At 41.3% G+C, this 127,178-nt stretch overlaps 1 protein-coding gene, 1 long non-coding RNA gene and 1 pseudogene across 3 annotated transcripts; 2 read left to right on the top strand and 1 right to left on the bottom strand.

The window, feature by feature from the left end:
* Positions 1-2,424: 2,424 nt before the first annotated feature.
* On the top strand, positions 2,425-3,284 carry LOC105720258 (small ribosomal subunit protein eS4-like; annotated as a pseudogene).
* A 25,564-nt stretch (positions 3,285-28,848) lies between these two features.
* On the bottom strand, positions 28,849-34,103 carry ZBED5 (zinc finger BED-type containing 5). Of its 2 annotated transcripts, none has more exons than XM_012456664.2 (3): positions 33,892-34,103; positions 32,196-32,309; positions 28,849-31,170 (listed from the first exon to the last, which is right to left on the bottom strand). In XM_012456664.2, exon 3 carries the CDS (start codon positions 30,995-30,997, stop codon positions 28,916-28,918), a length of 2,082 nt encoding a protein of 693 aa, XP_012312087.1. In that variant the 5' UTR covers positions 30,998-31,170; positions 32,196-32,309; positions 33,892-34,103; the 3' UTR covers positions 28,849-28,915. The 2 variants fall into 2 exon arrangements, with proteins under 2 accessions (XP_012312087.1, XP_012312088.1); XM_012456665.2 differs by having other exon boundaries at positions 28,849-31,138.
* Positions 34,104-34,968: 865 nt separating this feature from the next.
* LOC135270109 (uncharacterized) lies at positions 34,969-92,019 on the top strand. Its single transcript, XR_010338353.1, has 3 exons — positions 34,969-36,470; positions 60,472-60,566; positions 91,230-92,019. It is a non-coding gene; the product is annotated as an uncharacterized LOC135270109 (long non-coding RNA).
* Positions 92,020-127,178: the final 35,159 nt, after the last annotated feature.

The following is a 127,178-nucleotide window of genomic DNA, read 5'->3' as shown; positions in this document are numbered from 1 at the left end:
TGCTGAGATTATAGACATGAGCCACCTCATCCAGCCTATAAATGATTATTAAAATAAACAGCTACTCCTTTGCCATCATTACTATCTATAAATCAAATGTTGTTCATTGAAGTCCGCATTAGTTTTTGGTTCATCTCTATGTTCTTCCCAGCATAGTGATATATTATGGTCATTCAATAAACATTTGTTAAATTATTAGGGTGGTCGAAGTGACAAGGGTATCTCTCCAACAAGGTAATGGGTGAACTCACAATCAATAAACACTTACTAAATGCTTACTGTCTTTTATACTTCTTTAAGTGTTTTACATGTGTACACCCACCACAGGAGATGGTTGATATTACTGTTCTCTCTTTATAGACAAGAAAGCCAAGGCACAGAGAAATGAGTACATGACAGAATTGGGATTTGAGACCAGGCAATATGGGTTAGAGGGCCTAAATGCTGTACCAGCACCCATACGATCTCAGGTCAATCAGAAAAGAGCCCCAGGATAACTCCACAATACATTAAACCACAGCTAGATACTTGCCTGACCCAAGAACCAAGAAGAGGAAGTGCCACACTAGGCTGGAGAGTCACTATACATGTATAAAGTGGGAGTTGGCTGACAGTAAGCCTAGGAATCAGGAAGGGCCTCTGCTAGCCTGTAGATTGGGGCAAACTCACTCACCAATACCCATAGCTTGTTTAGTGGATATGGTACAGTAGATTTCAGAAGATCTTAAACCCTTGCCTGGGTGCCTTTATGCTGTGCAGAAATTGCAGAGAGTGTAAGCAAGAGCAAGACCAAGAAAATGAGAAAGAGGAGGAAGAGAAAGATTAAAAGCCAGGGACAAAAACAGGCATGGGAGATGGGGGTGAGGAGCAGATGGATCCAGAAGGCCAAGTTCAGAAATTGATAAATCAATTGTGGGTATACCATGCTTCAATTGAGAGAGTTTTAAAACTTCACCCTAACTCGACCCATTAAATCCTGCTCCTAAAAAGCCTTGCTCCTTTTGATCAAAGGAATAATATAAATACTGACATTTAACAATCTACATGGCTTATTATTTTATTTTTCATTTATTATTAGTTTTTAGAGACAGCATCTTTCTCTGTTGAGCAGGTTGAAGTGCAATGGCATGTTTATAGCTCACTGTAGCTTCAAACTTTTGGGCTTAAGGGATCATCTTTCCTCAGCCTCCTGAGTAGCTAGGACCACAGGTACACACCACCACAAACAAATCCCTCTCTGTTATGGTCTGAAAGTTTGTGTCTCCCCTAAATTCATACATCAAAATTCTAACCCCCAAGGTGATCGTATTAAGAGATGGGGGCCCTTGGTGGGAGGTAATTAAATCCTGAGGACAGAACCTTCATCAATAGGATTAGTTGCCTTGTGAAAGAGGCCCAAGGCGCTTGTTTGCGCCTTCTACCATGTAAAGGTACATCAAGAAGGCAGAATTTATGTATTAGAACATGGGCCCTTATCAGACACTGAATCTGTCGTTTTTTTTTTTTTCTTTGAGACGAAGTCTCACTCTGTAGCCAAGGCTGGAGTGTAGTGGTATGATCTTGGCTCACTGCAACCTCTGCCTCCCAGGTTCAAGAAATTCTCCTGCCTCAGCCTTCTGAGCAGCTGGGATTGCAGGTGCCCACCACCATGCCCAGCTAATTTTTTTTTTTTCTATTTTTGGTAGAGATGGGTTTCACCATGTTGGCCAGGCTGGTCTCAACTCTTGACCTCAAGTGATCTGCCCACCTCGGCTTCCCAGGGTGCTGGGATTATAGGTGTGAGCTGCTGTACCTAGTCTGTGTTTTGTTGGATTTTCCAGTCTCAAAAACTGTCAAAAATAAATTACTGCAGTTTAAAATCTATCTGCTTTATGGTATTTTGTTATAGCAGCCTGCACAGACTAATGCACTTTCAAACCAATCCTTTATAACAGAGACTGGACTAGAAGGTGAGGTGATACAGTGATAAATGAAATTTAGCTTGACTTTAATTAAAAATTTTTAGTTTAATTTGGCATAATAATCTCTCCAAGGGAGATAATTAGGAAGAAATGGTACTAATTAGTCAAAGGTAATACACAATTCTTTCCTAATTGACTAAAGATGCTTGCCATTTCCATTGGTCCAACTACTACAGATAGATGCACAGAAAGATAAACTGCCAATAGGCACCAGGAGAAGAATAAGAGCAGCAGTTCATCAAAAAAAAAAAAAAGGCCTTTATCCCATTCATGTGCAGTTTCTCCCAGGACTTACATACCTGAGACCTCAGGGAAGAAAGGGGACAAAGGAAGAACACATTAGGTGGGTGGCATCATTGAGTAGGATGTGAAACAGGCATCATGAGCCTGGCTATTAATCAGTATGTGTCAGAACAGAAAGCTATTCTTAAAAAAATTTTATTAGCTCTTTCCTTGCCTAATGCAGCCATGGCTCATGGTCCCAAGAAGCATCTGAAGTGGGTGGCAGCTCCAAAGCATTGGATGCTGGATAAATTGACCGGTGTGTTTGCTCCTCGTCCATCCACTGGTCCTCACAAGTTGAGTGTCTCCCCCTCATCATTTTCCTAAGGAACAGACTTAAGTATGGCCTGATAGGAGATGAAGTAAAGAAGATTTGCATGCAGCGGTTCATTAAGATCGATGGCAAGGTCCGAACTGATATAACCTACCCTGCTGGTTTCATGGACGTCATCAGCATTGACAAGACGGGAGAGAATTTCCGTCTGATCTATGACACCAAGGGTTGCTTTGCTGTACATTGTATTACACCTAAGGAGGCCAAGTACAAATTGTGCAAAGTACAAAAAATCTTTGTGGGCACAAAAGGAATCCCTCATCTGGTGACTCATGATGCTCGCACCATCCGCTACCTTGATTCCCTCATCAAGGTGAATGATTCCATTCAGATTGATTTGGAGACTGGCAAGATTACTGATTTCATCAAGTTTGACACTGGTAACCTGTGTATGGTGACTGGGGGTGCTAACCTGGGAAGAATTGGTGTGATTACCAACAGAGAGAGGCACCCTGGATCTTTCAATGTGGTTCACGTGAAAGATGCCAATGGCAACAGCTTTGCCACTTGACTTTCCAATATTTTTGTTATTGGCAAGGGCAACAAACCATGGATTTCTCTTACCCGAGGAAAGGGTATCCGCCTCACCATTGCTGAAGAGAGAGACAAAAGACTGGCAGCCAAACAGAGCAGTGGGTGAAATGGTCCCTGGGTGATATGTTAGATCTTTATGCGTAATTAAAAATCATGTGGCATGATTAATTAAAAAAAAATTTTTATTAAAGATAAAAATTTATACTTTTGAAATCTTAATTTCCCTTTTTGTAGTTTGTTGAACTTCCTTTTGGAATCAATTACGTTTAAAACTCACTTTGAAAAAAATCTCAAATGCACTAACAAGGGAAATAAATTTTGTTAATTTACAAATATGGGGCAGAGAGAAATGTGAGAGTGTATAACTTGGGGCCAGGCACAGAGTTATTCATTTAATAAATATTTACTGAATGCATACTATGTGCCAGGCATCATGCTCAGATGCTGCGGTAATGAAGAAGGAAGAAATGGCCTCTACCTACATGTAACTAAAAGTCCTTGGGAGAAGAAAGATAGTGAAAAATAAATCCAAATGTGATGTGTTATGAAAGAGGAAGTACAAAGTGCCATGAGTATCAGCGGAAAGAGCAATTAAAGGTGAGCAGAGGAGCAGCTCTCAGTGGAAAGAAATCAAAAGCTAAGATAAAAAACAGGAATACTCAGAATGGGTGGGAATAGATGGAAATCCATAAAGCCAAAGAGATTTGATTTGCTTGACTTTAAATAGGTTGAATATTTCAGTTAAGTAAGGACTCTATTCTTTTTATTTCTGGGCCTTTGTCCAGAGAGTGGGAAAATTTTGGAAGATTTGGTCTGAATCCAGGTTTTAAAAATTATTTTTATGAGACCAGGCATGGTGGCTCATACCTGTAATCCCAACACTTTGGGAGGCAGTGGTGGGAGGATCACAAGGTCAAGAGTTCGAGACCAGCCTGACCATCCTGGTGAAACCCCGGCTCTATTAAAAATACAAAAAATTAGCTGGGTATGGTGGTGGGCACCTGTAATCTCAGCTACTCGGGAGGCTGAGGCAGACGTTGCAGTGAGTGGAAATCATGCTACTGCACTCCAGCCTAGGCGACAGTGTGAGACTCCATCTCAAAAAAAAAAGATTACTTTTATGGATTGATTAAATTGTTTCACACAACAGGACTACAGAATGTAGGAGATAAGGTAACTGTCCCCAGAGAGGTCATAGCCTTGTTGGAGAGACAACATATAAACATAGAAAAAATAAAGAGGTCTCTTAGGAGACTATAAATGAGTAAGTCTTAATGTAGGCAGAGGAAGAAGTTTCTATGCGCAGTAATAATAAGGAATGATGTCTTGGTAGCAATGTCCTATTTTAGAACTTATTGGTGAGTTATGACATTCTAAGACAGGCATTAGACACTGCCTCCCTGTTTGGCCTGGCTGATGGCAGAGGAAGGTTTGGCAATACAGGGGAGATTCAGTAGCCAAAGATAGGTTGATCTATAGCTATGGTAAGATAAATAATTGGCACCAAGATTATATATTCTGGTGTCTAGAAGGGGAGTCTTGGTGTACTCGTCCATTCTCATACTGCTATAAAGATGCTACCTGATACTACGTAATTTATAAAGAAAAGATTATAGGCACGATGGCTCACGCCTGTAATCCCAGCACTTTGGGAGGCCAAGGTGGGCAGATCACCTGAGGTCAGGAGTTCCAGACAAGCCTGGCCAACATGGTGAAACCTCATCTCTACTAAAAAATACAAAAATCAGCCAGTGTGGTGGCAAGTGAGTGTAATCCAAGCTACTAGGAAGGCTGAGGCAAAAGAATCGCTTGAACCTGGGAGGCGAAGGTTGCAGTGAGCCAAGATCGTGCCACTGCACTCCAGCCTGGGGGATGAGAGTGAGACTTGTCTCAAAAAGAAAAAAAATGAAAAAAGGTTAATTGACTCACAGTTCTACATGGCTGGGGAGACTTCAGGACACTTACAATCGTGGTGGAAGGTGAAGAAAAAGCAAGGACCTTCTTCACATGGCAGCAGGACAAAGAAGGGTGAGCAGGGGAAATGCCAGACATTTATAGAATCATCAGATCTTGTGAGAACTCACTCGCTATCACAAGAACAGCATGGGGCAGGGGGGAACCATCCCCATTCTCCAATCACCTTCCATCAGGTTCCTCCCTCTACCGTGGAGAATAAGGGGATTACAATTCAAGATGAGATCTGAGTGGGAATACAAAGCAGCCATATCATTTCACCCCTAGCCCCTCCCATCCCAACAGTTCCTCAAAGTGTTAATTCATTCCAGCATTAAACCAAAAGTCCAAGTTCAAAGTCCCATCTGAGACAAGGCATGCCATTTCTGCCTAGGAGCCTGTAAAATTAAAAGCAAGTTAATTACTTCCAAGATACAATGGGAGTACAGGCATTGGTTAAATGCTCCCATTCCAAATGGGAGAAATTGGCCCAAACAAAGGCGCTACAGGCCCTATGCAAGTCTGAAATCCAGCAGGGCAATCATTAAATCTTAAAGCTCCAAAAGAATCTCCTGTGACTCCATGTCTCACATCCAGGTCATGCTGATGAAAAAGGTGGGCTCCCATGGCTTTGGGCAGCCCCGCCTCTGTGGCTTTGCAGGATATAGCCCCCTGCCCTTGCTGCTTTCATGGCTGGTGTTGAGTGTCTCTGGCTTTTCCAGGCTCATGGTGCAACCTGTTTGGAGGATGGTGGCCCACTTCTCACAGCTCCATTAAGCAGTGCCCCAGTGGGGACTCTGCATGAAGGCTCCAACTTCACATTTCCCTCCCGCACTGCCCTAGCAGAGGTTCTCTGTGAGGGCTCTGCACCTGAAGTAGACTTCTCCCTGGACATTAGTGTGTTTCCATGCATCCTCTGAAATCTAGGTTCCCAAACCCCACTTCTTGTCTTCTGTGCACCTGCAGGCCCAACACTACATGGAAGCTGCCAAGACTTGGGGCTTGTACCCTCTGAAACCATGGCCCAGGCTGTATCTTGGCCTCTTTTAGCCACAGCTAGGATGCAGGGTACCAAGTCTCAAGGCTATATACACAGAGCAGCAGCGGGGCCTGGCCCACAAAACTGTATTTTCCTCCTAGGCCTCCAGGTCTGTGATGGGAGGGGCTGCTGTGAAGGTCTCTGATATGCCCTGTAGACATTGGTCCCATTGTCCTGGCTATTAACATTTGGCTTCTGGTTACTCATGGAAATTTCTGCAGCTGCCTTGAATTCCTCCCCATAAATGTTTTTTTCTTTTCTACTACATGGTCAGGCTGCAAATTTTCCACATTTTTACATTCTGTTTCCCTTTTTTTTTGAAATGGAGTCTCTGCCACCCAAGCTAGAATGCAGTGGTGAGATCTCTGCTCACTGCAACTTCCACCTTCCAGGTTCAAGTGATTCTTCAGCCTCAGCTTCCAGAGTAGTAGCTGGGATTATAGGCACCCACCACCATGCCTGGCTAATGTTTGTATTTTTAGTAGAGACAGGGTTTTACCATGTTGGCCAGGCTGGTCTTGAACCCCTGACCTCAAGTGATCTACCTACCTTGGCCTCCCAAAGTGCTGGAATTACGAGCATGAGCCACTATGCCTGACCCCCTTTTAAAAAAAAAGTTCCAATTTCAAACCATCTCTTTGTGAATGCATAAGACTGAACACTTTCAAAATCAACCTGGTCACCTCTTGAATGCTTTTGCTTAGAAATTTCTTCTGCCAGATACCCTAAATCATCTCTCTCAAGTTCAAAGTTTCACAGATCTCTAGGGCAGTGGCAAAATGCTGCCAGTCTCTTTGCTAAAAGTATAGCAAGTGACCTTTGCTCCAGTTCCCAAGAAGTTCCTCATCTCCATCTGAGACCACCTCAGCCTGGACTTCATTGTCCACATCGTTAGCAGCATTTTGGTCAAAACCATTCAACAAGTCTCTAGGAAGTTTCAAACTTTCCCACATCTTCCTGTCTTCTTCTGAGCCCTCCAGAACTATTCTAACATCTGCCTCTTACCCAGTCCCAAAGTCGCTTCCAGATTTTCAAGTATCTTTACAGCAGTGCCCCAAACTCTTGGTACCAATTTATTGTATTAGCCCATTCTCTCACACTGCTATAAAGAATATTACCCGAGACTGAGTAATTTATAAAGGAAAAAGGTTTATTTGACTCACAGTTCCACATGGCTGGGGAGGCCTCAGGACTTAGAATCATGGCTGAAGGTGAAGATAAAGCAAGGACCTTCTTCACATAGCAGCAGGAGAAAGAAGAGTGAGCAGGGGAAATGCCAGATGTTTATAAAACCATCAGATCTCATGAGAACTCCCTATCACAAGAACAGCATGGGGGAAATTGCCCCCATGATACAATCACCTCCTACTGGGTTTCTCCCTTGACATGTGGGGATTATGGTGATTACAATTCAAGATGAGATTTGGGTGGGAACACAAAGCCTAGCCATATCACTTGGATTCCAGAATGTTGGGATGAAAACTTCCCTTTCAGCAGGAGGCACATAGGAATGAGTTGACCTTGAGACAATGATCAAGACAAGAAAGCTATTCTGGGCCAGTGGAACAGGGAAGATACATATTTAGCCTCACTCAAAGGGAAGATTAAAAAATCTTCTCAAATAAGCTTCTATTAGGGATCTGAGGTGCAACTGTGTCAATATATAGGACATAGTGTATCAACATGTATCACGTATAGGAGATGAGCCAGATAAGCTGGAGCAGGTAGAAATGGGAGATATGAAGCTTCACCTCCTTCGGCTTTCAGCTTATTGGTATTACGGAGCTGGACTAGATAAACTCTTATGTTATTTCCAATTCCAAAATTATATTTATGAGGTGGCGGAAGACATTTTAATAATATTATAAAGTGTCTACCATGTGCCAGGTATTTTCTTTCTTTCTTTTTTTTTTTTGAGACAGAGTCTCGCTCTGTTGTCAGGCTGGAGTGCAGTGGCGCGATCTTGGCTCACTGCAACCTCTGCCTCCCGGGTTCAAGCAATTCTTCTGCCTCAGCCTCCTGAGTAGCTGGGACTACAGGCACACGCCACCATGCCCAGCTAATTTTTGTATTTTTTTTAGTAGAGACGGGGTTTCACCATGTTGGCCAGGATGGTCTCAATCTCTTGACCTCATAATCCGCCCGCCTCGGCCTCCCAAAGTGCTGGGATTACCGTGCCAGGTATTTTCATACACTATCTCACATTATCCTCACAACTTTGTGAGGTTAAGTATTACTATCCTAATAGCATAGCTTTAGAGGGATTCATAACTTACCCATGATTATATAGCTAGTAAATGAATAAGTCAAAATTCAAACACAAATCTCTCTGATACCCAAGTCCTTAATCTTTCCAATCACCATGCTGTCTTCTAAGATGTGATAAGAGAAAAATGATGGGGAGGAAATTTCAGTTTCAGCCAGGGGTTGAGTGAAGGCAAGAAGTAGCATCTGGCAGAAAGAGGGATCATTTAAGGATGAGTCTTTACTTACATACATAAAGGTTCTTAGTAAATATTAATACAAGTTTGTAAAAGAGTATTTTGTTTAATTGTGGGATTGTGTTTGAGGAAGGCAATGGTAAATACTGGGTATCCTAAATATGAATAAAATTTTATCTCTGTTTTAAAAGAACTCTCAATCTAACATAATTCTACTAACCAATTCTATAGTATAATAATATTTGATCTGAACAAAATGTTTTGAGAGCTATGGACTGATGCTCAATCCCTTTCTAATCTGCAGAAGCTAGAAAGCTAATAAGTGACATTTACCAGAATCCCTTTCATTTAGCATTTCAGCCATGATTTGGTTCAATACATCTTGTGAGAAATAAGTTCAGAACCAAGTCATGTCAGGAGAGAGGAAAGACACATGGACTCTAATTTGCCGTGTGGATTGGCAGAGGTGATTTGTATGATTCTTGATCAAGTAGTTTCCTATAATAGCAGTAGCAGAGGAGGTAATAAGTTGTGTGGTGAGCAAAAATGGCAGCAGATTCCTACAGCAATGCTAGCAGGAGCTATTCTTTTCTCTTTCTTTCTTTCTTTCTTTTTATTTCTCTCTCTCTCTCTCTCTCCTTCCTTCCTTCCTTCCTTCTTTCTTTCTTTCTTTCTTTCCTTTCTTTTTCTCTGTGGCTCAGGCTGGAGTGTAGTAGCACAATCACTGCACACTGTAACTTCAACCTCCCAGGCTCAAGTGGTCCTTATACCTCAGCCATTGGAGTAGCTGGGACTGCAGGTGTGCTTCAACACTTCCGGCTACTTTTATTTTTTGAGAAATGGAATCCCACTAAGTTGCCCAGGCTGGTCTCAAACTCCTTGGGTCAAGCGGTCCTCCTGTCTCAGCCTCCCAAAGTGTTGAGATTACAGGTGTAAGCCACTGTGTCAGTCCAGTGGGAGCCTTTCTAATCATGGTAGACAGAGTTGTGAGTGGTAGAAATTGCGAGTGGTTTTAAGTGGTGGAAGTTGTTCCAAGAAGTTGGACCTACAGCTTGCTCCTCTAATGCTTTCAGTAGTTTTATACACACTCAGTTCCTTGCTTTAAATCCCGTTATGGCTAAACTTGACCAGATTCTCTGTTATGCAACTGAACATGGATTGAAGCAGAAAGAAGAAAAGTTGTAGGCAATAAACTTTGCAAGAAATAGGAATGTGGGATGATCTGTCTGAACTAGTTGTATCTGAAGGCAGTGAGGATCTTGTTACTATTAGAGAAACCTTGGCCAGGTGTGGTGGCTCACACTTGTAATCCCAGTACTTTGGGAGGCCAAGGCAGGTGGATCATCTGAGGTGAGGAGTTCAAGACCAGCCTGGCCAACATGGTGAACACTGTCTTTACTAAAAATACAAAAATTATCCAGGTGAGGTGGCACATGCCTGTAATCCCAGCTACTTGGGCGGCTGGGCAGGAGAATTGCTTGAATCCAAGAGGCAGAGGTTGCAGTGAGCCGAGATCATGCCATTGTACCCCAGCCTGAATGACTAAGCAAGACTCCGTCTCAAAAAAAAAAAAAGAAGAAGAAAGCTTGTAGCTCATGATACGCAATGGAGAAAGTTATTTAAATTATCACCTGTGTTATTGCCAAACTTGTAGAATGTAAGCTGGATACCATCTCTGCCATCACAGAGTCTCCCTAAGAATGAAACCACAGAGGAAGGCAGAGCCAAGAGATAGCAAGGGATAGATTCTTACTGACATTATTTGAGTCCTAGAATCAGGGTCTATCCACCAGACTTTTCATTTACATAACAAAATATATTCTGACCAGGCACAGTTGCTCACACCTGTAATCCCAGCACTTAGGGAGGCTGAGGTGGGCGGATCACAAGGTCAGGAGTTCAAGACCAGCCTGGCCAACATGGTGAAACCCCGTCTCTACTAAAAATACAAAAATTAGCCAGGCATGGTGGTGGGCACCTGTAGTCCCAGCTACTCTGGAGGCTGAGGCAGGAGAATTGCTTGAATTTGGGAGGCAGTGGTTGCAGTGAGCCAAGACTGTGCCACTGTACTCCAGCCTGGGTGACAGCAAGACTCCATCTCAAAAAAAAAAAAAAAAAAAAAAAAAAAAAAAAAATATATATATATATATATATATATATATATACACACACACACACACACATATACACATATATATTCTACTTTTGCTTAAAAAGAATGATCATCTTGGCTGGGTGCCATGGCTCACACCTATAATCCCAGCACTTTGGGAGGCCAAGGTGGGAGGATCACCTGAGGTCAGGAGTTTAAGACCAGCCTGGCCAACACGGCAAAACCCCATCTCTACTAAAAATACAAAAATTAGCTGGGTATGGTGGCGTATGCCTGTAATCCCGCTACTTGAGAGGCTGAGGCAGAAGAATTGCTTGAACCCAGGAGGTGGGGGTTGCAGTGGGCTGAGATTGTGCCACTGCATCCCAGCCTGGGCGATAGAGTGAGACCCTGTCTCAAAACAGTAATAATAATAATAATGATGATAATAATAATAAAATTAGCCAGGTGTGGTAGCATATGCCTGTAGTCTTAGCTACTTAGGAGGCTGAGGCAGGAGAATTGCTTAAGCACAGGAGATGGAGGCTGCAGCGAGCTATGACCACGTCAGTGCTCTCCAGCCTGGGTGACAGAGCAAGACCATATCTGAAAAAAACAAACAAAAAAAAATTTTTTTTAATTTGAAAAGGAAAAGGCAAGGTTTTGGTGGACCAACTGGCTGCTGGGATGGACTATTATGGAAGATATAGGAATATAAGGGCAGGGGTTGTACTGGTTGCTTCTAACTATGCTAGAAAAGTTAAAGAAAATTTTAGGCCCAATATTTCAAGTTTTTAACTCAGTACTTCAGAAAACCAGGGATTTTCTATGATTGCCCTAAAAAAATCCCTTATAGCCACAGGTCTAATACACCAAAAATTAGAAGCAGAATCTGATTCAGTAGAATGCTGAATTATGACCAAAGTAGAATTAATGGTTTTACTTGATCTCTGATGTGGAAGTTAGGGCAGCAACTGAAAAAGAGTAGGACTACGAAAATGGTATGCTGTGCTTTCAAAATCTATTGAGTGTCCCATGCCCATAGAAGCTGCCTGTTTACTCCTCTGATGAGGCTGGTCTTGCCTTTGTTGAAAACTGTATTAGTCCATTCTCATGCTGCTATAAGGACATACCTAAGACCAGGTAATTTATAAATAAAAGAGGTTTAATTGACTCGCAGTTCTGCAGGGCTGGGGACACCTCAGGAAACTTACAGTAATGGTGGAAAGGGAAGCAAACATGTCCTTCTTCACAGGTGGCAGGAGAGAAAAGACTGGGAGCCAAGCGAAGGTGGAAGCCCCTTATAAAACCACAAGATCTCGTGACAATTTACTCACTATCACATGAACAGCATGGAGGAAACTGCCCCAATGATTCATTATGTCCACCAGATCCCTACAATTCAAGATGAGATATGGGTGGGGACACAGCCAAACCATATCAAAAACCATATTGTGATCCTTTGGTAACCAATCTCCAAGAAGGCCCAGTGATCTCCACTTTCTAGTATTAAACGCCCTTATGTAGCCTCCTCCCATACTCAATAGGGTTGACCTGTGTGACCTATAAATATTGTAGAAATGATGGTGTGTGATTTTTGAGGCTAGGTCATAAAAGATATTGTCATTTCTGCCTTAGATCTGGAGAAAGCCAGATGCCATCTTATAAAGGCACTACAGAGAAGTTCAAATGGCATGAAACTAAGGCCTACTACCAAGAACAAGCACAAACTTGCCAAGTATGTGAGTGAACCATATTGAAAGCAGATCCTCCAGCCGGAGTCAAGCCTTCTGATGACTGTGGCCTCAAACAACATCTTGACACCAATGTTATGAGATAACCTGAGCCAGAATCATCCCCACACCAGGCTAATTCTAGATTCCTGACCTAAAGAAACTGTGTGAGATAATGCTTGTCATTTTCAGTTGTTAAATTTTGGGTAGTTTGCCATGCAATAATAGATGATACCGTTCTCATCTTATACAGGGATAGCAATTTTCCTCCTTTTCTATCCTATCTCCTATATCTAACTCTAGACCTGTATATTGAGTCAGATCTTCACATGCTGTAAGGCAGGGGTCCCCTCCCTCTGAGCCATGGACTGGTACCTGTCCATGGCCTCTTAGGACCAGGCTGCACAGCAGGAGGTGAGTGGCAGGTGAGTGAGTGAAGCTTCATCTGTATTTAAAGCCATTTCCCATTGCTTGCATGACAATCTGAACTCTGCCACCTGTCAGATCAGCAATGGCATTAGATTCTCACAGAAGCACAAACCCTATTGTGAAGTGCACATGCAATGGATCTAGGCTGCATGCTCCTTATGAGAATCTAATGCCTGATGACCTGTCACTGTCTCCCATCACCCCAGATGGGATCATCTAGTTGCAGGAAAACAAGCTCAGGGCTTCCACTGATTCTACATTATGGTGAGTTGTATAACTTGTGTCATTATATATTACAATGTAATAATAATAGAAATAAGGTATACAATAAATATAATGAGCGTGAATCCAACCCCCCTCACCCCCACCCCCACCAATCCCCCATACCAGTCCACGGAAAAACTGTCTTCCACAAAACCAGTTCCTGGTGCCAAAAATATTGGGGACCATTGCTCTAAAGGACCAATTATAAAGTAAGTTTGAGAAGAGAAGGATTACATGCCAGAAGAATGGCAAGATTTTGCTAAACTGCACTGGCAAAAAGCTGGAGAATATATGTAGAAATAGACTCTTGAAGATGCAAGATCAAGAAAAAAGTAACATAATTTTAGATTGGGCTGAATGTAGTGATATGAGAACATTTAACTGAGATTCTGGTACTAGTTCAGGCAGCTTTGAGCGTTCTAGTTATGCTCAGCTGATTAATTAAGAGCTAGACTGAACTGGTGACTGAAGCCAAATAGGACTGAGTTGCCAATACTTTTTTTTTCTTTTTTGAGACAGTCTCACTCCGTTGCCCAGGCTAGAGTACAGTGGCCAGTTTCAGCTTACTGCAACCTCTGCCTCTTGGGTTCGAGCGATTCTCGTGCCTCAGCCTCCCAAGCAGCTGGGATTACAGGCATGTGCCACACACCCAGATAATTTCTGTATTTTTAGTAGAGATGGGGTTTCACCATGTTGGCCAGACTGGTCTCAAACTCCCAACCTCAGGTGATCTGCCTGCCTCGACCTCCCAAAGTGCTGGGATTATAGGTGTGAGCCACTGCACCTGACATGCCCCAATAAATTTTGTTTATCATTTTAGATGCGGGGGTACATGTGAGGTTTGTTATATAGGTAAACGCGTGTCACAGGAGTTTGTTGTGCAGGTTATTTTGTCACCCAGGTACTAAGCCAATAGTTATTTTTTCTGCTCATCTCCCTCCTCTCACTTTCCCTTTCCATCCTCAAGTAGGCCCCAGTGTCTGTTGTTCCTCTTTGTGTGTCCATGTATTCTCTCATTTAGCTCTCACCTGTAAGTGGGAATATGCAGTATTTGCTAAGGGAATATGCATTAGTTTGCTAAGGATAATGGCCACCAGCTCCATCCATGTTTCTGCAAAAGACATGATCTCATTCTTTTTTATGGCCACATGGTATTCCATGGTGTATATATGTACCACATTTTCTTTACCCAGTCTGTCATTGATAGGCATTTAGGTTGATTCCAGATCTTTGCTATCGTGAACAGTGCTGCAATGAACATTTGCATGTATGTGTCTTTATCGTAGAATGATTTATATTCCTCTGGGTATCTACCCAGTAATGGGATTGCTGAGTCGAGTAAATTTCTTGATATAATGCTGAAGATAAGCTCCAAAGGTTTAGGAATAAAGAAGAAAGCAAACTTGAAGTGGGCTTTTTGTTTGTTTTTTAAGACAGAGTCATGCTCTGTTGCTCAGGCTGGAGTGCAGCAGCACAATCATAGCTCACTGCAACCTTGAACTCCTGGGCTCGAGCAATCCTCCTGCCTAGGCCTCCCCAAAGTTCTTGGATTACAGGTGTGAGCCACTGTTCCCAGTCTGAAATGAGTTGTTATTTGTATTGGATTATCAACTTTGGTGTCCCCCAGAGGGCCTAGAGCACATTATCTTCACACCATAACATGAATAGATAGACTGGTGAGTATAGTGCAAGCGTCCCTGAAGATTACCATAATGGCTGTCCTCTGGGGATAGAGGTTGCATATGTGGGCACTGAAATAGACATTTTTTTTCCCTCTTCCTTTCTTGTTCTTTTTTCTTTTCTTTTTCTTTGAAATGGGCTTTCTACTTTCAGTGGTGGTGAGGGATCCTAAGGTGATAGAGGCCAGATAACAGAATATAACTGCTATAGTAACATTGGGCACAATTACCAAGAGGGGTAATTGAAAGTTCTGACCTACAGAGATCTTTGGTGGTGGCTAATTGATCATAGTTTTTTGTACTAAAATAGACATGTAGCTCACTAAGGACTTAAAGATTTGTGAAAATGAACAAACTCGAGGTAAGGAAAACACAGGCCTGACTAGAGACACCACTAAAAGATTCCACATCTATTTCTATTCCTGAGAAGTTCAGAGATTCAGAATACAGAGTATGCAATGTACCTTTGAGAAAGAACTGTGTGATTAAATCAAAAGTATGATAAATCTTTCTCTCGGCCTTCAATCAAAAGGACATATAGCTATTTGCTAGGGTAAAATTGTGCACAGGAGGAAAGGAAACATCTTGACCTTTGAGGGATTATCAGACACAAGTGTTAATCCTTGGTGGCCCAGAATACTATGCTCACAGACTCACTGGTCTTACTGTACATTCCATCATACAGAAGCAGCTGGCCTTTAGAACTCCTGAACAGCTTTTTGAAGACAGTTCCAGCGCCAGTAGGGAAGGAATGCTGTGCAAAGTTAGGATATTGCCTTATAGCAGAGATTAGCAAATTATAGTCTGAGGCAAATATGGCTGAAATCCTGTTTTTGTAGTTTTTAAGAATTTTTTTTTAATACTTTTTAAGGGTTGTAAAAAAAAAAAACAGGAAATGTGACAGATATCAATCATGTGTGGCCTTTAAAGCCTGGAATATTTATTATCTGGTCCTTTACAGAAAAAAGTATGCCAATTTCCGTCCTACAGCAATGTGCTGTGAACCAGCAACCAAGAGCTGTTTTTGCCTTATTTATATCAGCTGGGAAGCCCAGGCATGAGATAAACACCTCCCACTATGATACCCACTGATGCACTCACAAATGTTTTGCTTTCTATAACTTTGAGCTTTGCCTATGTAGAACTCTTAGTATCCAAGGGAGAAATGCTCTACCCAGAAAACCTAAGAATGGTTACTCTTAATTGGAAGTTTACTAACCAGCTGTGGATCCTGGCAATATGAAGATGGAATAGATAATGAAGGAAGGATGTGGTAAATAGTTTACAAGACCAGTTGTAGAAATAAAGATGTAGTAGCTACCCATCTCCTTTATTCTATTTTGTATATATCTATATAGGTTAATCATTCCCATTGACTTGTTTTCTCTCCTCATTTATATAAAGTATATTTGTAATTTAGCTAATGATATTGTATTTATGTTTATTAATTTTGATAATTATACTATAATTATATAAGATGTTGACATTAGGGGAAGCTATGTGTAGGTATTTGTACTATTTTTGCAACTTTTCTGTAAGTCTAACTTGATTTATGTATTTATTTTTGGGACAGAGTCTTACTCTATCTCCCAGGCTGGAGTGCACTGATGCAATCTCAGCTCACTGCAACCTCTGCCTCCTGGGTTCAAGCGATTCTCCTGCCTTAGCCTCCCAAGTAGCTGGGATTACAGGTGCCTGCCACCACACCCGGCTAATTTTTGTATTTTTAGTAGAGACAGGGTTTCGCCATGTTGGCAGGCTGGTCTCGAACTTCTGACCTCAGGTGATCCGCCCACCTTGGCCTCCTAAAGTGCGGGATTACAGGCGTGAGTCACCACACCCAGCCAGTCTAACTTTATTTCAAAATAAACTTCATTTCAAAATAAAAAGTTTAGGCTTGGCATGGTAGCTCACACCTTTAATCTTAGCACTTTGGGAGGCCAAGATGGGAGGACTGCTTGAGGCCAGAAGTTCAAGAACAACCAGGTCAACATAGTGAGACTCCATCTTTATTTAAAAAAAAAAATATATATATATATATATACACACACACACACACACACACACACACATATATGAAATTTAAAAAGCACAATTATGCAAACATAAAGAATATATAACTTAGAAATACACTAAGTGATGAAATTTTAGCTGCAATGTGGCAATAAAAATATGATACACTAAAATAACGTTTGCTCCTTCTTTTTTAGATGCAAATGACACTAAATATATCTTACAAATTACACTAGAGTAATACCAGGAATATTTATTTGTAACATTTTAAAAATACATATATATTTTTAAATAGAGACAGGGTCTCACTGTGTTGCCCAGGCTAGTGTTAAATTTCTGGGCTCAAGTGATCCTACTGCCTCAGCTTCCCAAAGTGCTGGGATTACAGGTGTAAGCCACTGTGCCCAGCCATGGACTTCTTCTTCTATCACTTCTTTACTATTTCCTCCCTAAAATTATCTCATGTCTCTCTCTTTGTAACTATGAGATACTGGAATTCCTGCATTTATTTTACATATCTCTTAAATCACCCTCTACATTATCTTTGTTCTTTTGGAATAACTCTTTAGTGTACTGTTCCAGTTTTGCTAGTTTGCTCTTCATTGAAGAAGTCCATTCACTGTTTAGTCCACCTTTGAATTTTTAAAAATTGTATTGTATTTATTTATTTTTTGGAGACAAGATCTGGCTCTATGCCTAGGCTGGAGTGCAGTGGTGTGATCTCAGCTCACTGCAACCTCTGCCTCCTGGGCTTAAGCCATCCTCCCACCTCAGCCTCCTGAGTAGCTGGGACTACCCCCAGCTAATTTTTGTAATTTTTGTAGAGACGAGGTTTTGCCATGTTTTCCAGGCTGGTCTTGAACTCGTGAGCTCAAGTGATCCACCCACTATGGCCTCCCAAAGTGTCAGGATTACAGGCGTAAGCCACCACACCTGGTGTAATGTTTTTTAAATGTTAACAATCTTTAACTGGTTCTTTTTCATTATTAACAATATTCTCTCATATTCCTCTGGGGATAGTCTATATACAAACTGAATTTTAAATAAACATATGAGGTGCTTAGAATGCCTGACACCACACCAGGATGCACAAATTATTATTTCAAAGATCCTCCTTTGTTTACTCTGATAACTATTTGCTTTTTGTTGTCTGGTGTCATGCTTTCATGGTATTGGCCTTCCTTGGTCATTTGGTTGTTCTCTTCTTGGTATTTCCTGTTCTCTGTGTATGATGCCATTTCTGTTTATCATGGTTTGCTCTAGTAATTGTGAGGGAAGGATAAAATGTAATCCTGGACAGGGTATGCCAGTGGCTAATATTCTGAGTGTGAAATGAGGCTTCCTTTCTCAGCTGCAGTGTAGCCACTGGGGTACTGACTGGCTTATTGGCCCCAAGTTTCCAGAGTCACTGTGCTAGCTAGGGGCAAATACTATTCTGGGGTACCCTTGGCTTTGAAGAATGAAAGCAGGAAGAAGCCAACCCAACCAGAGGTTTCAAATTTCATTTCCCAAAAATTATCCTTTATAGTTGGTCTAGGACGCTGTGCCATCCCCACCCCCGCCTTCTACTCCCCTACGCCACCTATCAATTCACTTTTTTTTAATTGATCACTTCTGAGCCTGAATTCTTACTCTGCCAATTTGTTCCCACCTCCCTTCTTTCAGAGACACCTCAAAATTCCAAGTCTGCTGGTAATCTTGGGCTCCAATAATCCTCAATAATCTTGAGCAGGCTGAGCATGGTAGCTCAAGTCTATAATCCCAGCATTCTAGGAGGCTGAGGCAAGAGGATTCCTTGAGGCCAGGAATTTGAGACCAGCTGGGGCAAAACAGCAAGCCCCTATCTTGACAAAAAAATTGATAATTAGCTGAGCATCGTGATGTCTACCTATATTCCTAGTTACTCAGGGGGCGGAGGCGGGGGGAGGATTACTTGAGGCCAAGAGTTTGAGGTGGCAGTGAGCTATGATGGCATCACTGTACTCCAGCCCGGAGTGAGATCCTGTCTCTTAAAAAGAGAGGAGGGCTTAAAAAACAAAAACAGTGCCTTGGTCACCTGATAAATTCAGAGTCATTGTTCAGACTCAAATACAGCATTCCTCTCTATGAATTTGTCTTTGACTCATACTTTATTCACCAGATTTTTTTCTCTAACTTTCACAGGTCCTTGTATAAATCTTTATTGTTATTTATAAATGTCTGTCCCCACACCTCATTAAACTGTGAATAATTAACAAATGAAAGACATGCTCTCCACATATCTATTAGTAATACTAGCGTATCCACCAGATTATTTTCCTTAGATAATCTTACTGAGAGGTAACTTCTACTTTCTGTGATTTTAAAATATGAACTAAAACTAATTCATTATCACAGACCAAGAAGGAAAAAGAGTTAACTGTCCCTATCTCTTAAGAAAATTGGTTAGGATGAACAATCCTTGGAAAAAGTTAGAATAAAGGTAGCTAATCCATGCCACAAAACAAACATTTTTAATGCTTTAGGAAAATTCATCTCTAGGCATGTTTATGCTAACCATAAACGCAAAATAAATAAAATAAATAAAAATATATAAAATTCCATGTATTCACTGAGAGAAGAGTAACATATGGAAATACTGTGTGCTTTGTAGTCCAGCAGATGTAACTTGGAATCTCAGGTTTGCTACTCATAAGCTTTGTAGAACTGGATAAGCAACTTGAGAACCCAGATCCTGAAGGAGATGCCTTCTAAAGTGGCTCACTGTGATTTCTGCCTCCTGGTATTCAAGCCCTTGTGTAATAACCTCCCCTTGAATATGGGCTGGACCTAGTGACTTGCTTTCAATGAATAGAATATAACAAAAGTGATGGATGTCACTTCTGAAACTAGGTTACAAAGGATTATAACTTTGGTCTTACTGGTGCTTTCTCACTTGCTTGCTTTGATGAAGCTAGCTGGCATGTTGTGACATGCCCTGTAGAATCCATGTGTCAAGGAACTTCCAACAGCCTGAAAGAAACTGAATCCTGCCAATAGGAGTAAGCTTGGAAGTGGATCCTTCCCTAGTGGAGTCTTGAAATGACTGCAGCTCTTGTTAACACCTTCACTGCAGCCAGTGAGAGACTCTGAAGCTAAGCTCCACCTGATTCCTGACATAAAGAAACTCTGAGGTAATAAATGTTGATGTTTTAAGACACTACGTTTTGGAGCAATTTGTTAGGCAACAGGTAACTAACACATAGCCTTAGTTTCTTCAACTCTAAAATGGGGTTGATAGCTTACCTCACAGAGTTGTTATCATGGTTAAATGAAATACATACATAAAGCATCTGGCATCCAATGTGATCAAAAAGAAAAAAAAAAACAAAAAAGGTAACTATTATTAACTCAATCTACTAAATATCTCTACCAGGCAATGTTGTGTTATAACATTGTTAGTATTATAATAATGATTTTTTAATAATGCTATAACATTTTACATAGGGATTTTGCATGTATTACATTATTTGATTCTCAGAGCAGGGCTGTAAAACAAAGAATAAAATATTATTCCTCTTAAAAGAAATGGAGAAACTGAGGATCAAGTGACTTGAACAAGGGTCCACAACTAGAAAGTGTCAGAGCTCAGATTCAAATCTAGTCCTTTTCCCACGACTAACATATTGATATTAAACACTCACTTAATGAACTATTAGGCATCAAGCATTATTCTAAGCCTTGAGAATACAGAGGTGGATAAGAAAGTCAAGGTTCCTGCCCTCACTGATATTACATTCCCTATTCTACTCTATAAAATTGGAAATAACAACTTAAATTTATCATTAAACATTTCTTATGTTTAGTCTGTTTTTTTGATTTAGTCTGAATTAGCATGTTTTAAAATATTTTATGACTTGGAAATGCTACATTAACTTTGTCCAGATTCCTAAGTTCATTTCAATACCAGTGATGTAATACAAGGCAGAGGTATGGTTGTATGTTTCATCATTTGACTAGCTAAATACCAAGTAAATGCTCCATACATACACCAAACAATTGTTTATTGATTTTCACAATAGAGTTTGTGTCTTGAACTTCAAGCCTTAACAAAGGTTTGATAAGTACTATTCATCTCTCATGTTCCTGAATAAAGTTTAGTTGGTGAAATTCTGCCTTTTTTCTTAGAGTACAAAATTAAGCAGAAATAGAATAGGTAGAGTTTAGGGGTGCTGCACAATTTAGGAATTCCTGGAATTACTTGATGCATGCAGGAAAAATGTGAGAACTTCATAACTGGTAGTCAGTCTATTGTGAAAGTATTATAGTAGGACTCAAAACAGACTAGAGCTCTGTATTTGACTGGATACTGAAGGCTGAGTAGCTCATTTTCTAAAATAAGTACACAGTATGATTGTCAGAAATGTTTTTTTCCCCCCAAAGCCTTTCTGAAAAGGAATGTTGGCTAGCCCTTCAACATAAATGATGTTAAAAAAGAAAATGAAAATGGATGTCGGGTTAGTTCCTGATGACAGCTGTGTGGTCAAATTATGGTGCTTTGATAGGCCATAAATATTTTTAAAAGCTGGGATGGGTATTTGCAAAGTGGAATGCTGTTTAGGTACATGTATTCTACAGCCATCTTCACTCCTGCCTTTCAAAATAGGTGGTTGGTTGAGAAAAAAAAAGTGCATAAATATTGAATGAACCTAGGAAAATCTGTCAAGAATTCCAAAAACTTCTGAGACTTTGATAATATACCATTTTTTACTTCTTAAAGTATAAGTGGTGTCTAACCTTTACATTTATACATCTAAGAATAGCAAAAATAACACTTTGCATTTTAAAAGTCCCAAAGTGCTTCTGGAGTGTTAGACAATTATTCTTCCATAGCTATAAAATGATTGTATAATCTATTCCAGAATTAATTGCCTAACACCTAGGAAGTGTTCTGGAAACAGACATCCAGAGTGGTCCTTAAAATATTATTTTAGTAGCACTGAGAAAAACTTTGGAATAAAATCTCATTCTGTTATTCCAAGCTTACTCAGTGCTTATTATTCAGATCAGGGTTCCCCTGGGCAGGAAGACAGTGGCTAGTTCTTTATACGAAGTCTTGAAATCATACGATCCAAGGTGATTCAAGGTGGAGGGAATTTAAAAATTAAAAAAAAATAATTCCAACAGTGAAATTCCTAAGGCTGAGTCTTTGCTCTTCTACCCACTAGGTATTCTGGTCTCCTTTTCCCAAAACAACAGAAGAGTGGGGAAAGATTTATGACGGCCAAAAGCACATGGTGGTAGGAAGCCAACTTGAAGAGTTAGTAGGTGGCTTAGCAAATATTCATGCCTTCACTCAACTAAAACAAAAACAAAACAAGTCAAATTTGGGCTTTTACAGATAATAGGCTTTTGTTTCATCAATGCACTACACTTCTTTATGACAAAATGTAACAACCAGGAAATTTGGCATACTCCCAAATTTGGATAGTTGTTCAATTTAACAGTCCCAAGGAGCCTAACATGGTGCTGTGTGGGATGAAAAGAGGTTCAAAGTATGGTGACTGCTCTTAAAATTAAGATACAGAATCTTTCAATTAAATGTGTATTTTCTTTTTCTTTCTTTTTTCTAATATGTGTATTTTCTAAAGTGGGGTCCTTAAACTGCTGAATTTCCTCAGAAGTCTTTTGAGAGTTGCAGTATCTTCCAAGCTTTGAGCTTTTCAAAAGAAAGGTTATGTAGGTGGCTATTACATCTGTATTAATAGGTCTAAGATACTCATTACAATAGCTCTTCCCTCAATTCCCTCATACATTTGCAATACTCCTTAGAGGAGGTAACCTAACCCTCACCCCTTCCCCCTGTTTGAGAACCACAGTGACTTCTCAACACATTTGAAATAAAATCCCAATTCCTTATACTGGCCTGTAAGACCCTGAGTCCCCTGCCTCCTTCCTACCTACTGACAATTTCTATGATGCATTCCTTGGACAGACCTCACTCTTTCCTGCATCAGGGTATTTGTACTTGCTTTCTCTCCCTCTGGAATATTCTTTCCCCAATGTTCATTTGATTGGCTCCTTCTTATCACTGAGGTCTCAGCTCAAATGTCATTTTCTTGGAAAGACCTTAGATCACTTGCAGTTAAGACCCTTCTTCATTTACTCACTTCCAAAAAAATTTCCCTGTAGCATTTATTAGTTTATTGTCTGTCTCTCCCACAAAAATATAAATTCTTTGAAAGCAAACACATCATTTTTGTTTCTTGCTGTTGCTATAGATTTAGTCTAAGTTTGCTATTTCTTTCAGCATGCCTGAAATTTTAGCAAGTTAGAGACAAATGTAGGCACTCAGGTTACCACATAAAGTCTCTGCCCTCTTCTTTGTGTTGGGTTTAACCACAAGCTGGTAGCTAGAGTGGCACTATTCTTACTCTCACATACACAGGACACTTATCTCTTCCTTATGAGTGAGGAAGTATCTTTTTTTTTTAAAGCCCCATACTATTGCCCTTGCTTTTCACTGGTTTGTATTGAGTCACATACTATTCCTGGACCAATTCTGTGGTCACAGTAATAATATACCTCCAGTAGGCTTATATCCACATTTCTCAACAATTTTTGTTAAGGGCAATTGCATTACACTCACCAGTGTCTTTCAAGGAGTGGGCCATAACCTGAGAATGAATTAGGAAATTAACTCTTGGGTTATAACCATCACTTAAAACATTAACCAGCCTATAAAATTTGAAACTGCATAATATATATGAGGAGTTATTCGTTTTATGAAACTTTGATGTATATATACAGACACACACCTGGATCACAACATAGAATGTTTCTACTTGTGGGTTGGTGTCAAAAAAAGTTTGAAAGTTACCATCTTAGACAAAACAGGTTGACTCCCAAAGCTGGAGTAGGGTCAGCTTCTGATTACGTAGGGAAAGAATGGATATCTGAAGTAAAATTAGGGTATGATTTGGAAGAGGAAAATTCATGCCAGGGAGATAGCCAACAATTTCCACTACAGCCTGCTTGACACTTTAGTTACTGGATTCCAATACAGTCATAACCAAACATTTTCATTTCCCCTCCAATGTTTTCTAAATTTCAAAGTATTTATCCATTCCAAAAAAGCACTTCATATTCTTTCCATCCAACAAGTATCCATGATGGGGCAACTCATATTTTATCATTTGGTTGGTGGAAAGCATTAAAGACTCATTGAAAAAGCTTGGCTCCTAAGACAAAAAAACATATATTTCAAGTGACTGAGCACATCTTATCACCCTAATCTTTACTTATGTTTAAATTCTGATCTTATGTGATTGGAACTTTAGAACTCATTCTATTTATTTACATATTTTGAGACAGGGTCTCGTTCAATCACCCAGGCTGGAGCACAGTGATGCAATCACAGCTCACTGCATTCTCTATCTCTTGGGATCAAGTGACTCTCCTGCCTCATCTCCCGAGTTGCTAGAACCACAGGTATGCACCACCACTCTTCTTTTTTTTTTTTTTGTAGTAACAAGGTCTCGCCACATTGCCCAGGCTGGTCTTGAACTACTGGCCTCAAGCAATCCTCCCACCTCAGCCTCCTGAATAGCTAGGACTACAGGTGCAAGCCACCATGCTCAGCTATCAGTTTTGTTGTTTTTTTTTTTTTTTGTAGAGACAGGGTCTTGCTATTTTGTCCAGGCTGGTCTTGAATTTCTGGCCTCAAGGAATCCTCCTTTGGCCTCTCAAAGTGTTGGGATGACAGGTGTGAGCAACTGCACTAAGGGGAGAGAGCTCATTCTAGTTCAGCACCTTTCACTTAAGGAACTAAGGCCTACAGAGGGAAATGAACTTATCTAAGGTAGTTAATTAGTTGCAGAACACAGTCTCTTAACACCCACTTAAGAATTCTTTCCATTGTACTAATTAACAGTATAGTTACGTCAACTTTTAAAAATAAAGGTAAACAAACATGTAAGTTCCAGAGGCAACTAGGTTTACATAGCTGACAGATTCTTTCAAGAACTGTAGGTGACTTACATTTTGGGCAGCAAAACTGCATTTTTAAGGAAAGGGAATTTATTAAAGAAATGTTGCTGGCTGAGCATGGTGGCTCATGCCTTGTAATCCCAACACTTTGAAAGGCTGAAGCAGAATTGCTTCAGGCTAAGAGTCCCAGGCTAGTCTAGGTGACATAGCAAGACCCAGTCTCTGCAAAAATACTACTAATAAAAGCTGGGCATGGTGGTGCATACCTGCAGTTCTAGCTACTCAGGAGGCTGAAGTGGGAGGATTCCTTGAGCCCAGGAGTGAGGTTACAGTGAGCTATGATGGTGTCACTGCACTGCAGCCTGGATGACAGAGACCCTGTCTCTAAAAAAAGAAATACTGCTTTTGAAGTGTTTGAAAGGCAAAGAGTAATTACTGCCTTATATGCTTAAGTGAGTTTAAGGCAACTGGTATGCATTACCACAGCTAATTTTTGTAGTTTTTTGTAGAGACAGGGCTTTGCCACATTGCCCAGGTTAGTCTCAAACCTGTGAGCTCAAGTGATTTGCCTGTGTTGGCTTCCCAAAATGCTGGGATTACAGGTGTGAGCCACTGCACTGGGCCAAAGTTAATTTTTGTAATGTTACTAATAGTAGGAATTGTCTTTTACCTTAATACTTCACTTTTTAAGCTAGGAAACTGAATTCACTGCTCACTTTTTATATTATTAGAAATTTACCAAGTTTTATGAAGGACCCATCATAGCTACAAAGAGCTTATGATTGGTGTATTTTTGTATGTGGGGTGGTAAGGCAAAACTAATCTATGAAATAACCCTAATTAAGAAATCAAGACAATTTCAATTACTGTAAATACAGGGATTAAAAGTGGTAAAGTCCTTTTGGGTTGGACACACGAGGGGGAATTTTACTGTTTCATGCATCAGTTGGAAGAGTAACTGTCACTTGAGGGTGCCATGAAAATATAATTTAGTCCTCAAATAGCTCTTCCACTTATTAAATGGAATGCTATTCATTTCTTCCTTTAGGAGTTGTTCTACTGGGAGAAAGGGTTTGTCAGAGGTTTCCCTCTAGCTCCAGAGTGCTTCATTATTAGTCTCACGGGTATTACAGTGACAGAAGGGTAACCAAAGGGCTTTGGAACTATGGAAGAAAGGGAGGCTGGCAGTGCTTCTTACTTGGTTTCCTTTAGTTTTATTTACAGAATAAAAAGCCAATTCTGAAGGGTAGGTAGCATTTAAATATAAAGGAAAAGAATCTTCTCTTTGGGATTCAGTCATGGTAACTACATTTAGGTAACCTAGAACTAGTTGCTATCAGGAACTCGACTTGTCTATTGTTCACCAGACTCACCTTCAGGTGCTAAAAGTCCATTCTCACTAGCCATGCGTGGCATCCACAATTTAGTCCTGATACATTACAGATAAAGTGAACAGTTGGCATCAACAACCAAGATGGGTAGGGTCAGCATTAAAAAGGTCTAGTAGCAGATAGCAGGGTCCCACATAACAGACTTGGATTTCAATGCAGGAATCTACTCTCCAAGGAGCTTAGGGGAAAAGGACTAGAAAACAAGAATGGTTTATGTTTTAAGAGGCTGACATCTTGGACAGATAATCTCATCAAGGGCTTGGATTCAGCAATCACAGGAGTCTAGGTGCCAGGCTTGAGGTACATGCTGGACACAGATATTAAGGCACTGCACATCCTTCTCAAACTAGGGTATAATTCTGGGACTAGTAAATAAAAAGCATTGTTTATACAATAAATTATGATACATCCTTTGGAGAATCAGTAGTTGATAGCAATTTACTCTATATTTTACATGAAAATAAAGTCATATTTTAAAGTAGACTACCAATTTTGGGTGAATTTAGAAGTAAACAGACTTCCAAGAAATGTCCAGATTCTAATAGGGAGTTTCAGGTTGTACTTCCAAGTCACTGTTTGATACTCTTAGAAAAGTTCGGAAGGCAATGATGGGAAAAAGAACTGTCTTTGAGAAAGACATATTTTAAACTAAATTCTGCTACTTACATATGACCTAGGGCAAGTCCAGAAATGACTGAATCCCATAACATTATTGTAAAGATTATAGATAACATACAAAGCATCTATTAAAGTGCCTGACAGGCTGGGTGAAGTGGCTCACACCTATAATCCCAGCACTCTGAGAGGCCTAGGCAGGCGGATCACCTGAGGTCAGGAGTTCAAGATCAGCCTGGCCAACAAGGTGAAACCCCATCTCTACTAAAAAAACTAAAACTAGCTGGGCATGGTGCCATGTGGCTGTAATCCCAGCTACTCGGGAGGCTGAGGCAGGAGAATCACTTGAACTCGGGGAGGCAGAGGTTGCAGTGAGCCGAGATTGCACTACTTCACTCCAGCATGGGCGAAAGAGCAAAACTGTCTCAAAAAAAAAAAAAAAAAAATTAGCCACGGGTGGTGGTGCACACTTGTAATCCCAGCTACATGGGAGGTTGAGGCATGAGAATTGCTTGAACCTGGGAAGCAGAGGTTGCAGTTAGCTGAGATCATGCCACTGCACCCCAGACTGGGCAACAGAGCGAGACTCTGACTCAAAAAAATAAAACAAAGTTCCTTACCGATAAATAAGTGCTTAATAAAGTAACAAGTGGAAAAAACCTGGGCTAGAAGTGTGTAATCTTGTTGTCTTGGATTAGGAAAGGTCCCATGGCCTAGTAAACTGTTGAGTCTCAGAGAACAAAAATTCAGATTAGAAGGGTGAAGTATAGATTCAAGTTTAACTGGAACATGGTTAGATACAGCAGAGAATTAATATATGCTGTACACCTGTTCCTGATCATCTACTATTAGGAGTTTTATATTTATACATTCACATTTAATCTTCATAACCCTTCAAAGGAGGCATAATTGTAATTTTATAGATGAAACAACTGAGGTTCAAGAGGTTCAGATTACTGTACATTACAAAGTAAAGTAGGTACTTGAACCTAGTCATTTTATCACACTCTGCCTTAACGGTGGTGGTGGGGGTGGTACCCCTACTCCCTGAAATGGAAGATAAGTTTCAATAAGTGAGATTAAATAATGGTTATCTACAGTAGCTCTTGATGACAGGAGTAACATGAATATTTAACACTGAGTTGGTGAACTGTGTTGCATGATATGACATAGGAAGAGTAGCCCAGAGACAGGAGATCCAGTCAGGAATTTTTTATAGTATTACAACTGATTTCTAATCTAAGCATCTCTAAAGTCACATTAATTTATACTGTATATGGAATTTACAATGATCTATGTAGGAAATGAGAAAGAAACAAAGTATCTGAAAATGCTCTTCACACTTTCTCCTCTTTCCCTTAATAGTTCAGCCTGAATCACAAAACTCAGACATTCCTCAATGACTTCTGCATAATGGCCACACTGAATTCTAGTTAATCGAACAAGTTTGCCAAAAACCTCAAAAGGGTAGCATTGTGTACACCTGCTACCATACCAATCAATGAATGTAGGAAACCCCCAATCCATTTTTTGTTGGTTCACTTTCGCTAGCATTTTTTTCCTTTATTGAGCATTTAATTTAGTAAAGCCTTTTTCCAGATAATGTAGATAGAGAAGGATAAGACTCGGTAAAACTGTCTATGAGCTCAATCTTAAAATATTGGGAACCATGAGACCATCAAGTTCACAGTTGAGACAGACACAAACATTAAATACAAGTATGAAACAGAATCAAAATAGGAAGATACAGAGAATGAAAGTACCTACAAGTCAAAGTGTTGAAGCAAATAGGAGCCTATCAGAAAGATGGGGACAGAACTGTTTTTTGAGACCTAAAACCATAAAACAGTGTGATATGTTTACGGTATGGCAAGAAGTTCCATGGGATCGGAGAGCTGCAGGATAGACAGGGAAAGATTGGTAGGGATTAGATCTTGAGGAGACATGTTAAGGGACTGGGACTCTATCTTGTGGATCATTATTTCCCAGTTATGATCATGGAACCCTTTACAATTTACAACATGAAGAAGAAATACCAACAGTAACACAGTATGTTTAAATTTTTGATTCTTTAGCTTTCTTAATATCTAAATAGTATAAAAAATTGAATTACTTTATTTAAAACCCCCAAATACCAGAGATGAAGTAAATCATCTTTTATTTTCATCTTACATTTGGTTATCATGAGACATGCAAACCCTTCCAACTTTAATGAGAACAGTGTTTTTGTGTCTTTTTATCACATATCCGCTTAATATTAGGAGTAATGTTGCTGAGTCGGATTCGCATATGAGGTGCAGCATCAAGTCTTTTCCTATATTTTGTTTTTGTTGCAGCATAATATGAAAACCCTGTTTCACACAGGTGCATTGTAGCAAAAGGAAGAAGTATCCGCACTGCACGTCTTGCAATGCATGGGTATTCCTGAATTAGGCTACTCCAAAAATCATTTAGTGAAAGTTCACTGAAATTTTGTTTCACTTGAGAATCAGATGTTAAATCAATCAGGCTCTCATAGTCCCGTGCTACTAATGAGGCTGGTTTAACAGTAACTGTAAATGGATTTCTAACCCAAGCATTATTGTCACTTGTTACAGGAAAGTATTTTAACAGAGTAGCGCGCAAACCCCTAAGGTGCTGCACAATGGCACTGCAAATATCTTTATCAACTGTAGAATTATTTTCAGTCAAAAAGTCACTGAGTGTAGGAAAACAATCAAAGTTCTCTTCTTCTACAGATGAGGCCCAAAATTCCAATTTTCTTAACAATGACGACATTTTATCAAATACTGTAAAAACCGTCACATTTTTTCCTTGCATTGACAAATTAACTTCATTTAATTTAGTAAAAATATCTGCAAGATATGCAAGTCTTAGCAGCCAAGATGAATTTGTTAAACAATCAGATAGTCGAAAAGCAGAATCCATGAAAACCAAAAGTTCACGACGAAGTTCAAAAAGTCTTACAAGAACTTTACCTCGAGAAAGCCACCTTATCTCTGTATTTAGAAGAAGTGCTGTGTGCTGAGCACCCATTTCCTCACATAAAATTTTTAGTAGTCTGGATTGATGTGGTCGAGCTTTAATATAATTGATGATTTGTACTGCCTGGTCTAGCACGTTTTTTAGAGATGTAGGCATTATTTTAACTGCTAGTGCATGTCTATATAATAGGCAGTGACTACTGGTGCTTTCAGGAGCCACATATTTTATTAAGGTGACAGCCTCGGCAATTTTCCCATCCACTGCCCTAGAAGCATCACTACAAACATCAACACATTTTTCCCATTCAATTTCATGTTTCTGCATAAAATTGTTAATACAGTTGAATATTTCTTCACCTGTAGCATTACTTTGCAAAGATTCACACAGGAGTAGGTCTTCCTCAATAGACTTATTAAACCTATAACGAACAAACACAAGCAGCACAGCAAGTCCTGAAACATCAGCTGATTCATCTAGTTGCAATGAAAACCCATCACAAATTTTCAGTCTACAAACAAGCTCTTCTTCAATGTCAGCAGCTAGATCCTTAATTCGACGTGCAACAGTACTGTTTGATAGCTGTACTGCATCTATTTTTTTACTATATTGCTCATCAAACATCCGCATCACTACATCTTTTGCACAAGGTTTGATAAGCAATTCTCCAATAGTATGAGCCTCTCCACTCAGTGCTATATGGTAACTTACATTGTATGATGCTTCTGTAGCACTTTCATTATCTGTATTCACAATTTTAGGCGTTGGGGGTTTATTATTTTCAGGTGAATCAAGATGTTGCTTGAAAAAGCTTATGTCTTTGTCTTTATATGCAGCATGTTTAGTTTCCAAATGTCTTCGAAGCTTACTAGGGGCTAAAGAGCTATTTGATAAAATTTTCTTACATAATACACACTGAGCATGAGGTGCATCTCTATTTCCGAAGTAAGTAAATCCAAAAGACAAATAACTTTCATCATATTTTCTTCTTTTTGGTTTTTTACTAAATGTTATTTTGTTGGAATTGGATATAAATTTGACCCTGGAAAGCTCACCTTCTGATTTTTTAGAAACTGAAGGTTGCAACTGTTTCTCTTCACTTTGTAATATTCCGACCTTCTGATCATTTGATTCAGACACAATCTGATAACAGAAAGATTCCACTTCTTGTTTAAGACTTCCTTGTTTCAGCAACAGATCCATGGGCAATGAGTTTGCGGTACAAAACATAGTTAATTTAGAACAGACATTGAGTATCACAAATGTGTTGAAATTATAAGACAGGATGCAAAGAAGACGAGCAATCATCAAAGAGATGATACACAGCAACACATCAGTTAATTTGTAAATGCTGCCTATGCATCAATGCGCAGATGGAACATCATACGTTCATGTATCAGGTGATCTCTCATGCGACTTCCTGGTGCTCTCAGGTATGGTACACCTTTTCTTAAAGGTAGATTATCACATAAAAATAAAAGCTATAGAAATGAGTTTAGTAGTCTTAATCTCATATTTAAAGAAACATAGTAACATCAACCATAAAGAAAAACTATTAGCATCAATCTTTTTCTCAAAACATTTATTAACTTAGAGAATATTAATATTCTATAAAATATAATTTGGGAATAATTGAGCCAAGAAACTATTAAGAGTTGTTACACACATTTTTAAGAAAGGGATCTTGAAGAATATGTCCCATGGTGGGGGTTGGCAGGGTTTTTTTTGGTAAAGGGCCATACAGTCTCTTATGCAACTACTCAACTTTGTAGTTGTAACATGACAGCAGCCATAGACAACACATAAAAAAATGGGCACAGGTGTGTTCCAATAAAACGTTAGGTACAAAACCAGACAGCATGGGCCATAGTTATCAGCCCTGTCTCATGGTATGTAGTATTGTGAAATCTCTTTTAGCTTTTGATGCCTACTGCCATTAGATGTATTAGTTGTTGATACTATTATATATCTGAAGTCCCTTCAGGGCTATCAACAATTCTAAAGAAGTGAAATAAACATACACATAGTTCCAAGTTTTACAAGACACACAATTCTACTGTATCCTAAATACTATGTGTTAACAATGCAGAATAAATTGTAGATAAAAAGTTAGGTACTGTTTCTCTGGATTTAAATTATATAAATGTTTACATTATCCAAATTAAGACTCAATGAAAGTAATATATTTTTACGGATTACTCGGTGTTCTATTTATACAACAGGTGAAGACTTAACCAGGACCTAATGAAAATATAAACTCTCTTTTAATAGGTTTATTCCTCATATAATAAAACAAATCATAATTAAAAGGATAATGCAACCTAAGGATTGCTAAAGAATACTATTACCTCTATAAATTAAGGCATACAAATTATGTCTGCCCAAATATAGCTACTTTAGGTTTAAACTTTATAACCTGGCTATAGATATAGGGTAAGTTTTGCATTGTCATGTTAGATCCTGAATAAAAAATGGTTCTCCTATTAAGGGGTAGAGGGTAAGATACCTGAAATAAGGCGTTCTCCTTTCTGTAATCCCTCTCTCCACCTTGGCAGCTTGAAATGCACTCTTCAAAATAATAAAAATAAGGGATGGGGTGGGAAGGGGAGTAACCAAAAGCCTAGAATGAGAAAAATTAAAATTAGACACGATAACAAGCAGAACTATAAGCCTGTAAGATGACCATTCTTTCTGGATCTAAGCAGTGCAAATGATTCTTTACTGCAATGCAGATCTTAGACTGAAACAGAAGATGTCTCGCATAGTAAAAATTCTAACATTTTCATCCTGTTCAATATTCTGGCAATTTAGCTGCCCCATCCACTCACTTCATACAAATTGTTAAATAAACAACAAGAACACACTTTCAAAAACTTTACATCTAATTTTTAAAAGTACAGCCTCATCTTAATGTCTCTAAAACTAGGCCTTGAATCTAAAATGGAATTATACATAGAACTATTACCTGAAATAGTCCTTTCACTACAATCACTTTTAGCCCCCAATAACCAATCTTCTCAGGGAAACAATGTTTAATGAGTGATCATTGTTTATTATATGCCAATAACTGTGCTAAATTCCTCATATAGATGATCTCAACTATGAAGAGACAAGGACTATTAATAACCCCACTTTAGAGATAAACAGACACAGAGATATTAACACGCCTCGCTAACACCTCTTCTAAGTGAAAAGCCAAGTCCAGAGCCCAAAAAGTTTGCATAGCCCGTGTGTCTAGCCATTACTTGTGTGTTCCTCAATAGTTTTAATACCCCAACTACTAAAAAATCTGGTTACTAGGAGTTAGGCTACACAGAGAAATAGATGAACAATGGGTTACAACTGCCAGAAAGTCGAGGGTCTCATACTGGCAACAGCAGAAAGCCCCACTTCTTATTGGGAGCAAAAAAGCAGATTCTCTTTCCATAGTCTCCATGTGGATTTTGCATCGGAGAACTTTGTGGAGATACTGGTTCACCTAAGATTAGAATCCCTCTCCTTCGTCGCTAGAGAAGGACACAGAAGAGTAGGAAGCTTTTGTTTTCAGAAAGGAGGTTCTCATCCCCACCTCTTCAAAGGTGATTCCCCAGAATTTCTGGAGGACAAAGAATCTGGACTCCCTTGAGAGTAAAGTTCCCATTCCACTCCCTGAAGAGTGGGGAAAACCTTCGTCTTTGGTTTCCTTCCGGGTAAACTGACAGGTATCACAATACTTTCCCCCCCTCCCCTCGGGCGGTTCCGGCTGGTAACAAAACCCTTAGGGTCAGGAGGGCAGGGTCTGAGTGCAGGTCAGCCAGAAAGGTGGGTCCTTCAACATCTAAATGCTTTTCTAAACCGTCACCTGGATGTGCGGCCAGGGCCAACTATCCCTCAGCGCCTCCCTGTCACAGGTGCGCGCTGCCCGCAGATCTCCACGACTGGGAGGCTCGCTACCAGTCGCAGCCCACCCTTGCCTCAGGATTCCTCTCACGTCCCCGGGCGGCCGCCTCCGCTAACGACCACATGAAAACGTCTCAGCACCCAATACCATCTCTCTACTTCATGTCCATCAGCGATGGAAAGAACGGTCTTCGCCGCGGCTGGGCTGCACAGCAGCGCCGCGGTCCCCTGCTGAGCCCGCGACCGCCATTTTAGACAGCTCCGGGAAGCGGCCATTTCAGAGCGCACCGCTTAGCCGCGGTGGCGGCGGCTCTGCTCCTCACCTTCACCGAGGCCTGAACAGGGTCAAGAACCAGTCGTCGCGGACTGGAGGGGGAGGGGAGAAGGGAAGGGGAATGAAAAACAAAACAGAGGAAAGGATTCGGGGACAGGGTGATGCTCTCAGCTCAGGGATAGCGCCTAGGCCACCTCCATAGAGATCCGATTCGCGGCTGACGCGGTCGCTGGTCTGAAGATAAATTTAGCACTCCAGAGCACTCGAACCCTACAGTCTTCACGAGCGACTTCACCACCGCCCAATCAGCGCCAGATTTTTACCCCGCCACCAATCCGCGCTGAGCAGCGGGGCGGGACCACAGGAAAGGACCAAGCTCGGTTGAGGCGCGGCCCGGCCTCAGCTGCAGCCGCAGCGGCAGCGGTACTTCGTTGGCGATAGCTGAGCGGCTGGGTATGAAGCAATTGTTCTCAAACTTAACTAGCCCGTCGGCCTGGGCGCTTGTTGAGAGGGCAGATTCCTGGGTGCTGCCAGATACTGTTGGTGATCTTGTAGGGCTGGAGTGGAACCCATGAATCTGCGTTTTCATCATTTCTGGCGCTTTGCCCGAACAGGGGTGATTCATGTGGTTCGTAGTGGCCCCAAAGGAGCACGCAGAGCCTCGGCTGCTGTGCATTCGCCACCTCTTTTGTTTCCGGAGTCCGCACCCCAGGCCCGGTTTACACAGCCGCCGCCTCCTTTCCTTGGTTTTCCACTGGACTCTGGGAAGAAAACTCGCCCTTTCCTTCGCCGTCCCACACCCGACGACGGAGTGTCTCGGGGCCTGGCCGGCCTGGCTGTGCGGAGGGCTGAGTCCGACCAGCGGGCGCTGATCCGGCGCAAACCCCGCCGGACCTTTTGGGTGGCCCGGGGTGGGCTGGGGAGCCGCGGTACAGGACTGGATAGGGAAAGGGGCCCCGCAGCGTCCACTGGAAAGCTGAAAGTCCAGTTAATGTCTTTGCATCTCTCACAGTGGCGCCCTTCCCGCAGGAACGTCCGCCCGCCTGCACAGAACGATTGCCTGCAGGGAAGGTCCAACACGCCGCGGAATACCCTTTTTGTGGGCTGCAGCTTTCTGGTATTTTAAGCCATGGTTCTGTGCCCTTCCCTGTTTTCAAAAACACCACGGCCAAAGGCTGCGGGTTGTGTGCTTTCATTTTGGATCTGTGGTGGAGACCTGGAGTCTGTTTTTCCAAATAGGCACCTTGAAATAGATACGCTTCTTAAGGGGGGAAGGTACGAGTAGGTCCCATTATTTGCAATATGTTAGCCTTTCCAGACTCCGTAGAAATGACTAAATGAAGATTGGATCATATTTTCAGGCACTGCACCAATGACAGAAAATTCCCAACTTGGGGTCAAAAGCAAGGGCAGCTTTCCTTTTTCTTAAATACACTTCTGATCAAGTATCTAAGGTGTTGAAAGAAGCCTAATCCTTAATAACACGATTTACAGGACTGTGCAATTTCCTAGGACTGACATTTAGTTCCAAATATTTTAAAGTCATTTACGACATCATCTCGCCCTGTAGTAAGTTGTCCATATGTACTTACTATTATTTTTAAATTATTCGTATTAAATCATTTTCATTTGAACTTTAACTATAAATGCATAAGTCGTTTTTGGGAAGGGGTCACAGTCTTACTTGAAGAGCAAAGAATTTTATTTTGTTATTGCGGAAGTCTCGCTTCAGAATAATATTGGAATAATCTGGTATTTTCATGTTTCATATATTAGAAAAACCTTTTATGTATGTGCTCCCAAACCGGTCTTTACACATCTAGTTTGCATCTTCATAAAGAGGAAAAGCCCAAAACATTAAACTGATAGACAGAATAGTGTTTAAATAAGTTCATCTAAAGTTTAGGACTTAGGTCCTGATATGATTTGGCTCTGTGTCTCTACCCAAATCTTTTCTCGAATTTTAATCCCCACGTATGGAGGGATTAAAGTGATTGGATTATGAGAATGATTTCTCCCATGCTGTTGTGATAGTGAGTGAATTCTCACAAGATCTGATGGTTTTATTAATGGTAGTTTTTCCTGCGTTCTCACATGCTCTCTCTCTCCTGCCGCCATCTAAGACCTGCCATGTAAGACCTGCCTGCTTCCCCTTCCTCCATGATTGGAAAACTTCTTGAGGCCACCCCAGCCATGGGCAACTGAGTTAATTAAACCTCTTCTTTCCTTTATAAATTACCCAATCTTGGTTTTGTTTTTTTCTTTATAGCAGTGTGAGCATGGATTAATACAGGGCCCCAAATCTGAAGTGTCTGATAATTAAGGTTCATGAAACAAGAACTTTTTTTGTAATCGTTTTGTCAAATTATTATAGAATGTTGATGAGACAGATAAGAAAAAATAGACAATGTAGAACTCAGACCAATAATATGTAGCTAGCATTTATTGAATACATAGTGTAGATCAAGGAGCTATTGTATGTGCTTTTTTTTTTTTTTTTTTTTTGAGGCAGGCTCTCAGCTCCATGCAACCTGGAGTGCAGTGGCACACTCTCAGCTCCATGCAACTTCAACCTTCTGTGCTCAAATGATCCTCCCACCTCAGCTTCCTGAGTAGCTGGGACTACAGGTACATGCCACCATGTCCGGCTAATTTTTGTATTTTTTCGTAAGGATGGGGTTTCACCATGTTACCCAGGCTGATCTCGAACTCTTAGGGTCAAACGATCCACCTGCCTTGGCCTCCCAAAGTGTTGGGATTACAGGTATGAGCCACCAGTTCTGGCCTATACACTTTTAAATGTATTAAGTATTTACTGTTCACAACAACTTTATCAGATGATTAACATTATTTTACAGATAAGGAAATTAAGCACAAAGAGGTAAGTAACTTGCCCCAGTTCCAAGAACTAATTAGTGGCAGAACCTGGATTAGGTGTGATGCTGGTTGTGGGAACTACAAACTGTGTTTATGTGCATACTTGATTTATATTAGGCAGAAAACTACTGTGAATAAGATTACAGTAATATATTAGGTAAGGAAGTTGAGCCTCACCATTAAAAAGGACTCAGTACCTCTCTCAGTTCTTGGGAAAAAAAAGACTCAGTTTGTTAACTTGTGGCTCAAGTCAACTAATGGCTGGAAGTAGTAACAAGAATTGTGACTGATACCCCAAATTTGCAGCCTCAGTTGCTGTAGGACATCTGAGATGACAATTCCATTCATGTTGGTTTTATGAGTTAATTTGTATGCACTAGGTTTTCCAGAAGCAGATGATCAGAGAGAAAACTATGGAGCCAGTATTGTAGGTCAGAGTGTATCACCCCTTACCTTTATATACTCCTCCCTTCCTCCCTCAATTACTAGACATGGGCTGCCCTGGGAAGGGCATGACTGCAGCTGAGGCACACCCTGAAAGAGCCAACAAGAGGCCATCTGCCGATCATACTACCTGCTCCTAAGCAGGGCAGAGTCCTTGCTTGAAAGAATATCTGAGTGGCACATCTTCATGTTGGCCACAATTTGGAACCTTTAATATAAAGAGGGAAAATTAATATAGTTTCATTATTTTTGTGAAAGTTCTCATTATTGGGGTGTTGTGTGCTTTGTCAGCCTTCAAGATGTATGAAACATTTAAGGGAATTTCATGACCACCTGTATGATTGGTTTATTGATATTAGATTTGCAAGAGTTATGTGTTTATAAAATTTTCACTGGCTAGATGTTAGATGTATTACATTTGTAATCATAGTTTAAAATGTCTAAGAAAATGAGATTAGTTGATTATGCAAATGATGTTAAATATTTAACGAATAGTCTGTTAACACTTGTGAATTAATTAAACCATAGCAGAACATAAGTGAAAGTGATTGTCCATGTTTTTATGCAAAAATTATGAGATTTATAAATAGACATAATATACATTGAGCTTGAAGGCTTGTGAAATACAGTTTTACAGTTTCAATATATTTTGCCTATGAATAAAACTAATGTCAATTATTAATTTTTTCTTTTTTTTTGAGACAGGGTTTCATTTTGTCATTCAGGCTGGAGTACAGTGGTCCATCATGGCTCACTGCAGCCTTGACCTCCTGAGCTCAAGCAATCCTCCTCCTCAACCCCACCAAGTAGCTGGGACTACAGGCTCCAGGCATATACTACATACAGGCGTATACTACACCATGCCTGGCTAATTTTTTTTGTATTTTTTGTAAAGATGGGGTTTATCCATGTTACCCAGGCCTGTCTCGATCTTCTGAGCTCAAGTAATCCTCCTGCTTTAGCCTCCCAAAGTGCTGGGATTACAGATGTGAGCCACCATGCCCAGCCATGTCTGACTCTATTGCTTGATAGGCCCTATCTACATGACAGTGTGATGGCCTCTGACATCCCAAAACTTATGGAGAAAGCATGTTCCCCCAACTTTATTGGAAGAAAGGTTTCATTCATTTTGGCTTATGTCTGTGAAGTAAATACACTGGCCAGTCAAGGAATGCTCTGAATGGCCAACTTGTTGGGACACATATCTCCTTCAGTTTTGAGGATATGAGTCTGCTATGCCATAAGAATTTCATGGAGTGGGTGAGTGACCAGTGCCTAAAAGGAAGGGATTGTGGGCCAATGGAAAAGTGGGAGATACCTACTAAATTTCCTTTTCTTGCCTGTCATATCTGATCAGCTACAAAGAAATCCTTGGGCAGGCATGGTGGCTCATGCCTATAATCCCAGCACTTTGGGAGGCCAAGGCAGGAGGATTGCCTGAGCCCAGGAGTTTGAGACCAGAATGGGCAACTTGGTGAGACCCCCATCTCTATAAAAATAAAAAATATATAAAATAAGAATAAAAGAATATATAATAAAAATAAAATAATCATAAATATATAATAATAAGAAAAAAGTCCTCAATTGTTCTAATCTCTTAGACCAACTTTTTTATCCAATTCCTCTGCCATCAATCTAGATTTACTATTAATTTCCTTAACCAATCTCCTAGCTACCAGCCAATCTCTATCAAATTTATCCTGTACACAGAAAAGCACTTTACCTAAAATACAGACATTAAAGTCTCTCTCTCTTTTTTTTTTTTTTTTTTTAGATGGGGTTTACTCAGGTACCACTGGAGTGCAGTGGTACCATCATGGCTCACTGCAGCCTCAACCTCCTGGGCTCAGGTGATTCTCCCACCTCCGCCTCCTAAGTAGCTAGGACTATAGGTGCACACCACCATACAAGGCTAATTTTTGTATTTTTTGTGGAGATGAGGTCTCATCATGTTGCCTAGGCTAGTCTTGAACTCCTGGGCTCAAGTGATCCTCCTGTCTCAGCCTCTCAAAGTGTTAGGATTACAGGTGTGAGCTACTGCACCCAGCCTAAAGTCATTTTCTTACTCAAAGTCATCCCATTATTGGGGTGATCAACTCTTTAGGCATTAAAGATTCTCATTAAACTAGTTTTGCTTTTCTTTTTTTCTTTTTATAGAGACAGGGTCTTGTTATGCTGCCCAGGCTGGTCTCAAACTCCTGGGCTCAAGCAGTCTGCCCATCTTCACCTCCCAAAGTGCTGGAATTACAGGCATGAGCCACCACACTGGCCCAAAACTGGTTTTGCTTTTAAAATTTGTTTTCAATGTTACACAGTGATAGTGCTAGGTGGGAAGTAAGGTAAGTATGGACAGGAATGTCTGGAGCTCCCTCTCTTCAGCTAGTGGTCTTGTGATGTGTAGTTTACTTGTTCTGGCTTAAAGGCCCAAGTTTGGGATATTCTTTTTGTTATTTTAATTTTAATTTTTATCCAAGCAATACGAGCATAGAGTTAAAAAATTCAAGTAGAACTAAAAGTATTATATACAATAACAACAACAAAAAATTCTTGGCTCCTTCTTCAGATGCAACCCCTTGTAACAAGATGCAACCCCTTGTAACATTTTATGCCATTCAGGAGTTCAAGACCAGCCTGGGAAACATAGCAAGACCCTGTTTCAAACAACAACAAAAACAAATACAATAACTGTTAAGTTTGTGAAAGTTGTCAGAATCAAGAGTCACTATTGTGGGGGGAAAAAAAAACAGACAGTAGAACCCAGGAAGGCCATTAAGAGAGGATTCTCATGCACAGATGCCTGCTAACAAAAACTGTCACAAAATACTTTGCAAAATCCATGACCTTGCTTAAAGGCTGTCAAAATCTTACACAAAAATTACTTCTTCAAGGACATCTGCCCAGCAACTCCCTGTGCAATCTTGGACTGGTATTACCTTTGTTATTGATCTTTGTAGCCAAAGATAATTATCTCAAAATAATTACTATAATCCTTCACATTTTTTCTTTAAAAACCTTTGTCTTCCTTTACCTCCCTGAATGCACACATAATTTACTATGGCACACATATTCCCACTGCAATGCTTTATTCCCAAGTAAACATCATTTTCTTCTAGAGAGCCTCCCTCTGTTTGTTATTTAGGTTGAAAGATTAATACTATTGTTTTTAGTTTCCACTTCCCTGAAGCAGGAAAAAATTTATATTTCTCTACTTGTGTAAGAGTTTGCCTATGCAAATGTTAATTGGCTCTATGGTTACTGATTATTCCAGTGATATTTCAGTGCCCCTTACAGATAAATGATTTGGGCAATTCCCCAACTGCCCACCTTTTAATCTAGATCTGGTTGTGGTTAAAAAAGAGCAGGAATATACAAAAATTAGTTGGACATGATGGTGCAAGCCTGTAATCCCAGCTACTCCAGAAGCTGAGGCAGGAGAATCATTTGAACCCAGGAGGTGGAGTTTGCAGTGAGCTGAGATCACGCTATTGCACTCCTGCCTAGGTAACAGAGCAAGACTCTCTCTCTCTCTCTCTCTCTCTCTCTCTCTCTCTCTCTCTATATATATATATATATATATATATATATATATATATATATATATAAATGCTGGACACAGTGGCTCACATCTATAATCTCAGCACTTTGGGAGGCCAAGGCAGGCAGATCATCTGAAGTCAGGAGTTCGACACTAGCCTGGCCAACATAGTGAAACCCTATCTCTACGTAATAATACAGAAATTAGCTGGGTGTGGTGGTGCACATCTGTAGTCCCAGCTACTCGGGAGGCTGAGGAAGGAGAATTGCCTGAAGCCAGGAGGCAGAGGTTGCAGTGAGCTGAGATCATACCACTGCACTCCAGCCTGGGCGACAGAATGAGACTCTGTCTCAAAAAAACAAAACAAAACAAAAGGTGGAATTGGTGTATACAGCAGGTACAGCAGAAGGTGAAGGAGGGCAGTTCACTCAGAAAGGAACTGTGGCAGATATTGCAACATCTCTAGTGTCATTCTCTTTAATTTATAAAAGGCTAATCACTTTGTTACTTTAAATAATGACACATCTCACAAATAAATGTCATATACTCCTTTTCTAGACTAGTTGAAACTATTGGTCTAGAAAAAAGCAAATTATAGGGCCCCAAATTGAGAGACTTTTCTCATATTTTTGGGGAGAAGGACAGGAGGTTTACTTGTATTGAGAACTTAAGTTTCAAACAATAATAATTTAATTAAAAAATTTTTTTTGGAGGCAGGATCTCACTCTGTCACCCAGGCTGGAGTGTAGAGGTGTCATCTTGGCTCACTGCCACCTCTGCCTCCTGGGCTCCAGTGATTCTCCCACCTCAGCCTCCCTAGTAGCTGGGACTACAGGTGCCTGCCATCACTGCTGGCTAATTTTTTGTGTTTTTGGCAAAGATAGGGTTTCACCATGTTGCCCAGGCTGGTATGAAATTCTTGAGCTCAAGTGATCTGCCCACCTTGGTCTCCCAAAGTGCTGGTATTACAGGTGTGAGCCACTGCGCCTGGCCCATTAATAATCATTTATCTGGAACTTTACAGAGTACCTTCACAATCTCTCTCTCATTTGGAACTTGAGACAACTTATTTAATTAAGCAGGGAGGTATTCTCATCCCAATTTACAAGGAATGAGGAATCTGAGGTTTAGAGAAGTAGATGGAGTTATGCAAAATTATATGCAACATATAGATTTTGGAATAGGCAGCGCTTGGGTCAGTTTTTCTGATTCAGATAAGTGTCTTTTATACTTCCTTTTCTTAAGAAAGTTTCCAGGATGAGGATAATGCAGTTACAGAGTACTTCTGCTAAGTTATTGATCTTTGGCTAAATAATATAGTCAAAACTGTCATTTGGAAAAACACTATGTTCTTTCAGAGTTGTCCTCTTACAGAAGGTGAAAACTAATCTTACTCCCTTAACTTTCTTGGGAAGGTTGATGTTAAACTTTTAAAAGCCACCCCTTTAAAAAGAATGCCAGATATAGGCACTTTTTAAAGCCAAAGTGAAGGTTTGAAAGTCATTTAAACACTCAATTACTTGGGAAGATTCTGAAATGCCAGCGGATGGGGTTATTTATAGCACTGTGCCGAGAGCCAGTATATATATTTATTTGTACCAGAGTGGAATCCTGGCTCTGGATCATTTCCTGACTTGTTTGAGACTCTGGGCAAGTCATTTATTATGTCTGTATTTTGGAATTATAGCCTTGCCTCAAAGGTGTGCTCTGTGATTAAATGAACTTCTATTTGTAAATCTTGTTTAAATTTCTCTGATGAAAGTCATATCAGTGTTGATAGTTGTGGAGGATAAGAACGCTGACAATAATAATGAGTATGATAATATCAGTACCTTGAATTTATGCAGTATCATTACTTTGAGGCTTTGAGTGCTTCCCATGTAGCATGTATTCTAAAAAAAAAACCTGTAATTACAAACATTTCACAAGAAATGTTTTTTACTTGCAGAATTGCTCACACCATAAAAAAGTTCTCATTTTGTGTCCTTCCTTTCCATTCTCCTCATTAACCAAAGGTAACCACAGTTAATTGTGTTTTTATATATGTTATATATATATGTTTTTATATATCCAGATGTATATGTACACATACAAATGTATATGACTGATATATATATATTTTATAAATTATTGCACAATTTATAAAATATTTGTAATATCTTGGCCTTAGAAGAAATTTTCATATCAGTATGTAAATCTCTTTCTTTATAATAGGTGCATAGTTTTCCAGCTGATTTATTTAATCATTCCCTTATGAAAAGATTTTTGAGTTGTTTCTAATCTTTTAACAGTAGAAATAATGTCACAATGAATATCCTTATATACACCTTTGCACATCTATGTGTGTACTTCTGTAGGTTAGATTTCTAACGTGGCTTAAACTTTCAGGCTAAATGATATGTATTAAATTGTACCCCGGAAAGCCTTACCAATGTACACTTTGATAAATAGCACATAAGGGTATCTTTCTCCTATGGTCAACATTGCTTTGTATAGTATCAATCTTTCTAAATTTTGCCATGTGACAGATTAAAAACTCATTTTAGTTTTCTTGACTACTAATGAGGTCGAGCATCTTTTTATAAGTTTATCAGTGATTTACATTTATTCTTCTGTGAACTGCCTATTCAGAGACCTTCCCATTTTCCTTATGGTATGATTTTCTGTTTCTGTTTCTCTCGCTCTCTCTTTTTTTTTTCTTTTTTTGACAGGATCTCACTCTCACCCAGGCTGGAGTGCAGTGGTGCAGTCATGACTAACTACAACCTCAAACTCCTGGGCTCCAGTGATCCTCTTGCCTCCGCCTCCCAAGTAGCTGGGACTACAGGCGCATGCCGCCATGTCTGGCTAATTTTTATTTATTACTTCTATGTTTTGTAGAAATGAGGTCTCTCATTATGTTGCCCAGGCTGCTCTGTGTCTTATCGATTTGTAAAATCTCTCAAAATATTTTGATTATGAATACTGGGTTAGGTATGTTTCCCAGTTTGCTATTACATTGTTTTTTTTTTCCTTTTTCTTGCTAAAGAAAAAGTTTTTAATATTTATGACATCAAGCCCAGCATGGTGGTGCACACCTGTAATCTCAGCTACTTAGGATGCTGAGTGGGGAGGGTTGCTTGAGCCCAGATCTTTGAGGCAACTGTGAAACATGATGGTACCACTGCATTCCAGCCCGGGCGACAGAGCAAGATCCTGTCTCAAAAAAAAAAAAAAAAATTATGAAATTGGTCTTTTCCTTTGTCAACTAAAGGGAAAAAAAAAAAGTCAGGCTTTTAAAGAATTAATGTTAGTTTTATTCAGAGTCTTACTGAGCATTGCAATCTGGGAGAATCTTTCAGAGAGTCTCTGTTAGACTGCTCCAAAGCAGCATTTCAGCCCTCAGCTTCTATACAGGTGGTGGACGTTCTGCATGTGCTCAGAAGTTATCTAAAGGTGCTCAGAGGTTACGTTAGAGCAAAATCGCATCAAAGTTCAGGTGTGAGAGTACATGTGGTTATAGATTACAGAGACATATTCATTAATCCTGTCAGATGTTATCTTATGGACAGGAAAAGACAAGGGCTCATTGAACTTAACTTTTCCAAAAATGCAGTGATTCAGATGTGGAAAACTGTGCTCTATCCTGCTTATGATCTTCAAGCATTTTTCCAGAGAGCTGAGCTTAGTCACTGAGTCAGGGGTTTGGGAAGTTACGCTGACAAGCAGAATGAGCAAACATGGTTCTTCACAGCAAGGGTGGACTGTCTGTCTAGCCAGAGGCAGACGTTTGCTACTTTGCCTCATACATTTATGACTTTTGGGATTTGTGTCTTCATAAGAAGGAAATTCTTCCACCACCCCTACCCTAAGATTATAAAATAGTGTCCTCATATTTTTTCTGTTATTTTTAAAAGCATCACATGCTCTTTAATCCTCGTGAGGTGTATTCTGAATAGCTATGAGAAAGGAACATACTTTATTATTTTCCCAAATGTTTAGCCAGTTGCTTCAGATATGCTAATTAGTTCATTTTAATTCCATCTTTCAAAAATATCAAACGTTCATAATTCTTGATTCTATTTCTAGACAGAGCCATTTGCCCAATTCCGTATTAATATTGCATTATTTAATTTTTACTATTTTCTGCAGCTGCATAATGTATCTTCATATTGGATACAGAATGTTTTCTCTCATCCTTTTTTTCCCCCAAAATTGCAGGGCAAAATCTTGTGCATTTTTTCTTCATTCTTAGAATGAGCTTTTTAGGTTCTATAAATAATAACATTGGGATTTTGGTTAAGAATTATAGATTAAATGTAGGAGAGTTGGCATTTTTATAGTAGTAAGTCCTTTCTTTTCTTTCTTTCTTTCTTTCTTTCTTTCTTTCTTTCTTTCTTTCTTTCTTTCTTTCTTTCTTTTTCTTTCTTTCTTCTTCTTTTTCTGAGATGGAGTCACACTCTGTCACCCAGACTAGAGTGCAATGGCACAGTCTCGGCTCACTGCACCCCCCACCTCCTGGGTTCAATGATTCTTCTACCTCAGCCTCCTGAGTGGCTGGGACTACAGGTGTGTGCCACCATACCTGGCTAATTTTTGTATTTTTAGTAGAGACATGGTTTCACCTTTCACCATGTTGGTTAGGCTGGTCTCTAACTCCTTACCTCAAGTGATCCTTCCACCTTAGTCTCCCAAAGTGTTGGGATTACAGGTGTGCACCAATGTACCCAGCCAGAAATTATTTCTTATGCCTAATCTGGTCTACTGTTGAAGTTGTCTATTGTATTTTCTATTTTATTCATTGAATTCTTCAGTTCCAGGATTTCTATTTTTTCTTTCTCTTTTTTTTTTTTTTCTTTTTTTTTTTGTGAGACAGAGTTTTGCTCTTGTTGCCCAGGCTGGAGTGCAATGGCACGATCTCGGCTCACCGCAACCTCTGCCTCCCGGGTTCAAGCAATTCTCTTGCCTCATCCTCCTGAGTTGCTGGGATTACAGGAACGTGCCACCATGCCCATCTAATTTTGTATTTTTAGTAGAGACAGGGTTTTTCCATGTTGGTCAGGCTGGTCTCGAGCTCCCGACCTCAGGTGATCCACTCGCCTGGGGCTCCCATAGTGCTGGGATTACAGGCGTGAGCCACTGCGCCTGGCTGGTGTTTCTTAAATTATATCTATTGCATTGTTGAATGTTTCATTCAGATCACAATTGTTGCCTTGATTTCTTTGTATTTTTTACCTGTGTTCTTTTGTAATTCATGGAGTTTCTCCAATATTATCATTTTAAATTCTTCAAGCATTTCATAAATTTCCTTTTCTTTCAGAACTGTTACCAGAGAATTATTGTGTTCCTTTGGAGGTATCATGTTTCCTTTCTTTTTCATGTTTTGTGTGTGTGTGCATGCGTGTGTGTGTGTGTGTGTGTGTGTGTGTGTGTGGTTTGAGACAAGGTCTATCTTTATCACCCAGGCTGGAGTGCAGTGGTGTGATCATAGTTCACTGCAGCCCCAAACTCTTGGGTTCAAGGGATCCTCCTGCCTCAGTTCCCCAAGTAGCTAGGACTATGGGCATACACCACCATGCCTGGATAAGTTTTTATTCTTCATAGAGATAGGGTCTTGCTATGTTGCCCAGACTGGTCTCCAACTCTTGGCCTCAAGCAACCCCCCTTGTCACCTTATTAAGCACTTATTTGTCTGTCAGGCACTTTATTTTGTTTTATTATTATTGTTTTTTGAGATGAAGTCTCACACTGTTGCTCAGGCTGGAGTGCAATGGCACGATCTCGGCTCAATGCAACCCTGCCTCCTGGGTTCAAGCAATTCTCATGCCTCAGCCCCCCAGTAGCTGGGATTATAGGCATGCATCACCACGCTTGGCTAATTTTTTTGGATTTCTAGTAAAGACAGTGTTTCACCATGTTGGCCAGACTGATCTTGAACTCCTGACCTCAGGTGATCTGCCCACCTCAGACTCCCAAAGTGCTGGGATTACAGGCAAGAGCCACCATACCCGGCCTCCAGTGCCTTTAAATAATTTTAATTTTTTTTCCAGATTTTACTATTTTATCTAAAAGAGGGTTAGTATAACCAGGGTACTCTGCCAGTATGGGCAGATGAAAGTCCCTAGTTACTGAATTTTGTCTGTTGATCTTTTAAAAAAAAGTTTTAGTTTTTAAAAATTTCATTAGTTTTTGGAGTATAGGATAAGTTCTTTAGTGGTGATTTCTGGGATTTGGCATGCCTGCCACCTGAGTAGTGTACATTGTACCCAATATGCAGTCTTTTATTCCCCTTCCTCCTTTCCCCCACCCCAAATCCCCAAAGTCTATTAATTCATTCTGTTTTTTTGAGACGGAGTCTCACTCTGTTGCCAGACTAGAGTGCAATGGTATGATCGCGGCTCATTGCAATCTCAACCTCCTGGGTTTAAGAGATTCTTCTGCCTCAGCCTTCAGAGTAGCTGGGACTGCAGGCACATGCCACCACGCCCAGCTAATTTTTGTATGTTTAGTAGAGACAGGGTGTTACTATATTGGCCAGGGTGGTCTCAAACTCCTGACCTCGTTATCTGCCTGCTTCAGCCTCCCAAAGTGCTGGGATTACAGATGTGAGCCACTGTACCCAGCCTATTAATTCATTCTTATGCCTTTGTATCCTCATAGCTTGGGTCTGCTCCACTTATAGGTGAGAACATACGATATTTAGTTTTCCATTCCTGAGTTACTTTACTTAGAATAATGGCCTCCAGCTTCATCCAAGTTGCTGAAAAGACATTATTTTATTTTTTTATGGTTGAGTAGTATTCCATGGTGCACATATACACTGTCTTTTCTTTATCTACTCATTGGTTGATTAGGTTGGTTCCACATTTTTGCAATTGTGAGTTGTGTTGCTATAAACGTGTGTACACGTGTCTTTTTCATATAATGACTTCTTTTCCTTTGAGTAGATACCTAGTAGTGTGATTGCTGGCTTGAATGATAGTTCTACTTTTAGTTCTTTAAGGAATTTCCATACTGTTTTCCATAATGGTTGTAACCCACCAGCATTGTACAAGTGTTCCCTTTTCACCACATCCACACCAACATCTATTAATTTTTGACTTTTTAATTATGGCCATTCTTGCAGGATTAAAGTAGTATTTCATTGTGGTTTTAATTTGCTTTTCCCTGATAATTAGTGATGTTGACCATTTTTTCATGTGTTTAGTGACTGTTTGTATAGCCTCTTTTTTTTTTTTTCTTGAGATGGAGTCTAGCTCTGTCGCCCAGGCTGGAGTGCAGTGGTGCAATCTCAGGTCACCACAACCTCTGCCTCCCAGGTTCAAGTGATTCTCCTGCCTCAGCCTCCCGAGTAGCTGGGACTACAAGTGCGTGACACCATGCGCGGCTAATTTTTTTTTTTGTATTTTTAGTAGAGATGGGGTTTCACTGTGTTAGCCAGGATGGTCTCAATCTCTTGACCTCGCGATCCGCCTGCCTTGGCCTCCCAAAGTGCTGGAATTATAGGCATGAGCCACCACGCCAGGACTTTTTTTTTTTTTCTTTGCTCTGTTACCCAGGCTGGAGTGCGGTGGTGGGATCTCAGCTCAGTGCAGCTTCTGCTTTCTGGGCTCAAGTGATCCTCCAGCCTCAGCCTCCTGAGGATGGGACTACATGTATGTATCAGCCACCATACTTGGCTAATTTTTGTACAGACAGGTTTTCACTGTGTTGCCCAGGCTGGTCTTGAATTCCTGAGCTCAAAGTGATTCACCTACCTCAGCCTCCAGAAGTGCTAGGATTACAGGCTATCATGCCCAGTCTGTATATACTCTTTTGAGAATTTTCTATTCATGTTCCTTGCCCATTTTTCCGTAGGATTATTATTATTATTATTTTTTATTTGTTTGAGTACCTTATAGATTCTGGATACTAGTCCTTTGTTTGATGCATAGTTTGCAAATAATTTCTCCCACTCTGTGGGTTGTCTGGTTACTCTGTTGATTATTTCTTTTGCTGTGCAGAAGCTTTTTGTTTAATTAGGTCCCATTTATTTATTCTTGTTTTGTTGCATTTGCTTTTGGGGTCTTAGTCATGAATTCTTTGCCTAAGCCAATGTCTAGAAGAGTTTTTCTAATATTATCCTCTAGAATTTTTATGGTTTCAGGTCTTAGATTTAAATCTTTGTTCCATCTTGAGTTGATTTTTGTATAAGGTGAGAGATGAGGATTCAGTTTCATTCTTCTATAGGTGGCTTGCCAGTTTTCCCAGCTCCATTTGTTGAATAGGGTGTCCTTTCCTCAGTTGATGTTTCTGTATGCTTTGTCAAAGATCAGTTGGCTGTGAACATTTGGTCTTATTTTTGGATTCTCTATTCTGTTCCATTGGTCTACATGCCTATTCTTATGCCAGTAACCTGCTGTTTTGGTAACTATAGCCTCATAGTATAATTTGAAGTTGGGCAACGTGATGCCTCCAGATTTGTTCTTTTTGCTTAGTATTGCTTTGCCTATGTGGGCTCTTTTTTGGTGCTATATGAATTTTAGAATTTTTTTTCTAGTTTTGTGAAGAATGATGGTAGCATTTTGGTGGGAATTACAGTGAATCTGTAGATTGCTTTGGGAAGTATGGTCATTTTCACAATATTGATTCTACCCATCCATGAGTATGGGATGTGTTTCCATTTGTTTGTGTCATCTATGAGTTCCTTCAGCAATGTTTTGTAGTTTTCCTTGTACAGATCTTTCACCTCCTTGGTTAAGTATATTCCTGAGTATTTTATTTTATTTTGCAGCTGTTCTAAAAGGTATTGAGTTCTCGATTTGATTCTTAGCTTGGTTGCTAGTGTATAGCAGTGCTACTGCTTTGTGTACATTGATTTTGTAACCTGAGACTTTACTGAATTCGTTTATCAGATCTAGGAGTCTTTAGGGGTTTCTCGTTATATGATCATATTGTCGATGAACAGCAACAGTTTGATATCCTGTATTTCAATTTGGATGCCCTTTATTTCTTTCTCTTGTCTGGTTTATCTGGCCAGGCCTTCCAAGAGTATGTTGAATAGAAGTGGTGAAAGTGGCATCTTTGTCGTGTTCCAGTTTTCAGGGGGAATGCTTTCAACTTTTCTCCATTCAGTATTATGTTGGGTGTGAGCCTGTCATATATGGCTCTTTTACTTTGAGTTATGCCCCTTCTATGCCAATTTTGTTGAGAGTTTTTGTCATAAAGTAATACTGGGTAAAATGCATTTTCTGCCTCTATGGAGATAATCATATGATTTTTGTTTTTAATTCTGTTTATGTGATATATCACATTTACTGACTTGTATGTGTTAAACTATTCCTGCATCTCTGGTATGAAACCCCCATGATCATGATGTATTATCTTTTGCTATGCAATTGGATTTGGTTAGCTACTTTTTTTTTTTTTGAGAATTTTTGAATCTATGTTCATCAGGGATACTGGTCTATAGTTTTCTTTTTTTGTTAAGTCCTTTCCTGGTTTTGGTATTTGGGTGATACTGGCTTCACAGAATGATTTAACAAGGATTACCTCTACTTTTGGAATAGTTTCTGTAGTATTGGTGCCAGTTCTTCTTTGAATGTCTCGTAGAATTCAACTGTGAATCCATCCAGTCCTGGACCTTTTTTTGTTGGCAATTTTTAAAAATTACTGATTCATTATTACTGCTTGTTATTGGTCTGTTCCAGGTTTTGTTTCTTTCTGATTGACTCTAGGAGGGTTGTATATTTCCACAAATTTGTATGTTGATCTTGTATTTGCCCATACTTTACTAAATATTTTTTTAGTTCTAGTATTTCAGCTGTAAATAATATTTCCCTTTCTCATATTGGTACCTTTTAATAACTTTTCTTATCAAATCTCATTGTCTACAACTTATATGACGATGACACAGCAGGTATCCTTGTCTCGTTCCTGACTTTAATGAGAATGCTTCCAGTGTTTTGTCATGAAAGCATGGTGTTTTATGTAGGCTTCTAGTAATTCTTTGTGAGGGAGTTTCTCTTTTTAAAATTAGAAATAAGTATTTGATCTTCTGAGTCAAAAATTTAGTCATTCCAGCAAGCTATTAGAGCCATTTCTAGTTTTATCTAAAACATCCCTGTAATGATGTTGCTAGATGTTTCTCAGACTTTTGTAAACTTGCTTCCTGTTAGGTTCTGCCAATAGAGGTCACTAGAGAAAGACTGGGAGGCAGAAGGAGAGGAGACCATGCTTCCTGTTTTTTTTGTGTGTGTGTATGTTCTTGTTAGTGTTGCTTACAGGACCAGCAATGTTTCTTCACCTGCAGTGGTGCTTCCCCCAGCAGTTGCTGTTGGTTCTAGCCCTCAGATTCTTTCAGCACTACTGGAATCAGCCTCAGTAATTCCCCCTGTACCCTCTCAGAGATTACCAACAGCAGCCAGATGACTCTACCTTCCACAAAGGTTGTGGTTGCAATTCTGGGCTTCTATGTTCTGGCTACTTCATTTTTTCCTTTTTGTTCCTCCGGCCCTAGAGGTGGTATCTGCTTCCTGAAGTTATTATTTCTAGATGACTTTTTGCTTTTTCAGCTTTTGTATTTTGCTTTTTCAGCCCTCTAATGCCTGTATAACCAATTTCCCTGTAATAAATAAATTTTTTCCATTGAAATACGTAGTTTTTTTTGTTTTTCTGACTGGACTCTTGACATAATGAGGGCCTGCTCTTTTGTATGCCAGCTCAGAACCACTTAATACTGAAAATAGTGTATTCATTCTTTCTACTTCTCTAAAAATTCTGAGATTAATTTGTAGATTTCTCTGACCTTGAATGAAGTGCTTAGTTCCTTGCCAGTGAAAAACAAGATTCTGGTAATCTGTAACATAAGTAGGATGATGATTAATTAAAGTATAATTTATGGTTTCTTGGGAAGAAGTACCTATTAAAGTAGTTGCCTTTAGGGATCAAGTGGCTGTTGCATTTTACCGTTGTGATAGTACAGATGACAACAAGGACTGTGGGTGGGATGACATCTTATGACTGCACTAGAAACCTTACAGACAGAAAATGACAAATTGAAGACTTTGAAGTTTAAGCTCAAGTCAAATTCAGACAGGGAACTTTTATGGCAACTTTGAAAAAAGTTTCTGATTTCTTATATCTATAAGATCAACATTATTAAAAATATAACTAGGTGGGTTGCAAAATTAAAATGGAAATTAAATTCAGAGACTCATCAAATGATTTATGTAACAATCAGGGCACTGGGAGCAAGTGGGATTCTAAGACTTCGGTTGGACTTGGATGAAGCTAAATGCCCAAATCTCTGAATAAGCAGAAGCAGCCCCTCTTATAACAGAGAACATTGACCTTTCCTTCTTGAAAACTCTATAATCACTTCATCTGAAGCAGTTGCCTTACAAGAGATACTTATTATCCTCAAGACCCATCCCCATTGCTGATTACTTTTTAGTCTAGACCTAAACTTGAGTTAGATCTCAGCTTGCTCAAACAGAACAAATGCAGATTCAGCCCTGGGGAGAAATTGCCTATACTTAAAAAAAAAAAAAAAAAAAAAAAGCAGGATTTTGATAATTCTTATAGTGGAAACCAAGAAAATATGTGTAAGAATAGATTTCAAGGGTAGGCTAAAAGTAACAGAATAGAATTTTGTCTCAGGATTAATATATTGATATGAGAGCATTTACCAAATAGTCTAGATTTAATCCCTAAGGCAACAGTATTGGGAGGTGTATGGATTAATGCTGTTATAAAATGGCTCACAGGAATGAAAGTGACTTTCTCTCATTTCTGCTATTCTGCTATGTGAGGACCTGGCCTTCCTCCCCTCCAGGAGACACAGCACTCAGGTGCCATTTTGGAAGCAGAGAAACTGGGCCTTCACCTGCCAGTGCCTTGATCAGCCTTCAGAATTGTGAGATAATTAATTTCTGCTCCTTATAAATCATCTAGTCTCAGTTATTCTGTTATATTAGGTTGGTGCAATTACTTTTGCACCCACAATTTTTTTTTTGCATTATCAGAACAAATGTCAATACAGTGAAAAAGGCAAATAACAGCTTAGTATTACTTTGAAAATAGTTTTTATCTCACAACCCTCACACATTTAGAAGTACTGGTCTATAGGCCTACCATATGAGACAGTGACACAATTCTAAAATTTAAGTCTTTTAATGTAATTCTCTTGAGCTTTCCCTAGTCTACTTTTTATGTTCTTGTTGTGCTAAGTCTGATTTTTTTTTTTCTATAGGTGTTTTGGTGAAACCTATCTACTTACTTCTTTATGCTCTTCTGCCTGTGTTGAGCGCTCACCCTTGGCACTAACTGTCTTTTTGTCAGTTTGCTCAATTAATCAAATATTTATACTTAGACATATGTTAAAAATATATATATGAAGAATTTGATTTGTCCTGTCTGCTTCATATCTTCTAGAAATTCAACATTTATTTGGGGTCATAGCATTCTTCCTGATTTTTTAAGTATTACTATATTTTTTTCTTTTTATGTCTTCATTATTTCAATGGCATTTTTGGAAGAAGTAGAAACACTTTGATTCCATTTGTCATTTTCTTAAATCCAAAAGTATTTCTTATATTTGGAAATAATGGGAATTTGGACTTTGCACTAGTTAGGATGGATCTTTCTCCCAACTAGTTGACTTGAATAGTGATGTTTTTGGTACTTTATGACTTGGAAGTGCACACTTCACCTCACTGTCAACTTTGGCTGTGCTGATTCCCTTCAGAGTTCACATCAAGGGCAGGGAGGTTATACAAGCCAGAGATGTCATGGTATATCAGTCTTTCTAGTTGGCTCAATCCCAGAGCAATGATCTGTTTTTATTCTAAACAATCCCTCACTGAATGTGGCAACAGGGATTGAGACTAGCTCTTACGGTCCTGTTTAAAAAAGATCTATCCTTTTCAGTGTGTTTTCATGACTTCTTTCATGTTTTCTGATATGAAATTAATATAAAAATATCTTTCTTTTCACCAAGTTTGAAATCAAACAAATAGATGAAAATCTTTGTGGGAGAGCTATTGGAAGGACAGTTGTAGCATGAGAGGAGGCCATGTGTCATTAACTGACTAATGCAGAATTCAAGATAAGGTCATCATTTACAATGAGCTTATTTATTTATTTTTTTGTTGTTGCAATTATTAGGAACATATCAAGGTCTTCAAGGCCAGGAAAAATTAGACTTTATATTTTATTTGCATTGGATACTTTTTACTTTAGTAGTGATAAAATTCACAAAGATTCTTTCGAACAGTTGAAATTTTCTACGGTAAGTCTAAAATCCAGATGTTAGAGAGATTTTTCTTTTAGGAAGATTTTCAGAAAAGGTATATTAATTCAGTTCCTATTGATGGTGTCAGATCCACTTCTGGTGCTTTGATATGTTCTGCAGACATTTAAAAAAGTTCTTATCTAGTACTAGAAAATAAATTACATTGAAGCAAAAGTTTTTCTTGAGCTGATAATGCTGCTCAGCTAAGAAAAAATTAGTGAGTTGAATATTTGTTGATTGAATCTGGGTAAAATGTCCTTGAAGAATCTGACATTTCTAAATGGCTCTTAGTAGTTACAAATACAGTAAGAAGATGAGTTTCATACAGTTATCAACCAACATGGTTGATAACAAGATATTATTGTTTGGCATCTGTAGCAGTAACCATAGCACCATTTTTCAAAGTTCTTCTCTAAGAGGACTGTAGATTATTGTTCAGAAAATATCCATTTCTTCCCCTCGAACTCCTATAGTGGGGTTGTATTCTTCCTTTTCCTATTGATATTGGACTTGGTTGTGTGACTTGCTTTGGCCAATGGAATGTGGGCAGAAGTGATATCATACAAGACATGAGCCCAGGCATTAAGAGGAATTATGTGCCTCCCCTCATTGCTCTATTAGCTTTTGTCCTCTTCCATGAGAAGAAAATGCCCCTCCTGTGGCTCTTGCAGCCTGACTATCCACAACTTCTCCACAAAGCTACAGCCTGAAGCAGCCTGTCATTCTATCTGAAGACTTGTGAACATGAGAATAAATATTTATTGCTGCATGGCAGAGTTTTAGAATGGTTTTTTATGCAGCACAGTCTGACTTGTATAGGGACACAGAGCATTTCCTAGACATTACCCATTTGTTGCTTTTAGGATATTAAGGTAATAGGTACTATAATTACTAGATTGCTCAAAGAGGCAGATTTTTCAAAATTTTGCCAATGACTTCTTTGACACATTGATTGTTAAAGAGTGTGTTGTTTAATTTATGTCATTTATTTCTAGTTTCATTCTATTATGGTTGGGGAAGTTTCTTTATATGATTTTGTAGAGGCTAAAGCAACTCCATTTTGGATTTCAATCTGGTCTGTTGACTTTTGATTAATTCCAGTTCTGGGAATGCCTCCGAGATTCCTAGTTTATTTACTGTGAAGAGCACATACTTACCATAAACCCTGCCCTTAGGTTAAAGCAACCTTGATGACACATTTTTTTGGTAGATATATGAAGCACATATACCCTTTCCCTATGGTATATAAGCCCTGAGTCTGGAGGTTCACGGTGCAAGAGTCTACTGTTTTGTGGCTGCCTAAGTCAGGGCTTCTGTTTGTAAGTCCCTTTTTAATGTTTCTTTCTGGCTGGGAGCAGTGGCTTATGCCTGTAATCCCAGTACTTTGGAAGGCCAAGGCTGAAGGATTGCTTGAGGCTAGGAGTTTGAGACCACCCTGGGCAACATAGCAAGACCCTGTCTCTACAAAAAAATAAAAAAAATTAGCTGGGTGTGGTAGTACATGCCTGTAGTCCCAGATACTCAGGAGTCTGAGGTGGGAGGGTTACTTGAACCTAGGAGTTTGAGGCTGAAGTGAGCTGTGTTCATGCCATGGCACTCTAGACTGGACAACAGGGTGAGACCTTGTGTTTATATTTATATATATATATATATATATATATATATATATATATATATATATGGGTTTATATATATATATAAGGGTTTTTTTATATATATATAAGGGTTTATATATATATATATATAACTGTTTCTTTCTGAGAAACTGGATTTGTTAGCCTTTTTTTTACATATATATATAGGGTTTATATATATATATATATATATGGGCATATATATATATATATATATATGGGCATATATATATATATATATATATGGGCATATATATATATATATATATATATATATATATATATAACTGTTTCTTTCTGAGAAACTGGATTTGTTAGCCTCTTTTTTGGCCTCTTGGCCTTTAGGTGTAGATTTGCATAGATCTGTTCAGAGTGGAACAGAATTTAATCTTTCAAAATTTATTGAGACTTGTTTTGTGGCCTAGCACATAGTCTACTAGAGAATGTTCCATGTGTACTTGAGAAAATGTGTACTCTGTTGTAGTTGGGTAGAGGTTCTGTATGTGTCTGTTAGGTCTAGTTGGTTTATAGTGTTGTTCAAGTCCTTTATTTATTTCCCTGTTGATCTCTTAATAATTGTTCTATCCTTTATTGAAAGTGGGAGTATTGAAGTCTCCAACTGTTGTTGTAGAACTGTTATTTCTGTCTTCAATTCTATCAGTTTTGCTTTACATATTTTGGGGCTCTGTTGTTAGGTATATATGTGTTTATAATTGTTATAGCATCTTGATGTACTGATCCTTTACCAATATATAGTATCTTTCTTTGTCTTTCTGTTCAGAGGTGCTTTCTAATATAAAGTAGTATCTTGTGAATATTCAACCCATCTAATTGCCCACTAACATCTACTTTAAGCATATCTTTTATGCCATGAATTCCTTAACATTTGCTACACAAAAATGTATGAATGAGATTGGTATTTAAAGGATGGAAAGAGGCTAGTGTGGCTAACAGCGGTATCAAGGGGGGTCAGAGAAGTGGGCAAGGGTCAGCTCATGTAGGGCTTCATAAAATAAGAATGTGGATTTTATTGCCAATGATATAAATATTTAATGGAGGATTTTAAGCTTGAGATTTATATTTTAAGAAGATCACTCTGGGGACTATTTGAAGAATGGCTCATAGACAGGTAGGGAGAGGGGTGAGGCTTTTTCTATAGCGCAGGCAAGAGATGTTGATGGCTTAGACCAGAGGGACAAATAGTGAAGATTAGAGAAGTGCAGGATTTTAAGATATATTTTGTATATAGAGTGGCTAGAACTTACTGATGAGTTTCTGTAGGGAATAAGGGAGATGACTCAGGGATGACTCTTGGTTATTTTTGTTTGTTTGTTTTGTTTAGTTTTTTGGTTTTACCTGTGTAGTATTTTCTCATACAAGGAGAGTGTAACTGCCCAGTGGGTTCACTTTGTACGCTGCCTAGACAGAGCCCATTTATCAAGACAGGGGAATTTCAATAGACAAAGAGTAAAACTGATTGTACAGGTGAGTGGAGTTTTATTATTACTCAAATCAGTCTCCCCAAGGATCAGAGGATCGAAGTTTTTAAGGACAGAATTTCTAAGGATCAGAGTTTTTAAGGACAACTTGGTGGGTTGGGGGAAACCAGTGAGCCAGGAGTACTGATTATTCAGGTCAGAGATGAAATCATAGGGAGTCAAAGCTGTCTTCCTGCACTGAGTCAGTTCCTGGGTGGGGGCTACAAGATCAGATGATCCAGTTTATTGATCTGGGTGGTGCCAGCTGATCTATCAAGTGCAGGATCTGCAAAATATCTCAAGCACTGATCTTAGGAGCAATTTAGGGAGGGTCGGAATCTTGTAGTCTCCAGCTGCATGACTCCTAAACCGTAATTTCTTTCTTTCTTTCTTTTTTTTTTATACTTTAAGTTCTGGGGTATATGTGCAGAACATGCAGGTTTGTTACATAGGTATACATGTGCCATGGTGGCCAAATCATAATTTCTAATCTTGTGGCAAATGTGTTAGTCCTTCATAGGCAGTCTAGTCAAGAAGGAGGTTTGTTTTGGGAAAGGGCTGTTATCATCTTTGTTTTAAACTATAAACTAAGTTCTTCCCAAAGTTAGTTCAGCCTATGCCCAGAAATGAACAAGAACAGCTTAAAAGTTAGTAGCAAGATGGAGTCAGTTAGGTTAGATCTCTTTCACTGTCTCAGTCATAATTTTGCAAAGACAGTTCAAGGAGGAGGAGTAACAGGTCTTTTTGTTTGATGTTTGTTTGGCTAGTTCCTTGGTGGAGGAAAAGAAATCAAATTTTTTTATTTTTATTTTTATTTAAGCCTGAGATACCTATTTTAGTTTAGACAACCTTTCAAGAAGGAAGGATTAGTTAGTTGGGTCAAATGTTGTGAGACTTCAAATAGGATGAAGACCAAGAAGTGACCACTGCCTTGGCAATATTTGAAAAGAGCAGTCTCTGATGTAAACAGACAACCACAGAATGGGAGAAAAGTTTTGCAAACTATGCATCTGGCAAAGGTCTGATATGCAGCATCTATAAAGAACTTAAATTTGCAAGAAAAAAATAAACAACCTCATTAAGAAGTGAGCAAAGGACATGAACAGACACTTTTCAAAAGAAGGCATACATGTGGCCAACAAGCATATGGAAAAATTTTCAACATCACTGATCATTAGAGAAATGCAAATCAAACCACAGTGAGACACCATCTCACACTAGTCAGAATGGTTATTATTAAAAAGTCAAAAAATAACAGATACTGATGAGGTTGCAGAGAAAAGGGAATACTTGTATACTGTTGGTGGGAATGTAAATTAGTTCAACCATTGTGTAAGACAGTGTGGCAATTCCTCAAAGACCTAAGAACAGAAATATCATTTGACCCAGCAATACCATTACTGGTATATGCCCAAAGGAATATAAGTTGTTCTATCATAAAAATACATGTATGTGTATGTTCATTGCAGCAACTGTTCACAATAGCAAAGACATGGAATCAACCTAAATGCCCATCGGTGAGACTGGATAAAGAAAATATGGTACATATATACCACAGAATACTATGTAGCCATAAAAAAGAATGAATGAGATCATGTCCTTTACAGGAATATGGATGAAGCTGGAGGCCATTATCCTTAGCAAACTAACACAGAAACAGAAAACCAAACATCGCTCGTTCTCACTTATAAGTGGGAGCTAAATGATGAGAACTCATGGACACACAGAGGGGAACAACAGACTTTAGGCCTACTTGAGGGTGGAGGTTGGGAAGAGGGAGAGGATCAGAAAGAATAACTATTGGGTACTAGGCTTAATACCTGGGTGATGAAATAATGTGTACAACAAACCCCTATGATACAAGTTTACATAACAAGCCTGCACATGTACCCCTGAACTTAAAATAAAAGTTAAAATTTTTAAAAAGGAACAGTTTCTGGTAAGTGATGGGGGCAGAAACTTGACTGGAGTGGGCTGAGAAGAGATTGTGAGACGATGGGATGGAGATGGTGTTTATATTTAACTCTATCGAGAAGTTTTCCTTTGGTGGGTTTGAGTAGTTCACAATAGTTGGAGGAGATTGTGAGGTTTAGAGAAGTTCTCCTTTTTAAAATCAGGTAGAACATAATTAGTAACCCTGGCCTCCATTAAATGCCATAAGGGCTCCATGGTCACTGTGACATCAAAGTCTAAAACCATTCGTTTCCAGATTTTCCTTGGAGAGGGAAATGGTGTTCCCCTTCACTTCCTCAACTGCAACATGTTTGTGTAACAGTGCAAATAATCTAGTAGAGAGAGAGAGAGAAAGAGAGAGAGAATGTGGAGAGAAATGGGACAATTTCAGGAGAAAAGACTGAGAATGCCAGAGGGAATGGAATTTAGATGGGACAGGGATATTTAAGCAAGCAAAGAAAATACGTACTGAATGAGAAGGTTAGGATTTTGTTGGTGAGAAGATGAGGGAGATCTGTTAATTGCTTATTTTAAAAAATGAAGCAGGAGGGTAGATTATCTGTTGGGTATACGGGCAGGTATTGGGGCAATAAATTTGAAGAGGGAGAAGAAGATGGGAACTACTCGTTTTGAATGTGAATGCTAGGAAAGTGTTCTTGGATTGAAAGAAGTTTCAGCATCCATTTAAGATTTAATTGTGGTCTGTTTCTACCATTCAACCTAGCTCCATGAATACAGAAACTATGTCTCTCTTGTTGTACAAAAGCATACCTATACTGCCTGACATGGTATCTAGTACCTTGTAGGTACTTGATAAATATTGATTTTATAATTTAATAGTGCTTGGCTTCCTGTGGAAATTGCTATCCTAGAAGATACCTATTCACCAACTTTACTGGTATTCCATAGACTATTAATGCTGGTCAGTTGTGCCTGAATTCCAAAGGGAAGAGGGGATAATGAGGCATGTCTGGCCTTCCCTACCCATCGTGACCTGAACTAGTTTTTCAGGATAACTTTGTAATGCCCTTGGTTGGGCATTACACCAAGGAAGCAGACAGGGGGGTTGCTGGTGGTGGTGGGGGGTCCATTCAGTTGGGTGGGGAGCTTAGAATTTCATTTTTGATTTATGAAACCCACATATTCTCTGAAGAATTCCAGCCGTATTATATCTAATATATGTGTGTTGTAGAAAAAATAAGAAAAAACAGAGCATCTTAATACTGAAAGTATCTTTCTCAGACACTGTCTGGTAGAGTACGTTAATTGCAATCATTCAATTCCTTCTTCTCAGCCAGTGAATTATATTTCCTCTTTCCATTTACTCCAGGCTTAGCCATATGGCTTGCTTTGGCCAATGAAATGTTAGCAGTATGACATATGCTATGTCTGAGCAGAAGCTGTAAACATGATTGCCTGATTTGGCTTGGCCATTTACGTTTCTTTTCTCTGCCAGAAGCTGAGCGTGTCTCAGACTCTTCTGCCTCAGTCCTGGCATAAGAAGAAAGGTGGAGAGGACTTTGCCTAGCCCACAGCCTGATCCTCCGTGTGGTAAGAAATATGCATCTGTGCTTCTAAGCCACTGAAATTGTGTGGTTGTTTTTTGTTATTGAAGCAAGGGTAAATATGTGTTCCTTCCTCTAAGAATTGACTGTCAAGCTCACTGCTTTCCATCAACAACAGGGATGTCATGCAAGGTGCCAGGCCATCCTCTTGTACCGATTAATCAGGGCATTCTTTCCTCTTGAACCCAAATATGACCTCAGAAACTTTTTGAATACAGGGCCCAAGAGAGGTACTGCCAATCAAGTGGATGTGGCTAGTGAGATGAAACCTGTCTGGCCTGATTCCACTATACTATTCTGTCTTCTAGGTTAATTGATAACAAAGTAGGAATGTCTTTGGACATGCCAATCAGAATAGTTTCTGGCTCAGAAAACTCATTTATTATTATTTATAATATTTTATAATATTTTTAATGCTTACCATATTATTAGTGTCTTGGAATCAATAATGCTATAATACTAATAGTGCTCAAATTCATGAAGATGTGACTTGTTCAAGGTCACACACTAGGACTTGAATCTAGTCTGTTTTTCTCTTATGACCATCATCTCTCCATTATACTCATAGGTCCCAGGTGTGGCTAAAGGATTCCACTGGTTAGAGTCCTTGGATTTCTTCTTTCTCTGGGCCCCAAACTTCCTTATTTCCTAGACTCCAGAGGCAGTGAAACATATGGATCCTTTAGATCCCTATTCCACAAAGAGCTAATATCCAAGTGTCTTTACTGGTGAAGAGAACTGCAAAGGAATTGTATTAGGAGTTATTAGTGGGGTCAGAGAGGCACATGAGTGGCTCAGGAGGCTTCTCCTTCTGGCAAAAGCATATCCTGAACTTCAACCAAAGCAGCATCAGAGGCTTTACTGAAAAAACTGATGAGGAAAGCCAGGTATCCTTAGCATGTTACTGAATGTCATTGTGTCCATTAAAAAGATACAGTGTGGGCTCTGTCAAAACATGAGGTTGGTGGACAAGGTAACTAAGATCCTCACTACTGGGTAATGGAAAAAAAAATGCAGACATTAACTGGGGTTGTGGTCCATAGTTTTACCTGCAAGGTGGCTCATCCATGGGACAGTCAGTCATTATAATCAGGGTTAATCATACATAAAAAGAATTTTCTGCTGAAATATAGCAACTTCATGGGGTATCAGGTCAGATTTTCTTCTAAGCATTTATAGCTCTGTGATGAGGTTGCTATTGCCCCATTTTATGTTTATTTTTCAACTGAGGTCATTTTATTTTCAAAGTGGTTATGATTTCAGCCTTGTCATTCCTGCAACTAGGCAGCTTCCAAATTGTCCATTCTTGGCAATGTTTAATGCCTTGTCCCCTGTCTTGCTGTCAGGGGCAACTCATTTGAACTGCCAAGGGGGCCTGCTTTATTGCTCAGCCAGCCAAGGCCTAAGCTGCTTTATGACATTTCAAAGTGAATCAATGATAGAAATTTCAATTTGTTTCAGAAGAGAGTTGTCAACAGGCCTAGAGCTCAGAAAATGAGTGACCAGGTCTTTAAAAGGCATTGATTTGAGTGTACATAGACGAAAGACACCCTGAATGCTGTTTCAGCATGCGTTTAGTCTCTGAAATTCATCCTTATTTATGTGTAGTTACTGCTTCTGAAGAATGCTTAGGTAGCCTAATACTGCGGATTAGAATTCATTCATCTCTACTTTGATAAATGTGGTGATCATAGCTTGTTTTTGTCTATCCCTTTAGGGGACTACCATACCTCTACTCTCAGTACCTGTTGTTCCGATGGAGCTAATTTCAGACCTTTGTTCCAGGGATAGGCCTGCCCAGTGAGACACACGAATTTGTCTTAGGGATGGACACGTTAGCTTTATCAGTCAGGATCTTGGAAACAGATGACACTTTCAAATTGGGTTATTAAATAACCCGTTCTTGGAGGTATAGGTGACGTGTAGTAAAACCATAAAGGATAGTGCAGTTTCTGGGGCTGCACATAGTAGGGCATAGTACTGCTTTTAGGTTGCAGAGGCAAAACTGGGAAGCCATTACTGGAACTCAAAGAGAAAAGATATGTGGAGAGAGCTGCAGGCAGGACCTGTGACTATTGGCTGAGAGACCCAGCTAACTCACGTGGACCCTTGCAAAAGGAGCTGAAGGAAATGAACATCCTGACTTCATTCTTCTCGCTTCCTCCAGCCTCCCACTGGTCTTACTATTGACAATACCCAAGGGAAGGCATGGAGGAAAGCAGCCATTGATACATCCAGTCTCCCACTTACTGAGCTGGAAGAAGAGTAGAGAGTGGCCAACCTCCCAGCTACCGAGCTGCAAGAAGAGGAGAAAGTAGATTTGGAGGTCAAGCTGAGGATATTTGGCACATGAGCCAATTTAGCCCAATTGAGAGTCAGTTCTGGGACTTTTAATGGGACAATCAGGCAATACGTTCTTCTTTCTGCTGAAATTTTTTATATAGGAAATAGGCTTGGAGCTACTGGTGGCCATCTCATCACCACTTTGGAAAGAGGGCAGAGGTGGGGTCAAATTCCTGATGATAATTATTTAAGCACTTGAACCCAGGTACGCTAGAGGACTACCCCTAGAATTTTCAACTAGGGGCCAATAAATTCTACCTTTGCATTAGCTAGTCAGGTTTCTTTCACTTGCATGTGAAAGAGGCCTGACAAACAAACAGTCTACACAGTACTACACGTTGCAAAACTCAGTTCATGAAGCCATTGAGATGATCTCTTGCCACATGCAGCAGTGGCTCTAACATACTCATTTCACTAAATCTGGGTTTCTTGGTGCCAGCCTCTGTGCTTTCATAACCCTCTCCAGCTGCAGCCTCAGTTCCACCCTGCTCCTTTGTAGTCTTAACTAAGATAGCCAGGATGTCACTGGTCCAGAGGCATCATTGAGCAGCATCTGGAATTTTATGAATTCAGTGTTTGGGAGACAGTATTTAAAAATGTGTAGGGAAAATAATGCAGGTCCTTTTAGTAGCAAAAAAAAAAAGGCTGGAATTAATATAGACTGAGGTTTGATGTTTTGAGATATTGAAATATGTGCAAAGTTGGTAGATGTTGGGCCAGATCAAATAATTCCATGAGAGAACTATTTTAACATAAGAATAATCTCAGTCCATGGACCCAGGTTGAGTAATAACTTTTCTGAATAAAACTTAGCATCAAAGGACATTTGGTAAGTCCTTGGTTAGCATCTTTGCTAGGTGGCAGGTCTTTTATTTACAGAGGGCCCTCTTCTTGGAGTGTGTGTGTATGTGTGTGTGTCTGTGTCTTTGTTTGTATGTATGTGTGTATATAAAGCAAAGTCATCTTTAATTTATGCTTTTCACCAGCAAGAAAGAAAAGAGAAATGGTTCGTAGGGTGAGGGCCAGGAATGTCTCGTTTTCTTCAGGGTAGTCCTGCAGATGGACCTTCCCCCTAGGCACATATGTCTTGCCTTCTCTCTCTTCGCACAGAGCAAAGAGTGAAAATCCCAATCTGCACTCATGGGGCTGGGAGTGGGGAAGGACTGAAGCATAGCATGGCAGAGCAGAAAGAACACATCCTTGAACCAGACTAGGTCTCCAGCCTCTTCTATTCATGATCTGTGAGGCCTTCGCTTAATCTCCCCAGGTTCCTGTTTCCTCCATTGTAAAACAGGGTTACTAATATCTTCCTCAGGGCACTATCTTAAGGATTAAATGAGATTGAGTGAACAAAGCTTCTAAAGTCCTACTGGGTGAACATCTTCATAAGCGGCCAAAACAATAACAATGATGACAAATCTGGGCAGGTCAGATCGGCAGTGCATCCAAGATTCACTTTGAAGCCTGTAGGACAATGCCTGGTGTGCTCAATAGCAAATGTTAGTTCCCATCTCCTTCTTCCTGCTTTCCCTGGGAATGTTTAGTCCCTCAAATAGAATCCTCTGCTGACTGCATCTTAGGGATGCATGAGATGATGGGGACAATGAGAGCTTTGGAAAGCCATAGTTTGCTTTTTTGGCTCAATAACCCCATCTCTAAGAATTGGTCTAAGAAATAATCTGAAAGAAAAAAAGTCATTTGTGCTAAGAGTTTACTACAAAATCATTTGTAATAGCAAAAATCTCTATCAATATTCAATAATGATGTCAGTTTAATTATGATAATTCAACTAAATGGGTTATTTTACAGTCACTGAAATGATAATTTCAAAGGCTATACAGCAACATGGAAACTGTTTATGATTTAATATTAAGTCAAAAGATACAGGGCTGGACATGGTGGCTCACTCCTGTAATCCTAGCACTTTGGAAGGCCAAGATGAGAGGATTGCCTGAGGCCAGGAATTTGAGACTAGCCTGGGCAACATAGTGAGACCCCATTTTTTTTTTTTTTTTTTTTTTTGATTCGGAGTTTCGCTCTTGTTACCCAGGCTAGAGTGCAATGGCACGATCTCGGCTCACCGCAACCTCCGCCTCCTGGGTTCAGGCAATTCTCCTGCCTCAGCCTCCTGGTGAGACCCCATTTTTATAAAAAAATTAAAAAATTAGCTGAGTGTGGTGGTGCACACCTGTAGTCCTACCTATTCAGGAGTCTGGGTGGGAGGATCACTTGACAGGAGTCTGAGGCTGCAGTGAGCAGTGACCTTTGATAGTGCCACTGCACTCCAGCTTAAGTGACACAGTGAGAAGCTGTTTCTAAAAAAAAAAAAAAAGATACTTACAGAATCTACTATGTCATACTATGATACAGGCCTGTGTCCATATAAGGGGCACTATTGGGAGTTTCTGTCCCTTGTGTGCTTCATTTTTGTTGCCTTTACACACTGTGTTTGTATATTCAGGTAGGGAAATTCTCTAGCCTTTTACAACTTAAGTTTATTTTTTGACCAGATTTGCATACTTATTATGCATAAACATCACAAGGCTAGGAGAGAGAGCATGTAAAAAATAAAAACAGTTTGATCTTTTCAAGTAGCAAATATCATGATGAATTTTGACAATGTATTTCAACTCCTGTTGATGGAATTTACACAATAAATATTAATAATAATTTAAATTAGAATTGTAAAGTGATCCTTCTGTCTCTGTTTTACTTTACTTAGGAAAAATGAATTATTGGAAGTAAGGTATTTAGAGTAAGGCCTGACATACAGTGAATAATCAATAAATGAGAACTTGTGTATCATGGCACTTATTACACTGAGGTACCATTTTTACATTAATCCATGTGTATATGGCTCACAGCAGTGCAGTGGGGTGGGGACCATTAGGATTCCAACCTCAGAGATGAGGAAACAGTATAGAGAAGTCCTATCATGTGACTAAGTTCACATCACTAGCAACAAGCAGAGCTGGAATTCCCCTGTGGACTGGGTACCAGAGTCTTGGTCCTCACCATTTCACCATGGAGCATTCTCATTAAGCAAAGCTGCTATCGTTAGGGCTTCTGGAAAAGAAAACCAAGTGAGTCCCTAAGCTTTTAGGGGAAGATGGTTTTTGAGTGCCTCGGCCCCCAGGGAAGGGGGTGATGAGGCCTGGAGAGGAGGAAGAGGGGAGCAGGCCCTTGTTTCTGCTCCTGGAGTGGAGGGAATGGAGACATTGGGAATGGGGAGCCTTGGGAGGACTCATTTGTTCACCAGTGGAAGGGCTGGAGGTAGAACATCCTTGACAGACATGTTGTTAAAGTTACACGTGAAGTCAAGTGGACAAAAAAAAAGGATGTGAGCCATATGGGACCAGAGGGCTGCCTCTGCTCCTCAGCTGCTCTGAGCTCTGCGGTTTTAGAACTGAATGCTTGTCTGAGATATCTGGAGCAGTATCCTCTTCCCATACACAACTGAGAGAGTCCTCAAGTGCCTTGACTTGTGCTATCCCTCCAGGCTTTTCCTCATAAATAATCACTACATCCAGGGACAGAAAGATTCCCAGGTAGCTGTGAGACTCCCCACAGGCTCTGTGCCCCATCAGGGCTCCATCTGAGGCAGTGTTGCCCTCCTCCCTTCAGAAACCTGAGAGCCTCCTCCACTCTGACCTCAATGAGATAGTGAGGGGAGTGGGTTGGTGTAACTGGGGCAAGGCCAGCATGAAATCAGAAATTGAGTCCAGGACAGAGCTGTCCCAAGTGAGTGAGGGACTCTGAGGATCAGGACTCAAGTTGAGGCCAATGCCCAGGGGCATGGCCAGGGAAGTCCAGCTGCTGGAATTGAAAGACAAGGCAAGGCTGAAGGTGAGAAGCCAGGCAGGGACCCCAGGAACAGATGCCTCACCCTCTGCCTCTTCTGGGAGTGATCTCAGGGGAGAGAGGGGTGTGGAGGGTCTGGGGCTGAATCATGGAGTACTCTCACCTAAGACCAAGGGTGACGCTAGCATGGCAGAAGCAAGTTGAGTCAGAAACATGTGACAGCTGTGGTCTAAAAAAGGAAGCCTAAAGGGCCACCAAAATGAAGGGGCCAAAGGAGCTATGGCAGCTGGGATATGGAGCCAGGAATTTGAGAACCAGGGAGGTGAGTGCAAAAATAGTAGGTCCAGGATAAACAGGATTGGTCTAGAACATGTGCTGCCTGTGGCTCACTCTGATGGGCCAGCTGGGCATGATAGGAGTGTGGATCTGCTAAATTTAAAGGGCCAGAACAGACACCATTGTGCATCTGTTTCAGCCTGGGAACCTCTTATGATAGCTCAGGCTGGGTCCAAGAAGGTCTAGGCATGATTTTCCCTGAACCTGGAGCTGGTAAAGCAGACCGAGTCTACATGGGAGGGGAAGGCAGTGTTGGAGACAAGGACAAGTCGTGGTGGGCGCTTGGGTGGAGGGACAAGGCTGGGCGCTGGGGCCCGGGCACCATGGGGCTTACATGCTCAGGCCTGCAGGAGCGAATAGCACTGGGGGAGAGAGCAGCAGATGAGTCACAATCCCAGATGTGCGCAGATGCTCTGGGCAGGTTTGGGCTGCTTGTCAGCGAATTTGACCACAGCCTGAATGGGCTGTCAGGCTCAGGCCACTGGCCCTACTCCCAGCACAGAGAAAGCCTAAGAACTCACTCCTCTGTGAGTGTTCACTCTTTGAAATGTTTTATAGCCCTATACGGAACCACATCTGGGTGAGTAAATGTATTTTCTGAGCCAGGCTTTACAAGTTGATTTTATGACGCATCTAGGCAGAAGGTGAAACGCCCCAGTCATTAACTCACTTCCCCTTGTGGGTGAATTCCGCAATACGTTTTTCATCTGAGCTGTGGAACGAGTTTCTCTAGCACACACAGACCTGTCTGTCAGTGGACATTTGGCTGTTCAGATAAATCCTTGGCTCTTCAGAGGTTGTCCCTGGTTCACCTCTCAGGCCACGTGCTTTCTCTTGTGAGCAACTTTGCTGGCTCTTCTTGGAACAGGCCAAAACACAGGGATGAAGTTCTGTGGATAGGGCTGCCTGTGTCAGAGAGGCTTCGAGCACATATTTGGATTCTTAACCCCCAGCTTACCAGACAGCTTGCTGTGTCCTCGTGTGTGTGTGTGTGTGTGTGTGTGTGTGTGTGTGTATGTTTCCTTTAAAATTCTAGCTTAATGATCACATGTTTTAGGCCACTTCTGTCCCCCTAAAATAGGGCTCTGAGCACATCTCCAAAGGAGGGCCCCTGAAGCACAAGCAGTGGGCTGGCTGCCAGGGCTGGCAGAATGAGACACAGTACTTGAAATAAATGCAGGGTGTTTGCTTACAGATTCTTCACCACATCATGTCTGATCAGATGACTTCTCACCCCAGATTCTGTTTTTACCCACTTTCCTACTCAGAGCTAGGGGTGGGAGGATTGTGTACAGTTTAAAATATATCCCCAAATTATATACTTCAGTCTTTTGAGTTTTAGTGTACAATAGGAATCCTTTCATTCTTCGATGCAGTCGGGAATTATGTTTGACTTTTTCAGTTTCATTCTGTTTTAATTCATACCTGGTTGTGGAAAGAGCAGTGGGTTGCAAGTCAAGAGACTTAGGATCAGGTCTCTGCTAGTTAGTGACTGTGGGATTTGGGGCAAGTCAGTCCACCTCTCTGAGCTGCAGTTTTCTTACTGACAACATGGAATGTCAGTTTCCCGAGGAGGCTATGAGCTTGCCTTGGTAAGGAATGGCTTTCCCCATTCGGTGACTCTGGTGTCTGAGCCCCTGCTCTTCACAAGGGGTTGCTTGTCATGCCCTTGCTTGTCATGACAGCAAGTTAGATCACTCTTGGAAGTGTTTTAAAAACTAAAATGCTACATTCTTGTGAGGGATAATTATTACTATGTGCCATGCCAAAAACAAAACAAAAACAAACAAACAAACAAACAAAACTTTTTCTTTTTCTCAGCCTTCTTCACACTCAACTTAGCTTCATCTGTGGATAGAACTTCTTCAGTATTCCAGGCCAATCCCTCCTCTCTGGCTTTCTGAGGCTGAACTCACCCCAACTCAACTCACAGCACCTTTGCATCTGCTTCTGCTGCTGCTTCTTCCTTTTTTTATTTTTTCAGGGTCATCCATACATTTTTTTATTACTTATATATTCATTTCATAGTGGTAATATATCAGAATATAAAACTTAGGATTAAAACTTTAAAAAATGTTTTATTTCAAAATACTATTTAAAATTGTATTTTTAAAATTGATGCATAATTGTACATATTTTATGGGATACATAGTGATGTTTTGACACATAAGATATATAGTGATCAGATCAGGGAAACTGGCATAGATGTCCACCACAAACATTTATCATTTCTTTGTGTTGGGAACATTCAATATCCTTCTAGCTATTTGAGTCTCTCTCTCATTGTGAACTATTGTCTTCCTACATGCTACAGAGCACTGCAACGTATTCCTCCTATTTAGCTGTCATTTTGTATCTTTAACAAATATCCCCCTGCCCACCCCCACTACCCTTCCCAACCTCAAGTATCCTCTGTTATACTTTTTTACTTCTAATATCAACTTTTTTTTCAGCTTCCACATATGAGTGAGAATTGTGGTATTTAACTTTCCCTTCCTGGCTTATTTCACTTAATATAGTGTCCACTTCCACCCATGTTGCCGTGAATGACAGGAATTCATTCTTTTTATGGCTGAGTAGTATTCCACTGTGTATATGTGCCACATTGAAAAATCCATTCATCTGTTATTGGACACCTAGATTGATTTCATATCTCGGCTAATGTGAGTAGTGCTGCTAGCAACATGGGGGTGCAGATGTCTCTTCAATATACTGATTTCCTTTCCTTTGGATAAATGCCAAGTAATGGGACCACTGGTTCATATTTAACCATTTTTAAGTGTACACTTTAGTGACATTAAGTACATTCACACTGTTGTGCAATCAATACCACTATCCATGTCTAGAACATTTTCATCTTGCCAAACTGAAACTCTATACATTAAACAACAACTCCCCATTTCCTCCTTCCTCCAGCCCTTGGCAACCACCATTCTATTTTCTGTCTCTAGGAATTTAACCACTTTAGGTACATCATGTAAGAGGAACCATACAATATTTGTCCCTTTGTGTCTGGCTGATTTCACTTAGCACAGTGTCTCCAAGGATCATTCATGCCTTCTTCTTTTCAGAGAGAGAAAGTCTTCAGAAACTTTTAAACAGTAGATAGAAAAAAACAATATTTTATCTCAGAAACCACTATAAAGTGAGAGGCTGAGTGGATACATACACTTCCTTGTTTAGGTGCTGCTTATAGCTGTAAAGTAACTTTCTTAAATAAAAAATAAAATGTATTGTGTATCTGTATCTGGGGAATCAGACGAGACCAGGCATGTTCAAGGCGGTGTGGCCATAGTGATGTCAGCTGGGCAGGAGCTGAGTGAGACTCCATCTGATATGTGGATTTGGCAACATCCTTCCTCCCATGCATTTAGTTGTATCTGATGACTTACCTGGGACCAAGGAAGTCCTGAGCAACAATGCTTAAGAAGCTGATAGTGGCTGGGTGCGATGGCTCATGCCTGTAATGGCAGCACTTTGGGAGGTGGAGATGAGTGAATCACAAGGTCAGGAGTTTGAGACCAGCCTGGCCAACATGGTGAAACCTGGTCTCTACTAAAAATACAAAAATTAGCCGGGTGTGGTGGTGCACACTTGTAATCCCAGCTACTCGGGAGGCTGAGGCAGGAGAATTGCTTGAACCCAGGAGGCAGAGGTTGCAGTGAGCTTAGAATCTGCCACTGCACTCCAGCCTGGGCAACAGAGCAAGACTGTCTCAGAAAAAAAAAAAAAAGAAGCTGATAGTTTGGGGTGTCTGACAGAACCAGGTTTCAGGAAGGTGATTTGGCTTGTTGAGGGAAAAGTCACTGAAAGGGAGAAAGTAGACTGGTAATGTGAACGCAAGCCTAATTGCACCTATTGGCTGGTAAGGGGCAGCAACCTTTGGGTTAGGTATGTTTTGATTTGTTAATAACACAATTATTATGCTGTTTATTCTCACAATAATCAATTCATCAATCTTATTTAATTTATAATGTTTGTTCCAAGCAGAGCTACTAATTGCCAATATGTAGGAACAATAGACTTCTTACTTTTGGCTAGATGATGACACTTATGAGGGACTTGGAGAATGGATGAAACCATCATTATTACAATCTGTTTTTTGGACATAGTCACATTTTCAGAAAATAAAAAGACATTGAGAAAAGAGGAGGCAAGACAGCCTTGAAATGGATGGAATATGACTTATCTGTGTGGAAGTTTGGCTAATCAATGTCTACACTAGAGTGGCTGCTGCACTCTCAGTGGTTTCTGCTTCTTCCAGAGCTTCTTTTATTGTCGTCCCAGACTTTTGGGAACCAAAGAGGAGTTTTGTTGGAAGTGACAAATTTCTTGAGCCACTCCTGTGCTAGTTTTCTTCAGAAAGGTGCTTGTCATGTATCTGGGTTTTAACTAATCTTGACTCCAGGAAAAATCACAAAGTAGTTCCATTTGGTCTTATCCAAGCACAGGCAGTGGAGGGATGATGCTAGGTAGGTCCCCATCCTTCTTTTGGTAGGACTTACAAGTGTCCCAAGCCATCATAATTTGGGTTTTTCTCAGAGCGTACATCTCTTTGGCTAAGAAAATTTTGAAGCATAGATTGGCATTGGTCCTGCTGGACCATGGATGGCTACTGAGAGGCAGCTGTTGGTGGGATGTCCTCACTCAGGGACAATGAGTGTAGCGAAGGACTCATCAGTCCAAATAGTAAGTGTTCATTGACTTCTGGGCACTGGATGATCCCTGGTGCTGCCTACTGACCACGCTCACCTGGGCCAAGGTGGGGCAATCTCTTGCAGCTGACTCTCATCATCACATGCCACTCTAGTCCTGGAGGCTCTGCTGACTTCCCTTCTCATGCCCCTCCTCTATCACTCATGGCAACTCCAGCACTCGCCTTTGAGATTACTTTTGATCTTCATCTGTTCTCTTTTCAAGCTATTTTTAATTTTTATTTTATCATTATTTAATGTTTTTATTTGAGACAGGGTCTTGCTCTGTCACCTAGGCTGAAGTGCAGTGGTGCAATCAGAATTTACTATAACCTTAAGCCTGGGCTCAAGTGGTCCTCCTGCCTCAGGCTCCTGAATAGCTGGGACTATAGGCACATGCCACCAAGCTTGGCTTCAAGCTATTTAAAAAACTGTTTATTGTAGAAATCTTCAAGAATACGGAAAAATCAAAAGAACGGAACCGTAGCACTCATATTCACTTAACCTTGATTAAACAATTGTTAACATTTTGTCATGTTTACTTTAATAGAATATATATGAACCATTTCAAAGTAAATTGTTGACTTTTCATTCTTAAACACTTCAGTATGCATCCTTAGGAATACAACATTCTTTTACATAATAATACTATTATCACACCTAAGGAAATTAATAGTAATTGGCTAATATCATCTAATTTAAATTATGTATTCATATTTCCCCAGTTGTCTCCAACATGAATTTTTAAATTGGTACTTTAGAACCAGAATTTAATCAGAGTTCATACATTGCATTTGGTAGTATGATTTTTACTCTCTTTCATTCTAAAACAATCCCATTTATGTTTTTAAAAATTATATCGGCCAGGCGCTGTGGCTCACGCCTGTAATCCCAGCACTTTGGGAGGCCAAGGTGGGTGGATCACCAGGTCAAGAGATGTAGACCATCCTGGCCAACATGGTGAAACCCTGTTTCTACTAAAAATACAAAAAATTAGCCGGGTGTGGTGGCACATGCCTGTAATCCTAGCTACTTGGGAGGCTGAGACAGGAGAATCGCTTGAACCCAGGAGGTGGAGGTTGCAGTGAGCCGAGAATTCGCCATTGCACTCCAGCCTGGGCAACAAGAGAGAAACTCCGTCTCAAAAAAAAAAAAAATTATATCATCAGGAGCCAGGCCAACTGTAATGTAGAATGTCTCACCTGATTTGTCTGACCATTTCTTTGTGGTGTTATTTAACTTTAAAAACACACATACAGCCCTTGTATTTTCTGTAAACTGAAAATTAATTTTAAAAGCTTGATTAGATTTGTTTAATAATTTTAGTAGAGGATGCTCATTGTTTTAAATGAACAAATATCATGTCCTAGTCCCTTCAAGGTTTGCCTTTTGAATTTCAATATGTTTTCTTTCTCCCCTTTTTTCTCAAAAAGCTTATTTGGAAAATTGCATTTTTTTTGCACAGGTATTACTACTGAACTATTTCACAAACCCATTTTGAAAGTCAAAAACTGAGCACTGAGCCTTTCTCTTTGTGATCCAGCTACACCAAACCTAATCTTCTCTGAGGTGATGCACAGCTATCACCGGGGAGAAAAATGGAGTACCAGGAAATGCACAAAGGAAAAGCACCCTGACGAATGTTTTCAGCCTTAGGCTCCACATCACTAAAGAACATTGCCACCTGCTGTAGGGGAGAAGCTTCTGAAGCACATGAGACGTAAGAGGAAGCAGAGGTCTTGCTCCACAGAACTGGAATGACACTCTCTGAAGAATCCCAGACCTCATTCCAGATGCACCCTGTGGAAACATGGGACTTTGGTCCTTTTCCAATGCCAGGTCACAGGAGAAAGCTCATTTTGCAGATACTCACAGTTACTAGCAGGGCCATCATCCTTAACATATTTCTGTTGACTCAGATCTCAGTGATTTGTAGAAGGATAAATCATCTAACTATGAACTTCCTCTTGATTCTGAATAGAATCTTATTATAGCCTCTATCCTGTTATGACTTCCCCAGTAGTCTAGTGAATTCAGTAGGGAATAAACCATTTGTTTCCATTTCATAGGGGGAAAAAAACCCCAATCTTGGACTTTTTCTTTTTTCAACCAATGTTTATCAAACCCTTATTGTGAACCAGGAGCTGTATTAGGCTCTGAGAATACACAGTTAGCCTCAGCCCACATGATGCTTATAGTAGGGAAGAAGATACATAAACAGATGCTTTTATTATAAAATGGTAGAAAGTGTTACTAGGTGTCAAAAGGTCAAAGTTGAAGGGTATAACTCAGCCTTCCTGGAAGGGCTGAGACTTGAGCTAAGACTTGAAGGATGGGCAAAAGCCAGATGCCAAGTGGGGTGAAGAGCTCTGCTGGTCTGTTCACTGTGGTATCCCTACCACCCCAGCACATGGTCTAGTACGTGGCAGACATTTAATACAGTAAATTTGCAAAAGAAATCTCAGCAGAGGAAATGTCATAAGCACAAACAAGGCATGGGAAAGTAGAAATAGTTGGATTTACCAGAAGATTAATCCTTATAGGATCATAGATTCCTGTGAGAAACTAACAGAAGCTATGGACCTTCTTCCTAGCAAAATTAACATACATTCAACATTTAACAGATAATTTTGGGGGCTACAGATATGCCTGAATCTTGTGCACACTGAGAAATCTTTGTTGTAGGGAATTGGGAGCATTGAGGTTTTTTTAAAAAAATCTTTATTTTATTGTATTATAAAGTAGGGGAATGACATAACTTGGTTACTTCGGATGCATTGTGAAGGATGGGCTTAAGGGCGATAATACTAGAAGTGGCAGTTCACTTAAGAGGTTGCTGAAATACTTCTGGGTGAGTTAGCCAGAACTAGCAGTGAAGACACGGGCATGGATAAGAGTAGTGGGGTGAAGAATAAGCAGTAAAACTGGCACTTGCTGGTGTTTGGTTGGATTTGAGAGTAAGGAATGGGAAGGAGCTAAGGTTGACTTTCAGGTTTTCTGAAAGACGGGCAGATGGTGGTGGTAGTGATTGCGATAGGAAATGCAGGAAAACAGGTTTGGGTAGGAATGCGCCAATGGAGAGTCTGAGGACAGGAGAAATGAGGAGTTTGGGTTTGGCCATGTTGAGATCATTTGAGGCAACCAGGTAATGACAGATAGGAGCAAAGTGGAAGGATAATGGGGAGATGCTGTAAACTTAAAGGAGCAAAGGATTATGGGAGAGTGGAGTGGAGGTCCAGCATATCTTTTCGCTTAATTGGGCAGAGACAAGGACTGATGGCCACTGAGTCTAGGAATATAGTGAGTGGGATCATAAGGCAGCTCCTCAAACAAGGGTTGGTGGGGGGCCAGTGTCTTCAGGAGCTGTGTTAATTTCCTAGGGCTGCCACAACCAAGTACCGCAAACTGGGTGACTTAAAACAACTGGTATTTATTGTCTTACAGTTCTCGGAGCTAGAAGTCAGAAATCAGGGTGAGGCAGGAGAATAAGGTCTGAAGGCAGGGCACCTAAAGCCATTTTTCGCAGACTTCCTATAACTAAATTGAAAGGGAAACCCTGACTGTCCATGCCTAAGTAACAAAAGGACCAGAGGCTATTCCCTTTGCAAACCCCCACCTTTTTGGTGTGGCAGATGGGAAATTGAAAGTACCTCTATTTGCATAGGAGTGTAACTTTGTTTGCATAGGAGTGTAACTTTGTAACTTCACTAGCCTCTGGCTGCTGTCCACAACCAATCAGACTGATTGCAGGCCAGAGTCTTTGTTTGCATAGAAGTGCAACTTTGTAACTTCACTTCAGCCTCTGACTGGGGGCCACCATTTCATTTACATGAGGTGAGCTCCAAGTGGCCAATGGGAAACCTCTAGGGGATATTTGAACTGGAGAGTATTCTGTATCCTAGCCCAGGAGCCGGCCTATGCCGCTCCCACCCTGTAGAGTGTACTTGTAATTTTCAATCAATCCCTGCTTTCGTTCCTTTGTTGTTTCATTGTTTCCTTGCTTTGCTGTGAGTTTCATCCAATTCTTTGTTCAAAATGCCAAGAACCAGCCGGGCGCGGTGGCTCACATCTGTAATCCCAGCACTTTGGGAGGCCGGAGGCGGGTGGATCACGAGGTCAAGAGATAGAGACCATCCTGGTCAACATGGTGAAACCCCGTCTCTACTAAAAATACAAAAAAATTCGCTGGGCATGGTGGCGCGTGCCTGTAATCCCAGCTACTCAGGAGGCTGAGGCAGGAGAATTGCCTGAACCCAGGAGTCGGAGGTTGCGGTGAGCCGAGAGCGTGCCATTGCACTCCAGCCTGGGTAACGAGAGCGAAACTCTGTCTCAAAAAAAAAAAAATGCCAAGAACCTGGACAACTTGCAGTCAAGACCCTCTACCAGTAACAAAGGTGCTGGCAGGATCATGCTTCCTGTGAAACTTAGGGAAATCCTTCTGCCTGTTTCTAGTTTCTGGTGGTTTGCAGGCAATCTTTAGCATTCTTTGGCTTGTGGAAGCACCACCTTACTCTCTGCCTGTGTTATCGCATGGAACCCTGGGTCTGTGTCGTCATGTGGCCCTCTTATAAGGACCCCAGTCATATTGGATTAGAGACACATGCTGCTCCAGTATGACCTCATCTTAACTAATTACATCAGCAATGTCCCTATTTCCAAATAAGGTCACATTCTAAGGTACTGGGGTTGGGACTTCAATATTCCTTTTCCAGGGGACAAGTTTTACCCATAGCAGGGAAGACACTGTTTTTAGCTCAAGGAGTAAACAGAGGGAACATTCTTCAGAGATTTGGGGAGGAGGGGAGTTAGATTCCAAAAGTCCCAAGTGAAATGGTTGGGGACATTAGGGGGGATGGTGGCGGGGTTCTGATCAGAGGAGAGGTGAGAGGAAGAGCTAACCAACATTCTGGGTGATAGGACTGGTGGAAATGTGAAGCATGGGGTGTTAGCACGAGGAACCCACTGCAGCTCTGGTTTGAGGGCAGTCTTGGTGGACCAGCCCTTTGGTGGGGTGAGAACACACTCTGCCAGAGGGGACTCTGGGTAGAGGAGCATCCCATGGAGTGCACCTGACTGCTGTTGCTTGGTCAGCTTCCGCTTATGGATGTTAGTTTGTTGAAAAAGAATCATCTACTTTTTGCAGATTCTCAGAGTTTTCTCTACAGTGGCTGAAATTTCCTAAAAGCTGCCAGTGTCACTGTTGTTTTTTAAATTATTTTCTTGTTGCTTCTAGCAGGCAGGAAGCAATAACAGTCTGAGAGGTGCTTCTGTGCTTATAACTTTGTTATTTTCTTTGGGATTTTGAAGGGTTCTTCTACTCCCAAAAAACTTTAGAAAGTAAATTCAATGAATAAAACTGTTATTTGAGAAAACCCTCGCTATCTACTTCTTTCTTATTACCCTTATTAATTCCAAAACAACAGAGTGCAAGGTAAAAGGTGTTATGTCAAAAGACTGTCACTGAATTGCAAATGCATTCTGGGTAGGGGCTCTATATTGTTAGCCCTTCTAAAAATTCTACTCTTTATGCAAAGGGCAAAGAGAGCCGATGCTTGGGCCACTGCTCTGTGTTTCACTTGCTTGCACTCTTTATTAAATAATTTCTTAGTTGTAGTCCCAGTCACTTTATATCCTATTTGATCCATTTTTTTTTCTTGGCAGAGTTTTGCTCTTGTCGCCCAGGCTGGAGTGCAATGATGCGATCTCAGCTCACTGCAACCTCCGCCTCCCGGGTTCAAGCGATTCTCCCACCTCAGCCTCCTGAGTAGCTGGGATTACAGGGACCCCACCATGCCCAGCTAATTTTTGTATTTTTAGTAGAGACAGGATTTTTACCACTTTGGTCAGGCTGGTCTCAAACTCCTGGCCTCAGGCAATCCACCTGCCTCGGCCTCCCAAAGTGCTGGATTACAGGCATGAGCCATTGCACCTGGCCTATTTGATCCATTTTTATGAAGGATTATACAAATGTACTCTGATAGACATAGTTTCATAAAAAGAAGCCTCTACCCAGGTGTGTAAGCTTAAATACCAGTACAGGAAGAATTGTTAAATGATGTTTTGTGGCAGCTAGAGAGACTGCATCTGTTGAGCAGGGTGGTGAGTGGTATGGCACAGATCTGGAGTTAAGGTGGTTTCTTCCTTGTTATTGTAAAAATTATGGTTGGAGCTATTTTCAAAAAACTCATAAGAAGTGATGATTGTATACATGTGTGTTGCAATTCATGTGTACAAAGACCAGGGACTTAGGGATGCTGACTGTCACTTAGAGCAGTGTTTTGCCATGTTTAATAAGCACACCAAGTGCCTGGGCATTTTTTAAAATGCAGATTCTGATTCAGCATATCTGGGATGGGTCCTGAGATTCAGCATTTCTAACAACTGTCCCCACCGCCCCCCACCACCTCCAGGTGATGATGCTGCTGGTCCAGAGACCACACTTGGAGGAGCAAAGACCTAGGGAACCTCTTGAGGAAGCACCCTGATAGCATTGCAGTGTGGTCTTCAGCCTAAATCCTTCAACTGCAACTTTGAAATCCAGAAACAATAAAAGCCAAAAGTATTTTTATAACCTTTGGAGGCAAACCCGATTTGAACTCATGTGAGACTACACATAATACTTATTTCCTGTTTTGCACAAATGTTCATGTTTTCATTGCATAGAGATTGGTGTATATGATTATGGGAAACTGCCCTAGACTCCACTGGGGGGTGATGTTATATGAGGCACAAGACCACATTCTAGAATCCAAAAAATTTCTAAATTCAGAAACACCTCTGACCCTCAGAGTTTGTGGACCTGCGACAGTTTTGGGGATACTTACTCCATCCATAGTCTTCCTTCTTCTTCTAGAAATTGTTCTCAACTTCATGAAGCTGGGCCTACTCTGTCCTCCTACTCCCAGCTCCCTCCACCAGCAACAGATAATTTGCTCAGGGCTGGATACTCGACCCAAATTGGGCCAATCATTTTGTGAGACTGTAGAATTTGGATTCATGGATGTTCATCTTGGGTGCAGGGACTGAGGCAGGTGAGAAGCAGCTTTCTGAAGCTGCATGTCTGAGAAGCAGAGAAAGTAGATCTGGAGAGAGAGAAAGAGAGGAAGAGAGAGCATGTGTGCACCAGAGAAACAGATGTAAAGAGAGAAACAGAAAGGAGTGTGCATGCAGCCTGAGAGTGGGAGGGGAGAGCATCAGCAGGAGTATGAGATGCAGACTGTGATGCTGTAATATAATTAGAAATATATATTTGGTCTTTGTCTCTGGTTCCTGGCACAGAGCTTCTAAAACCTTTGTAACTTCTTGAGCGTAGGGGGTCAGAGGAGTATGTTTTGTTATAATATTTGGCTTTTGTCCCTGGTTCCTGGCACAGAATTTCTAAAATCCTTGAAATTTCCTGAATGATAGGTGCGAGAGAAACATCTTTTGTCATTTTTAATAAGCCTCTTGCAATCATACCTGAGTTTATGTGAATGGGGTGATTCTTGGAGGGTGCAGGCTGGTTACCAGAGGAACCAGCCAGGTGATTAGAAGATTGGAACTTCCAGCCCCGCCTGCTGACCTGTGGGAAGGGGAGAAGGGATGGAGATGGAGATTGAGTTCAATCACCAGTGGCCAATGATTTAATCATTCATGCCTATGAAATGGAACCTCCATAATGACCCTCAGTGATGGGGTTGGAGAGCTTCCTGGTTGGTAAACACATCTATGCGCCAGCATGAAGGCACACCCTGACCCCAGCAGTTCAGAAGCTCCTTCACTCCGGACTCTGCTGGTCCTTACTCTATACCTCTACCTGGCTGTTCATTTGTGTTTTTTATAACAAGACAGGAAGCATAAGTAAAGTTCTCCCCTGCATTCTGTGAACCATTGTAGCAAATTATTAAACCTGAGGAGTGGGTTGTGGACAAGTCAGAAAAAAGTGTGAATAACCTGGGGACCAACTGCTTGCAATTGGCATCTGAAATGAGAGGCAGTATTATGGGACTAAGCCCCTCTAATCTGTGGGGTCTGCAATAACTCTGGCTAGTTAGTGTCAGAATTGAATTCAATTTTAGGGCACCCAGTTGGTGTCCATATAGAATTGGATTATTGCTTGGTGTGGAAAACCCATTTGGAGTAGAGAAACAGTTTCTCCTAGTACAGACCAAGAGTGAAGGCAGAGGCTTCAATCCTGATGGCTTTCCAGTTTCTGGTTTTCAGTCCCAACAGCCCTTTCTTCCCTTGAGTTCTGTGGCATACAACTACCATCTTATAATAATTTTTTTACATTTTGTTAATGCTAGATAGAGTGGGTTTCACTGACCCAAAAGGCCTTAACTAACACACTAACATAACTTTTGCTGTTAGTGCAGTAAAAATTTTTTTTGACTCTAGAGGATGGATATGCAAATCAAATTCCCAAGAGAATGCTGATTTATTAATTTCCATGCAGAATAACTGCCAGTGGGACCAGAAGACTCCTGCTCACAGGTCAGTTTGTTCCCTCCTGGTAGGAATATCTGCACAGGAAGCCAAATTATTATAAGAAGGCTGCTTGATGAGTGCAGACAGAATCAGATAATGAGGGGATCTGAGCAGACTGTCTCCAGGCTAGCCAGGATGGCTGGAGGCCCTTTTCCCTACTTTCAGGATGGAGCAAACCTGTCAAGCAGTGTACACATGTGCCTGTGCTTGGGCATCCTTGGAAAATAGGCCAGCTCACTAAAACGAGTTCAACCATAAGCCAAGTCAGCTAATGAGCCATTTACCTAAAATGAGTATTTGTTAAAACATTTCATGTGTGACAGGATGGTTTCTGTAGTTTTCTGAGTCTTTTCTCCCTATAGTGACTGGTGACTGTTTTATGTTGTGCAGTTCTTATCTTTCTCCTCTTTGCTTCCCTTCCTTTCCCTCTTCTTTTCATCTCCTTCTCCCTTTCCTCCTCCCTCTTTCCTTCCTGCTTTCTCTTCTTATTTCAAAGATATGTTTGCCTACTTGTCTAAGGTTGTCAACCTCCCCTAATTCATGCTCCCACCACCACACCATCTCCTAGACCTCAAGACTGGTGATTGTGTCTTGAGTGCTAGGGCAGCCATAAAGCCAGAAATAGTGCTGGATGGAGAAAATGAGTGGAGCAGAGCTGAGAGAGAGAGAGAGAGAGAGTGTGTGTGTGCGCGCGCACACGTGCGTGCATGCGTGTGTGTGTGCATGTGTGTGTGTGATGGGTATGTTGATGGGGGGAAGCTGAAGGGCAAGAGCCAGACACTCCAGAAAACTGGAACCACCCAGATCAAAGCAGCAGGGGCAAGACTATCAACTGGAAATTAAACCAAGAATCTAAAACGGGATAAGAGACTGGATTGAAGCGGGGAGGTAATAATAGTTGTTTTGTATTTCTATTGCCCGTTACCTATCTTATAACTTTCTGTTTTTCTAAAATTGCAGTATGTGCCTTTTGGAAACATTTGTGTAATGTTGAATTTGCATAAATCTAGAGTTGCTCAACTCAGGGGGTGTTTTATTTATGATTCATCAACTTTCCCCTTTTTTCTTTTTAGCTTCTCCTTCCTGCTGCTTATTGTTTGCATCTTAGACTTTTGTGCACTAGATGTCATTATTAAGCAAATTAACCCAAATTCAATGTTTGTTGCTCTGTAATGAGGCATTTCTGTGTTGACAGTGGAAGTGAAAAAAATAAGACATTCATTAGAAACATATTAAGCTCGATTGCAGTTTATAGCTTGTGACACCTAAAAGACAAAGTAATACTGGACTACAAATATTAACCCACATTATATTTTCAGGCTCTTTTAAACCAAATAAAGCCCATCTTAACCAAGTAAAGTTTTTTCCATCCTAAAAATTACACATATTTGTATTTCCTTTCTGTTATTGATGTAACAATCACAATTTAGTGGTTTAAGACAACATACCTCTTTTTATTTTTTTAAGTAAGATAGGGTCTGGCTCTGTTGCCCAGGCTGAAGTGCAGTGGCATGATCATGGTTCACTGTGGCCTCAACCTCCTGGGCTCAAGAGATCCTCCCATCTTAAGCTTCCAAGTAGCTGGGACTACAGATGTACACCACCATGCTCAGCTAATGTTATTTTTTGTAGATGCAGGGTCTCACCATGTTTCTCAGATTGGTCTCAAACTCTTGGGTTCCAGTGATCCTCCTGTCTCAGCTTCCCAAAGTGCTGGGATTACAGGCATGAGCCACTGCAACTAGCCCACAAATTTACTATTTTGCAGTTCTAGAGATCAGAAGTCTTAAAATCAAGGTGTCTTAAGAGGTGTGTCCCTTCTGAAGGCTCTAGGAGAAAATATTTCCTCATCATTCCCAGTTTCTGGAGGCCACCTGCATGCCTTCACTCAGGGTCCCTTCCTGCACCTTTTTTTCCCCCCATAACCGTACAAGTCAAGGAACCCTTACTGCATCTTTAAAGCCAGGAGTATAGTTCCTTCAAATCTGATTCTGTGACTACACTCCCTGCTTCCGTCACCACATCGACTGTCTTCTCTCTTGCCCCTCTGCCTACCTCTTATAAGGACCCTTGTGATTATATTAGGCCTACCTGGACAGCTCTTAATCACATCTGCAAAGTCTCTTTTACCATGTAAGGTAACATATTTACAGGTTCTGGGGATTGGGATGTGGACATCTTTGGGGTGGTCTACCATAATACTCTTTCTACTATTTAGCCTACCATAATATTAATTTATAAAGCATTAAAAAACAGTTCAGAAACAAAGAAAGAAGAAAAATGTAATTCATTGTTGCACTACTGAAAGATAAATAAAAAGAACATTTCCTTCTAATTTTAAAAAGAGAATAGTTTTTACATAGTTATAACTATGTATACAATTTGAGATCCTGTTTTTTCACTACATATTATATCATTCTACCTTCCATGTTAGTCTATAGGCTGAGCGAACATTTTTTATTGACTATACGAAATTCCGTCGAGTGTATATACTATATTTTACTTAAGCTTTTCTTTATTTTTGAAAATTTAAGAAATTTTTAATATTTTGATATAAATAACCCTGGGACAAATATTTTTGCTTATAAGGACTTTTGTGTTTGTGTTTGTAAGTTTTCCTCAAGATGGATTCCCAGATGCGGAATTACTACATCAAAGGCTTTTCACAGGCCAGGCATGGTGGCTCATGCCTGTAATCCCAGCACTTTGGAAGGCCGAAGTGGGTGGATCACAAGGTCAGGTGATGGAGACCATCCTGCCCAACATGGTGAAACCCCATCTCTACTAAAAATACAAAAATTAGCTGGCATGGTGGTGCACACCTGTAGTCCCAGCTACTCAGGAGGTTGAGGCAGGAGAATTGCTTGAACCCAGGAGGCGGAGGTTGCAGTGAGCCGAGATCACGCCACTGCATGCCAGCCTGGTGACAGAGTGAGATTCTGTCTCAAAACAACAACAACAACAACAAAAAAACCCAACAACAACGAAAGGCTTTTCACCAGAAATTTTTTCAGAGTTTATACCAATTTTTAGAACCAACAGAAATAAGTTAGTTACTGTATTCTCACCAGCACCAAATAAAACAACAGAATATATATCTGATGGAATATCTATCGGGTGGAATATATATCTGGTGAAACAAATATCTGGCGGCATAGATATCTTTTGTTTTAATTTGCATTGGATTATTTTCAAGGGAGACTGAACATTTTCATGAGATTCTTTGCTAGCTAGCTATAATTTTTTTTTTTTTTGAAACAGATTCTCATCTCTGTCACCCAGGCTGGAGTGTAGTGGCTTGATCTTGGCTCACTGCAACCTTCGCCTCCTGGGTTCAAGTGATTCTCCTGTCTCAACCTCCCGTGTAACTGGGATTACAGGCATGCACCGCCATGCCTGGCTAATTTTTGTATTTTTAGTAGAGACAGGGTTTCACCATGTTAGCCAGGCTGGTCTCGAACTCCTGACCTCGTGATCCACCCATCTTGGCCTCCTAAAGTGCTGGGATTACAGGCATGAGCCATCGTACCTGGCCTGCTAGCTATAATTCTTTGATAAATTATGAATTCAGGTCTTTACTTTCGGGAGTCTGCATTAGTCTGTTCTTGTGTTGTTATAAAGAAATACCTAATCCAGCCTGGGGAACATAGTGAGACTCCATCTCTAAAAAACAAATTAGCTGGGCACAGTGGCATGCACTTATAGTCCCAGCTACTTGGGAGGCTAAGGTGGGAGGTTCACTTCAGCCCAGGAGTTTGAGATTGCAGTGAGCCATGATCGCACCACTGCACTTGAGCCTGGGTGACAGAGATAGAGGAGAGAGAGAGACAGAGAGAGAGAGAGAGAGAGAGAGAGAGACCCTGTCTCAACAACAACAAACCAAAAACAAACAAACAAACAAACAAAAAGAAATACCTGAGACTAGGTAATTTATAAAGAAAAGAGTTTTAATTTGGCTCACAGTTCTGCAGGCTGTATAGGAAATGTGGGGCTGGCATCTGCTTCTGGTGAGGGTCTTAGGAAGCTTACAGTTATGGTGGAAGGCGAAGGGCAGCAGATGAATCGTGGTGAGAGAGGAAGCCAGAGAGAGGGAAGGGTGTGGTCGTAGACTCTTAAACAATCAAATCTCATATGAACTAACTGAGCAGGAACTGACTTATCACCAGGGGGTGTTAACCATTCAAGAGGGATCTGCCCTCATGATCCAATTACCTCCCACCAGGCAATCACATTGGGAATCATGTTTCAACATGAGATTTGGAGGGGACAAACATCCCAATCATATCATTCTGCCCCTGCCTCCCCAAATCTCGTGTCCTCACATTTCAAAATATAATCATGCCTTCATAATAGTCCTTCAAAGTCTTAACTCAGAAGTCCCAAGTCCCAAGTCTCATCTGGAGATGAGTTCCTCCTACCGATGAACCTGTGAGGTCAAAAACAAGTTATTTACTTTCCAGATACAATGGTGGTACAGGCATTGGGAACATTACTATTCTAAAAGGGAGGAATCAGCCAAAAGAAAGGGGCAACAGACTCCGAGCAAGTCCAAAACCTAGCAGAGCAGACATTAAATCCTAAAGCTCCAAAATAATCTCCTTTGACACCATGTCCTCCATCCAGAGAATACTAGAGCAGGAGTGGGCTCCCAGGGCCTTGGCAGCTCCACTTCTGTGGCTTTGCTGGATGCAGCCCAGGTGGCTGCTCTGATGGGCTGGAGTCCAATGCCTGTAGCTTTTCCAGGTGGAGGATGCAAGCTGCTGCTGGCTCCACCATTCTTGGGCCTGGAGAGTGACAGCCTTTTCCCAAAGCTCTACTAGGCAGTGCCTTAGTGGGTACTCTGTGTGGCGGCTCCCACTCCACATTTCCTCTAAGGGCTGTCCTAGTAGAGGCTCTCTGCCAGGGCTCTGCCCCTTGGGCAGGCTTCTGTCCCAGCACCTAGGCTCTAAAATGGAAATGGAAGCTGCTAAGCCTCATTCACTCTTATATTCTATGTGCCTACAGGCTTAAAACTGTGTGGAAGTTGCCAAGGCTTATCGCTTTCACCCTCTGAAGCAGCAGCCTGAGCTATATGCAGGCCTCTTTGAGCTAAGGCTGGAGCCAGAGCACCTGGGATATGGGGAGCAGTGTTCTAAGGCTAAGCAGGACAGTAAGGCCCTGGATCTAGCCTCTGAAACCATTCTTACCACCTAGGCCTCCAGGCCTGTGATGGTAAGGGCTGTCCCCAAGATCTCTGAAATGCCTTTGAGGCCTTTTGCTCATTGTCTTAGATATTAGCACTTGGCACCCTTTTAGTCATGCTAATCCTCCTAGCAAGTGGTTGCTCCACAGCCTGTTTGTATTCCTCTCTGAAAAATGCTTTTTTGTTCTCTGCCATATGGCTGGCTGCAAGTTTTCCAAACTTTTATACTTTGTTTCCCTTTTAAATATGTTTCAACTTTAAGTCATTTCTTTGCTCCTGTAACTGATTGCAGGCTGTTAGAAGTAGGCAGACCACTTTTTGGATGCTTAGCAGCTTAGAAATTTTTCTCCCAGATATCCTAGGTTGTCACTCTTAAGTTCAAATTTTCACAGATCCCTATGACATGAACACAGTACAGCCAAATTCTTTGCTAGAGCATAACATGGGTGACCATTACTCCATTTCCCAATAACTTCCTCATTTCTTTCTGAGACCTTGTCAGCTTGGCCTTCAGTATCTGTATTTTCTATTAGCATTCTAGTCACAACCATTTAACCAGTCTCTAAGAAGTTCCACACTTTTCCTTATCTGCCTGTCTTCTGAGCCTTCCAAACTCTTCTAGCCTCTGCCTATTACCCAGTTCTAAAGCCACTTCCACATTTTCAGATATCTTTATAGCAATGTCTGACTCCTCAGTACCATTTTCTGTGTTAGTCCATTCTTGGGTTGCTACAAATACCTAAGACTGGGTAATTTATAAAGAAAAGAGGTTTAATTTGGCTCACGGTTCTGCAAGCTGTATAGTAAGTGTGGGGCTGACATCTGCTTCAGGTGAGGGCCTGAGGAAGCTTACAATCATAGTGGAAAGTGAAGGGAAAGCAGATGAATTGTATGGTGAGACAGGAAGCCACAGAGATAGACAAGGGCATAGTTCCAGACTCTTAAGCAATCAAATCTCATGTGAACTAACTGAACAAGAACTGACTTATCACCAGGGGGTGTTAACCATTCACAAGGGATCTGCCCCCATGATCCAATCACCTCCCACCAGGCAATCACATTGGGAATCACATTTCAACATGAGATTTGGAGGGGACAAACATCCAAACCCTGTCAAGGTGAAAGTATTTTTAAAATCAGTTTGTCTAAGATCTACATATTTTTGAAAGTTTATGTAATGTTTGTAATACTTGCTATAATTATTTTCTCTCATCTGTTGTTTCTATACTTTTTTATATGTAGAAGTTTTAAATTTGTAGATAGTCTAATCTATCCATTTTTTTCTTCTTTTTCCTTGTAGTTTAAAAAATCTTCCTGTTCCAATGGTTAAATACATAGTGCATTTAATATTCATATAGTTTTTCTTATGGCTTAAAAAGTGTCTCTTTGGTCCACGTGGAACTTATGTTGGTAAGAAATCCGTGGAGAGGATCTGACTACCTGCTTAAATTATACCCAAAGGAGAAGCCGATTTGCACTTCTGAGTTTTCTGCAATGAGCCACCTGCCTTTTTCTCCTTGTTGAAAAGAAATAAAAATGATGGGCCGGGCGCGGTGGCTCAAGCCTGTAATCCCAGCACTTTGGGAGGCCGAGGCGGGTGGATCACGAGGTCAAGAGATCGAGACCATCCTGGTCAACATGGTGAAACCCCGTCTCTACTAATACAAAAAATTAGCTGGGCATGGTGGCGCGTGCCTGTAATCCCAGCTACTCAGGAGGCTGAGGCAGGAGAATTGCCTGAACCCAGGAGGCGGAGGTTGCGGTGAGCCGAGATCGCGCCATTGCACTTCAGCCTGGGTAACAAGCGAAACTCCGTCTCAAAAAAAAAAAAAAAAAAAAAAAAAAAAAAGAAATAAAAATGATGACAGAAAAATATGAAATGCTATGCTGTTTTCCTAGTCACAGGGAATAAGTTTCTCTTTTACTGAATCTAACTTTCTCCAAATGTTCTCATCTTCTGATTAGTATTTTAACTTAAAATTGAGACAGAAATAGGCTTAGATAGAAATAGACAGAAATAGTCTTAGATTGGTATTCATGGAAAGTGCTCAAAAGTGGGCAAATTAGGAAAAAGGAAAACGCACCAAACTTTTAAAAAGTGTTGGAAATTATTCTCTCCAGTGTAAATATTGTACATTTAACAAATATAAATTCTGGATAAGTTGGTTCAGGTAAATTAAGCCAGAGCCAACAATCTTCCCTCAGGACAATAATCTAGACAAGCATTGTCCAGTGGAAATAAAATGTGGGCCATGTATGGAATTTTAAGCCTTCTAGTAGCCACATTAAAAAGGTAAATAGGATCAGGCAAAGGTAATCTAAATAATGTACCTTCTTTAACCCAATATATGAAAAATATTATTTCAACACATAATCTATGTTAGAATTATTAATAAGATAGTTTACATTCTTTTTTCATATTAAGTCTTTGAAGGCCATTGTTTATGTTATGCTTATGGCACATCTCAATTTGAATTAACCTCATTTCAAGTGTTCAATAGCTACATGTGGCTAGTGGCTGCCATATCGTACAGAGCAACTTTAGACACAAGGACACATTTGGCTGTTTCACTCCTTTTTTTCTATACTCCTTCCTGAGCAACGTTTTAAAAATGTCTTTTCTCAGGGTCTGATGTAGCTGATTAGCTTTTGGTATTGTGTCATTACAATCATTTTAAACATAACTATTTTCCACAGAACTTGGGTGTTTCCCAATCTTGCAGCCATGGTTTACAGACAATCGCTTGGTCACTGCTGCTAATCTGAGGTTAGCACTGAGGTTAATCCTTCCCTCTCTCACTCTCTCTGTCTGCCTTTGCCTCTGCCAATCTCCTCCCATTCATTCCCCTCCATTTTCAGAATAGAAATAGCTTTATTACTTTCTTCTGATTAAAAAAGTAATAATGTATGTTTATAGGTTTTTTTTTTTTAAAGAAGCAGGTGCTCAAAAGGAAAAACAACAAAAAAAAGAAAATTAACTGTGGCTTATTACACAAAGATAACCATTAGTAGCATTTTGGTAGCTTATCTTATAGTATTGCAAATGCACATTTATGAAGACACAATCATACCATATATATTATTTTTACTTTCCCTTTTACAAATAATATATCATAGATATATTTGTATTAAAAAATATAAATTGACCTCATTGTTTTTTATGTTCTGCCTGGTATTCCTGATGTATATTTACCATACTTTATATAACCAGCCTACTATTGTTAGACACATAGGTTGTTTCCGATATTTCACTCTTATAACCAGTACATCAATAACATCCTTATACATACCTCTTTGCATGAGTATATCATTTTCTAAGAAGAAATGTCTAAAGTAGGTCAAATTTTGATAGACAGGGCTAGACTGTCCTTCAGAAGGATTAGGCAATTTACATTCCTTACAGCAGGGTGTGAAAATACTTGTCATCCTACATCTTGCCTGGTGCTGAGTAGTATCAATCCTTTCTAATCCTGTCCATTTTAGTTTGAATCTTCCTAACTTTATGCTTACAATTCTAGAAATATCTTAACCTTGATTGTAATATATGGAGAAGTTCAAAGCTTTGAGTGAATTAAAGTATATACTGAATATCTCCAAATGACTTCATGTACATTAAAGGATCTAACCCGATGTATCAAACAAGATGGGTTTGGTTATGTTCAGGAAGCAACTCAAAATCAATTTCTTGCTCATGATACATATCCAGGGCAGTTCAGCAGGGAATTTTGTCCATCATAGACACCTGAGGGCTCAGGCTGACAGAGGTCCAATCTGGATACTTGCTTCTAGAATCACCTTGTCAGGTGGAAGAGGACCTAACAAATCATGCTCTGGTTCATAAAGCTTCCACCTCAACAGACCTAAGTCACTTCAGCACACATTTCACTTCCCAAAGGAAATCATAGGAACACATCTGACTTCAAAGAGGGTAGGGAAGTACAGACCTACACACACCTGGCAAGAGAACAAGACTCTTTGAGCATCCCTAATGACTGTCACATCTTGGAGAAAAGGAGATACTACCAGGTACATATTATTATCCAAATGTGACAGATAAGAAACCAGAGACTTCATGAGTTTAGGAAATAGCTCAGTGCATTTCTCAAGTGGGTGCAGTGGCTCATGCCTGTAATCCCAGCACTTTGGGAGGCCAACCAAGAGGATCACTTGAGCCCATGAGTTCAAGATCAGCCTGGGCAACATAGTGAGACCTCATCTCTACATAACATCAAAAAAAATTAGTCAGGTGTGCTGGCATGCACTTGTAGTCCCAGCTACTAGGGAAGCTGAGGTAGGAGGATCACAGGAGCCCAGGAAGTTGAGACTGCAGTGAGCCATGCTCACACCACTGCATGACAGAGCGAGACCCTGTGTCAAAACAAAACAAAACAAACAAACAAACAAAAAAGTAGCTCAAAGCCACTTAGCCAGTAAGCAGGGATTATAATTATCTTGATTATAATTTAGGTCTGTCTGATTTCAAACACATGCTCATTGTAATACTTTGTCCTCTTAGGAACGTCAGCAGCATCTTCAAAAAGAAGGCCAGGCTTTGGGACATACATCCGCTTGTAGTTCTGTGTCAGTGCAGGTTCCTCAGATTCTCTGGGACTGTTTTTCTCAGTCAACACATCAAATGCATCATTGTACTTTGTCCTTGGGAGGCCTTCCTGCTTCCCATCTGACAAATTCTGCCTGGAGTCAATTCTGTTGTGGCAATTGTTCTGCAAAAGTATCCACTGTGATGTCCTCATATGATACATATTTTGTCCTCTCATTTGTAAGCATAACAGCATCACTGCGTTGGGGATGTCTTCTTGCAAATATTTGATGCTCTGACCATGTTTCAATGGAAAATAGGTCCAAAGAACATTATTTTGGACAACTGTGTAGGTATTCATAATGTGCAAACTTCTCATCCATGTGCATTTTGTGTTTGGCCATCATATTCTAGGAAAAGGAGACTAAGGTTTGTTCAGAAGCCACTGTGTGTCAGGCGCTGTTCTAAGCATTTTAATGTATTTTGATCCTCCTTTTTTCTTCATAACAGTCACTCTGAGGGAGGAGCAGTTATTCAGAGGTGTAATTGTCTAATCAAATGGGATAATGAAGGTCAAAAATAGATTTCTGGTTTCAGATTTCTTAGTAGGATAATAACTATGATAATTACTCTCATGGAGAGTTTTTCAGCTTCTGCAGGACATTTATAATTTCTAAAAGGTGTGTTTGACCATCTCTCTAGTATTTGGAAATGGGTATTGAACTTGAGAGCATATAATTTAGGATTCCCTTGTACGTGAGCAATGGAAAACTCAGCTCATCTTGGCTTGAGTGAAAAAAAAAGTGGGGGGCAATTTATTGGGTTGTGCAACTAAAAAGTACAGGAATAGTATAGCTTCAGGTATGGTTTGATCTAGGGGATCAAATGATATCACTAGATCCAAATCTCACTCTGTTTCTTGGCACTAGTTCTCCCTGGATTGATGTCACCTTCAGGCTGTAAGTGGTAGTGAGAAGGCTTCTTTTGTCTTTCCTGATTTAAGTTCAGTAGGAAAGATCATGTGTTTCTCTCTCAGCGGTTCTACAAAACTTTATTGGATGTGATTAGAGCAAACTCTATTCCTTAAGCAATCCCTGTGGTAGGGGCTGTGATGCTGTGATTGGTCAGGCATGACCTAGTACCCGTCCCTGGAATTAGGGCTTCCTTTGTATGTGGACTTCTTTTTTTTTTTTGCTGCTTCCAACTTTATTGGAGTATGTTTGACAAATAGAAATTATATATATTTAAGGTGTACAAACTTTATTTTTATTTATTTATTTTTTTTAGATGGAGTCTTGCTCTGTTGCCAGATTGGAGTGCAGTGGAATGGTCTCGGCTCACTGCAACCTCCGACTCCCTGGTTCAAGAGATTCTCCTGCCTCAGCCTCCAGAGTGGCTGGGATGAAGAGGCACGTGTCACCACACCGAGCTAATTTTTGTATTTCTAGTAGAGACAGGGCTTCACCATGTTGGCCAGGATGGTCTCAATCTCCTGACATTGTGATCTGCCCGCCTGGGCCTCCCAAAGTGCTGGGATTACAGGAATGAGACACCACGCTTGGCCCTCATGTATGTGTGTGTGTGTGTGTGTGTGTGTATATATATATATATATAGTGATGAGAAAGCTTTAAGATCTACCATCTCAGCAAATTCCAACTGTACAAAACAGTATTGCTAACAATAGTCACCATGCTGTACATTAGTTCTCCAGAGCTTATTTATCTTGCATAACTGAAACTTGGTACCCTTTAATCATCATCTACCCATTTCCCCCTCCCACTAGCCTTGGTAACCACCATTCTACTCTCTGCTTGTATGAGTTCAACTAATTTAGATTCTACATGTAAGTGAGATCAGTATTTGTCTTTCTGCATTTGGCTTATTTCACTTAGCATAGTATCTTCCAGATTCATCTGTCTTGTTGTAAATGTCAGAATTTCCTTGTATTTATGCAATAAACATCTTTCATGTGTAAAATTGGGATAATATGCATTCCATATAGCTTTTTAAAATCTAACAATACATGATGAATAATTTGCCATATTTTTAGATATTATTAAATGTGATTATTAATGACTGTGTGGTATTCTCCAGTGGATATACTACAATTTACTTACATGTGCCCCTACTTTATTCTGTTATATAAAAATATTATCACAATGGAATGTTTGTGGACAGCCACAATTAATTCTTTTTTTTTTTTTTTTTTGAGACAGAGTCTTACTCTGTTGCTCAAGCTGGTGTGCAGTGGTGCGATCTTGGCTCACTGTAGCCTCTGCCTCCTGGGTTCAAGCAACCCTCCCATCTTGGCCTCCCAAGTAGCTGAGATTACAAGTGTGTGCCTCCACACCCAGCTAATTTTTGTTTTAGTGGAGATGGGGTTTCACCACGTTGGCCAGGCTGGTCTCAAGTGATCCATCCATTTGGCCTCCCAAAAAGTGCTGGAATTACAGATGTGAGCCACCATGCCCAGCCAGCTACAGTTAATTCTTTAGAATAAGTTTTAGAAGTAAAATGTGTTCCCTTGAAAGAATGTTCCATCATATACAATTTTTTAAATAGCTGGCAGACAAGTAACAGAAATATCAATAGTGTATTGCTACTTTGCACAGCAATACTAAGCTACAGTTGTATATATTTAGTAGTTTCATGGGAAAGGCCACCTGATTAACAGTCAAGCTGTTTTGAAAAGTCATTTGACAATTCCAGTTTTTCATCTGCCTTCTCATCTAATGGACAAAAGATATTTTTCCTCTCATGGTGATTTTATCCTGTTTTGAAGTCATATCAGGCCATTAATGCTGTCTAACTAAGGTTTCAAGGGTGCATCCTAAAAAGGCTTGAAAAAAATCCAGTACACAAATTACAGCAGACTTTCTGGAGGAGGCAGGCTTGTTGGGACCTGTATTTGGGTACCTGCATTTGGGTTCATTCAAGTAGGCAGGAATGAACAGACTGTACACACTTTGTAGGGGCAAAAACCATTTGGAGTACCTTGTCTTAAGCCAGCACAGCGTAAAACCACTTGTACACAAAAGGAATAAAACTAGGAAAAGTGAAAACCTATTACCCCACCTTGTTCATAATGACATTTCCCCATCAGTGAACATAATGCTTTTTGATCAATGTGTTTATCCTTATAAGAAGCCTCTGTTTAGGGTCTTGCCATTATCAGGGATATGTCTTCTCTGGTGTAGGCCAATGTAGATTCTTTTCTTTAAGGAATGAGATGGCTACTTCAGGCACAAGGACCTAGAGACAAGTCAAAGGAATAGTCTTTGTTCATCTTTTTTTCTCTATGGAAAGTGTTACTGAGCAACATTCAGACGCAATCTGCACTGTTTTTCAGTTTGTCACCAAAGGTGGGGTTGTTCTGTAAGTTTGAATAGGATTAGCTGGGATGGTCTAGTTGGTCTTAGTGGGTAAACATAGAAGTCAGTTCCCGGCTCTGGCCAAGCTTTTTCTGGCCAAGTTCTATTTTTATTTTTATTTTTTTGAGACAGGGTCTCACTCTGTTGCCCAGCTGGAGAGCAGTGGTGTGATCTCAGCTCATTGCAACCTCTACCTCCGGGGTTCAAGCGAGTCATGTGTCTTGGCCTCCCAAGTAGCTGGGATTATAGGCATGCACCACCACGCTCAGCTAATTTTTGAATTTTTAGTAGAGACGGGGTTTTGCCATGTTGGCCAGGCTGGTCTTGAACTCCTGACCTCAGGTGATCGCCTTGGCCTCCCAAAGTGCTGGGATTATAGGTATGAGCCACCGCACACGGCCATGGCCAAGTTCTATGAGCACTATTAAGGTTCTTTACCTCCCTGGGGGAAGAAACTGGAGTGTTTCCCTGTTGGAGTGGGCAGTCCCAGGGGGCAGGCTTTCTCTGTCCTTAACAAGAATACTTAAAGTGTGTAAGTGAATATAATTGCTGGACAGGGAGAAGTTATTACAGAAATCTTGCACCTCTTTCATGTTCCACCTGTTGCAAGAAGTAGAGCTTCTGGAAGGGTGCACACACATGTGGTGTGACTTCAGCACAAGGGTCAGTCATAACTGTCTACCTCATTCATTTCCCATGAGGAGGAAAAAACTGCAAGGAGTGTTAGGAGGTGTTTGGGAATTTCTCCATGGCCCTCCAGGCCTTCTATATCAGATTAAGCCAGTAACTGAAGAAACACAAACTACTTTTATGTGAATTATGATGGCTCTAGAAAAATTGCTATTACTGGGTCATTCAAAGGTATAGCCAAAGAGCAATTCCAGACAGGTGAAAATGAGAAGTTTTGGATTACTCAGTTTGAAGTTCCCTTGGGATAAATACCGAGCATGGTGTCAACAGCAGTGCTACTTGGCCCTGTGCTCTGGACTTTGCATGACTCAGGCCCCAAAAGCCGAGCTCAGTAACCCAGCTCCCTGAAAATATGATCTGTTGGTATAAGTGAACATACATGGGCAACAGACTGAGCAGCCTCCAGAATAAGTTCTTGTTTGCCTTTAAAATCCTCATGCTAAGGGCAGGACTTCTGTGCTATTTATTTTAAATCCCCAGCACCTGCCACAGGCCTGGCCCACAGCAGGTATCAACATCTGCTAGAAGGATGAACAGATGGTTGAGTGAGCTGGGTAGACCAGTTCCAGCTGTCTCCAGTACTGGCTGCTTGGTGTTCATGAGTGTGCGGAGCTGTCCCTCAGCAATGAAAGACAACGTGATAGAGGCTGCTGTGGAGTGCAGAGGCTACCAGCTGGAGATTTGGAGTTAGCCACATCTGGGTACGAATTTTGCTATGCCACTTGTTAGTTGTGTGACCTTGGGCCAGTCACTTGATCTTTGAGCTTCTGTTTCCTCACATATAAAATGGGCATAATAAAATATACCTCACTTGGCTCTCAGGAGAATGGAATCAGACAATGCCTACAGAATGTTTAGCTAAGTCCCTGGCACACTGTGAGTGCTCAACAAATGGGTCAGTCTGGGATTCTATACATTTTTTTTTGAGACAGGGTCTCTTTCTGTCACCCAGGCTGGAGTGCAGTGGCACTATTGTGGCTCAGTGCAGCCTCTGCCTCCTGGGTTCAAGTGATTCTTGTGCCTCAGCCTCCTGAGTAGCTGGGATTACAGGTGTGCACCACCATGCCTGGCTCATTTTTTTGTATTTTTAGTAGAGGCAGGGTTTCACCATGTTGGCTAGGCTAGTCTTGAATTTCTGACCTCAAATGATCTGCCTGCCTCGGCCTCCCAAAGTGCTGGGATTACAGGTATGAGCCACCACACCCAGCCTGGATTCTATATGTTTATAGATGTAATACTATAGGCTAGAGAGTTAGCTTGGGAGGAACTGCACACATCACTGTGTCTAGAGGAGGTGGCATCATAGATTCTGGAGCCTGCAATGTCAGCCAGTGTGGTGGTCGGTGCTCAGTATTGTCCTGCAAGAGGTGTAAGTCATGAATCATGAGTGAAAGGCTCAGATGTCACATGTGTGGGGACATGGTAAGGGCAAGGCTGTGATGAGGTCACACTGCTAGATTCTCAGGATAAGAGTTATGGCTGAGTTTATGGAATATGAGGGATGGAAGGGAACTTTATTTGGGTCTCATCTGGGTCTTGAATTTGATGGGGCTTCCTTATGAATCAAGGCATGTTTCTATTCCACAGGGATGGATCCTCCCTGCCAAGTGCCTTCAAGGGAAACACGTGACAGTTAAATTTGATTCAGGCAAGATGCACCTCTGGGCAAATTTTCTTGTGAGTTCTACATGCCAGGAACTCCTACAATCTGTCATCTGAGAAAGCTCCAGAATTTTGAGACAGGAGCCAAGCTCTGCCCTGTAAGTCGGGTGGGTGATGATTCTGTTTGTGAAATTTTAGTTGCTCAGAAATGACTGATGGTGCTGTGACTGACTATTGAATTATACCTTTAGTAATTAGTCATTCACTCAACATTTATTTCTCTTCATTGCTTTCTTCTCAGATGAAATCATAGCAGTGAGCCCATATATTGGAGCCCACAATGTGTCAGGAGCATGGCATGCTTCTGTGCAGCCTTTTTCATCCTGTTTGCTTCCATATACCAAGTGTCTCTGCATGTGAGTCCCAAGAGATTTGGTGACTTTTTAATATTCCCCAGAGCTACCTTTCAAAGCAGTGAGGTTACTTGAGTTCCAGCATAGAGGCTGGATTCAAATGCTGAGTAGGAACACTCGAAGGAAGATGCAGACTGCAGCTGTTGTTTAGCATCTTTGAGCATTAACTATTCTCACTCTCAGAAAATGGAATATTTAGACAGCAGCCACTGGAGGAGGCCAAAGGTTTTAGCAAGAGAATAGTTTTACATTTAATAGCTATTAAACAAGTCATACCCTTCTTCCTGCAGTCTATAACTAAGGTCACTCAGTGGAGCTCATGGGAATAAACATACTTGGAGGAGATCAAATCCCAGTATTCCTGGTCTATGGGGCATGAGTTCCCCAGAGTTACTCTTTCTGGAAGCAGCCAGCAAGGTGTGGTGATGCTGAGCTCTGAACTAGAGGTTGGGATATTGAAGTTAAAAATTCCCGCTCTGCCACTAACCTGCCAGGTGACTGTCAGGGCTCTTGCTCCCTTGTTTACAGTACAAGGGCTGTCCCTAGAGTAGCTCCCAGCTCCAACATTCTAGAAGACTGAGTTAGTTCTGAGTGTCATTTCAAATCCTGGAAACAAAGTAATGACTGTTCATATTAGCATACTTTGGTAACTTTGAGCAAGGGTCACAGACATTGGCATTGGGTAGTGAAATCTCAGAGCTATGGAATTTCACTAAAGTGTGCTGGTCTCCAGAACTAGTAATCCTTAATGTGAAATTCTTTGACAGATAATTTCATCATGTTCGACAGATTTTTATTAAACAAATGCTCTTTGGAACAATTAGCAAACTCTAGTCATTTTTTTCATTTTTATTAATGGTAGTAAAAAATAATACCAACTATTCAGTGTGTATGATATACTAAACACTTTTTACACTGTGCTAAGCATTACCTCATTAGACCCTTCCAATAACCCTATCATTGTTCCATTTATTTTGTATTTTATTTATTTATTTGATACAGAATCTCACTCTGTTGCCCAGGCTGAAATGCAGTGGTGTGATCTCGGCTCCACCTCCCTTCAGAAAAATCCTTCAAGTGATTCTTTTGCCTCAGTGTCCCTAGTAGCTGCAATTACAGGTGCCCGCCATTGCACCCGGCTAATTTTTCGTATTTTTGGTAGAGATAGGGTTTCACCATGTTGGCCAGGCTGGTCTAGAACTTCAGACCTCATGTAATTCGCCCACCTCAGTCTCCCCAAGTGCTGGGATTACAGGCATGAGCCACTGTGCTCCGCACATTGTTCCCATTTTATCGATGAGAAATTTGAGAGTTAGAGGAGTTCAGAGAGATTCCTAAGGTCACATCATTAGTAAATGGAAGCAGTAGGATTTGAATCTGGCTCAGTTTAACTTCTGAATCCATGCTCTTTTCTTATGGCTAGAAATTCTAGTGTTTTGTATCACTTATAACCAGCATCATTATAATTAACCACATTTGCAAAGTGTGTGCTATGAGCAGAAGATAGAGGAGGAGAAATCAGACATGGTCCTTGCCTTTAAGATCTTCAAGTCTAGAAGACAGCATGTCTGTAAATGATGCAACAACATAAAGCAATGACTGGTGATGATAACAAGAACTGGAGGGGCTCAGAGGCAGAAAAAATCCCTGGGGATGCTAGAAAAGCTTAACTGGGACATTATTTGGATTCTAATAAATGGGGGCTGAAAAAAATATGAGGAAAGCAGAGAGAAAAGACCCTGGAGGAAGGGGAAGGATAAGAGCAATGTTCTGAAGATGGGAGTGTAGTTGGTATGCTCCAGGAACACCAGGCATGGCTGTTTGACATGAGTGGAGACTTTGGGGAGCAAGAGACTCATTTGGGAAGGAGACTTGGGCCTTGGGCACCAGTTAAGAATGCAGGCGGTGGCTCACGCCTGTAATCCCAGCACTTTGGGAGGCCGAGGTGGGCGGATCACGAGATCAAGAGATCGAGACCATCCTGGCCAACACATTGAAACCCTGTCTCTACTAAAAATACAAAAAAATTAGCCAGGCGTCGTGTCACGCGCCTGTGGTCCTAGCTACTCCGGAGGCTGAGGTGGAAGAATCGCTTGAACCCAGGAGGCGGAGGCTGCAGTGAGCCGAGATTGCGCCGCTGCCCTCCAGCCTGGTGACAGAGCAAGACTCCGTCTCAAAAATAAATAAATAAATAAATAAATAAATAATCAATAAAGAATGCAGTCTCCTCTATGAAAACTAAGCAAGTGCATACACAGGGTGTGTCTTCTTTGTAAGCAAGGATTTTGCTTACATGTTGGCCAGGCTGGTCTTGAACTCCCTCAGAAACCACTAGAGGTCTCACCCCCTAACAGAGTTTAGCATCCATGGTACTGTCTATCAGTAGAAAGCAGTAAAGTCCATTTTGGAGTCAATCAATCAGGCAGTTTAAGAATTCCCGCTTTCTTTACTATTAGCTGTGTAACTGAGCAATGAAGTTAAACTGAGTCTCAGTTTCCTCCTCTGTGATGTGGGATAATAGTAGCTCTGAATAGATGAGGACTGAAAATACACGTGAAATGCGTTGAGCTGTTTGTCGCATATGTGCACAGAACGTGATTCCTTTCACAATTTCCCATGATTTGTGATTTCATTTACCACACAGTATTCACCACATGAGGTTCCGAGGGCAGAGACCCTATTTTATTGATCGCTGGTACCCCGTGCCCAGCCCATGGGGCCTAGCAGTTAGGTGTTCACGGAAGAAAGGAATGGGGCGACCTCTCCGAGGGCTCTCCTGGAAGCTTAGGTGGCGGCTCCGAAAGCTTCCGCCGTCTCGCCAGGCAGCAGCCGGTTCTTTGTGCTCCTAACTCCGCGTCCTCTGGCCGCCCGTCGCCCCGAGGCTGCCTAGCGTCTCCCCTTAGCTTCTGCTCGGGTGGCAGCGGGTTTCGCTGGCCATTCCGCCACCAGAAGGGCGGCCAGGGCTGGGACAGGAATGAATTCCCTGCGGGTCCCGCATCCTCCTCCCGCCCGGGGGCGCCGGCGGCGCGGCGGGCAGTGCTGGAACTCCGGGCGCCTGCTCTCCAGCTCCCACCCCGGGCCGCTGCGGTCGGCGGGGCCCCCGGGGCGCAGGCCGCTCGGCCTCCGGGATTCCAGGCCGCCTGCAGTGTTTCGGGGGCAGCAGCTGGGGCAGGCAGCGCCTCCCGCCCCGCTCGGGGACGCGGTGATTTTCTTTCCTGACTGCCCGAGTCGGGGGAGGCAGAGCTGAGGGGGCTGCCGGGGAGGCCGCCCCGGGGGGGAGAAAGGGAGGGGGCGGGCCGCGTGTGGGGTGAGCGGCCGTAAGGAGCATTCGGAGGAGCCAGGGGCCCGCCGCGGGCCTCCAGGGCGGGAGGCGCTGACGCAGGGAGGAGGCAGCGGGGCAGCCAAGGGCCTCCCCGGGGAGTGTGAGGAGGCCCGGACGGAGCAGCGCGGAACTCGGGAGAGGAGAGACCAGCCAAAGCTAAAGAGCCAAAGGGGCTGCGGGGAAGGACAGAGGAGTGGGAGGAAAGGGGAAGGAGAGAAGAAAAGAGGGAGCGAAATCAGGAGAGAAAGTGGGAGAGAGACCCAGGGCACAGGAGGGGTGGGAAGAACGCAGGGAGGAGAGCAGAGAGGAAGGAGGGATCCAGAAACTGACCCGGAGGAAGACAGGGAGGAGGAGAGCAGCTGTGAGGGAGAGGCTTTGCGTGAGCCAAGTCTGGCAGCTGAGAGAGCTCTCTCCATGATTTTGCAAAATAAAAAGGCTCAACAAACAGGAACAGTGCATTCCTTGGTACTCCTGTTGCTTAATGAACAGCAGGCCAGGGCTGGCCTTAGGGGTTGCTGAGTACTTCCAGGTGACAGAACAGGAAAGGGGTCCCAGGCCCCGTGGAAGGAGAGCGGGGAGGGGCGAAGAAGAGGAGGGGAGGGGGGGTGGTGGTTGGGGGAAAGAAGAGGAGGATGAGGAGGTGGTGGGGGAAAGGTTAAGAGGAGGAGAAGGAGAAGGAGATGGTGTTGGCGGCGGAGGGAGAGTAGGAGGAGGAGGTGGTGGGAGGGGGAGGAGAGGTAGGGGAGGAGACAGAAGGAAAAGAGGAGGAGGAGGTGGTGGGGGGAAGATGAGGAGGCAGCCTTGTGGGGGAAGGAGAGGAGGAGGAGAGCAGAGGGAGAGGGCGGGTTTGTTGCTTGGGCACTGGCCGAGGTAACGATGGAAGGAGGCAGTATTTATTTTTTAAAATTTATTTGACAAATATTTACAAAGCAACTACAGTGTCGTTGGGCGCTGCCCTAGGCTCCAGGGCTAAAGAGACAACCATAGCCTCAGCCTCATGCTGTGAGTCCTCTTGTCAGGAGACATAGAAAACACATCCCAGGCTGGGCGTGGTGGCTCACACCTGTAATCTCAGCATTTTGGGAGGCTGTGGCAGGAGCATCGCTTGAAGCCAGGAGATTGAGGCCAGCCTGAGAAACATAGTGAAATCCTGTCTCTACACAAAATAAAAAATTTGTCGGCTGTGGTGTTAGGTGTTACGCAGCTGTAGTCCCAACCACTTGCGAGGCCGAGGTGGGAGAATCACTTGAACCCAGGAGTTCAAGGCTGCAGTGAACTATGATCACACCCCTGCACTCCAGCCTGGGTGACAGTGAGACCCTGTCTCAAAAAAAAAAAAAAAAAAAAAAAAAAAGAAAAGAAAATATACATATATCTCAGCAGTATGGCCATGGATCAGTTACTCAAGTGCACTTTGCCTCAGTTTCCTCATCTGTAAAATGAGGTTTATTAGGAGACCTACTCTATAGGGATTTTTTTTTCTTTTGAGAATTTAATTAAATAGTCTTTATAAAGCAATAATGTGATCCAGAGCACAAAGCAAGCACTTGCAAAGGGTTTACCTATCAGCATTTGGACTGCTGGGTCTTGAAGGAGAAGGCATTTGCCAAGTGAGAGCAGAATGGGAAGAACTTTCCAGGCGGAGGCCACAGAGGCCATAAGGAGGGGTGGCGAGGATGATTGTGGGTTTAATGATAGTGGTGGGCATGAGGATTACCTGTAGCAGCAGCACCCCGTGGGGAGGTCTTGCTAAATATTCAGATTCCTGGGCCCCTCCTCAGACCTATGAGATCTGGGTCTCTAGGCAAAGCCTGGGAATGTGTGTTTTAACTTGCTTCCTAGAGAGTTCTGATGCATCCCTCCCCTCCACCCAATCCCAGGGCGCTGTCCTGGTTCAGGCTTTATTGTGTTCAGCTGTGCTACAGTAAACACCTTTTTAATGGATCCAGCCTATAAGCTGATCCTCCTTCAGTCACCTCACCTGAATGACATCTCTCAGAAGTCTTCCAGGACTGTCCAAGCAGAATTAATGGTTCACTCCCCTGTTCCCCTCTACCTTGAACATCCCTCTGCGCTAGCACTTAGGAAACTGCATCGTACCAAACAATTTAATGCTGCTTCATTCCATGTCATTGCACCAGCACATATTGAGGGTCTACTATTACCTATCACTGAAGAGAATGATTGCAGAAACCTTGAATGAACATGGAAAATGCTGATGATCAGATTTCCATTGAAAAGAAAGGGATGCTCCTTGGGGTGGGTGTTGTGGTTGTAATTGTCAGAAAATGTTTAAGAAACAGAAATAAAAATAATCTTGTTAGCATAATTATGAGTGAACTTTTCCTCTCTTTTGATTCTCAAAAATACCCTAAACATCATGTTTCACAGTCTTTACAAAAACACCACCACAGAAACAACAGAAGCCCCCTGGCCTGAGGTGTCATACTGGGTATGGCCACATGGTGTCCCTCCAGCTCAGTCTAAACCTTCTAGACAACAGACTTCCTCCAGTCTCCACCTCGCTCAGCAGCTGGGCTAGTCAGAGCAAAGGGAACCCTGAGCTCTGGGAACCAGTTTCTTGGTGCTGTCCCAGAAGTGGAGAGGAGACAGATGAATGTTTCTCAGGTTAGAGAAAGGCAATTTGTTTGCTTCCAAGGGTCCCTGTAGAAGGTTCTGACACTGAAATTTCATTCTGGAGGGAACTTTGGGATTGTCTGAAGGGAGGGAATAGGAAGGGTTTAGATTTGCAGAGCAGGTGAGCAGCTTTGTGTTGGTTGGGAGGAAGTTTGTATGACTTGAGAGAGACCAGGAAAAAAGCTGGAGTCAGGGCTGAGGAACAGAAAGTTTTGGAGTTCTTTTGTAGGAAGGGTAAGGGGTAACAGTGGGTTTGGAAGGAGGGATTGGGGATGTTTGCATAGCAAGCATACTACTTATATCAAACATCCATAAGAAAAAAGTTGTAAAGAGGCCATTTCCTCTCAGTATTTTACTTTAGTTTTCTGCCAATCTGGTCCCAAACTCTGGCTGTTAACGTATATACTGGGAAAGTGTTATTTTTTTGGTTTAATAGCAGGCAGGCAAACTTTTTAGCAGCATTTGGATTTCCTGTAGGACAGTGGTTCTTAAACTGGTGTGCATGAGAGTCACCTGGAGGGCTTGTTAGAGCTGATAACTGGGCCCCACCCCAGAGTTCCCCACTGGGTAGGTCCGGGGTGCGGCCTAAGAATATGTATTTTAATAATGTTCTCAGATGATGCTGATGCTGCTGGTCTGGAGAATTAACAATGTAAAGGAATTAATTTCCTATCAGGTTCTGCCAGTGTTCCCTCCGCTTAAAAAACCCAAAGCCAAACAACCCCAGCTCTCCCCCTGGATAATGGGTATTATTTGCAATTGCAGGCACTTTAAAAAGTGGTAGAATCACATTTTTTTAGTTTAATTTTTTGTTTCTTCTCACCACTGCCATTCAACACATAATGGTTTTAGATATTTATTGTTAGCTTTTGCATGTTTTAGAATTTTTGATCTTGCTGCTATGGATGGTGATCTGCTATAAAAATCTTGACAGCTGGGGAGTGGAGTATCCCAAAGGAAAATGCTCTTATATTCAAGTCAGTCCCTCTGCTCTTATCTGTACCCCACACTGTAATCCCTAGGAAGGAGACTATAGAGGAAAAGAAGATTCAACAGCTGGGACTGCCGTATGTTTAACCAGTCCACGGCCCTAGAGTGGGGCACGCACACAGTGGAGCTCTCTTCTCCTTATGGGGCAGCTCTGGGCTTTGGGGTACACGAGTCTACAGTAAGAGGGAAACGAGAACTGGTCTCAGCTCCTACAGGTACTTTGGACTTTACCTCTTTGGGTCTTATATTAGTTTCCTATTGCTGTTGTAACAAACTACCGTAAATGTCACGCCTTAAAACAACTGAAATTTATTATCTTACAGTTCTGGACGTCAGAAGTCTGAAATGGGTCTTGTTGGGGCTAAAATCAAAGGCTGTGTTACTTCTGGGGCTCTATGGGAGAATCTGTTCCTTGCCTTTTCCAACTTTGTTTTGTTTTGAGACAGGGTGTCCCTTTGTTGCCTGGGCCAGAGTGCGGTGGTACAGTATAGCTCACTGCAGCCTTGAACTCCTGGGCTCAAGCAGTCCTCCTGCCTCAGCCTCCTATGTGGGTAGGACTGCAGGCACACACCACAATATCTGGCTAATTTTATTTTTTGTGGCAGTAGGGTATTGCTGTATTGCCCAGGCTGGTCTCAAACTCCTGGCCTCAAGCAATTGTCCTGCCTCAGCCTCCCAAAGTGCTGGGATTACAAGTATAAACCACTGTGCCCAGCCCATTTCCAACTTTTAGAGACTGCTTTGATTCCTTGGCTCCTGGACAGATTACCCTGATTTCTGCTTCTATCATCACCTCTCCTTTTCTGACTCTGAGCCTCTTGTCTTTCTTTTATAAGGACCCTTGTGATTACATTGGGCCCACTTGGATAGTCCAGATACTCTCCCCATTTTAACTTAATCCCATCTGTGAAGTCCCTTTGCCACATAAGGTAACATATTCATGAGGTCTGAGGATCAGGATGTGGACATCTTTGTTGGGGGGGGTCTACTGTAATACTTATTTATAAAGTATTATTATAAAGAACTGAAAATACTGTTCAGACGAAAGAAGAGAAACATTCCACTTCTGAAAGAGAAACATAATAAACATTTTCTTCCATTTAGAAAATAGTTTTTACGTAGTTATACTGTATATACAACTTGAAATCCTGGTATTTCAATTAAATATTCTATCTAAATATATTCTAAATTATATGAAATATGCTAAATTATACTATAGTCTATATTAGTACATAGAGCAAAGATTTTTATTGACTACATAAACATTCAGTTGAGTGACTATACCATATTTTACCTAAGCCTTCCCTTAATTTTGGAAATGTAAATTATTTTTAGTTTTTAAATATAAATAACTCTGTGATAAATACTTTTGCTTATAAGGGTTTTTATGTTTGTAAGTTTTTCCTTAGGATAGATTCCTGGATGTGGAGTCACTGGATCAAAGGCTTTTACACAAAATGTTTTTCAAAGGGTTTAGATTAATTTTCAGAACCATCAAGTTCTGAGAATTAGGTGTGAATATCTTTGGAGTCATTATTCTGCCTACCACAGGCCTCAAGTTTCTCCTCTGTAGGATGGTAATAATAATCCCTATTCCCCAGGCAGCTGAGATCAAAGGCACGACTCACATCTCTGAAGAAGGCTTGGTAAGCAGTGAAGACCTGCACATGTGGTAGTTGTTGCTCTTGTGACCTGAGGTCACCTGGGCAGGCAGTTTGGGAAAGGCGCTCATGCTCGTGACTCAGTTGTACCACACTATGACCCCTATACTTGAGAGAGAGAGAGAGAGAGAGAGAGAGAGAAAGAGAAAGAGAAAGAGAAAGAGAAAGAGTGTGTGTGTGTGTGCGCATGAGCATAGGGTATGGGGTGGGAACCGTTTTCTAAGCAGCAGCTACTTTCCTTCAGAGAGGCCTGGCAAACCCATGGAAAACTGTTTGGAACTGTGGTTCATCACCCTCACTGTGCATCAGAATCACCACATGAGCTTTTAAGAAGCACAGATTCCCTGAGTTCCATACCCTGGTGATTCTGGTTCAGTTAGTCCAGGTGGAGCTCAGTCTTCTTGTTTTGCCCAAGTTCCCCAGGTGATTGTGATGCAACAGACAAAAAACCGCTGACTTAGGCCATCTATGGGAAGCCTGGGGAACAAAACCTGGGGAAAGCTGGAATGGGTTAATGGCAAAGGCAAGCTGTATGAATGGCTTTAAGAGGCACCAAGGGCTGTATTACCTCTCCCTGTCTCTCAGCTCTGTGGCCCAACTATTAACCCAGAAAAATTACCCGATGGGAGCTGGTTGAGAAGCTCTGGCTTTAACAAGACAGTTAAAAGCTTTTGTTTTGTGCCAGCAGATATTGCTTTTCTCAGTCAATGAGGAGGGTAAGACAGGCCTCTGAGCGGCAGGCTCCTGGAGCAGTCCAAGCTCTGCAAGGGGAAGTGCTCCTTTGACATCGCCTTCTGCTTCACTGGTGGGTAGAGAGGGTGCAAGCAGAAGCCCCCCCGACTGGCATGCCCCCTGCCCACAACCTCCGAGTGAGGAGGAAGGCAGTACTCGGTCTCCCAGGGCAGAAGCAGGAAACGCTAATTAGTTGGGGACAAGGGAGTGAGGCCATGAGGACACCTTTTCTCAGATTTGGTATTTTTCCAGGACGATTATGAAGATGGGCAGCCTCCTTTGACCTAGAAAAAGAGGCCTCTTGCAATCTGAGTTTCCAATTTCAAGATGTGGAAGCATTCATTGGGGACTGCAGGGGCATTGGCTGCATGGAATTTTAACTGCCAAATTACGAGGCTTTAAGACTGACTGAGTTCTGTCCTGTAGACAATACTCACTTCACCCATAAGCCCTACTAATTTTTGTATAAGAGCAATGGGATACATACATACATATATATGCGTAGTATATAAGTAATGTAATGATTAACATAGTTCCTGACACACAATAAGCATTCTACACACACACACACATCCCAAACCTGGGAAGCAGATATTATCATTTTCTCCATTTTACAAATGAAGAAATAGTGACTTAGTTTGGTTGTATATTTTGTCCAGTGATGAAAAGCTGGCGAATGGCAGGGCCAGGGTTCAAGCCCGACCACCTGGGTCCAGATCTTGATCTCTTACTACATTGCCTTTTACCAACAGATGTGCTCATCTGGTTGCAAGAGGCTATGGGAAAGGTTGGTTGGAGGGAGGGTGGGGCAGAAGTGCCTTTTCTAGAGGACCCTGAGGAAAAGGTTGACACATGCACAGTGCAGCGTCTGTTGGTGTCCTCTAGCCCTACCTGGACTCTGAGCCCACCTGAACCAGGGGCAAGGAGACCACTGGAGACTGTGACCCACCAGTGGGTCAGTTTGGAATTGCTAATCAGGGGCTTGACATTTCACATGCCAGGGGGAGCCTTGCATCTCCAGAGCCCACCAAGGCAAAGAACCTTGGCCCCTGCCATATGGCTTGCCCCTTATCACTGGGCCCCTCCTCTCCTTTCTTTTTCCCACCACCTACCCTTTCTTCTTTCTCCTCCTCTGCCTCCTCCTTCTGCTTCTCCTTCCTGTTCTTTTCCCTCTTCTGCTTCTTTATCTCCCTTTCTACCTACCCGACTCCTCCACTGCTACCTCTGACTTCTGTCTATCTGTCTCTTTCATGCAATTAGCATTTAACCCTTCAGATTCTTTGCTGTGTGTGGAAGTTCCAGGCTTGGCTGGAAGCCCTGCTCTGGTGTGAATCAGCCTGCCTAGTCCTCACTGGACTTCTTCCTTAGAGACCTTGGTCTTATGCTCTTGGTCCCCAGCCTTCAGCAGGACCTTACTGGGTGAGCTGATTGCTGATGCTGGATTTGATATGGCTGCCCAGAGGACCCCATGGTCTACAGTCCTTGGATGGCCCCGCTGACTCTTGCAGGCCTGTATAGCTATGTAGGTCCATTCCTGCTGTGCCAGAGATTATTTTTCTTCCTTCTATAGGGAAAGTTGTTTAGTACTTGTGCAGTTGCCAAACTGAAGCCAAAAGAACACTGGCTACTGAGTGACACTGCAGAGTGAACAACTCCAACTCTCCTGCAATTACGACATTTTGCCCTGCTCGCACTCTATGTCCATGATTTCTTATGTGTGTGTCAAGGGATGTCTTTGTGGGTGTCCAGACATTCCATATGTACACAAAGCACTGGCTCTTGGGAAGAGAAGAGTGGTAGCTTCTATATTAGCTAAATTTGAAATTTGCATGTTAAAATACACACTTTCTCCAGCGGGATGCTTTAATAGCTCTAATGAGCCTTCCTGCAGGTCTCAAGGGACACCTACCTAGTGACTGTGCATTAATTGTGAATTTGGATGTATATCTGATTTGGGCCAGACGTGCCCACTTCACAGTCACTGTTAGATACTAGAAGCCTCTCTAGATGAAACTAAGGCCCTGAGAAAAGAGTGAGGTTAGGTTTGTATGGCCAGAACCTAACTGCAGCTTCAGTGCATCTCCCTGGTTCTGGAAGGCATTAAACAGGCCAAGCACTTTGTACATAGGCAGGCTGATTTAAAAGAGAAATCACCAACCCTGCAGCCATTGGTGAGCCAGCGTGTTATATTCTTGAAGGACCAGCAGACCCCATTCCTCTGGCTTTACCTTCCACGTCCATGAAGGATGATTAGACTGGAAAATACAGGCTATCCTTTAAAGGAAAGAAATGCCTCACGCCTATAATCCCAGAACTTTGGGAGGCCGAGATGGGTGGATCACGAGGTCAAGAGATCGAGACCATCCTGTTCAACATGGTGAAACCCTGTCTCTACTAAAAATACAAAAATTAGCTGGGCATGGTGGCGCACGCCTGTAGTCCCACCTACTCGAGAGGCTGAGGCAGGAGAATTACTCGAACCCAGGAGACGGAGGTTGCGGTGAGCCGAGATTGCGCTTTGGCACTCCAGCCTGGTTAACAAGAGCGGAGCTCTGTCTCAAAAAAAAAAAAAAAAAAAGAAATGCAGTCGCTCAGCAGCTATTTCAAAAGCACCGAGGGAAGAACTAATGAAGGGGGTCTGTTGTGAGTTACATTGTATCCCCACAAAAGATGTATTTTAGTTCCAACCCCAAGTACTGGTGAATATGACTTTATTTGTCAATAGGGTCATTGCAGATATAATCAAGTTAAGATGAAATCATTAATGTGGCCCTAATCCAATATGACTAGTGTCCTTATAAAAAAGGAAAAACATCATGCAAAGACAGGGATGCGTAGGGAGAATGTCATATGATGACAGAGGCAGAGACTGGAGTGATGCAGGTGCAAGCCAAGTAATGCCAAGGATTGCTGACCACCACTGCAAGCTAAGAAGAGGCCAGAAAGTATTCTACCAGGGTCTCGGAGGAAACATACCTTGATTTCATACTCCTAGCCTCTAGAACCATGGGATAATAAATTCGGTTTGTGGCACTTTATTACAGCAGCCTAGGAAACTAATACAGAGCCCAAAATAGTAAGTCTCTTCTCTGTGTGTACCTCATGCTTTGAGGCATAGGGCCTATGTGAATTGGGCCATCCCATCATAGCCATGATACAATTAGAGAGGGAGGCTGTGTGGGGGGCCTGGGGGAAAGGGGTTGCTGAGAATGGCCTGTGCTTGTCAACATCCCCCTCTCCTTTTCACTTTCCCTTTCCTTTACCTTGTTCCCCTTCCAATCTAAGTTCCAGTCCCTTGAGTCTGAGCTCTTCGGATCTCAGTTGATTCAAGTGATAGTACCTAAGTGAGAAGCTTGTTGGTCCAGCTGCACCTCCACTTGGTGGGCTGTCTGGGCCTTGAGTGGGTTTAAGGGGGAAGATGAGTGAGAGTGGTGATGTTCGGTTTCTCTGCAACTTCAGAAGGTTGAGCCCTGGCTATTAGTGTTAGTTCTCCTAGAATTAGGATCTCGTTCGTCTAGCTTTTTCATGGTGAACATTACATTCCTCCTCAATATCCACATTCTCCCTCATTCTTTGTGTAAACTTTGTGATTTGGGAGGGAATGAGCAACCCTAAGGTCCAAGTCTAAGTAGTCAGATAGTTCCACCCGCTCGCCACAGTGCCAATGCACAGATAGACCAAGTCTAAGTCAATTAGCACATGATTTGCCCCGACCATGGGGGAGTTCTGTTGTATGATCAAAGGAGTTCATCCTTTCTCTGGCTAGATATGAACAATAAAATATATCACCCACAGTGCTGTTGGCAGCCATCCTGTGACTATGAGGAGATTCAGCTTCAAGATGATCCTTTGGATAAAAGAGCAAAGAATCAGAAAGATCCTGGTTCCTTGATGACTTCAGCATGCCATTAGTTCAATCAATATCCTGAGATTTGCTGTATTTCTGGATTCTAGTTAGGTGAATCAATACATCCTCATTTTTCAAACAAATTTGAGTTCTTTTGTCCGAAAAACTGTGGCCCCAGCTAACATCTTGACTGCAACCCCATGAGAGAATCTGAGCCAGCACTATCAACCTAAGCCACTCCTAAATTCCTGACTTGCAGAAATGTGTGAAAATAAATGTTCATTGTTTTAAGCTATTCAGTTTTGGGGGTAATTCGTTATGTTGCAGTAGATAACTAACTAATGCTGTTATAGCTGAAAGCATCCTAACAGACGCACCTTCCTAGCTATAATCACTGAGGTCTAGTAGTGAGTTGAACACAGTTCATTTTACTGGGGTCACTGTTTTTGTTTCATTCTGGAGCCCCAGAGAAGTAGCCAGACCAGAGAGAAGAGATGACTGGGTTGTGTGTCTTGGTCATACGTTTCCCTTGGCCAGCCTGTTGTGACATCATAGGGTATATTGGACACTGCCACCATTTCCTATGGCTCAGCATGATGTGAGAGGCACAGAATTAATTCCTAGTCACCAGAGAGAAGTATGAAACTGGCTGGGCAAGTAGGACCTGAATAGGGTTGATAGCTGGGAATAAGAGGGACAGGACATCTGAGCTTACATCAGTATAGGTAGATAATAACAGAAAAGCAGATTGCCACCCCTACTCCAATGCCTCGGCCTTCTGTAACTCTAGGAAAAAGACTGGAACCTCAGTGGAATGGAACTTAAATTGTAATAGCAAAGCAAATTTCTACTTTTTTAACAGATGAATTTTATTGTATATAAATATCTCAATAAAGCTACTTTTTAATTGATACATAATAATTGTTCATATTTATGGGCTACATGAGATATTTTGACAGGTACTTATGATGTGTAGTGAAGTCCTATTTCTTGTGTGCTTGAGCTGTGGCCTTTTCATAGCCACAACACTGGTAAGAAAACTTGTTTGCTCCCAGCATGTTCCTTCTTCCCCTGCCCCACAACATAAGCAGTGGATTGACTGTGTCTCAGGCTGTCTTCCCTAGGCACCTCTCTTCCCTTGTGGGATCCTGGAGACTCATGTTAACACCTCTGCAGCCTATATCTTCCTGCTTTTAATGTTATTTTACATGTCCCCACTCCCAAGCCTGGACAGTTCTTATTTTGCTGTAGTTCCTCAGACATGACTAGCCCTGTTGGACCTGTAAAAATCTCGCATTCATGCTGATGTCACACTTCCTGTCATCACTGGTAAAGAGTGAGTCGTTTTCGCATGGTATCTCATGTTGTTACCTCTCCTCCCTAATCTTTTGCCATTTTTTTCTCTGTTCACATAATTATTGAGCTGGGTGTTGAGAGAAGTGTTCTTTCCCAACTGTTGTTATTTTTCCATTACGCTCTAAAATGAATGATCTCATTCTCATTTTAATATATAACAGTGAATATTTCAACTTTTATTGTATTCTTTCTTCATTCTTAGGCTCAAGCATCACTTCTTCCATGAGGCGTTTGCTGATTTATCTCCTCCTCCCTTTCTCATGCAGGACCAATCTCCTGTGGTTTGCGTACATTGTATTGTATTAAAGTCATCTGTTCATGCATATTTCTCTCTGTGAGAGCCTACAGAGGCAGACACTAAATCTGATTTGTTTATTTTTTTGAGATGGAGTTTCACTCTTGTTACTCAGGCTGGAGTGCAGTGGCACGATCTCAACTCACCGCAACCTCCGCCTCCTGGGTTCAAATGATTCTTCTGTCTCAGCCTCCTGAGTAGTTGGAATTACAGGCATGTGCCACCACATCTGGCTAATTTTTTGTATTTTTAGTAGAGATGGGGCTTCATCATATTGGCCAGGTTGGTCTTGAACTCCTGAGCTTAGGTGATCTACACACTTCGGCCTCCCAAAGTGCAGGGATTACAGGTGTGGGCCACTGCGCCCGGCCTGATTTATTTGTGTATCCTCAGTGCTAGTGTAAAGTAGGTGCTCAGTAAATGTTTGATGAACTAAGGTCTAACAGCTCATAGCTCTGTGATTCTATTTAATTTCTATTGCAGATTTGTAGAGATTTCTCAACACTTAGAGCCTAGAAGAAATGCCAGTATTTTTCCAGAGTTTTTAGCTTTGCTCAAGGGATTTAGTGCATAAAGGGACTGGTTTAGAAGGAAGGGGTCTGACTTTGCAATACATGTAGATCAGGATTATTTTAAACATAGAGAGGAGGATAATCTGCATTTCTCATTAATAATTAGGATGAAGTTTGCATCCATGTTTCTACTCATATATTAGCTCAAAAGTGTTGGCTCTTCAGTATAACAAGGAAAACTAGAAATGAGTCCAGTTTTCAAAGGGCTGAATAGGCATGTCCTTCTGTTTCCACTTAAGTTCTGATTGCAGTCATTATCCACTGATGGTTCCTTGCCTCTGCCAGGCCCAGACTCACGGGGACGGTCTGAGCTGAGCTCATGCACAGTGACCTGACTGTATACTCAAGCTGGGTAGAGAGCAGCTGAGAACATACTGTCCAGGTATGCCCAGCATCAGAAACGACAGACTGTGGCTGGGGTAGGTGGCTTTGGTTTAGGACTTGGTATTTCACAAGGGCTCTTGCCGTTGGAGGCCCCTGACCCTGATATGGTGGCCCCAGTGATGTTCCGTGTGTCTTCTTCCACCACCCTCACTCCACTTCTCTAGCAATTAGACTGGAGCACTGATCATCTGTAGGAAGATGATAATGGCATTCTTCCCTTTCTGGCCCCTTCTCCTACCCTGAGCTCAGCCCTGCATTCCTAAGAGGTCCAGTGATGATTCTGTTTTGGGATTCAGGCCAGCATAGCCCTATGTCGGCCTGGCTCCCTCTTCTATCTGAGCTCCAGATCAGCCTACTTCTTGACTGTCTGCTGTTTAGAAATGCTCTCTACAGCCCAGTCTCAACTGTGGCTTTTGGTTCAGCAGGGAACCCTTTCAACAGCCCCCTTACCTGCTTCACTAATTAGGCACCAACTGCTGACTGCAATCACTAATCTCAGGTCTCAGCTGTGGGGCTCGATTCATCCTTTCCAAACACATGCCTATCCAAGGGGGGCAGACACCACTGAAGTTGTTGAAGAGCTGTTTCACATATGCTCACAGGGCATCCTCCAAACCCGCAGAGGAAATGAGCTCCATAAAACCTTTGTTCATCCAGTGTGCTAGGGACCAGAACAAAAGGACTTAGAATTAATCATGATTGGACTATCCAATTCTTGGATTATAAAGTGCAGGGAAGCTGGTTGTCTGGGCAATGAGAGTGGCTCTAAAATGGGCAATGAGAGTGGCTCTAAAATGGGCAATGTTTCTGTTCAGATAAGCTGCTCAACAAGAAATGAGCATTGCCCAGGAAGAAGAAAGCCATAATGAGGGAGAGTTACGAGACATCCGTGCTGCCCTTTATACATCATCTTGGGAACCTAGTGTTCGATGGATATTAAGGGATGGCTGTGTGACAGTTGCTACCACTTTAAGGTTTTTGCAAGAGCCACTGGTTATTTCCTCCAGGAATTCATATGCCATACAGGCACTTGTCATCAAGTGAATTTAGTGCCTGGATTATGGTTATGGAGTTAGACTTTTCTCAGGTGCTTTAACTAGAGAGAACAGTGAGGATATGATCTGGTCCAGTGGTAGCCCATTGTTGCTGCATGTTAGACTAACATGAGGAATTTAAAAAAATTCCTATTCCCACACTGCATGCCAACCAATTACATCAGAATCTCTGGGAGTGAGACCTAGGCGTCAGGATTTTAGAAAGCTTTCAGGTTATTGAAAGGTGCTAGTCTAGTCACACTTTCTCCATCAAAATCCTGCATTAAAATAATCTGAATAGTTACTAAATACATCATACAAAATGATAATTCAGAATCAGCATCTAAATAAATGTAACTGCCTAGGTACAATGCAGCAATTCCTTTGTGCCAGTTTTCATTGCTGTCAGTTATTGCTCTCTAGTATCCTGGTTTTCTTTATTCTGCTCTCAGGAAAATCCATAAACATTTGCTTGCTTGCTTTTACTCTCAGTGCTGAAAAGTCTTGGGCCTGTTCTGGAAAACTGACAAAGTGCTGAGAGCTTAGAGGAAAATTCCACCTTTGGAGCAGAGGTCAAATTTAAAAAGCCCTCCCAGAATTTAAAGGAAATATTTGGAGTTGAAAGAGATGGAGTAGATGATAAATGAAATCTCAAAGACTAAGGAGGGAATCAAAAACTTTAAAAAAGTATACAAAAACAGTGTTACTAAGTTTAAAAATCCTAAAATTAGAGATTAACCATCTGAGCATCATCCAGCTATTTGATTGTTTCACAGAGTTGAAACCAAACTGATCAACTTAAACTAACCCCAAAGTGTCAGTATTCAAACTCGACAGAGACTGACTTGGGCATTATGGACCTGCCTTCAATGACTAGAGTCAGCCTCACCCATATGAAGTTAGTCACAGCTTGAATTTCCATTGCCTGTTACTTTGAAAACATTTGATTATAAAAATGCCAACAACATATAGTTTAAAAAGTTAAAGAGTACTACAAGGATTACAATAAGAAGCAACAGTTTTATGCACCACTTCTTCATGCCTGATTTTCTGTTCTCCAGAGAAACTTCTCATTCTTTGGCTATTTCTACTGTTATTTATCTCCATATTTCTAAGTAACATGCTTACACTGCTATTTCCTAAACTTTCCATTTTAGACCTTCCCTGTTCCTGTTATGGAAATGAAGATATCTTTTAGTTCTCTTACCTTTTTTCTACTCTCCCCTAAAAGTTCCCTCCTTTGTCACTTCCCTAATACAGTTATAAGTTTTAGTTAGATAAAAATTCAATATTTACCCTCTTATGACTGCTAGGTATACAGCTAGCCAGGAAATAACCTATGATTATATTTCCTTTTGTTTATGACATTTTATTTTTCTTAGAGTTAATGATTATCTTATTTTCTCAGTTGCTAGGGATTTTTTTTTTTTTTTTGTATACACATACCATGGTGGTTTGCTGCACCCATCAACCCATCATCTACATTAGATATTTCTCCTAATGCTATCCCTCTCCCATCCCCCACCCCCTGACAGGCCCTGGTGTGTAATGTTCCCCGTCCTGTGTCTGTGTGTTCTCATTGTTCAACTCCCACTTATGAGTGAGAACATGAGGTGTTTGGTTTTCTGTTCCTGTGTTAGTTTGCTGACAGTGATGGTTTCCAGCTTCATCCATGTCCCTGCAAAGGACATGAACTCATTATTTTTTGTGGCTGCATAATATTCCATTGTATAAATGTGTCACATTTTCTTTTTTGTTTTTTTTTTTTTGTTTTTTAGAGACGGAGTTTCACTCTTGTTACCCAGGCTGGAGTGCAATGGCGCGATCTCGGCTCACTGCAACCTCCGCCTCCTGGGTTCAGGCAATTCTCCTGCCTCAGCCTCCTGAGTAGCTGGGATTACAGGCACGTGCCACCATGTCCAGCTAATTTTTTGTATTAGTAGAGACGAGGTTTCACCATGTTGACCAGGATGGTCTCGATCTCTTGACCTCGTGATCCACCTGCCTCGGCCTCCCAAAATGCTGGGATTACAGGCTTGAGCCACCGCGCCCGGCCTATGTGCCACATTTTCTTTATCTAGTCTATCATTGATGGGCCTTTAGGTTGGTTCCAAGTCTTTGCTATTGTGAATAGTGCTGCAATAAACATATATGTGCATGTATCTTTATAATATAATGATTTATAATCCTTTGAGTACATACACAGTAATGGGATTGCTGGGTCAAATGGTATTTCTGGTTCTAGATCCTTGAGAAATTGCCACACTGTCTTCCACAATGGTTGAACTAATTTACACTCCCACCAACAGTGTAAAAGTGTTCCTATTTCTCTACATCCTCTCCAGCATCTGTTGCTTCCTGACTTTTTAACGATCACCATTCTAACTGACATGAGATGGTATCTGTTATCTTATTGTGGTTTTGATTTACATTTCTCTAATGATCAGTGATAATGAGCTTTTTTTCATATGTTTGTTGGCCACATTAATGTCTGTTTATATCCTTTGTCTACTTTTTGATGGGGTTATTTGTTTTTTTCTTGTAAATTTGTTTAAGTTCCTTATAGATTCTGGATATCAGCCCTTTGTCAAATGGATAGATTGCAAAAATTTTCTCCCTTTCTGTAGGTTGCCTTTTCTCTCTGATGAGTTTCTTTTGCTGCGAAGAAGCTCTTTAGTTTAATTAGATCCCATTTGTCAATTTTGGCTTTTGTTGCCATTGCTTTTGGTGTTTTAGTCATGAAGTCTTTGCTCATACCTATGTCTTGAATGGTATTGCCTAGATTTTCTGCTAGGGTTTATATGGTTTTAGGTCTTACATTTAAGTATTTAATCTATCTTGAGTTAATTTTTGCATAAGGTGTAAGGCAGGGGTCCAGTTTCAGTTTTCTGCATATGGCTAGCCAGTTTTCCCTACACCGTTTATTAAACAGGAAATCCTTTTCTCATTGCTTGTTTTTATCAGGTTTGTCAAAGATCAGATGGTTGTAGATGGATGGTGTTATTTCTGAGGTCTCTGTTCTGTTCCATTGGTCTATATCTCTGTTTTGGTACCAGTACCATGCTGTCTTGTTTACTGTAGCTTTGTAGTATAGCTTGAAGTCAGGTAGCATGATGCCTCTGGCTTTGTTCCTTTTGCTTAAGGTTGTCTTGGCTAAACGGGCTCTTTTTTTGGTTCCATATGAAATGTAAACTAGTTTTTTCTAATTCTGTGAAGACAGTCAGTGGTAGCTTGATAAGGATAGCATTGAATCTATAAATTACTTTGGGCAATATGGCCATTTTCACAATACTGATTCTTCCTATTCATGAGCATGGAATGTTTTTCCATTTGTTTGTATCCTCTCTTATTTCCTTGAGCAGTGGTTTGTAGTTCTCCTTGAAGAGGTCCTTCACATCCCTTGTAAGTTGTATTCCTAGGTATTTTATTCTCTTTGTAGCAATTGTAAATGGGAGTTCACTCATGATTTGGCTGTTTGTCTATTATTGGTATATAGGAATGCTTGTGATTTCTGCACATTGATTTTGTATCCTGAGACTTTGCTGAAGTTGCTTATCAGCTTAAGGAGATGTTCGGCTGAGATGATGGGGTTTTCTAAATATACAGTCATGTCATCTGCAAACAGAGACAATTTGACTTCCTCTCTTTTTATTTGAATACCTTTTCTTTCTTTCTGTTGCCTGATTGCCCTGGCCAGAACTTCTACTACTATGTTGAATAGGAGTGGCGAGAGAGGGCATCTTTGTCTTGCGCTGGTTTTCAATGGGAATACTTCTAGCTTTTGCCCATTCAGTATAATAATGGCTGTGGGTTTGTCATAAATAGCTCTTATCATTTTGAGATATGTTCCATCAATACCTAGTTTATTGAGAGTTTTTAGCATGAAGCAGTGTTAAATTTTGTTGAAGGCCTTTTCTGCATCTATTGAGATAATCATTTGGTTTTTTTGTCATTGGTTTTGTTTATGTGATAGATTATGTTTATTGATTTGTGTATGTTGAACCAGCCTTGCATCCCAGGGATGAAGCTGACTTGATTATGGTGGATAAACTTTTTGACGTGCTGCTGGATTCAGTTTGTCAGCATTTTATTGAGGATTTTCATGTCAATATTCACCAGGGATATTGGCCTAAATTTTCTTTTTTGTTGTGTCTCTGCCAGGTTTGGTATCAGGATGATGCTCACCTTGTAAAATGAGTTAGAGAGGACTCCCTCTTTTTCTGTTGTTTGGAATAGTTTCAGAAGGAATGGTACCAGCTCCTCTTTGTACCTCTGGTAGAATCTGGCTGTGAATCCATCTGGTCCTGGACTTTTTTCGGTTGGTAGGTTATTAATTGCTGCCTCAATTTCAGAACTTGTTACTGATTTATTCAGGGATTTGACTTCTTCCTGGCTTAGTCTTGGGAGGTTGTATGTGTCCAGTAATTTAGTATTTCTTTTAGATCTTCTAGTTTATTTGCACAGAGGTGTTTATAGTATTCTCTGATGGTAGTTTGTATTTCTGTGGAATCAGTGGTGATATCCCTTTATTATTTTTTATTGTGTCTGTTGATTCTTCTCTCGTTTCTTTTTTATTAGTCTGGCTAGTAGTCTCTCTATTTTTTAATCTTTTCAAAAATCCAGCTCCTGGATTCTTTTATTTTTTGAAGGGTTTTTCATGTCTTTATCTCCTTCAGTTCTGCTTTGATCTTGGTTATTTTTTGTCTTCTGCTAGCTTTTGAATTTGTTTGCTCTTGCTTCTCTAGTTCTTTTAATTGTGATGTTTGGGTGTCGATTTTAGATGTTTCCTGCTTTCTCCTGTGGGCATTTAGTGCTATAAATTTCCCTCCAGACACTGCTTTAAATGTGTCCCAGAGATTCTGGTACATTGTGTCTTTGTTCTCATTGGTTTCAAAGAACTTACTTATTTCTGCCTTAATTTTGTTATTTACCCAGTAGTCATTCAGGAGCAGGTTGGTTCAGTTTCCATGTAGCTATGTGGTTTGAGTGAGTTTCTTAATCCTGAGTTCTAATTTGATTGCACTGTGGTCTGAGAGACTGTTTTTTATGAAATTTTTGTTTTTTGTATTTGCTGAGAAGTGTTTTCCTTCCAATTATGTGGTCAATTTTAGAATAAGTGCAATGTGGTGCTGACAGGAATATATGGTCTGTTGATTTGGGGTGGAGAGTTCTGTAGATGTCTGTTAGGTCGGCTTGGTCCAGATCTGAGTTCAAGTCCTGGATATCCTTGTTAATTTTCTGTCTCGTTGATCTATCTAATATTGACAGTGGAGTGTTAAAGTCTCCCACTATTATTGTGTGGGAGTCTAAGTCTCTTTGTAGGTTTCTCAGAACTTGCTTTGTGAATCTGGATACTCCTGTATTGGGTGCACATACATTTAGGATAGTTAGCTCTTCGTGTTGTGTTGATCCCTTTACCATTATGTAATGCCCCTTATCTTTTTTGATCTTTGTTGGTTTAAAGACTATTTTATCAGAGACTAGGATTGCAACCTCTGCTTTTTATTTTTATTTTTGCTTTCCATTTGCTTGGTAAATATTCCTCCATCTCTTTATTTTGAGCTTATGTGTGTCATTGCACATTAGATGGGTCTCCTTAATATAGCACACTAGTCAGTCTTGACTGTTTATCCAATTTGCCTGTCTGTGTCTTCTAACTGGGGCATTTAGCCCATTTACATTTAAGGTTAATATTGTTATATGTGAATTTGATCCTGCCATTATGATGCTAGCTGTTTATTTTGCCTATTAGTTAATGCAGTTTCTTCATAGTGACGATGATCTTTTACAATTTGGTATGTTTTTTCAGCGGCTGGTACTGGTTTTTCCTTTCTGTATTTAGTGCTTCCTTCAGGAGCTCTTTTAAGGCAGGCCTGGTGGTGGCAAAGTCTCTCAGCATTTGCTTGTCTGTAAAGGATTTTATTTCTACTTTGCTTACGAAGCTTAGTTTGGCTAGATATAAAATTCTGGGTTGAAAATTCTTTTCTTTAAGAATGTTGAATATTGGCCCCCACTCTCTTCTGGCTTATAGGGTTTCTGCAGAGAGATCTGATGTTAGTCTTAAGGAATTTCCTTTGTGGGTAACCCACAAAGGAAACCTTGGTGAATCTGATGATTATGTGTCTTGGGGTTGCTCTTCTCAAGGAGTATCTTTATGGTGTTCTCTGTATTTCTTGAGTATGAACGTTGCCCTGTCTTGCTAGGTTGGAGAAGTTCTCCTGGATAATATCCTGAAGAATGTTTTCCAACTTGGTTTCATTCTCCCTGTCACTTTCAGGTACACCAATCAAATATAGGTTTGGTCTTTTCACATAGTCCCATATTTCTTAGAGGCTTTGTTATTCCTTTTCATTCTTTTTTCTCTAATCTTATCTTCGTGCTTTATTTCACTAAGGTGATCTTTAATCTCTGATATCCTTTCTTCCACTTGATTGATTTGGCTATTGATACTTGTTTATGCTTTATGAAGTTCTTGTGCTATTTTTCACCTCCATCAGGTCATTTATCATCTTCTTTAAACTGGATACTCTAGTTAGCAATTCCTCTAACTTTAAAGGTTATTAGCTTCTTTGCATTGGGTTAGAACATGCTCCTTTAGCTCAGAGGAGTTTGCTATTACCCACCTTCTGAAGGCTACTTCTGTTAATTCATCAAACTCATTCTCTGTCCAGTTTTGTTCTCTTGCTGGAGAGGAGTTGTGATCCTTTAGAGGAGAAGAGGCATTTTGGTTTTTGGAATATTCAGCCTTTTTGTGGTGGTTTTTCCTCATCTTCATGGATTTATCTACCTTTGGTCTTTGAGGCTGGTGATCTTTGGATGGGGTTTCTGTGTGGATGTCCTTTTTGTTGACCTTGATACTTTTCCTTTCTGTTTGTTAGTTTTCCTTTTAATAGTCAGGCCCCTCTGCTGCAGGTCTGCTGGAGTTTGCTGGAGGTCCACTCCAGACCCTGTTTGCCTGGGTGTCACCAGCAGAAGCTGAAAAACAGCAAAGATGCTGCCTGTTCATTTCTCTGGAAGCTTTGTCCCAGAGGGGCACCCATCAGATGCCAGCCAAAGGTCTCCTGTATGAGGTGTCTGTTGACCTCTGTTGGGAGGTGTCTCCCAGTCAGGAGGCACAGAGGTTAGGGACCCACTTGAGGAGGCAGTCTGTCCCTTGGCAAAGCTTGAGCACTGTTCTGGAAGATCCACTGTTGTCTTCAGAGCTGGCAGGCAGGAGTGTTTAAGTCGGCTGAAGCTGTGCCCACAATCATCCCTTCCCCCAGATGATCTGTCCCAGGGAGATGGGAGTTTGATCTATAAGCTACTGACTGGAGCTGCTTCCTTTCTTTCAGAGATGCCCTGCCCATAGAGGAGGAATCTAGAGAGGCAGTCTGGCTACAGTGGCTTTGCCGAGCTGTGGTGGGCTCTGCCGAGCTGCGGTGGGCTCTGCCCAGTTCGAACTTCCTGGGGCTTTGTTTACACTGTGAGGGGAAAACCACCTACTCCAGCCTCAATAATGGTGGATGCTCCTCCTCCCACCAAGCTCAAGTGTTCCGGGTTGACTTCAGACTGCTGTGGTGGCAGCAAGAATTTCAAGCCAGTGGATCTTAGCTTGCTAGGCTCTGTTGGGGTGGGAACTGCTGAGCTAGACTACTTGGCTCCCTGGTTTCAGTACCCTTGCCAGGGGAGTAAATGGTTCTGTCTTGCTGGCATTCCAGGTGCCACTGGGGTATGAAAAAAAAAATGCAGCTAGCTCAGTGTCTGCCCAAACGGCTGCCCAGTTTTGTGCTTGAAACCTAGGGCCCTGGTATAGGTACACAAGGGAATCTCCTGGTCTGCGGGTTACAAAGACCATGAAAAAAGTGTAGTATCTGTTCCAGAATGCACTATTCTTCATGGCACAGTCCCTCACTGCTTCCCTTGGCTAGAGGAAGGAGTTCCCCAATCCCTTGCACTTCCTGGGTGAGGTGATACCCCACCCTGCTTTGGCTTGCCTTCCATGGGTCGCACCCACTATCTAACCAGTCCCAATGAGATAAGCTGGGTACTTTAGTTGGAAATGCAGAAATCACCTGCCTTCTGTGTTGATCTTGCTGGGAGCTGCAGACTGGAGCTGTTCCTATTTGGCCATCTTGGCAGCTATTCCTGGGATTTTTAAAAAACCTGAACCCATTCCCAGTTGTTTCCTAAACTTTCACAGAACTGTAAAAATCCTCTCAGCAAGGTTCAGCAAGTACACCAGGAAATCTAGCAGCTCCATGTTTTTTCCTGGACACATCCCTCCCACAGCCCTCTGTCTTCCTGTTCCAGTTTGAATGGGGTGTTCTTCAGGACCAGCTATCTTTATTGAACTCCTTTCTTTCTCTCCCATTTGAATCTTTGCCTCTAGAATTCAATATTTTTCTCTCTAGTTTCACTCTTTTATTTTGGTGGAGTATATCCTTCAGTTTGTTTTTCAGAAACGGTGCATGTAGCAATTTTTTGTGACCTTGCTTAGCTGAAAGGTCTGAAAAGAAGTAAGAATAGGAAAGAGGAAGCTGGGCAGGGCCAGGGTGCCAGATGGCTTGGGAACAGAAGACAATAACCTATCTGAGGGAGGCAGAGAGGAAGTGGGAAGCAGGATTGTGCTGAGGCGCCAGGCCCCCTGCTCCATATTCCATTGGAATTCATGTACAAAACACAATTTGAAAGATAAAAATAAGAAGAGTTTCAAGATGATGATAGCAGGGCAATAATCCAAGCATGTAGCGTCCTTCTGAGTGTGACACCCTGTGTAACTATACTTATGAAGTCAGTCCTGGTGGAAGAAAAATGGTTTATATATTAAGTTATACTCTTAACTTTTACCCATCTGGAAGAATACAAAGGCACTTTTTAACTCCCTTCATATACTAAAAGAAATTCCAGGTGGATTAAAAATTTAAATGTAAAAGAACAGACAGAACAATAACACAAGAGCAAAATGTAGGAGAACATGCACATAACCTGGTTGGGGGAAATCTTTTAAATCAAGACAGTAAATGAAGATGCCATAAAGGAAAACACAGCCATATTTGCTTGCATAAATTTTATATTACATGGAAAAATATTTATAAACACAGCCAAAAGACAAATGATAGACTAGGGAAAGGTTGCAGCTTATAAAACAGGTAAAGGGCCAGGGATAATGGCTCATATCTGTAATCCCAGCACTTTGGGAGGCTGGGATGGGAGGATTGCTTGAGCCTAGAAGTTTAAGACCAGCCTGGGCACATAGCAAGATCCTGTCTCTACAAAAAAATAAAAAATTAGCTGGGCATGGTGCTGTGTGCCTGTAGTCCTAGCTAATTGGGAGAATGAGGCAGGAGGATCCCTTGAGTTCAGGAGTTTGAGGCTGCTGTAAGCTATGGTCACACCACTACATTCCAGCCTGGGCATCAGTACAAGATCTGGTCTCAAAAAAATAGGTAAAATATTTTATGTTTAAAACATTTTAATACCTCTGCAAACTGATAAAGACATCTCAGTTGGAGAATAGGCAAAGGATATAAATAGGTAATTTCTGAGATAAAGTGTAACTGCTATGTAAAAAAGTGTTGAGAAAATGCAAATCAAAGGGACAGTGAGATAATATGTCTCACACATTATCTTGGGAAAAATTAAGCAGCTAAAATATGTAGTAGGGGTTTTTGCTGGGGGAATAGTACTCTCTCACACTGCTGATAGAAATTGAATTGTTATAGAATTTATGGAGAGAAAAAACATGCATATGATGCAACAATTTCATTTCTGGAAATCTATCCTGTGGAAATTAAGGGACTAAGAAATAAGGATATACTTACAAATGTGTTTGTTGCAGCATTTGTGTTGTGGCAACAAACACAATAATAACAAAATAAATATACAATAAAAATAACAGAAAATAACCTAATATCCATCAGTACATAAATTGTTGAATACATTGTAATATGTTCATAATTTGAATCATTATGTAACCATTAGAAAAAATGAATTATATCTATACCAATTGATATGGTTTGGATTTGTGTCCCCACCCAAATCTCATGTTGAATTGGAGGAGGGGCCTGATGTGAGGTGAATGGATCATGGGGGTGAATTTCCCCATTGCTGTTCTTATAACAGTGAGTTCCCAAGAGATCTGATGGTTAAAAAGATCCTTCTTCCCCTTCTCTGTCTCCTGCTCCACCATTGTGAAGATGTCCATGCTTCCTCTTCATCTTTCATCATGACTGTAAGTTTCCTGAGGCCTCCTAGTCATCCTTCCTGTTAAATCTGTGGAACTGTAAGTCAATTCAACCTCTTTTCTTTTCTTTTTTTTTTTTTTTTGAGATGGAGTTTCGCTCTTGTTACCCAGGCTGGAGTGCAATGGCGTGATCTCGGTTCACCGCAACCTCTGCCTCCTGGGTTCAGGCAATTCTCCTGCCTCAGCCTCCTGAGTAGCTGGGATTACAGGCACGCACCACCGTGCCCAGCTAATTTTTTGTATTTTTAGTAGAGACGGGGTTTCACCATGTTGACCAGGATGGTCTCGATCTCTTGACCTCGTGATCCACCCACCTCAGCCTCCCAAAGTGCTGGAATTACAGGCGTGAGCCACCGCGCCCGGCTCTCTTTTCTTTATAAATTACCCAGTCTCAGGTAGTTCTTTATAGCAGTGTGAGAATGGACTAATACAGAAAATTGGTACCAGAAGAGTGGGGCACTGCTCACTCTTTCAGGTATAAACATACCTGAAAATGTGGAAGCAACTTCGAAACTGGGTAATAGGCAGGAGTTGGAACAGTTTGGGGGCCTGAGAAGAAGAGAGAAAGATGAGGGAAAGTTTGAATCTTCCTAGAGATTTGTTGAATGGTTTTGACCAAAATGTTAATAGGGATATGGACAATGAAGTCCAAGCTGAGGTAGTCTCAGATGGAGATGAAGAATTTATTGGGAACTGGAGTAAAGGGTACTCTTGCTATTTGGCAGCACTTTGCTGCTGCCCTAGAGATCTGTGAAACTTTGAACTTGAGAGAGATGATTTAGGGTATCTGGCAGAAGAAATTTATAAGTAGCAAAACCTTGAAGATGTGTCCTGGCTGCTCCTAAAAGCCTATACTCATTTGCATAAAGAAAGAGATGGTCTGAAATTGGAACTTATTTAAAAGGGAAGCAGAATATAAAAGTCTGGAAAATTTATAGCCCTGCCATGTGGTAGAAAAGAAAAACTCATTTTCTGAGGAGGAATTCAGGCCCAAGCTAGCTGCAGAAATTTCCATAAGTAAGGAGGAAATGAATGTTAATAGCCAAGACAATGGGGATAATGTCACCAGGGTACTTCAGACACCTTTGTGGCAGTCCCTCCTATCACAGACCTGGAGACCTAGGAGGGAAAAATGGTTTCCTGGGGTGGGCCCAGGGCTCCGTTGCTCTGTGCAGCCTCTGGATATGGTGCTCTGCATCCCAGCCACTCTAGCTTCAGCTGTGGCTAAAAGAGGGAAATGTACAACTCAGGCCATTGCTTCAAAGGGTGCAAGCCCCCAACCTTCCACATGATGTTGGGCCTGCCAGTACACAGAAGGCAAGAGTCGAGGTTTGGGAGCCTCTGCCTAGATTTCAGAGGCTGTATTGAAATGCCTGGATGTCCAGGCAGAAGTCTGCTGCAGGGCTGGAGCCCTTGTGGAGAACCTCTAGTAGGTCAGTGCAGAGGGGAAATGTGGGGTTGGAGCCCCCACCCAGATTCCCCACTGGGTCAGTGCCTAGTAGAGCTGTGAGAAGAGGGTTACTGTCAATCAGACCTCAGAATGGTAGATCCACTGACAGCTTGCACTGTGTATCTGGAAAAGCCACAGGAACTGAAGGCCAGTCCATGAAAGTGGCCACAGGGGCATACCCTGAAAAGCCACAGGGACTGAGCTTCACAACACCTTGGGAACCTACCCATTGCATCATTGTGGCCTGGATGTAAGACATGGAATCAAAGGAGATTATTTTGAAGCTTTAAGATTTAATGACTACCCTGCTGGGTTTTGGACTTGCATGGGACCTGTAGCCTATTTGTTTTGGCCGTCGTCTCCAATTTGGAATGTGAGCATTTTCCCAGTGCCCATATTCCCATTGTATCTTGGAAGCAATGAACTTGTTTTTGATTTTACAGGCTCATAGGTGAAAGGGACTTACTTTATTTCAGATGAGACTTTGGACTGTGGACATTTGAGTTAATACTGAAATGAATTAAGACTGGGGGACTGTTGGGAAGGGATAATTGTATTTTATAATGTGAGAAGGACGTGAGATTTTGGAGGAGCAAAGGGTGGAATGATATGGTTTGTGTTTGTGTCCTCACCCTAATCTCATGTTGAATTGGAGAAGGGGCCTGGTGAGAGGTGATTGGATTATGGGGAAAGATTTCTTCCTTGCTATTCTCATGGCAGTGAGTGAGTTCTCACAATATCTGATGGTTTAAAAGTGTGTGGCACCTCCTCCTTCCCCCCACCCAGCTCCACCATTATGAAGATGTACCTGCCTCCCCTTTGCCTTTCACCATGATTGTAAGTTTCCTGAGGTCTCCCAGTCATGCTTCCTGTTAAGCCTGTGGAACTGTGTACCAATTAAACTTCTTTTCTTTATAAATTACCCAGTATCATATAGTTCTTTATTGCAGCATGAGCATGGATCAATACACTAATTGACCTAAAGAGTTTTAGTTCAGTAAGGAAAGTATATGAAGAGAAATGTATACAGTGAAACCATATTTGTGTGGGTGTGTGTAAAATAATGCCCATATCCCCAAACTATGCATACTTGTATATGATTGTACCAATGTGTGATAGTGGAGAAAGTGTGAAAGACAAATAGTTTTTAAACCTTGATTTTGCTGTTAGCTGGAGATGACAGAGGGAGGAGAATATATATATATGGAAAGATAGAATATAGATTATTTTGGTGAAAAAAGGTAGGTCTAAACTCAGAATGAAATGTGAATGATTGTCTAATGGAGAAAGCATTTTGGTTTCTAAAACCTTTTGCAAAGTTTACTGTTGTGACCTAGGCTTTGATTATTGCTCCAACTCCTGACTCTTGGGTTCCAGGATCAATAATAATTGTAGTATAATTTAATTTCAAAGGTATAGGAGTCCTACAATAAAATAAGCTAAAAAAAATGAAGGATCCTTTTAGAGGAATTAAAATCTGACTAACATTAGATTTCTTCTCTGAGCCAACAAATTCTAGAAGTCAGCAATAGAAGGTCTACAGAAATTTAAGAGAAAAAGAATGTAATAAAGACGCTTTTCCCAGTCATGTTGTCATCAATATAGGGCAGCAACAGTATCATTTTCTTATCTCCAAAGGCTACGAAAAGTTACCACTCAAGTATCCTTTCTATAAAAATGTCTCAAAACATTTCTTCACATGATATGAAAATGGGTCAAAATAAGAGACTATGATGGGGAATTTGGGGTTGGAAAGAGGCAGTAATAAGCACTAAAACTAATTAAATATACAAAAATTTAGGATGATGTCAGGAAGATAGCAAAATAGAAAGTCATATCGCTCATACCACTACAGAAACACCAATTTTGGCAACCACTCATAGACAAGAATACTTTTGTGGGAGCCTCAGAGTCCACCTGAGAGGTTTTAACACTCTGTTGGAACAAAAGATTCAAGAGCCAGTATATTGAAGAGGATAAAAAAGTAGTTTCACTTCACATCACCCTCTCTCCCAAAAGCTCAGTGCTGAGAGAAGCCCCCTGTGCTGAGAGAGGCCCATAACATCTCCCATAGGGGGATGTGAGCACCTAACTTCTACAGTCTTTTGGGATACTGCCCAGGAGACTCATTTCTATGTCATCTCAATGAATGAGAACAGAATGCCAAGGTGATTGGCATGGCTTAGTTGTCTGGGAGCAGCTAGGAGGAGGGAGAAAAGGTGGGAGTGTACAACAGCTGGCATGTGATTCTCAACAGGCTCACAAATGCTACTAAGTGGGCTGCCATGAGCCCCATAGGATAACTCACTTGTGGAACTCCCAAAAAGTGGACACATGATCCCAATACCCTGCCCCTTCACCCTGTGGACAGTGCCCTACATGTTCCTGTGTGTGACACACACAAGCTCCCACATACAACACATGGATCTCAATAGCAGGTGCAGGTATTAGCAGCTGGCTTTTCTCTGCAAGTTTGGGGAAAAGCACACAATCTTGAACACTTCAGAGAATGGTCCTAGGGAAAATAAATGGGAGACTTAGTAACAGGCATGACTTTGTGAGATCAAGAGAAGTCACACAATCTCAAGACTTCTCCCCTAAGAAGGATCAAGAAGAGTGGAGTGGATACATCAATAGAACAGGCCTGAGAGACACCC

This window comes from Aotus nancymaae, unplaced genomic scaffold, assembly GCF_030222135.1.
Source record: "Aotus nancymaae isolate 86718 unplaced genomic scaffold, 86718_ANA_hifiasm-v0.15.2.pri h1tg000059l, whole genome shotgun sequence".
Classification (NCBI taxonomy): domain Eukaryota; kingdom Metazoa; phylum Chordata; class Mammalia; order Primates; family Aotidae; genus Aotus; species Aotus nancymaae.
Note: the sequence above shows the minus strand (reverse complement) of the source record. Positions and strands in the feature narration are given on the sequence as shown.

What these genes read in the sequence shown, in the direction of transcription:
- ZBED5 (XM_012456664.2), bottom strand. Translation starts at nt 30,997, where the DNA reads ATGATTGCTCGTCTTCTTTGCATCCTGTCTTATAATTTCAACACATTT.